General features: G+C 45.7%; 3 protein-coding genes and 1 long non-coding RNA gene across 8 annotated transcripts in view; 1 reads left to right on the forward strand and 3 right to left on the reverse strand.

The window, feature by feature from the left end:
- Positions 1-19,076: 19,076 nt before the first annotated feature.
- On the reverse strand, positions 19,077-48,033 carry Manbal (mannosidase beta like). Of its 4 annotated transcripts, XM_048810966.1 has the most exons (4): positions 47,699-47,871; positions 46,991-47,075; positions 35,985-36,190; positions 19,077-20,000 (listed from the first exon to the last, which is right to left on the reverse strand). In XM_048810966.1, exons 3-4 carry the CDS (start codon positions 36,132-36,134, stop codon positions 19,893-19,895), a joined length of 258 nt encoding a protein of 85 aa, XP_048666923.1. In that variant the 5' UTR covers positions 36,135-36,190; positions 46,991-47,075; positions 47,699-47,871; the 3' UTR covers positions 19,077-19,892. The 4 variants fall into 4 exon arrangements, with proteins under 4 accessions (XP_048666923.1, XP_015336357.1, XP_015336373.1 ...); XM_015480871.2 differs by lacking the exons at positions 46,991-47,075; positions 47,699-47,871 and adding an exon at positions 47,954-48,033; XM_015480887.2 differs by lacking the exon at positions 46,991-47,075.
- Positions 21,503-32,886, reverse strand: LOC125618999. Its single transcript, XR_007350464.1, has 2 exons — positions 22,420-32,886; positions 21,503-22,019 (listed from the first exon to the last, which is right to left on the reverse strand). It is a non-coding gene; the product is annotated as an uncharacterized LOC125618999 (long non-coding RNA).
- Positions 48,034-70,074: 22,041 nt separating the features above from the next.
- Positions 70,075-74,709, forward strand: Ghrh (growth hormone releasing hormone). The gene is made up of 4 exons (XM_015504611.2): positions 70,075-70,321; positions 70,534-70,638; positions 72,357-72,476; positions 74,456-74,709. Exons 1-4 carry the CDS (start codon positions 70,239-70,241, stop codon positions 74,472-74,474), a joined length of 327 nt encoding a protein of 108 aa, XP_015360097.1. The 5' UTR covers positions 70,075-70,238; the 3' UTR covers positions 74,475-74,709.
- A 5,428-nt stretch (positions 74,710-80,137) lies between these two features.
- Positions 80,138-103,288, reverse strand: part of Rpn2 (ribophorin II) — a 60,256-nt gene continuing 37,105 nt past the window's right edge. Inside the window, exons 10-18 of one of the 2 annotated variants that reach the window (XM_048810968.1) lie at positions 96,554-96,645; positions 94,444-94,558; positions 91,685-91,879; positions 90,444-90,530; positions 88,486-88,581; positions 86,966-87,041; positions 84,612-84,741; positions 83,108-83,155; positions 80,138-80,468 (exon numbers count right to left, since the gene is read on the reverse strand). In XM_048810968.1, coding sequence (XP_048666925.1) covers positions 80,456-80,468; positions 83,108-83,155; positions 84,612-84,741; positions 86,966-87,041; positions 88,486-88,581; positions 90,444-90,530; positions 91,685-91,879; positions 94,444-94,558; positions 96,554-96,645 — 852 coding nt within the window. In that variant the 3' untranslated portion in view covers positions 80,138-80,455. The remainder of the gene's footprint in view (positions 80,469-83,107; positions 83,156-84,611; positions 84,742-86,965; positions 87,042-88,485; positions 88,582-90,443; positions 90,531-91,684; positions 91,880-94,443; positions 94,559-96,553; positions 96,646-103,288) is intronic. The other variant, XM_015480906.2, reaches the window with a different exon arrangement.

Below are 103,288 nucleotides of genomic sequence, written 5' to 3' on the forward strand. Positions count from 1 at the left end.
GGGGGCAGGCACACAGTGAACATTCCATCCAAGTGTCTTCTGAGTGCTGCAGGAACTCAGAGGAAGGGCATTTGTCAACTGACCCTGGCAGGGAATCTCGGAGGGCTTCCCAGGCAAGGGACACTTGGGTTGGGTCTTGGAACATGGGACGGAGTTTGCTAACCCTGGAGGACATGGAAGCAGCAGCTCCAGCCTCCAGAGCTCAGTCTGGTCCCAGAAAGCAGGAGACATGTCAGACCACTCTCCTAGAGGATTCTCCAAGACCAGACTTCCCTGTTTGCTGGCCTCCTGGACTCATTGCCTGAGCCAGCAGGCAGAGGCAGCAGGGGCCGGGCAGGCTGGGGGCAGGGCCAGGCTGAGGGAGCTCCAGGGCCTGTCAGGAAGGGAAGCCAGGCCCTGCCTCCCACTCACCAGCTGAATGTGGCTGGTAGGACTTCCTCCTCCTGCTCTTGCTCAGGAATTACCAGGCGGGTTGGGGGTTGGGAAGGACACCCGGGCCCTGGGCTTCCAGCCTCCTTGGGCCTCCTCTGGCCACTCCCAGTCTCTCAGACCCTGGGAACACTGACCACACAGTCAGTCTTCCCAGGGCCCCATTCCCAGCCTCACATATGTTCCTTCCTCCTGCCTCTGCACATCTGCCCACTCATGGTTTGGACCAACCATGGATCGTCTCTGCTGATCCAGACCCCACTCACTCTCCTCAGTGCACCACCTCCCTGACCAGTTACAGCCCTTGCATCTCAGGCCAGGTTGGGAACAAGCTGGCCTAGCCCCTGCCCTTTGGAGCTTGGGTTTCTAATTCTGTGTGTCTTGAGCTTTGTCAACACCCTGGGTGGGGAATCTGAGTCAAGACCCCGTCCTCTGCAGCCTTGGGCCTTGGCAAATCCCTTCTGCTCTCTGGCCAACATCGTATTTGTTGCTGCTCAGTGAAGAGGCGCCCTGTCCAGGGGTCTTAGGGAATGGGCAGGAGAGATGTGAGGTCATTCCGCCCCATTCTGCCTACCCCAACATAATCCCCCCAGATAAAGTTCCCTCCTGTGGAACTGGTAAAGGCTCCCACAGGGCTCTGACTCATCACAATTTCTGTGCAGAAATCTGTATGGGGGCCAGGACTGGTGGCATATGCCTGTAATCCCAGCAGCTCAGAGGCTTTGGCAGGAGGATCGCGAGTTCAAAGCCAAGCCCAACAACTTAGCAAGGTACTCAGCAACTCAGGAAGACCCTGTCTCTAAATAAAATGTTAAAATGGCTGGGGGAAATAATAATTAATTAATTAACTTAAAAGGGCTGGGGATGTGGCTCAGAGGTTAAGTACCTCCGGTTCAATTCCCAGTACCAAGAAAGAAGGAAGCAAGCATGGGGGCCAGGAAGGGAGGACGCCAGGAAGCTGAACAGCACATTTAAGGTAGCAGTGGAGATGGATTCGAATCTTCCCTCATAGCCGCGAGGCCCTGGGCAAGGCATTTAACCCTCTGACGCCCACTTCTCTCATTTGTTTACTGAGGACAAGGGCAGATACCTTCGATAGCTGCATGATGGTCAGCACAAGTCCACAGGCCAAGTGCAGCCACCTCAGAGTCTACAAATGAAGCGAGCAGCTCTGACGGCCTTCCAAGAAATGAGGTGGAACTATACATTTTGACGTGGACAGAATTTATGCTAAAAGTTAAAATGTTCTAGTGTTAATGATATAACCACATTAGGTATCTAAAAAAGAGGAGATAGGAAAACTAGAAGGGAGAGACTAGCAGTTGTCCCTGGAATTGGTGGGGTGGGGTGGGGTAGAGATGAGCTTAATATTATATTTTATATTTTATGCTTTTTTTTTTTTTAATTTTAATATTTATTTATTTTTTTTAGTTTTTGGCAGACACAACATCTTTGTTTGTATGTGGTGCTGAGGATCGAACCCGGGCCGCATGCATGCCAGGCAAGCGTGCTACCGCTTGAGCCACATCCCCAGCCCTATGCTTTTTTTTTAAAAAATAGGTCTGACTAAGTTACTGAGTGGCCTCAGAGTTGCAATCCTCCTGCCACAGCCTCCCAAGGCACTGGGATTACAGGCTCCACCATCGTGCCCGGCTCATTTATACTTGTCTTCATTTTTTAAGTTTTCTTTGATGAGGTGATGTTACTTGGGCAATAGAAAATGATATAAGTGATTTTATTTCAATTTTTTTTCAGTTGTAGATGGACACAATACCTTAATTAATTAATTAATTAATTTCTATATGGTGCTGGGAAAAGAACCTGCGCCTCACATGTGCTAGGCACACACCCCACACTGAGCTATAACCCCAGCCCTGAGGTTTTAAAAGTGCCATCTAGTTCCCTCAATCACGGTGAGTGCTCCCCAGCAGGTCTGTATGTCTAAGTACTAGGTCTGGTCATGTAGCTCCACAGCCCAAGATCCCCGCTGGCCATGCACTTGGCCTTCCCCCAGCCCTGTGGGCGGCCCCTCCAAGTAACCTACAGGGCTCATTTGCTCATTCGGTGTGTCCTGGCCCCACCTGATGGGGAAGGGAGAGACTCCAGTGGGAAGTGCATTTCACCTCCACAGCATTCCGGAACAAGCTCTTTCCCTTCCCTCTGGCCTTGCTCACCTTGCCTCTGGGACAGGGGCAAGGCAGGAGAAAGTGATGGGAAAGGGGACTGTTTGCCCTGGGCCTGGGTTTGGGCCTGAGGTCACAGCCAGGGTTGCTCAGGAGGACCGTGGTCTGGTGACCTGCGCTAGACTTATAGCTTGGTGTTTCCAGTGCTTCCTGGCCTTTGGGGCCTTTGGCTAAGATCAAGTGTAGTTTGGCTTCTCGGGAGCAGAGCACAGACAGTATTCCTTGGGGGATGATCCCAGGAAGCCGGTGTGGGGACAGGAAGAGAGATAGGAGGGAAGAAGAGCTGGTGTGGGAGCATTGTGGTGTCCACTGAAGGCCCAAGGGGGCAGGGGCTGCCCACTCAGCACCACCCAAGCTCCCCCAGGCACGGGCCCTCCTCCTCTCACTGGCCCTCCTTCTGTGTCCCCACTTAGGAATGGCTGCTCTGTCCTTTCAGGAACTTGGGTCAGAAACCTGCCCCCCACCATCCCCTCTGAGCACAGTGGCACATGCCCATAATTCCAGCGGCTCCGGGAGGCTGAGGCAGGAGGATTGCAAGTTCAAAGCCAGCCTAACTTAGCAAGGCCCTAAGTAACTCAGTGAGACCCTGTCTCTAAATAAAATATAAAAAGGGCTGGGATGGGGCTCAGTGTTTAAGTGCCCTAGATTCAATTCCCAGTACCAAAAAAAAAAAAAAACCCTGGCCCCCAACTCCCTCTGCCATCCCTTACCCACCTCACCCAGTCCCCCATGTCTCCTCCCCTAAGCTTAACCAATCGCCGTCCTGTCCATCCTGCCACAGCCCTTGCTTTGCCCTGTCCAAACCCCACGCAGGAGAGAGGACACAGGGGCCTGCCAGCTTCTCCAGCTTGGCCGCTCCCTGCCCCCAGCCACCCTCTCACCTTAGCCTGCCCCGCCCTCTGTGCTGGAATGTCCTGCCTCCACTCCCTGGTGAGCTCCTGTTCAGCACTGGGCCCCTCCCTGGGATCAAAGCCTCAGGGACCGCATCACATCCTCTCGGTGGTGAATGTGAATTTCAACCCACCCGTTGCCTCCCCAGGCCCAGCGCACTCACTTCCAGAGCAGAACTGAGCCAGCCACTGCCTCGGCCACACCCTGAGTCTGGCCTCACCTTCTCCCTGTCCCTGTGCCAGATCAGGGAGAGGACACAGAGGGAGGATGTCCCTGGAGGAGCCGGGAAGGAACTCAGCCCCAGTGCCGGGCCAGACCTCAGTCACCAGGGGCCCCAGGCCCTGGCTGCCACCTCTCCCAGGAATGGCTGGATCTGGGGAGGCCCAGAATTGGCAGGGAGGCTCCTCCCACACCCTGAATTTGAACCAGGCCTCGTGCCACTAGTCTGCACTCAACTTTCCACCACAGCTGCCTCCCAATAATTAAACATCTTTAATCATCCAATAATCAAATTAGCTGCCTGGCCTTGAGCTAGGTCCTCCCATTCCTGCAGTTGTCACCATCTGTTTCCAGGGCCTTGGGGCAGGGCTGTTGACTCATTGACTCAGCAAACACTGCGGACTCTGACAACTAGAGGACGCTTGCCACACCCGACCCCAAGGAGCACAGAGCCATCGGGGTGGCCTCTGCCTTGAGCCAGGTCTGTAAGGAGTCCTTCACCAGCCTGCCGAGTTCCAGAAATTCCAGGCCCAGAGAAGCTCAGGAACTTCCTAAGGTCACAGAGCCCAGATCTGAAGATCCAGTTGAGGCTGAGGGAGTGGACGGGCACCTAGAGAGTGCCAGGTGGGTACCTACTGCTTAATAAAATGTACCCAGCCTGGGTTCACAGGTTGGTGTGAGAGGTGGCCCCTACAGCAGAAAAGAAAGCTATTTTTGCAGAAAGACAGATGTGCCCCAGGCTAGGACTGGAAGAAATGGGGGGCAGAATGGGGAGGGGGTGAGGAGCCCTGAATCAGGAGGACAGGGAGTTTCCTCAGAGGAGGGGGATTGGGGCAGAAGCTCCGAGGACGGGGACACCGAGGACACCGGCTTGAACGGATCTGGTGGAGGTGTGGGTTGAGGGAGAGCAGTGGGGTGGACTGGTGCCCTCAGCCTGAGGAGGAAACACAGGTGACACGACCCAGGTGTGTTTCTAAAGGTCCTGCTGGAAGCCAGATGGAGGAGTGAGGGAAGAAGGAAGAGGCAGGGAGGCCAGCAAGGAGGCTGGGAGCCTTCTAGGAGGGGTGAAAGTGGCTGAGCGTGGCAGGGGAGGTGGCAAGAGTGGAGATTCTAGTGCAGTGGAGGAAGCACTCACAGTTCCTGCTGATGGATAGGAGCGTGGGTGCTCAGAGAGAGTGGACTCAGGATGGACCCCCAGGCTTCCGGGCCATGGGGGAGTGGCTAATTACTGTAGCCTAGGTTGGAGCCCTTGAGGGGGACAGTCAGGAGTTCAGTTTGGCCAAGTTAGCAGGTCAGACCCGCAGAGATCCATGGAGATGTTAATGGAGTTAATGACTTAACCAGTGCCTAGGGAACAGCTGCTCCAGGTGCTAAGAGTGCCTTTTATGTATTAGCTCACTGAACCCCCTCCTCACCGCCTTGGGGAAGGTACCATCATGATCCCCATTACACTGATGAGGAAGCTGAGGCTCATCAGTGTTGCCTGTCAGGTGAGAAAGCCAGGCAGAACCTCCAAGAGCCTTCAGGAGGAGGCCTGCAGAGGAGGTCTGGACTCCCTCAAGGGGTTTCTTTCTCCTGAGTCAGATGTCGGCGAGGTCAGGCAGGGAGACAAGTGTCCAGGAGGCTGATCACAGAGTAGCTTGGGCTGCCCACAGGGAGTGAGTCACGGAGGTCCTGGGAGGCAGGGCGAAGAGGAGGTAGACAGCAAGCAGGACCAGGCTATCCAGGCCTGCACCTGGCTGGGAGGGCGGGGAGACAGCCTTCTGTGACGGGGACTGAGGATCCCAGGACACTGCCATGCCCCCCTGGGGCCAGGGACTCCAGCGATGTGCACCACAGACTCTGTGGTGTAAGAATCTCCCTCTGATATGGCGGTCTGCACCCAAGTCCTCTGTGAGCTCTGACAGCTGCTCACCCCCTGTGGCAATTCTCCCACGGAGAGAGGACAGGGTCCGGGAGGACAGGAGGGAAGATGTCTCTCAGCTCTCTGACCTCAGAGTGTTCCCACAGGAACAAGGGCCTTGGTAGAGACGGAGAGGGCTACAGGGCAGTTCCCTGATGCTCGGGAGGACTCTGAAGATAAAGAAGGCCAAGACCGTGGTGCAAGAGTAGGAGAGCCCCCTGGCCACAGAACAGGAACTTTACACGTTGGTCACTCCAGAAGTTTAGAGGTGGGGAGGACGCAGCCACAGCTGAGCAAGGCATCTGCCCATGGACACTCAGGCCTAGACCAAGGGGCTTACCCAAGGGCTAGTTCCATCTGGTCACTTCCTTTTATCACTGGCCCTACACTGACCCTCACTGTCACCACCCTTGGAAGCCATCGGACTCCCCCCACACTGGCTTAGGGCTGTCCCTTGAATTCCCACCCTAATGTCTCGCCACAGCCTACTGTAATTGTCTAATGTGGCCACCTGGCCCCACAGATTGAAGTCAAGGGCCATGTCTGATCCACGTTGGTGTCTCCAGTGCCCAGAACAGGTCTAGACAGACCGACGGCTTCCATACGTTGGTCCAATAGACTTCAGTTGAACCGAACCGCCTGCTCCCTGCTAAGGGCCACAGGTCTCGCTCCCTCTCTGACTTGGGAAGCAAAGTACCACAACTCAGGTTTGACATTTCTCCCAAGTGACCATATGGGTGCAAAGTCTCAGGGGCCTGAAGGACAGGAAATAAAAAAGAGACATCGGGCTTTTGGGGCCTCCTTTTTTCAGAGGAGGACACGGAAACCCAGAACAATAAAGGTTCGAAGCATGGGCCACCGGCAGGCGGTGCAGCGCACTCAGATGGCCACACCCTGCTGCCCAGCCCCCTTTGCCCCAGTGCCACAGCCCAGGTTTCCTTGTCTGCACAACAGGTTGGGCCTGCAGTCCCTGAAAGCTCCGCCAGTGTCCAGTTCCAGAAACTCATGGGCTCTGGCCCAGTGTGGGAGGAGGGCCTTCAAGAGGCGGCTGGTCATCTTGTGGTCCCCCAAGCTCCTGGAGCAAAACATCCCGAGCAGCAGAGTGACTCACCCGTAGCACCCTCTGCCAGTTCTGGAGAAAAGGCAGACCATGAAATCCATTCTGCAACTTTTAAAGAGCACAGAAACAAATTTTGAGATGCAATTTCTTCTGCTTGGTGGAGAGAGGCTGAGAAAATAGGGATATACATAACTTTTCCTCCTTTATTTCTTCCTTTCCTTTTTTTCTTTTAATATCTTTTTTGTATTGGAGATTGAACCCAGGGGTGGTTTACCACTGAGCTACATCCCCAGCCCTTTTTTATTTAGAGACAGGGCCTCACTAAGTTGCTGAGGCTGGCCTCAAACTTGTGATCCTCCTGCCTCAGCCTCCTGAGTTGCTCAGATGACAAGTGTGCACCAGTGCAACCAGACATGTCAGTTGTTCTTGATGCTAATCCAGATCAGAACTGCAGCTATCAAGCACAGCATGAGAAACTCACATGTGCTCCTCCTATTCTGAGCAGAGGGAGGCTTGCCGATGTGTTGGAGTTAGATGTAATGGGATCCAAAACAATGTGGAGGGAGGTAACAGGTGAGTCTGTCAAGGGATGCTGGGTAACATGGAACAGCAGGGTTGGCAAACTCCAGGATTCCTAGAAAACCAAACTAGCAACACAAAGAGATGGAAAATGCAATCTCTCATGCCAAATCACGGGGTATGTATGCCCCAAGTTTATGGATGTTATACTCAACTCTAAAGTTAATACTTTGGGGGCTGAGATTGTAGCTGAATATAGAGCTCTTGCCTAGTATATGTGAGGCCCTGGATTCTTACCCCAGCACCACAAAAATAAATAAGAAATAAAATTGATATTTTTGGTTTCTAACTTGCAGCTGGTCAAAAGTGGAAATAAACTTGATTTCCTTGACCAAATATGATAAGAAAGCTCTGGAGATTTGGGTTCTAGCTCAGCTCTGATTCCAAAGAGCTCAACAGCATCGAACATGTCAACCCCCTACAAGATTCAGTTTCTAAAATCAGTTTGTAAAATTAGGGAAGAGAATGGGTTGGCCACAGGAGAACAGGTGACACTGAGACATGGGCTTTGAAGTCACACTGCCTGGGTTCTAATCTCATTTTTCTAGCTATATATCCTGAGGCGAGTCATTTAATGCTTTCATTTTCTCATCTCTGAAACAGACAAGAGTATCTACCTATGAGCCAGGAGTGGTGGCGTTTACCTATAATCCATAATCCCAGTGATTTGTGAGGCTGAGGCAAGAGGGTCACAAGTTTGAGGCCAGCCTCAGCAACTTGGCAAGGCCCTGATTCAAGATAAAAATAAATAAATAAAAAGCATTTGGGTGGCCAGGTGTGTTGGCGCATGCCTGTAATTCCAGTGGCTCAAGAGGCTGAGACAGGAGGATCGTGAGTTCAAAGCCAGCCTCAGCAACAGCAATGCACTAAGCAACCCAGTCAGACCCTGTCTCTAAATAAAATAAAATAGGGTGGGGATGTGGCTCAGTAGTAGAGTATCCCTGGGTTCAATCCCAGTACCCTCCCCCACCAAAAAAAAAAGAAAGAAAAAAAGAAAAAGTGTTTGGGTGTAGCTCAGTGGTAGAGTGCTCTTAGTTCAATCTCCAGTATAGCAAAAAAGAAAAAATAATCTACCTATAAAATTTGCTGACAAGATAAATGACACTATGTACAAAAAACATAATTTAGGGCCTGGTCCACAGGGGGGAAAAAAACGTGTTGTAATAACTTACATATAATGTGGCTCACGGGTACCTGTAACAGATAACCACAGTAGCAGAAGCAGGAAACAATGTAGCCAGGACAGAACACTCCCCCTTTAGGCTTAGTGCAGTAAAAGTCCCTAAGTTGTATGAGCTAAGCATCCCTAGGCTGTTGACAAACTTGTGCCCATATAAGGGATGCAGAATGCACCCTCCAATAGACCTGTACCAACTCTCTTGCCTCAATGTACCTCAGATGTGCTTATGTATAAAAGTCAAACCCCTGCTGTGCTTGGGGCTCAGACTTTGGGAATTATCCCTCTGGGCCATGGTACCACTAATAAAGTTTTGCTTCTGGATCTCAGTGTCCTGACCCTCATTTCCTGCTACAAAACAGATCTTAAGCATTCAGTCAATTTTGGTGGCTGCATATTGAAGATAGAATATTTCAATAACTCTAGATAAAGTTTTCTCATGTTCCTTTCTAATCAATCTCCAATACTCATGGGATCTGCTTCTGTTACCACAGGATGGTTTCCTCTAGAACCTAGGGCCTCACAGGTGCTAAGCAAGTGCTCTGCCACTGAGCTACAACCCCAGCCCACTATAACTGTTTTGTTATTTATTCAGATTATTGTATCAGTAGATCATGTCTTTACAGTGTAGAGTATTTCGTTGTTTAAATATACTACATTTTACCCACTCTATTGTTGAGGAGCATCTGTTGTTTTTTGTTAGAGTCTGTAAACAAGTCAGGATGGCGCCTGGCAAAATGCCAGAGGGAGTGGTTTGAGAAGTAACAAAAGTGAGCCATTAAGTGTGGAGATTCCTTATTGGTTGACTGATGTATCTAGTTTATGTTAATTAAGATAAGCTGTGTGGAATGTATAAATACTGCTCCTGTCCTGCAATAAACGGCTCCCACTCCTGCTGTATCAACGTACACAAGTTATTCGTCAGACACTCGGGGGTAAGTGATGAAAAAAAAGCTGCCCGTCCATAGATAGGACAGGAGCAAATCTGCTCGTCCCTAGGCAGATAGGGCGAGAGGAAAAATGGTCATTTTGAGAAAATGGAGAAGATTGATACAGTATGTTTGTGTCTTGTTTTGTCTTGAAATGTTGTATTGTCTTTGTGACGAAAATATGGAAGGGGTGAAAAGTAAATTACTAAGGGAAGAAGGCACCCCAGTGGAACCAAGAATAGNAGCCATTAAGTGTGGAGATTTCTTATTGGTTGACTGATGTATCTAGTTTATGCTAATTAAGATAAGCTGTGTGGAATGTATAAATACCTCTGTTGTCCTACAATAAACGGCTCCCACTCCTGCTGTATCAATCTACACAAGTCGTTCGTCACCCCACCCCCGTTATTTGCTGCAGCCAGACTGCGGCAGTTTTTTTTTTTGGGGGGGGGGTCCAGGGATTGAACTTGGGGCACTCGACCACTGAGCCACATCCCCAGCCCTCTTTTGTATTTTATGAAGAAACAGGGTCTCACTATTGCTGAGGCTGGTTTTGAACTTGTGATCCTCCTGCCTCAGTCTCCCAAACTGCTGGGGTTACAAGGGTACACCACTGGGCCCAGCTAATTCTCATTTTTTACTATTATGAATAAAACTGCTCTGAAAGTTCTAGCTAAAAGTTAGTACAAGACTCTTGTGGACGATTATTTTCTATTCTCCTGGATCTTGGGCATTACCTAGGAGGGGAATGGTGAGACACAGGTAGAGAGGCATGTGGGACTTTTTCTTTTCTCCCCTGCCCCCCGCCCCACGGGGATTGAACACAGGGTGTTCCCTTGCCAGGGCCTCCCTAAGTAGCTGAGGCTGGCCTTGAACTGGGATCCTCTTGCCTCTGACTCCCTGGCCATGGGGATCTCAGGTGTGTGGCAACACTGTGCTTGCTCAGGAAGCTCCCTGTGGTTTCTCAGTGGCCGTGCTGTCTCACACCCCCATCAGCAGGGTGTGGGAGCCGGTCATCCCACATCCTCTCCCACACAGGGTGCGGTCGGTCTTTCGATTCTAGGCATTCTGGGGGCGCTTGGTGGCATCGCACTGTGGTTTTCGTTTGCATTTCCCTGATGAGCAATAGTGAGCTCCTGTCATGTGCCCATTTTGGTTTGTTCTAAAGTAGCTCCTTTCCCTTCAAGGCTATGCTGCTTTCAACCTCAAGATGCAGATGGGTGAATAAATGAGGAAGGGAAATGCTGATGGCAACATCTATGATAATATCAAGAATGAGCATGAGGGGCTGGAGACAGAGCTCAGTTGGTAGAGTGCTTGCCTCGCATGCACAAGGCCCTGGGTCCAATCCCCAGCACCACACACACATACAAAAAAAAAATCAAGCATAAGCTTGTTACCGCTGTTGGCTGGTGATGAGTCCTTGCTTCCCCGATGTTGAAGAATAACACCAGAAAAGCACACGCCGAGGCAAGGTCAGAGTAGAAATTAGAAGTTTATTAAAGGACAGCAGAAAAGACTTCTCCAGGAGGAAGAAGGGGACCCAAGAGGTGGAATCCGGTTGGTGGACAAATGTGTTCCCCTTTTTATAGGTTTGGTGATGGAATGCAAGGGGGAAGGGTTAGGACACAGGTGGGCCAAACGGGCAGGAAGGACTTAATTATCACTTTTTGGGATGGGCTATCTCCAAATTTGTTGGGGGATGTTTCCTGGGCTCCATTAACATTTCTTTGGGGTGGACTTTGGCCCAGGGCCTTTCCGGGACTTCATTAACATTCCATGAGTTGTCCTGTGTTTCCCGGAATCATTGTCAGCATGGCCTCCATTTTAGATTTCACTCGATATTAGACCCGATTTACCTAACTATACTGACTACCTAATTTTAAATCTGGCTTCAAGCTCAGCTCAGAAGTTACAGATTCACCCACTGATGATGATCCAGTCACCCCTGAAGGCCCCATCCGTAAACGCTGCTACACTGGGGATCAGGCGTCTCTGGTAACCTTGGTTCACAGGACTGGTCTGAGCAGGGCTCTTAGGACATGCATGTCTTCCATGGAAGTCAGGATCACAGTCAACGAGAAGGTGTGTTTCATGATACATCTGTCCCCGATAGAATAATCAATAGCACTGCCACCACTTAAATATTACCCACTATGCTCCTGGCACCTCATAGACGCAGTAGGTCCAATTTTTACGACAGCCCTGTCTCCATGGCCTCTAGATCTAAAGTGGGGCTGTCTGGCTCCAAACTCACCTAGTTACATTCTAGAAAACTCCATCATTCACACACACACACACACACACACACACACACACACACACACACAAACAGTTTGCAGCTCAGAAAAGAAATGAAGTGGGCTGAGGGGTAGCTCAGTGGTGGAGGGCTTGCCTAGCGTGCCTGAAGCCCTGGGTTCAATCCCCAGAACACAGGGGGAAAGAAGAAAAGGGATGAAATCCTAAGGCACATTACAGCGTGGATGAACTTTGGACACATTATGCTGAATGAAAGAAGCCAGTCACAAAAGATCACATGTTGTATCCCGTTGATATAAAGTATCCAGAATAAGAGCAGATTGGTGTTTTCCAGGGACTGGACACCGAGTAAACACCGGAGAAAATCAATGTAAGGAGGAAATGAGTATTTTGGCCCATGGTTTCAGAGATTTTAGTCCCCGGTCACTTGGTTCCATTGCTTTTGGGCCTGTGGTGAGGCAGAACACCATGGCAGGGATCGCAGGATGAGGCAAAGCTGCTCACTTACTGGTAGCCAGGAAGGGGGGGAGGGGCCAGGGACAAAATGCACTCTTCAAAGGCAGGCTCCCAATAACCTGCTTCCTCCAACGAGGCCCACCTCCCAGTGACCCATTAAGTTACAGACTCACCCACTGATGATGATCCAGTCACCCCTGAAGGCCCCATCTGTGAACACTGCTACACTGGGGATCAGGCCTTCAGCACGTGAGTTTTGGGAGGACATTTCTGACCCAAACCACAAGAGTATGTGAATGTCCCCTCAGTAAAGAGATAAAAACAAAACTCCAAGCCGGGCATTGTGGCGCACGCCTGTGATCCTAGTAGCTCGGGAGGCTGAGACAGGAGGATCGCAAGTTCAAATCCAGCCTCTGCAAAAGTGAGATGCTAAGCAACTCAGTGAGACCCCGTCTCTAAATAAAATACAAAATAGGGCTGGGGGTGTGCCTCAGTGGTTAAGCCCCCTGAATTCAATGCCGGGTACTAAAACAAACAAACAAACAAAAATCTCCACCTAAGAGTCTCTTCCTCATCGATGAGCCTAACATTACCATTAGTAATTAGCCCTTCAGGTAGTAAAACCTCTACACCTAGGCCTGATTTTTTCTTCACCCAACAGAATCCCCCTTGAGAATTCAAGGGCAAAAATGGAAGAAACAGAGTGGACACTGCAGTCTGGCAGTCCAGTTTAATCCCAGGAATCTTCATGGTGATAATGTTACCAACCCCATAGGGACATTGTGAGGACTAAATGAAGTCATGTATGTAGCTGGGCACAGTAATGAATATCTGAAATCCCAGGGACTCAGGAGGCTGAGAAAAGAGAATTTCAAGTTTGAGGTCAGCCTCAGTAATTAAATGAGGCCTGTCTACAAATGAACAATAAAATGGGGGTGCTGGAGTTGTGGCTCAGTGGTAGAGCACTTGCCTAGCATGCGTGAGGCCCTGGGTTCAATCGCCAGCACCACATAAACAAACTAAATAAACAAAATAAAGGAATTGTGTCCATCTACAACTAAAAAAAACACTTAAAAAATAAAATAAAATGGGGATGTAGCTCAGTGGTAGAGCAATCCTAGGTTAAATACCTAGTACTGCCCCACCCCCAAAAAACCATGGATGTAAAGTGCCTGTGCATCCATGCAATATTTAGTCACTAATCAAATCCAAGGGCACTTTACCACTGAACTACAGCCCCACAGCCCCAGTCCTTTTTTTTTTTTTTTAATTTTGAGACAGTGTCTTTCTAAGTTGAGGAGGCTAGCTTCAAGATTACATAGGCTACTTTTTTTGAAAAGCGGTTTCTATTTAATCAGCAGGTCAAGGCTGTAAGTCCAAGACTGGGTGACCCCATTGATTTGGCCTCTGGTGAGGGCTAGTGGCACCATGGTGGGAACATATATGGGAATCCTGGGGTCACAATCACATCACAGACAGGAAGCCAGAGGGGACTCAGGGGCCAGGCTCGGGTTTTTATTTATTTTCACTACTGGGGATTAAACCCAGAGGTGCTTTACCACTGTGTCCTTTTTATTTTGAGACAGGGTCTCATTAAAATTGCCCAGGCCGGCCTTGAATTTGCAATCTTCCTGCTTCAGCCTTCCAGGTCACTGGTACTACCAACATGAGCCATCATGCCCAGCAGGGTCAGGCTTTCTGCAACAATTAGCTCTCATGAGAACTTACTCCAAGAGACCAGTTTTCTCTAATGAGGGCCATGCCCAAAGGCCCGAGGACCCCCTACTAGGCCCTACCATTTTTTTTTTTTTTCAGTGCTGGGGACTGAACCCAAGGGCACCCTACCATTGAACTATATCCCCACCTGTTTTCAGTTTTTATTTTGAGACAGGGTCTTGCTAAGTTGCTGATGATTTATAAGAAATCTAAATGGACAATGAAAACAAGAATGTTCAACTTCACTAGAAACCAAGGAAAAACATGAAAAGAAGAAGATACCAGCTGGATGCTGTGGCACACCAGCTGTGTAATTCCAGCAGCTCTAGGAGGCTGAGGCAAGAGCATTGCAAATTCTAACCAAGCCTCAACCACTTAGTGAGGTCCTAAGCAACTTAGCGAGACCATGTCTCAAAATAAAACATAAAAAGGGGCTGGATGTGGGTCAGTAGTTAAGGTACTTAAAAAAAAAAGCCTTTGGATATGACACTAAAAATACTGGCAGCAAAGATAAAAATTAAAAAGGAGAATATCAAACTAAAACATTCTGAGCCAGGCATAGTGGTGCACACCTATGACCCCAGTGACTTGGAAGGCTTGTATATCCAATGAAGACATACAAATGGCCAATAGGTTATATGAAAATAATGATTAACATTATTAATCATCAGAGAAATGTCAATCAAAACTAGGACATAGAGCTAGGCATGGTGGCACAAGCCTATAATCCCAGCACTCAGGAGGCTGAGGCATGAGGATTATGAGTTCAAAGCCAGCCTCAGCAAAAGTGAGGCACTAAGCAACTCAGTAAGACCCTGTCTCTAAATAAAATACAAAATAGGGCTGGGGATGTGGCTCAGTGGTCGAGTGCCCCTGAGTTCAATCCTTAGTACCTCCCTACCCCCTTCAAAAAAAAAAAAAAAACAAGACATCAGCTCACACTGCTTACCTAGAATGACTGTTACTGGGAAAAAGCCAAAGGTAATTGTTGGTGAAGATGTGGAGAAATTAGGACCCTGGTGTTCGATGGTGGGAATGTACAATTATTATGAAAAACAGTAAACCAGCTCCTCAGAAAGTAAAAAATAGAACTACCATGTGAGCCTGCAACCCCACTTCAGGGTATTTATCCAAAGAAAAGGAAATTTGTGCCTCGAAGAGACACTTACACATCTATGTTCACTGCATGATTTACAATAGAGAAGAAACAGACACAATTCAAATGTCCATCACCCGAGGAATGGATAAAAAACACAGTACACGCAAACACCGCACTAGGAACTCAACCTTTTAAAAGAAGGAAGTCTTGACATTTGTGTCAACAAATGGATCTTGAGGACCTTGTGCTAAGAGAAATAAGCTAGACACAGAAACACTGTACGATTTCACTTCTATGGGGAATCTAAACTAGTTAAACTCATACAATCAGAGATGGTGGTTGCCAGGGGCTGCAGGAAGGGAAGATGTTGGTCAAAGGGTACAAAGTTTCAGTTATGGAGGATTAATAAATTTTATAGGTCTAAATATAGAGCATAGTGATCTTAGCTGAGCTTTACAATGTCACCCAAGGACAAAAAGAAGAAGAAAGATGCTGGAAAGTCAGCCAAGAAAGATGAGGACCCAGTGAACCGATTGGGGGCAAAACCAAAGTGGTTCAAAGGCAAAGTTTGCAAAGTTCAACAATCTAATTTTGTTTGACAAAGCTACTTATGACAAACTCTGTAAGGACGTTCCCAGGTGTAAGCTTATAACCCCAGCTATGGTCTCTGAGGGGGTGAAGATTCAAAGTTCCCTGGCCAGGGCAAGTTTCTGGAAGCTCCTCATAAAGGACTTCTCAAACTGGTTTCAAAGCATGGAACTCAAGTAATTAACATCAGAAATTGGTGAAGATGCAGGAATAGGTCCAACCAATATACATTTGGGAAAACAAAATCTTATTAAATAAATAAATATATATATACAAAATCATGGTGATCATAGGTTAACATATTATACTGAATACTTGAAATTTTCTAAGAAGATAGAGCCTCAGTGTTCTACCTACACACATACAATGGTAACTATGTGAGGTGATGGATTTCTTTTTTTCTCTTTTTTGCAGTATAGGGATTGAACTAAGGGCCTTGCACATACTGCACATACTGGGCAAGCACTCTCCCACTGAGCTACATCCCCAGTATTTTCTCTTTGAGACAGGGTCTCACTGACTTGCCCGAGCTGGCCTTGAAATTGTGATCCTCCTTCCTCAGGCTCCTGAATAGCCAAGCTTACAGGTGGTGTGCCACTGAGCCCATCTGGTAAAGTATATTTTAATTAGTTTGACTGTGGTGATTATTTCACAACATATACATATTTCAAATTGAGTTGCATACCTTAAAATATATAGTTTTAGTCTGGCATCGTGGCATACAACTGTCCTATCTACTCAGGAGGTTGAGATAGGAGGATTTGAAGTTTGAGGCCAGCCTGGATAACTTAGCAAGACCAAGACCCTATGTCAAAATAAAATTAAAAAACAAGGGCTGGGAGCTCAGAGGAAAAATCCTCCCGGGTTCAATTCCCAGTACCACACACAAATACATATTTTTGTCTTTTTTGCTATTTAAAAATACTCTTTAAGAGGAGAGGACAAGAAGGGCAGGTTGGGGCTGCAGGTGAGAAGATTAGGAAGGAATTTGCCTTAAAGGCCTCTTGGATATACAAATGGAGATATTGAGGAGGAGGTCAGATATATGAGTCTGGAGTTTAGGGACAAGTCTTTTTTTTAATCCAGAGGCACTTTACCACTAAGTTATAACCTCAGTTTATTTTTATTTTGAGACAGGGTCTTGTTAAATTGCTGAGGCTGTCCTTAAGCTTTGGATCATCCTGCCTTAGCTTTCCAAGTCTCTGGGATTACAGGCATGAGCCACAACACCTGGCTAGAGGAGATACTGAGAGGTCTGGGAATGATCAGCATTAGGGCAGCAAACTGATTGGTGACAACTTGACTGGGCCACAGGATGCCCAGAAGCATCATTAAGCATTCTCTCTGGGTGTGTCTGGGAAGTTATGTCCAGAAGCTATTAGCATTTGAATTGCTGGAGTGCGTAGGCAGGTAAGCAGAGGGTTCTCCCCAGTGTGGTGGCCTCATCCAGTTCCTTGGGGTCTGAATAGAACAAAAAGGCAGAAGAAGGTGGAAATCTCCCTCCCTCTGCCGGATTGTGAGTTGAGGCAGCCATCTCTTCCTGCCCTTGGCATTCCTGGTTCTCAGGCCTTCGGACTTGGACTGGAATCTACCACATAGGCCTCAGCCTCAGCTTTCCTGGATTTATAGCATGAAGATAGATCATGGGACTTGTGTCTCCATAATTGCCTGAGCTAATCCCTTATTTTAGTTTTCAACAAACAACAGAAATTTATTTCTCACAGTTCTGAAGGCTGGGAAGCTCAAGGTGCCAGCAGATTTGCTACCTGTAAAGGCCCATTTCCTGTTTCATAGATAGCTGTCTCTTCACTCTCTGGGGTCTCTTATAAAGGCACTAGTCCCATTTATGAAGGCGCCACTCTCATGACCTAGTCATCTACAAAAGGCCCACCTCCAGATACAAATTTTGGAGGCTCATAAACATTGAGTCTGTAACAAAAGAACCTTATCCAAGATCGTGTATTAATTACCTATTATAACATAACAAACTACTCAAAATTCAGTGGCTCCCAATAAGCAGCATGTTATGTCACAGTTTCTGCTGTTTGGGAATCCTGAGCACATTAGTTAGATTGTTCTGTGTTATGGTCTCTCCTGAGGTTGCAGTCAAGATGTAGAGCCAATCCCTTATAATAAATCTCTTCTACTGGTTGTTTCTGGAAAACCCTGATGAATTAATGAAGTATTTAAAGCCATGAGTCTGGGGCTCGGGATGTAGCTTAGAGGTCGAGCCTTTGCATAACACAGTAAAGGCCCTGGGTTCAATCCCCAGCACGGCAAAAATAAAAATAATGCCACAAACCTGGATGAAATCTCTAAAGAGTATGCGGAGAAGAAGTCTAGGGACTGGGGTTTCTGCACAACAAAGTGGACAAGGATTGAGGCCTGGGCTGCTCTGATGAAGAGGAACCAGAATGAAGGAAGAAACCCAGGAGAGGAGAGGTACTGGAAGCCAAAAGAGTGCAATGCTGCAGATGGCCCACTGTACAAGTGGCATGAGGGCTGGTGGAGAGGAAGACCACTCTTGCTTTCCACAGGCTGGCTGGCACAGCCTTTAAGGAGACAATGTGAGGAGTTGCACCTTCCTGGGAGCTAGAAGCTGTCTCTCCTACACAAGCTCCTGTTCTGGAGGCCTGGCCCCCAACTCTTTGGGCATAATTTCCCTCTGGTCTCAACTCCCAGGAGTCTTTGAAGACTCAGCTAGGTACTTTTGCTCTGCCAGGTAGCTAAACTGACCCCAGGTCTGAGATGATGCCCTGCAACTCCCACAGCATCTGCTGCCAGCCCTTGCTGGAGAACTCCCCACACCAAGCCTGCTCACGTGCCTATCTCCACTAGGCCAGGTGTGCCTGGGTTTCCTGGGAAGGCTCCTTGTGGGCAGCCTCACTCTGTGCCTAGTGTCTGGCCAAGACCAGCCCTGTGTCATGCAGAACCAGTCCCTGGACTTGTTCTTCTGAACCCTGCAGTGCTAGGAGACCTTGCCAGCCTCTGCACAGCAGGACCCTTGCAGCACTGGTACCTATCAACAATTGCTAAGTATTTGTTAACCACCATGAAAGGGCCTTGGACTTGGGTCATAGCCCAAGCTCTGGCATTCTCAGGTAGCCCAGGCTTCAGGCTCCTATCTCTACAAAGATGACAGATGCTTGTCCTCTAAGTTCCCCATAGTCTTGACAACATTTGGGAAAGCCTCTGGCACATGATAAAGAGCCTGCCGTTTTATTTACCAGAGATTAGACCTGCCCAAAGCCATTGAGTGTACTGCACTTGATCTTGCTTAAGGCTTAGAGGACAAGCAGTGTCTTCCTCAGGCAAAGGCACGTAGGGAGTGAGTGGAAACTCACACCCAGAGACATTCACAAGTGTTTCCAATGACTAAGGGCCACACGAAGCTGTTGGCAGGACCCTTCCTGAAAACTTGTTCCCGAATGGCTAGGCCTGCAGAACCACACTGATCAGAGCTACCCACTGTCCAGCCATCTTCACCCCACACTGTCCCATTCCTCCGGGGATCCACTCATTCTCTCACTCCCAAAACAGGGACCCATGTGTTCCCTTTCCCTCAACAACAGACAACACACAGGCAGGTTCAGCATATGGAACCATTTATTGACCTTTACTTCCTCAAATAACGTTTCCTTAATGGTCAGGGGATGAAAGAACTGACAGGGAGGGGGAGGTACAGGTAGAAGTCAAAGGCACACCTTGAATGTGTCAGGAAGGGTTGAAAACAGGTTGGTCTGACATTGACAAGCCTACTATTTCAGGAACTCAGAATGTTTATGCTCAAGAAATATAAACTCATTTAGTCAATTCCCTTCCACATGCTAGAGGAGAACTCAGGTGTTCCTCTGGCTCAGGCCTTCTGGGACTCTTGCACCAGGCATCTTTGGGACCTGGTTGTTGCAGCCAATGAGAGACTATCATTGCATGGCCACGGTGTCCTGACCTAAGCTCACAGGTGAGGCCTGGCTCCATTCACACAGGAGAAACAAAGATGCTGAGTGAGCCGGGGAGACCTGCAGTTCACAGCAATGGCAGAGGGTGTGCCTGTCTGCTTGAGACGACGACTCCAAACCCAACGTGAATCCACAGCGGGGGAAACTGTCTGGATCTGATGATCACGTATGAAGACGTAACTGTGGGCTCACCTGGCTCCTGAGAAACCCTCTCAGCGCAGGGCGTGCTCGCAGGCCTTTCAGTACCCTGACTCTAAACCACCACTGAGGCAGCAGGAAGAGGAAGCAGTGGTCTGTCCAGCTGGAGCTTGGGGATGCCATGACTGTCCAGCTCTCTGTGGTCAGAGGGCATGACAGCCACCTCAGACCTGATCCTGGGATGCAGAAAGGAAACAGATATTGACTCCCGGGTGGGCTCCCCAAGGCCCTCATGGCTCCTCCACTTCTACCGCTTCTTCTTGGTCTCCTTCTTTGGCCTCTTGTTGGCAGAAGGAACAGCAGCCTTGGGCTTTTTTGTCACCTCTGCACCTCGGGGCTCAGATGGTTCTGCCTCCTGCATGGTGATAAAGGAGTCCTGATTAGAGGAATCAAGTCTGACCAAAGGGATTTTGCAAAGTGAAGCATGCCAGGGACACCAGGGATGGAAACCATCCTTCGGGTCCCACAGGTAGCATCTGGTGCCTTCACCTCCCAGTCAAGTGACGTTGTGGGCAGAGTTCACCTCCTTTTCCTGGTCAGGGTTTACCCTGTGACAGGGAAATCATGAAGCACTCCCTGGTTGACTGCCATGAGCAGGCAAACCTGCACAGAAAGCACCCAGAAAGTGATGGCTGCACCCGCGGCTGGCAGGTCAACCTGTGAGTGAGGGGCTGCTGCGCAGCAGACCGTGGCTAGCTCTCCTTCTGGCTGCTGTTCTTTTCCTCCCATGCAAACCACAGAATGTCAGGGCTGTGGGGAGAGAGCAGCCAGCTGGTGGGCAGTCACCACACTGTTTTGTGGTGCCGCTGTGGGGGAGGCCAGAGGCAGCCTCAGGCCTGATTGCAGCCTCCCTGCCACTGGGGCAGCTCTGTTTTATCTATTTCATACATTGTGATAAGATTTAGTTAAAACAAAGCTTCTGCTGTTGAAAAGAAAAATAAAAAAGGGTTCAAAACCACAGAGGCCAACTTGGCCTTCACTGTGCTGATAAAGGTGGGCACCAGGAAGAGACAGGTCTGCCCTAGGCCACTCAGGCTTATGACAGAGAAAATCTGGAACCGATTTAGCTTGTTTCTATCTAGTGTTCCTCTCCTCTGCTGGGTGATAATGCACAGTGTGGTGTGGCCAGAAAGGACATTAGAAAGCTAGACTAACTTGGGAACACTAACTATAGCTCACAGGCTTTGTCCGGCCCACAGGGAAACTTCACTTGGCCTACAGTGTTTATTTTAAAAAAATTCAAGCCAATTGAGAGACTTCTCATTAAGTCAGGACTCCCAGTTTCTCTCTCTCTCTTTTTTTTTTTTGTGTGTGTGTGGTTTTTTTTGGGGGGGGGGTATGGGGGTTGAACATGGGTGCTCTATCACTGAGCTTTTTAATTTTTTTAATTAAGCTCTACCAGCTCTTTTTATTTTTTAATTTTTCAGACAGAGTCTTGCTTAAATTGTCCAGGCTAGCCTTGAATTTGTCATCCTCCTGCCTCAGTCTCCCGAGTTTCTGGGATTACAGTGCAACATTAGGCCCAACTCCCAGATTCTCTTAAAAACTTGACATAGGGCTGGGGTTGTGGCTCAGTGGTGGAGCACACTGCCTTACATGTGTGAGGCACTGGGTTCAGTTCTCAGTACCACATATACATAATATGAGTAAAATAAAGGTCCATCAAAAACTAAAAGAAAAATTAACAAAACAAAACAAAACCCTTGACATAGTGGTCATCCTGGCCCTGAAGTCCCCTGTGGTGGCAATGGCTCATGAGAGGCTGCCCCTTAACTCAGGTGTACACACCCCACCACCCCACCACCCTGTTGCCTCCAGCCCATGAGAAGGAAATGTTTTAGTGTTTTGTAGTACTCCTAATCTTTATCCACTTTTTTTTTTTTTTTTTGAGACATAGTCTTGCCCAGGCCAGCCCTGAACTTGAAAGTCGCCTGCCTCAACCACCTCCTAAGTCACCATGATTATTGGTGCACGCGCCCAGACCAACTCCCATGATCCTTATTTAAAATAGAAAAATGAAAAGCAGACCAAGACTACTAGGAAGTAGCGTGCTTCTTCTCAAAGACAAAAATCTCCCTCTGTGTTTCATTTGCCAACCCCCAGCATTCAGCTTGCTTTGCTCTCTGACTTTCCCTACTCACTCAGGTCCCCTGGGGCCCAGCCCTGTCCAAAAGGAGGGGCCACAGCTGGAGGTGGTCCCTGACAAAGGTCCAGCCCAGACGCCTATCTACTCCCTTATCAGCCATGGTCCTCTCCAGCCAGACAGACAAAGACACCAGATATGAGAGCCCTCCAGGTCTAGGCACCCAAGACCTCATCTTCCCAAGGTAGCAGGAGGGCTGCCCCTCCCCTGGCCTGCTAGGCCTCCTCCCACCTGCCGCAGTCTGGCTGGGCACAATCAGGAGCCACTTGTCAAAAGAAACGAACTTTATTTTTAGAACCACACACGCCAAACAAAACAGCCTCTCAGGAAAAACCCTCAGAGCCTCAACTGCCACCACCGGCTTTCCACAAGCCTCTCTCTCCCACACAAGCTTCTCTCCCCCTCCCACAATCCTCCTGCTCTTGAGGCCGATTGGCTGGGTCACGTGGGCGGAGCCAAAAAAGCCCCCCAATGAGCAGCTCCGTGGTCTGAAAGGGCAGGGAAACAGCCCAATGAGCATCACCGCAGAGGAGCCAATCAGCTAGATGTTGCTGGGGCCGCTGTGAGCCAATCATCAGCCGGCAGCTGGAAGTTTGCTGGGGCCCCTTCGGCTGTGGCTCTCAACACCCACCAAAACTCAAAATGATGTCTGATGTCAAAGGTACCCCATGTTGATACTGTTTATGTAACTTGACCAAAAAAATAAAAAAGATTAGCCCAATAGAAAACACGAAACTAAACCTCAGGGAAGCCAGTCTGACAATTGCTGCTCTGAGCGCCCCTGCGCCCAGGGGGAAGGCTCATGGGTCTTTTTTGTTATTTTATTTTATTTTTTTAATATTTGTTTATTTATGTATCTTTAGTTTTAGTGGACACATTGTTTTGTTTTTATGTGGTGCTGAGGATCAAACCTAGTGCCTTATGCATGCTAGGCGAGCACTCTACCACTGAGCCACAACCTCAGCCCAAGGCTCGTGTTTAAGGCAACCCAAGAGAGCACAATGCACCTGGGGGCCCTGGGAGCTGGAACCATGCCCAGGGCAGTCCCTCTGCAGCCAGCGGACAGCAGTCAGTCCCTGAGCACCCCGGATGGATGAGTGCTCTACACACAGGCAACTTGCTGAGGCCCAGACCTCCAGGATGGAGCCCCAAAATCTGAGCTCAAAGCTGGGTGGCTCCTTGGGTTTCATCCAGTGGGGTTCAGTCCTGAATCCAAAGACTGACATTCAGTTGCCTCCCCCAGTGCTTCCTCATGCCATAGACCCTCTCCTTTGGTACCTCACCTCTACTGGCACCTCCCAGACCTTTCCCCTGACCCAGCTGTCTGTCAAACAACAGGGACGGGGATCTTCCATGTTTCTCCAACTCAACTGTGCTAACCTTAGCACCCTCTTCTCCAGCAGTCCACCCTCTTCCAGTAGATAGGGCAACCGAAGTCCCAGGGACCCCACCCTTGACCTGTTCCTGACTGTCCAATGGGTCACCAAGGCCTATTGATTTAACCTCTTTCTCTTGACTCTACCATTGTCTTTGGCATCCAAATCCCTACCCAGTTCTGCCCATTGCTAATCAATCTGCCTGTTGTGTCTATCCCATTCCTTGACCCGCCAAGGGAACTCTCCTAAAGCACAGATCTCCTAAAGCTCCCGCCATCTTGCATCTCCTAGCAACTCTCTATCATCCACAATCTCATGTCCCACACCTGAGACGGCATCTAAGGTCACCTTTCCAGCCTCATCTGGGCCCTTCTCCACTCCCCATTCTGATCAGGTCCCAGGGCTTTCCCTGATGATCTTGATCAAAAGAAGCACTCTTTCTTCCTTGGTCACTCAGTAAACCCCACCGGTTTGGCCCTGCCCAAGGAAAAATCTCCTCCAGCTGAAGCATCCCCTCCTCCACCCCTACCCCAGGTACCTAGGAACCTTTTTTTCTTTTTTTGGTACTGGGGGGTTGAACCCAGGGACACTCTATCACTGAACTATACCCCAAACTTTTATACTTTATGAGACAGGGTCTAAGTTGCTGAGGCTGGTCTCGAACCTCAGCCTCCAAGTAGCTGGGGTTATAGGCACTCAGGTACTTAGGAACCTTATAATGCCACTATCATTTTACCACAGTTACATGTTTTCATGCCGTTCTCTATTAGCCCCTGAGCTCTTCGGGACAGCTTTAGCTGTTGCTGAATGAGTGAATGAAATAAAACAGACAAGGTTTCCCAGGACCATGGGAACGTCAATCTTGTATATCACTCTGAAACTACAACATTTAAGACCAGACCTCACTTTTTCTATGAGCACAGAGGACACAATGCAGTCTTAAAATCCAATCTACATACCTTACAGCAAGGCAAGGCATTGCCCACCAATAAAAACAACACAACCACCACAGCATTGGCTAGTAGTTATCATTCACATTATGCTAGGCCATGTTATATGGTCTGGACACATTTTAGCTTCATAAAGTCCTAAAATGAATCTATTTTATAAATAAAGTAACAGACACGGAGAGGTCATGTGACATGTGTGAGCAGGGCCAGGACTTGAACTTAATTTCTTATGCTCATACAGTACAGCCTGGGGAATCTCAGGGTTTCCTGGGAACTTGGGGCTACGGAAACCTGGGATCTGGCTAACTATGAAATCTATTTTCTCTATTTGGCAGCCCTGGAACCACAAGGTGACTCTGGAATGACAAGAATGGCCTGGTCTAGATGCTATCTGTTGAAGGGTCACTCAGAGTTCCCTTGTTTGTGACAAGAGTTCCTACAGGAGTCAGGAGAGTGGGATCAGGCTCAGAGTCATGCTTTATTTTTCACAGCTGAAAGCAGGTCTCTGTGGGCGTGCGTACACATGACAGTCCCCGAGTCATCTGAATGCATGATCTGTCTCCTCCTCCTTCCAGCCCTCCTCCTCTCCTCTCCTCTCAGGTTCTCTCCTCATTGCTCACCCAGTCACCCAAGCAAGAAACCACACCATTATCCAAATATTTATAGGTTCTCATGCTCCCCTGTGCCCCCCTACCCAATCTGCCCCCAATTCTATTCATTCCACTTTTTTTAACATTACTCTTTTTTAATATTTATTTTTTAGTTGTAGTTGGACACAATATCTTTATTTTATTTTTATGTGGTGCTGAGGATTGAACCCAGAGCCTCACATGTGCTAGGCAAGCGCTCTACCGCTGAGCCACAATCCAACCCCTTCATTCCACTTTTCAAGGGGCTCTAGCGTATACTGGTTCCCCCAGATGGACTCTACTGCCCCAGTTAAGATCTCATGGTCTCCTGCCCACCTCTCATTCTATCAGCCACCCACAGTTCTTCCTCCCTTCTCTCAAATCTCTCCATGCTCATCAGCCTCCACATTACTTTCAGAGTCTGTTTTCCTAAAACAATTACAACAATCCAGATCATGTCTGTTTTCTGCTTTTAAAACATTGCTTGCTCCCTCTTTATATGAGATATATTAAAAAAAAAAAAAAAAAAAAAAAGTCTCAGCCTGGCCTTCAAGGTCATTCTGCTTCAGCCTCAGCCTTGACTCTAGGCACGCCCTGTTGGGCCACACATTTGGTCACTCTGGGTGCCTGGCCAACCAGTAGCTCCCAGACACTTTTGCCCTCATCCACTGCATAGGTGCTCAGCATTCATCACCGTCTATTTGCATCTAGCATATGCAGGTACTGTGCCAGGCCCCACGGGTGGTGGTACACACACTGGGTGGAAGTGCGCCAGCAAGTGCCTCATAGGTGTCAGTTCACTGAGCCTCTCGATCAACCTGATGACCAGCCACTGAGTCACATTTACATGCAAGAAACTGAGGCCCACTGAAACTGGGTAAATGGCCCAATGTGGCACAGCCACCATCCCCTGCACGCTGTGGGGAAGCAAAGATGGCTATTACACACATGACTTGGGTCCTTGGATCCCAGCCACACCGAGCCTATAGCGCCACTTCTCAGCTGGCAGGAATAACTGAATGAATGGCTGGCTTTTAATTTCTCCCAGAAAATGCTGCTGGCACAAGCCAGGCAGACAGCAGACCGTGCACCCCACGGCCTTCACCTTTAAAGGTGGGAAGCCCCGTAGCTCCCCCAAAGCCAGAGTGAAGTTTCCTTAGCAATCACACTATGGAGGGGAAGAGAAAATCCCTGCTGCCAGGTGGCTCCTGGGTCTGCAGAGGCATCTTCTGTGGACTCGTGCCCCAGCGATAAATAAGTAGCACTACAGCCGCTTACCAGGCCAGAAAATTGCTCCTATTCATCAGGTTCAAATAATCGAATCTGTGCCACAATGCATCAAATCCCTTCCAGCAGGGATGGTGCATGGAATCTTATGATTTCCACACTACAGTCCAACATGGATTTAGTCCTGCGAATCAGGACAAAACGTCATTCTACACAGACTGAAACCATTCTTTTCTTGAAAATTGTCAGGGGAAAGAAAACCACCAGCCTATACTTGGCACCATCATGACCTTATCTCACTTTTCCTCCAAGATCTCTGGTCCTCTCTTCGTGGTTCAGGATCTGAGGCTCAGCTAGACTAAGAAGGAGCCAGCACTCACTCAGAGCTGTCTGACCATCACTGAAGCTCCTGCCCAGCCCAATGTGCCTCTCTTGCCTGAGGTCCTGGGCAGGAGAAGGGCTGAGAAGGCCTTGCAAAGATAGAGCTAGCACTGGCCTTGGGAAGAAGACAGGCCCAACTGAAACGGAATGGGGGAAGGCACCCACGTGGGCTCAAATGCACAAACGAAGACACAGAGTCCAGGATGCACTTGGCAGGCGAGTGGAACTGTGATTAGAAAGAACAGCCCCGAGAGCTCATTCCAGACACAGTTCAGCAAGACTCCACAGCCCTTCCCACTAGCTGGCCTGTGGCTTTCCGTGTGTCCAGCCACCTCTCCCATGAGTTGGTACACATCTCCAGACCATGGCTGCCTCACCCTGCCCACCACACAGCAGTCCCGCAGGAACAGGTCATTAAGTAAAAAACACCTTGCCTCTCACGTCACCTGTGAACTCCTCTAAAGCTTTTAAAAAAAAGCAGAACCTCAAAGCTGGTTCTATAAGCCTATATCCTAGGGTGTTGAGAACGGGGACCTGCTCACCCAAGTTCATTATTTATTTATGACACCCGTCACTGCCAACCAGAGGCTGAGTTTAAAATCAAGACTCTCATGCAAAATTTTCCAACAGGGTTCTGGCATTCTAGGCTCCATCCCACTGCACCCAAGGAAGGGTCCATATTTTTAGGGTTCCAAATGCTGAAGGGCTTTCGGATAGTAAAGTCTCTGTGAGGACATCATATTGGAAGTCACCACTCTCACATCCATTCTGAGTTCTTCTCTACCAGATCATGTCGCTGGGCATCTCTTGTGCTTGTCTGTCCAGCATCCCCTTTCTATGGAGGCCCTGACCTTTCCCCATCCCATGGGGTTCTGGAGACTCTCAATCACTGTGGACATTGGAGTGAGCAGCTAAATGTGGCCTGGCTAAAGATGGAAGCCATTCCTTCCTACCTATGGGGCAAGGTAAGAGCATGTGGCGAAGCAGAGCCCATCCATGAGGTTTAGAAAGAGAGCATAAGAGAGAAATGGCTTCTCTCACCTGTAAATCCTGAGTGACAAGGATGCTAATGGGCTGCTGCAACTATCTTTCCTAATACACTGCAAGGACCTAAGAGGAAGCCACACTCCCAGTAAAGCCAGGAGGCGGAGACAAAACCCTGAAGCCTCCCTGAGCCCAAGCCCACTGTGCCTTGACATCCCCTTTCCGAGAGCCAATCTCATCTCTGTTTAGGGAAGCTGCTGGAGCTGAGTCTCTGCCCTTCCAACGGCAAAGGGAATCAACCATGAAGGCAGAGCACGGTGAAGGGATCCGCTTTCCAGGAGCTGGCAGCTGGCTGGGATGTGACACAACCATGTGAAGAGATTGTATCAGTCAACATTTAAACTACGAGGAGTTTATGATTAATTACTAGATGCATTAATAATTAATTAATTATTAATATCTGCTACGTGAACTGCTGAACTAAAAGGCAATAGCTTGCTTAGGGGTGACTGGATCAACATTCTGTGTAGAAACTGAGCCAACCTGGGAAGTGAGTGGGCAGGACTCTGGGAAGGGAGGGAGGCAGACTACCCACCTTTACTTCCTTCCTTTTACTTCCTTATTATCCACTCCTCAAACACCTAGAATTGGGCTCCCAGCTCCTTAAACTATTGCATGCCACTGAGAAAAAAGCTGTAGACAGTCTCCTCAGAAAACATGCCTGAGCTTTTTTTTAAAAAAATATTTTTTTAAATTGTTGATGGACTTTTATTTTCACTTATTTGTATGTGATGCTGAGAATTGAACCCAACGCCTCACGCATGCTAGGCAAGCACGGTACTGCTGAGCCACAACACCAACCCCAGATGTCTGAGATTTTTAAAGCTCACCTTTTTGCCCACTATTTCAGGAAACTCCCAGGCTCCTAGAGCTTATTGAGGGACACAACCCGCTTCAGGAGAACATCCAGAACTCCCCATTAAGAACTTTGTTCTAGGGCTGGGGATATGGCTCAAGTGGTAGCGCGTTCGCCTGGCATGCGTGCGGCCAGGGTTCAATCCTCAGTACCACATACAAACAAAGATGTTGTGTCCGCCAAGAACTAAAAAATAAATATTAAAAAAAAAAATTCTCTCTCTCTCTCTAAAAAAAAAAAGAACTTTGTTCTATTCAAACCCCACTCTAAGGAGAGCAGCCTGAACATGGCAGGGTTGTCCATCTGGACCAGCCTTCCTCCATTGTCTCTGGGCATTTGGTATGCTCTCCTTAGGTCACCCAGTGGGTTGGGGAGAGGCCACAATCTCCTGTTCCCAACCACTGCCCTGTCTCCTGAGATGCGAGAGGGATGGAGACCTCAGATTTGTCTGCTCAGGGTCCCAGCTCCTGTGGGAATGGGCCTTTTCTACTCTCCATAGGGCCACAGCTGCCCCAAGCTGGGTCAGCCACACAATTTGTTCCCTGAGAATTTGGGAACTGGGACCAGGCAGGAAGGTAGCCTCTCTATGAGATGCTGCAGCTGAAAGATGTAAACCCTGGAAGCTGTCATGGTTGTTTCATCTCACCACAGGACAGCGAGCAGAAGAAGCAGGCCCCGTGAGAGAAGTTAAAGAGGAAAGGGTTGGGGAGAGCAGGCAGAGGGCTTGCAGACAGCAGCGATGGAGTCCCAGGTCCCCACCCCCTCCCAGGTGCCCTGCTGCATCCCTGCTCTTGGGTTCTGGGACAGCACCTTCTCTTCTTAGTACGTCTATAGCGCATGGAAACTACCTCAAGTTGGTTGGGCGTGACCTAAGTTCAGGAGTTTCCTTAACCTTTCTGGGGGGTTGCAGGGGAACAGGGGATTGAACCCAGGGGACTCTACCACTGAGCTACAGTCACAGCCTCTTTTTATATTTTGAGACAAGGTCTCCCCAAGTTGCCCAGGCTGGCCTCGAACTTGTGATCCTCTTGCCTCAGTATACTGAGTATCCAGGAGATACAAGTCACTCTTAGGTTTCAAGTAAGAATGCCATGTGAATGAAATAGTCCCCGGGTCTCAAACCCCAACTTCCCACTAGCTCTCCCTTCCCACTAGCTACTCCCATCTGGGAGTAGCTTGCCATTATTTCAAACTTAACACACCTAGAACTGGCCATCTTGTACTCTCCTAAAATTGGTTTGTGCTTTAGGGAAATCATTTAAGGACTAAACCAGTGGCTGCTTATTAGAATCACTTAGGCGTCATAAGAAAACACTAATCTGAGACTCTGAAGAATATCTAGATCGGAATCTCTATGGGTGCAATCCAGGCCTTTGAAAATTCCCCAGATGGTTCTCATGTGCAGCCAGGTGCAGAACCATGGTCCAGCGCAAAGATGGGCAATCTGAAGGATCACTCCCTGGCTCCTGTTCATGGCAAATATCACTGAACAATTTCTTTCCTCCAGAGCCTTGAAGCAGCCTCAGAACCCTTTTCACCACCAGTCAAGATACAACCAATAACTAACCAGAAAGAACATAAGGATCTTGTATTTCAGAATCTGGCCTTCAAAGAAGAAAAGTTCGGATTAAGTGTGGCCCAGGTCTCAATCAGGCTCAAACAAATGTTTGTTTTCTCAGGTCTTAGTTTAATGAGGTGTCAATAAGGAAACCTAATTTGGCTTAGAATCGTAAAGACTGAGGATTGGTTCCTTTCTCATACTATGAAAAGAAGGGGGTGGGGTGGGAAACATTTGTGTGTATTTCTTTCTTCCTTCCCTGATTACCCCCAAAAGAGCTTTCAAATAATCTGCTAAGTACTGAAATACTGAAGTCATAAACTAGTTGCAAAAAAAAAAAAAAAAAAAATCGGCTTACTGGAACAACAGGAAAGACATTCTTTTGCTTTTCAAAGGCTTTCCCATCATCTGGAGCCAAAAATATTATCTTCTGACCCAAAAAGCTACTAATAAACCTTCTTTCTATAGGCCTAGCAAGAGGGATGATTTTGCCCTAAGCAAAAGGGATAGAGAGAGCTGGGGCTGTGGCTCAGTGGTACAGTGGTAGAGCGCTTGCCTAGCCGTGTGAGGTCCTGGGTTCGATCCTCAACACCACATAAAAATAAATGAGTAAGATAAAGCTATGGAAAAAAAAAGTTACCTCATTAAAAAAAAGGGGGGGGAATAAGATTGTTCTCTGGGTTCTCCCCCCACACTTCTGCCCCCTCTCCCGCCTCCTGCCATTCTCCACTTCCAGGTACCTCCCTACTGCCCTGGGACTACCAGGAATCCCTCAGAGCTGCCTTCAATTCCAGGGGTTCCCTCTCTCCTGAAAATCTCCTGGCCCCAAGTTAAAGCCTCCTCTTTTCTCCTCCACATCAAATTCCAGTTAGCTGTAGACACAACCTCCAAGCAGCACAGTGCCAGCACCTGACCTCTCCTAATCCTGTTTATACGCAAAATTCTGTGCTTCTTCTTTCCATGCACTTAGGAGTTTGGGAAGCAAGAGAAGCCTTCCTTACGGGACACAGAAGAAAAGTGGCAGGAGAATCCCTGTGTAATCAGGGCCATTTTTGTTGCCTTAGTGCAATAAAAAGTTGGATTAATTATACTTTTTTTTTTTTGCTACTAATCCATTGAAAAGCTCAAGAAAAAAAAAAAGTTAAAACACTAAGCTTTAGTTACAAAGGCAGTTCCTTTGTGTGAGCATCACTCCCCTAAACTACAAGATAAACAAAACCAAGATGTGCTGTACTATATTTATATTCTAAAAGATGAGGCCTTGTCCCCGATTAACCTCTCAATGGTGGGGGTGGGGAGATGGGGGCATATTTTTGAGCCTTTTTCAACTCTCTGCCTCAAAGAGAATAGGAAAGGGTCCCCTTTTCTGCCAGTTGGCTGGATTGACCCAGACCTCTGCCACTCACCTTGAAGGGTTCCTAGTCACACTAGTCACAGGAGGTGAGTAGCTTCCCACCTCTCAGATGGCCACACCTCTGACTACATCTCTGCCTATAAAACCAGAACAGTCAGCACCTCCCTCCCCTGGGACTCCAGAAGGCTTCATCAGCAGCCAGTGACAATAAAAATGTTTGTTATTTATAATACCCAATAGCATGCCAAGTCTGTGAGGACAGAGCCCAAGAGCACAGGGACTGTTTTTAAAGTGTGATATAGTTGAGGGTGAAAAACTCCATGGTGACCTCCTTAGAAAACCAGAGTAAGAAGCAGACAGAACCACCAGAGGTCGTGAGCCTGTCCACCCCCACCAGCGTCTTTCCCTCCCCATGGCTCTCCTTACCCCTGCTCGTTCCCTGCATGCTGAAACTCCCAGGTTCTGTCCTGGGCCCTCTTTTCTCCTGCGGAGACCTCATCCCTTCTCATGGCTTCCCTGACATCTCATCAACTCCCTGAAGCTGGTCAACACTCTATCCAGAGCTACCGCCTTCTGCTATACATGTGGAAATCCACTTGCTTAGTGGACAAAAGCACCTGGACGTGTTACAGGCACCTGTTTAAAACAGACTCAGGCCAAGCACCGTGGTGCACACCTGTAATCCCAAGTACTGAGGCAGGAGGAGGCTGAGGCAGGAGGATCTCAAGTTCAAGGCTACTCTGGGCAACTCAGAGAAACCCTGCCTCAAAGAAAAAAACAGAAAAGGCTTGGATGTGGCTGGGTGGTCAAGTGCTTGCCTGGCATGTGTGAGCAACTGGGTTCAATCCCCACTCCATCCCACGCCTGCTCCTTCACCAGGGCTCCCCACGCATCTGCAATCCTCTTCATCCTTCCCGCCGCATAAGCAGGATCTCCAGGATATAGCCATCTTTTAAATTAATGGGTCTCCAGAATATATTATATATTGTTAAATTAAAAAAGGAAGGAATAAAACTATGTTTAAGGGTAGGCTATCTTTCATAAATCAAAGAAGGGAATATGAATACACATGTATATATACAACACACACATATATATGCATTTATTTGTATTAAGAGAAAACCAATACATCAAAATAATAAAGACATATCACAGTAATAAAACTGGTTCCCTACAGGGGGAGAAGGGAATAGGGTGGAGGATAATGAGATTAAAAGAAACTTCTGTGAATAAATCTTATTATATAATTTGACTTCTGGTAATGTATATAAATGTCTTATATAATTTTAAAAGAAAATAAATAAAAAAGGAAAAAAAAAATCCCTGGAAATTAAAAACAACGAAGCAAACTAACCTTACTGTATGACATTATGGAGAATATACCTACACAGAGAAGACTTCTTCTTTTTTTCTTTTTTTTTTTGTAATTCTAGCAAATAGAGCCCAGGGTCTCACACATGGTGCTAGCTAAGCAAGCACTCTACCACTCAGCTATACCCCAGCCCCCACCATACAAAGAAAACATTACTAAACACAATATTGTATAGCACCCCCTCCCTCGGGGACATATTCTAAGGCCAAAAAGAACCACAAAGAAACTTTAAATTTCGGGCTGGGGATGTGGCTCAAGCGGTAGCACGCTCGCCTGGCATGCGTGCGGCCCGGGTTCTATCCTCAGCACCACATACAAACAAAGATGTTGTGTCCGCCAAAAACTAAAAAAAAATAAATATTGAAATTCTCTCTCTCTCTCTCTCTCCCTCTCTCTTTAAAAAAAAAAAAAGAAACTTTAAATTTCATTCTCAGTCTTTTTTTTTTTTTTTAAATATTTATTTATTTAGTTAGTTAGTTTTAGGTAGACACAGTATCTTTATGTGGTATTGAGGATTGAACCCAGTGCCCTGCACATGCCAGGAGAGTACGCTACCACTTGAGCCACATCCCCAACCATCTTACTGTTAGCAGTGAAAAAAAATTAAAACTATAATCAGTATGTTGTAAGTATGCAAAATAGAGTTAATATTAAAAAAAAAAAAACAAAAAACCTGCTTTCCTTAGAAAGTTCTCCTTGCAAGGGTGACCCTTGACTGGCATCTAGGAACATGAATTTGGATGGTTCCCACAATTCCCAGAACTGATAAGAGTGGCTCACTATGATTAAGCCATTTGAGCAAATGATATGGTTTATGTTGAACACCTGCCTTCTTTCTAGAAGTCTGGGATTTGGATTCAGGGTAGGTACACAGTGTTTATGTGATCAGCCCACAATAAGAACCTGGGCACAGTCCATAATGAGCTCCCCTGCTAGATAACACTTCATATGATTTGTCACATTCTGTGTGACTCCAAGGGACAGCACTCTTATGCCTATTTTTCTCCAGTCCTCACTGCATGTACATTTTCCCCTGGCTGATTTTGCTTTGTATCCTTTCAACTGTGGTAAATCAGAGTTGTGAGTCCTCCTAGTGAACCACTGAGCCTGGAGTGCTCTTGGGAACCCTAATACAGCACATAAGTCATTTTGTTAATGTTACCAGGAAACCAGATTCCAGCATAAGACTAAAAGATACAAGATACCAGGGGCTGGGGTTGTGGCTCAGCAGTAGAGCGCTCACCTCGCACATGCAGGACCCTGAGTTCAATCCTCAGCACCACATAAAAAATAAATTAGTAAATGAAGATATTGTGTTCAACTACAACAAAAAAAAAGGATACAAGATACTAGTATAAGATCATATTAAAAAAAAAAAACTATGATCTTAAACATGAATTGAAACTACCAATATGAATTCACAACTCTTTTTCTTAAAAAATTATTTAAGCTGGATGCAGAGGCACATTGTATTCTCAGCTTGAGGTTAAGAGGATTACAAATTTGAGGCCAGATTCAGCAACTTAGTGAGATCTTGTCTCAAAATAAAAAATAAAAAGTCCAGGAGTCATGGTGCACGCCTGTAATCCCAACAGCTCCAAAGGCTGAGGCAGGAGGATTGCAAGTGTGAGGCCAGCCCCAGCAATTTAGTGAGGTCCTTAGCAACTTTGTGAGACCGCGTCTCAAAATAATAATAATAAAAAAAAGAGCTGGGGATATGATTCAGCACCCACTGGGTTCAATTCCCCAATACCAGAAGGAAAAAAGAAAAAGGATTGGGGCAGTAACTCAGTGGTTTGGCACCCCTAGGTTCAATCCCCAGCACCACAAAAAAAAAAAAAAAAGAAAGTTTGAAATTATTGGTCTACACTGGAAGATGATTGAGCTAAAAATCACTACTCTAAAGGGAAAGGACCAAGCATTTATACTGCTTTTCAGTATGAGAAAAATTTCAGAATATCCACATAGGTGATAAGGAAAAGGTCCTCACTAAAGAATTCTAGCTAATAAACGCAGAGGGAAATAATGGACCTAAGCAATGATCATGAATGGACACTAAAGTCATCTTGGTCAAAGAGTGATGAGAGCTTTTATAATAGAAGAATCAGGTGACAACAAATGAACTGGCTAGAACCTATAAATAGATGTGTGGCAGCCAGACGCCCAGTGCCTATTGATGTACAACACCAAGTACAGAGCGCTGGCCATAGGGTGTTCGCAATAAATAACCTAATCTGAATGGACTCAGGCCTCAGGATGGAACTTCCTGTGGGCAGGACATATGGGAACAGAGAAACATTATAGGACCCCACAGAGGCAACTGGCCAAATTCTGGGATGTGAAAATCCTAGGTGACAAAGATTTCCTTTCTCCAACAAATCAATGTCAGGGGAAATGTGGTGGGCAATAACAGTGGGTGGAGAAGGGTGTTACAGTTTTAGAATAAAGACATTTACAGACTAGAATCAAAACAGCAAAAAAAGCCAATCATTCTGATGGTGTCCTTCTCTTATTTAAATCCTCCAGGCCTTGGCAGCACAGCTCACAATGTCTCCTCTGTGCTCTGACAGTCACCTTCATTCAGTTCCTTGAACTAACCTGTTCCTTTACCCCTCAGGTCCCTTTCCTTGGCAGGTCCCTCTCCATGGAATATTACCCTCACCCCTTCCCCACTTTACCTGATAGAAGCCTGCTCATTCATTTCCTTTCTTAAATACTGTTTTCTTAGCAAGGGGAAGAGCCTAGCTCTTACCTCAAGGTATGTCAGTGCACCCCCCACCCACTACACACATTCACTATGTTCTGTATTCCTTTTGGTACTGGAGATTTAACCCAGGAATACTTTACCATTGAGCTACATCCCCAGCCCTTTTTGTTTTTTAATTTGAGACAGGGTCTAAGTTGCTTAGGGCCTTGCTAAATTGCCAGGGCTGGCTTTGAACTTGTAATCTTCGTGTCTCAGCATCCCAAGCTGCTGAGGTTATAGACATGCACCACCACACCTGGTGCAAATTCATTTTTTAAAAATATTTTTATGTATATTTTTTAGTTGTAGATGAACACACAGTATCTTTATTTATTTTTCTGTGGTACTGAGGATCAAACTCAGTGCCTCACACTTGATGCAAGGCAAGCGCTTTTCCACTGAGCTACAGCCTCAGCCCCAAATTCATTTTTTTTTAAATATCTGCCTTTCCCACAAGGAAGACCTTGAAGGCAGACATCATATCTTTCATCACTTTTACATGTAGGCACTAAATAAAAATCCCCTTAACAGATGCATGAACAAGTATTAGTTATGTGGCTCAATCCAGCAGGTGGGAATTCAGGGACACACCAGTTCACTAAGGCCCAGGATCGTCTACTGATCTTGGTTGTGATGACATCCATGTTAGTACTCAGAACCCAGACTGGCACTAAAGAGCTCAGGCTCACAGGGAAGGACTTACCACCTCATGGGACTTGGGAATGGGTACGATGATGGCCAACACACAGATGAGCTGGAAGATGGCCCCCAGGAAGAGTCCGTACCGTAGAAGGTTCTCCAGGAAGGTAGGCTCAGGCACCTCAGGAGGTGAGAAGTCTAGGTCGGAGGCCATGGCCCAAGCCACCTGCTGCTTGAGGTCTCTGACTCACCACTCTTTACAGCCAATTTCTAAATGCAAAGGGTAAGTAAGCATCATGTTTCTAAAACTTTTTTTTTTTTCCTGGGTGGGGGGACGGTGTTCATGGTGGTGGGGATCAAAACCAGGGCCTTCTGAACACCAGGCCAGCGCTCTACACTGAGCCACATCCTCAGTTCCCTCTACTACTGATTTTTAAATGATCCTGCTTGCATAAACACACATACATTCAAGACTATATAAAGCAATTGTAGTGAAATGTTAACAGTTCTTGGATCTAATTAGAGAATAATTAGAATAAAAACATTTACAGAATAAAAATTAAAATAAGAAAAAAGCCAATCATTCACAGTGAGCCGTTCTTCCAACTTTTTCATAGTTTTCCAAATATAAAGTTAAGAAAAATAAATAAGTAAATGCAAAGGGAAATACTTCCAACAAAAATCTCAAATCACATCTGTAATCCCAGTGACTTGAGGAGCTAAGACAGGAGGATCCCAAGTTTGAGGTCAGCCTTAGCAACTTAACGAGATCCTGTCTCAAAATTAAAAAAAAAAAAAAAAAATAGAAAGGGCTGGGAATGTGGCTCCACAGTAAAGTGCCCCTGTGTTCAATATCCAGTATCAAAAAAAAAAAAAAAAAATAGAAAGAAAGAAAAAGCCAGGCAAGGTGGATCATACGGGACCTATAAATACCCAGCAGCTCCAGAGGCTGAGGCAGGAGGATCACAAGTTCAAAGCCAGTCTCAGCAACTTAGTGAGGCCTAAGGAACTTAGTGAGAGACCCTGTCTCAAAATAAAAAATAAAAAGGACTGGGGATGTGGCTCAGTGGTTAAGTGCCCTTGAGTTCAATTCTATCCCTGGCCAGGAAAAAAAAAAAAAAAAAAAACTCAAATCAATGTACATTTCCTAAAGGACTGCTATGTTTCAGGTTTTGTATATTCATTTCTTTACCCATCTAGTCATTCACCAATGAATATTGATTGAATACCAAGCATTAAAGAGTGAGCAAAACAGACAAATCCCTGTTCTCTTGGGACCCCTGCTCAGGAGGGAGGCAGAAAACAAATACACTGAGATGTGATATGCTAGGAAGTTTTGGAAAACATCTAAGCAGGACATCATTTTATTTTACATGGAGTGACAGGAAAGCCCTCTCTGAAGAACAGAAGTGAGAATGAAGTGGCAGAGATCTGAGGTGAGGGAGCGAGCCACTTGTTATCTGAGGGAGTCTGTTACAGGTAGAAAGAAAAGCAAGTGCAGAGGCCTGGGGCAGGGAAATGGGACAACAAGGCCAGAGAGGAGCCCTCAGGAGGGAGAGTAGAAGCAACAGAGACTAGAGAGGGGCGGGGCAGGCCTTGTAGGACCCTCAAGCTTCTGATTTAACTGAGTAAAATGTAAAGCCACTGACAGATTTTGAGCAGAGAAGTGACATGATCTGAATTACTTTTTTTTTTTTTTAAATGGGGGGAGGGAGACCACAGGGAAGGGGCAAAGTGGACACATGAAGACCAACGAGGAGGCCACTGCCAAAAAGTCAGACAAGCAATGTTGGAGGCATGCACAACAGGGGCGGCTGTGGCCAGTAACAGCAGGTCCAGCCTCAACCCACCTCTCTCACCTTTGCTTTCACTGGTGCCCCCATTCCTAACACCTGGAAGAACTGAGCTGCCTGTGGACCTCTAAGAGCACTGGGCTCTTTAAAAATCCTGGGCCTCTGCCCAGCAACACACTCTGCCAAGAATAGCCTTCCCCAAGGCTGAGGTGAGTGGCACCCCCAACATGTCTTTCTTGTCACCCTCCTCCTCCCCTATTTGACTGTACTGTTTCTTCTCTACCAAGCACCCGCAAATGGCTTCCTTCTACCCATCTCAACAATAAAGGTAAATGTACATCAGCATCAGTGCACCTGAATCCATAGCCCTTTGCATTTTCAGGGATCTGGGCCATGGTGCAATTTTCTGCTAAACCTAAGCTCTCCAATATGGTGACCATGAGCCACACATGGCTATCTAGACTTAGAACACACAGCTAGTCTGAACTGGGATGACTGTTAGGTTTAAATACATGCCCAATTTCAAACATTTAGTATGAAAAAATACTCACTAGTAATTTTATATTGATTAGATGTTGAAATGATAACTATGCTAAACAAATTATATTACTAAAATTAATTTCACCTAACTTGAAAAAGAACAAAGTTGACAAATTCACTTTATGATTTCAAAACTTACTGCAAAACTATGGTAATCAAAATGATATGGTACTGACATAAGAATAAACATTTGGACCAATAGATTGAGAGTTCAGAAATAAACATTCATATGGTCAACTGATTGATTTTCTTCCTTCCTTCCTTTCCTTTCTCCCTCCCTATTCTTTTTTCCTTGCAATACTGGGGATAGAATCCAGGGGCACTCTATCACTGAGCTATGTTTCCTGAATTTCATTTTTTATTTACAATTTATTAGTTCATTTTAGGTATACATAATATTAGGGATCATTTCAACATAATTATACAAGCACAGACTATAATTTGCTCCAATTCAGTTCCCACTACTTCTCAAACTCTTCCTCCTCTCCTCCCTCCCCTGTTCCCTTTTCTCTACTCTATTGTTATTGCTTCTATTTATTTATAATTATTTTTAATTAGTTCCTTATGGATATACATAAAGGTGATATTCACTATGGTATATTCACATATTTTTGATTTAGAGACAGGGTCTAGCCAAGTTGCCCTGCTGACCTCAAACTTACAATCCTCCTGCCTGTAATCGCAATTACAAGTTCAACTGATTTTCAAAGAAGGGAGGAAAGATCCTTTCCTTTGAGTAAGGAAAGAACAATCTTTCAACAAATGGTGCTAGGAAACTGGACACCCAAGTGCAAAATAATGAAGTTGGACTCTTAACCTTGAACCATATAGAAAAACTAACTCTACCTGAATCTTTATCTAAATTTAAGAGCTAAAACTCAAACTACTGGAAGAAAACAGGGAAATTTCCATGACACTGAATGGCAATGATTTCTTAGATGTGACATCAAAAGCATAACAAAAGAAAAAATTAAGCCAGGCACAGTGACGCACACCTACAATACCAGCAACTCGGGAGGCTGTTACTTCAAAACAAAAAAATAAAAAGGGCTAGGATGTAGCTCAGTGGTAGAGTGTTCCTGGGTTCAATCCCCAGTACTAAAAAAGAAAAAAAAAAAGAAAAGAAAAGAAAAAACGTGAACTTCACATTAAAATTGAAAACAGTGTATGAGAGGCCTTCACCCAAGAGAATGAAAAGACAACCTGTGAAATGGGAGATATATCTGTAAGTCCTATATCTCGTAAGGGTCTAGTATTCAGAACATATAAACAACTTTCACAAGGCAACACTACCACCAGCAGCACAATCCAATTTAAAAATGGGCCAATTTCTCGGAAATGGACAATTTCTGGGAAAAAAAGATATACAAAAATCAACAGGCACATGCAAAGATGCTCAACATTACTGGTTGTCATGGAAATGCAAATCAAAACCATAAGACATTACTGTTCACCCATTAACATGGTTACTATTAAGAAATAGGTGGAGGAGATAACAAGGTTTGACAATGTGGAGAAACTGAAATCCCTATGCATTGCTTGGTGGGAATGTAAAATGATGCAGCTGCTGAGGAAAATAGCTTGGTTTCTTCCAAAAATTAAACACAGGATTATCATACAATCCAGCAATTCCACTCCTAGGTATACGCCCAAATGAACTAAAAGCAAAGATTCAGATACCAATATTCAGTCACAAGAGCCAAAAAGAGAAACAACCAAAAGTTCAACAGATAAAACAAAATGTGGTATACACATATAATGGAATATTATTCAGACATAACAAGGAACAAAACCTGGACACATGCTACAACATAGATAAACCTTGAAAACATGTGGTAGAGTACTCCCAACCCCAGCAGTTTTTCTTTTAATTGGTATGGAATTGTTTAAGGGGATGAAAAACTTCTGGAACTAGATAGTGGCAATGGTTATACAACATCGCCAATACCACTGAATTTTTTCTTTAAAATATTTTTAGTTGTAGATAGACACAATACCTTTATTTATTTGTTTTTATGTGGTGCTGAGGTTCGAACCCAGTGCCTCACACGTGTGAGGCAACCACTCTATCACTGAGCTACAACCCAAGACCTACCACTGAATTTTATACTTAAAATGGCTGAAATGATAAATTTTATGTTATGTATATTTTACCTGTTTTATTGATTTATTTTTAGTACCAGGAATTTAACCCAGGGGCACTGAACTACATCTCTAGACCTTTTTATTTTTTGAGACAGGGTCTTGTTAAGTCACTAAGGCTGGCCTTGAACTTGCAATCCTGCTGCCTCTGCCACAGCTGGGATTACAGGTGTGTGCCACTATACCTGGCCTTCTACTACATTTCCATGGGACAGCCTCGGGCACAAGAGACTGTCTGAAAGACCTTCATTCACCTTGGCTCTGCTGCTGCTCTGCTTTGCAATGTTTTCCCAGCATGAAGTGTGGCTGCAGGATAATAGGGTGACCTACTAGGTAAAGTGAGTGGGATCTACACAATTGTGCGTCACTTCAAAGGTCGTGTGTGGGCCAGCAGGGTAGCCACTTTTCACCTCAGTTCTGCCTACTTTGAGAATGGCCTTCAGAGCCCGAGACTCATTTAGTTTTTCCCCCAGAATCCTCAGAGTTGGCAGATCTTCATCCTCCCAGGAAGGATTTGACTTCTGGAAAGAGGCCAACATCACTGAGTTCCAAATGTGGTGAATCAGGTGGGGCATCACGCTCAGGAATACCATTTTTGGTCAAATACAAGGTATCACACTCAGACTCCAGGCAGATTGTTTGGAGTGGCTCATAAACTGGCCCTGGAGTGAATTCCAAAGCAGATGCCAGAACAACTTCACTGGAAGAACCGCACAGCCCCTCCGGGGCACCAGCACATGGCTCCCAAAGTTTTAAGAAAGCGGTCTCATTTCTCCAGTTGCACCTCGTAAAGTAAAATGTTCTTGGCCCCAAGCTTTACTCTTAAGGCTGTAACAGGTCTACTGGGTTTATCAATACTCAGATTTATTAGTGTTACTAAAAGCAACATTATTATTGATACTTGAGGTGGGTCTTTGGAAAGATAGGGCAGGCATCCAGAAGTTGGAGGCACAGAGTTTGACTCTATCAGCAAATAGCTACACTTTGGGTGATCCCTTGACCTCTTGGAGACTTGTTCTCCTGAGACAAGCAACATTATCTCTTCAAAGTATAATGCATTTAGGCTATTTTTAAAAATGGCATCTAGGTAATAGATAACAAGAGTCATAAGTGATTATATCCTTTGACTGAACAATTTACTTCCTAGAATTTATAGAAAGGAAACAATTCAAAAGAAGAAAAAGCCTTCAGGTACAAAAAAGTTCATAGCAGTGCTATTCATAATACTGGAAAACAGGAAGTAACAAAGTACCCAACAATAAGGAAGCAGCTGACCCAATTACAGCTTATCACAGTATAGCCGACTTTGCTTAAATCTACATGGGATAAAATATTGTGTTATTGGGTAAATCTCTGCAATATAATACTAATTAAAAAAACAAACGATTGTATAAACAATCTGATTGCAATTACGTATAACGTTATTTCACTGGTTGTCATGGAAATGTCATGATTTCACTGGCTAAAGATCAAGAAACAACTGGAAAATGTAAATAGTTGCTGTTAAGGTGAAGGACACTAGAAAAACTCATGCCTTATCTACTTGCTTCTCAAGACTTTTGCTATAGTACAATTAAGTACTGTTCAATAAAACTTTTTGCAATGACAGAAAAGTTATATACGTTTTCTCCAAATGGCGGCCACCAGCCACACGTGGCTGTTAAGTACCTAATACAGCTAAAGAGGAACTAAATTTTTAATCTGAATTTTATTTACTTTTAATGAACTTAACTATAGGTACATGTGGCTAAAAGTGCTGTCCTGGGAAGCACAGGTGTAACAGGAGCGTTCAAAGGTCTACAAAACAAAAGACTTCCCCTATGCTGCACATGCTTCAAAGCTCCCACCTGTTTCCTCATTTTCTCTGCATCTTGTGTTTACCTCCCAGTCTGCCCATCAGTACTTCTGGGTTTTCCTTTCCTGTTACAGCCATCACTGGAGTCCTACACATTCTTCAGATCTCAACTAGGAGACTCTCACCCCTGAGACTCCACTACCTGGGACAGGGCCGCTGCAAATCATTTGCCAGGTACAGTGCACAGCACTTTATGAATCAGTTTCTCATTCCCTCCACAACCACTATGGAGGTGGGAATTACTACCATGGATGAGGAAACTGAGGCTTGGAGAGCCAGGGATCACTAAGCCATGAGCAAAGTCAGGATTCAAAGTGGCTGGCTCCTCCACTGGCAGAGCTTTACTGCTAGGTCAAGAGGAGTGGCCCACTAGTGAGCCATGGAAACCGTTTGGAAGGCACCAACCAGCACTTTCTCTTTTTAACTTTATTAGCCAGCACTTAATTTTAATAAAATTAATTATTTTATTTTAATAAAATAAATGGCAACAGAAAATATTAGAGTGTATCACATTGGTAAGGGCTATCTCAGATGGATTTCTCAGATGAAGATTTAAAATGTATTTTCTATTGTTTGAGAAATGTTAGTGAACCATTCATTATAAGGCTTTCTCTGAGTGAAAGGGGAGCCACTGGAAGGTTCAAGCAAAGAAATTACATGATCCTTCTGGCTGCTGTGTTGAGAACAGAATATAGAAGGAAAGAGCAGAAGCAGTGAAACCAGATAGACTATTATAACAAGTCAAAGACAAGGCAAGAGGGCTGGGGGTTGTGGCTCACTGATCGAGCGCTCTCCTGGCACACATGAGGCACTGAGTTCGATCCTCAGCACCACATAAAAATAAAACAAAGGTATGTGTCCTCCTACAACTAAAAAAAAAAAAAAAAAAAAAAAAAAAGAGGACTGTTCAGGTGAAATCTGAAAGAAGTAAAATGATCCCCAATGAAGGGGAATGATTCTGTATGATACTGTAATGGTGACCAGCAGACATTAAGCAGTCATCAAAAACTATAAAAATTGTCAAGTGCAGTGGTGCATGCCTGTAACTTGTGACTCAGGAGGCTGAGGCAGGAGGATCACAAGTTCAAGGCCAGCCTGGGCAACTTAGACCTTGTCTCAAAATATAAAATAAAAAGAGATGGGCTAGGGTTGTGGCTCAGCAGTAGAGCACTCGCCTAGCACATGTGAGGTGGTGGGTTGATCCTCAGCACCACATAAAAATAAACAAATAACGGGCTGGGGATGTGGCTCAAGCCTGGCATGTGTGCGGCCCGGGTTCGATCCTCAGCACCACATACAAACAAAGATGTTGTGTCCGCCGAGAACTAAAAAAAATAAATATTAAAAAAAAAAAATAAACAAATAAAATAAAGGAAAAAAAAGGGATAGGGATATAGTTCAGTGGTAAAGCAACCCTGGGTTCAATCCCCAGTACTTCAGGCTGTAAAATTTTACGGCACAAAGAGCAAATTGAATGTTTTAAAATGCTAATATTTTTAAAAATCACAGGTCCAGAAATCTCAGGATGGAATGCAGATGGTGACATTCTGAATCCAAATGTATTATAAACAACTTCACTGAAAGGGTGGAAGGAATAAGATGATGACCTACATAACTTTAGAAATGAGAGGTCTGTAAAACCAAAGGCAAAAGGAACATACATATGAATTATACTCTAGTTGATAAAGTTGCTTTCCACAAGGTATACAGGTAAACAATTCTGAAAACCCTATACGGGTACACCAGAATAAGCAAAGGGATGGTGGCAGTCATAGGTGGAGTGGGAAGTCACAGATTAGAAAAGGAAACTAGAATAATCCACACAGTAATAAGGAACGAGAGTTGAGGAATCAATATGCTTAGTTTACTAGATACATTTACATATAGAAATATTTATAGAGGGCTGGAGTTGTGGCTCAGTAGCAGAGCACTTCCTTTGCACATGTGAGGCACTGGGTTCGACCCTCAGCATCACATAAAAATAAATAAAATAAATAAAGACATTGTGTTCATGTATAAGTAAAAAAAAAATTTTAACAGAAATATTTACAGATACATGTATATACACATATGTCTCTTATTCTGTCCACTTATATGGCCTAGAAGCAAGGACAGACACCCCAGTAGCAATGAGCACAACATATGTCCAGATATTAGTTTCTGGGCCATTCTCCAATAAAAAGAACCAAGACTCCTTGGTAAACGGCTAATTCGAAGACTGGGGAAGAAATATACAGGATGACCCTGATGCATAAAAATATGTAAGTGCTTAAAAAAAACTAAGCAAACAAATGAAACATTAAGGGGGTTACATCAGCAGGAGAGCTCCCAATAGCAACACCTGAAACAATCAGAGCAACAAAATGAAGTAGTAATGGGTTACAACCCAAAGTACAAAATAAATACCGAGTCTATACTGACAAAAATAAATGTTTGAATAAGTAAATAAATGGTGGAGCACAGAAAAATCTCCCATGGAAGCCAGACACAGTGGCACTCATCTGTAATTCCAGCTACTTAGAGGCTGAGATAGGAGGATCACAAGTTCAAGACCAGCCTCAGCAATTTAGCAAGACCCGCCTCAGCAATTTAGCAAGACCCTGTCTCAAAATAAAAAATAAAAAGGGCTAGTGATATAACCCAATGGTAGAGTGCCCCTGGATTCAATCCCCAGGACCAAAATAAAATAAAATCTCCACGGAGAATTCCGAATAATTTATGTAGATACTCCACTTTTAAGTGTGGGGCATAATTCCACACTTCTAAGCGTGGGCTGTGGATAATTACTTTCTTCCAAGAGTATACGGTATGAAAATGCAGTGAGAGGAGTAAATTTACAGTAAAACAAAACAAAACAAAACCCTGACTACTGCCTCAAGCCAACAGTGATAACTCACACTGGTTCTCTGTACTCTCCTTGAAACCCAGTCTAAGCAGAAGAACTGACAAATCCCAACTGGTAGGTTATTCAGCAAAGTATCTAACCATAATCCTCAAAACTGCCAGGATCACTCAAACAGGGAAAATATGAGAAACCATTACAGCCAAAAAGGGTGAAAGGAGACAAGACTATTAAAGGTACTGTGGTCGGGGCTGTGGCTCAGTGGTAGAGCACTTGCCTGGCATGTGTGAGGCACTGGGTTCGATTCTCAGCACCGCATATAAATAAATAAAATAAAGGTCCATCAACAACTAAAACAATGTTAAAAAAAAAAAAAAAGAAGGTACTATGGTCACCTAGATGGGATCCTGGTACAGAAAAAGGGCATTAGGGAAAAAACTGAGAAAATCTGAATAATTTGGCAAATGTACTGCATGAGAACTCCCTTCAGTATAGTCACAATAATTTTGTAAATCTGAGTGGCACACACATGTAATCCCAGTGACTCCAGAGCTGATAGGATGGCAAGTTTGAGGTCAGCCTGAGCAACTTAGCATGACTCCTTTCAAAATAAAATAAAACATAAAAAGGACTAGGGAGGGCTAGGGATGTAGCTCAGTAGTAAAGCACACCTGGATTTAATTCCCAGCACACACCCAAAAATTATAACATTATATTATAATAAAAATTATGCAAATGTGGTCTTTCTCTCAAAATATTTTTCCGGTACTCACCCTTCCTGTGGTGAGGACACAATGCCTACATAATGAGGTTAGGTGAGGTGAATGATGTAGGCACTGTGATGCAGTGTTAAGCTACTATTAACTTTCATTTGCTTCAGTTGATCCTGAATCACGGGCCAAGACAACCATGGGCGGTTGGATGTCAAGAACAGATAATGTTGACGGCTGGGGGCTGGGGATTCTTTTTTTTTAGAAATTTTATTAGTTGTTGATGGATATTTATTCATTTATTTATATGTGGTGCTGAGAATCCAACCCAGTGCCTCACACATGCCAGGCAAGTGCTCTACCACTGAGCCATAACCCCAGCCCTGGCTGGGGATTCTTTTTTTTTTTTTAAGAATATTTATTTCTTAGTTTTCGGCGGACACAACATCTTTGTTTGTATGAGCGCGCTACCGCCTGAGCCACATCCCCAGCCCTGGCTGGGGATTTATAGGAGAATTTTTTTGTGGCAAAAATCTTTCAGAACACTATAATCAGAAGTTATCTCTTGGGCCAGGGGTTGTGACACAGTGTTCACTTGCCTGGCATGTGTGAGTCACTGGCTTCGATTCTCAACACCATATATGACTAAAATAAAGGTCCATCAACAGAAAATATATATGTATACACACACACATATTTTTTAAAAAAGAAAAAGAAGTTCTCTCTTCTTTTTAAGTTTAAATGTGTCACCTCAGACACTGTAATCGTTTGTTAATCATATAAGAGATTTTAATGCTGTGTTCACCAAGGACAATATATATAATTTTGTTCTTTAGTGAAAATTCAAAACACTTTGGCAAATTTTGATAACACCCACTCTGCTACAGCTTCTTCCAATTCCCTACTTGTTAACTTGATGGCCTTCAACATTCTTCCACTTCCACTAGAAAGGTGGTAGTTGCAACCTCTTCAGTAATTTTTATATTTTGCAGTTCAAATCTATCCTTGAATCTGTGTAACCATCCCTGACCTGCACTAAATGGCTTCATGTTTCAGGGGATCCCTTACTGAAATCTTCAAGCAGGCTCAATGCTTTCTGGTACCAAACACTGTCATCAATAGGAACATTTTCTCTTCACTTCTTCCACCCACAAATTCAATGCCTTTCCATCTTCACTAAGCACTTACCACACACTGTGACTGTAACTTTCGCAAGCTGAGGCATGACAGCAGGATTTTCTTCTTCACAATTTCACGGACAGGAGATTCATTCCTACCATAGATTTTAGCAACCTCAACATACTTTATTTTCTTTCCTTAGTAAGTCAGCTTAGAGGAAGGACTTTTTGGCTTGTCTTGGGCATATCCAAATTGCCAGCATCACTCATCTTGGGCTTGGGGCCTACTACTAACTAAAATAAAAGTTGCCTGAGCACAAGCACCGCAGTGCAGCATCTGATAACTGAGATGATGGCTGTTAAGTGACCACTGAGTCGGTAGCACATACAGTATGGAATCATTGTACAAAAAGGATGATTCACGTTTAGGACCAGAAGGAGGGGGATGGCGCGAGATTCATCACGCTACTCACACCTCACAATTTAAAACTTACCAATTGTTTATTTCTCGAGTTTTCCACTTAATATTTTCAGACCACAGGTAAGTGAAACTGCGGATAGGTGAGAGAATATTGTACTCATCTCCCCCTTTCCTTAGAGAACTAATGCATCCTCAGACACCGAGGCTCTACATTCACTACCTCCTGTAATGCTCAGGACAGGCCTGTGTGCCCGTTTTACAGAGGCGCAAATTGAGAACCAGAGAGGAAATGCGACCAGCCCACAGTTGCACAGTGATGCAAGGCACACTGGGGATCCGAACGCCGGGCCGACTTACTCCAGAGCTGAGGCTCCACCTGTTGCAAGAGTGGCTGGACTTGGCTGTGAGGAGCCCGGCGTTCCGGCCCGGGCTCGGGACTAAAGAGCTGGGCGGCACCAAACCCTCCCAGGAACTCCAATTCCCCACTACGAGTCACTTGCCACGCGCGCCCTGGCCGCCGCGCCATCCCCCGCCCCTCCGCTAGGTTCCCGCCACAGCTCCAACTCCGCCCCGCCCGGAACCCCGGCCCGCCGCCCGCTTCTCCGCACTCACCTCCCGCGCCGCCGCGCTTCNNGCCCCGGAAGTAGCTCCTGTGACCCCGTGTCCCGGAAGTGACGCGCCCGCGTGGCCGGGGTCGTGGCGAGCGCGGCTGCTGGGCTTCCTTGGGCTTCGTTGGGCTTCCGTTCGTTGCACCGGGATCCTCGCAGCGAGGCCGGGGGAGGAAAGGCCCAGACCCTCTCGATTCCCCAAGCCCTTTATCACTTAGCACGTTTCAGGAAGCCTTTACAGAAGCCTTGATTCTAAGTTAGGCCCTGAGCTAGGAGCCCACAGCGCCGACGGAGGCGAACCGAAACACCTAATTGACAGAAGGAAATCATCATGATTCGTTGGAAAAACATCCCTCGAGCTTCTTGTGTCGAGGGAGATGGAGGGAAATAAATAAATGAACATGGAATCATGATATGTGTTTGGAAGGCAAAGAACAGTCTCTGATTAGAAGGGGCGAGCCACGTGGCTGGGTTAAAGGAGACCTAGTTGGTTAGACAGAATGCGGCACCCAACCTCCACCGAGCGGAGGATGACTGCCTCCTGAAATCCGCGACCCGTGTAACCCATAGGACATGGTGGAAATCATGGAGCATCACTTTGAGATTAAGTCAGAAACGACATTGCAAGTTCCTCTTCGCTCTCTGGATTACTCATGGGAAATCCCATGTTGTGAGGACACTAGGGCAGCCCTATGGAAAGGTTCTCGTGGGTGGTCACCAGACTTGCCTACGACAGCTCCAACTCGGTCAATTCAGCCAAAAGTATGAGCCACCTTGGGAGTTGACTCTTAAGTCTCAGTTCAGATGACTGTAGGTCGCCCTGAGAAAGATCTTGAGAATTATAACTTCATGACTGGGGAAACAACCAGAAAAGCTACTAGGATCCCTGACCCACAGAAATTAAAATAATAGTACAGGAATTATAACGTATTTCCAAGCTCTGCTTTCAGAATAATTTATCATGCCTCATACATAACTAATACCTAGAGGACAGAGGAAGGGTTAAATGCTAGACATTAAAAATAAAATGAGACCTATCTTACCTTCATGAATATCTTGGCCTGTAATTCCAGCTATTGGGGAGGCTGAGGCAGGAGGATCACAAGTTTAAAACCAACCTCAGCAACTTAGCAAGGCCCTAAGCAACTTAGTGACACTCCATCTCAAAATAAAAAATGGCTGGGGATGTGGCTCAGAACTTAAGTGCCCCTGGGTTTAGTCCCCAGTATCAAAAAATAAATAAAAAAGAATATCATTCTGGGCCAGTGGAACATACCAGTAATCCCAACAACTCAGGAGGCAGAGACAGGAGGATCACAAGTTCAAGGCCAGCCTTAGCAGTTTAGCAAGGCCTTCATTGTCTCCCAAAAAAAAGGGCTGGGGTTGTAGCTCAAAAATAAAGTGTCCCTGGGCTCAATCCCCAGTACCAAAAGAAGAAGAAGCATCAATCTCCTCGCCCCTTCCCTCTCTTTCCAATGTTTGGGATGGAACCCGGAGCCTCGCCTACCACTGAGCTACATGTAGGAGTTTGTTCTCTCTTGGAGGACAGGGCAGAAATTCACTAATCTCCCACTATGTGAGGTAATATGGGAAATACAAAGATGCAAATTTGTTTAATAAATTCCTATGGAGTTTCTGCTCCACATCCTGCATGATGTCACTAGGAAGAATGTGAGTAGGTTGGACTCTACCCTGACTGTGTCAATCCCACAGACAAATGTATACTTACAAAGCATGAGATGAATTAGGAAGAAAGAAAAGAAACCATGTGAATAAATAAAATGAGAGATACAATCAAGATAGGATGATCAGGGAAGATCTCTCTGAGACGGTAACATTTAGAGTAAGAATGAAGAATGAGTAGGAATTTGCCAGGCAAAGAGAGGAAGGAAAGAGCATGGTGGGGGCGTAGGTGGAGGTTGGTCAGAAATGGATGTAGCAGTGAGAACTAAGTCCTGAAGGTGACATATAGGACAGGACCTGGTACTTGTCCTAGAGGAGCCCTCTATGGGTATGATGAGAAGGGTGATTTATGGATTGAATTAAGTCCCCCCAAAATATATGTTGGGATCCTCACCTCAGGTTCCTCAGGATGTGATCTTAGTTGAAGAAAGGCTTTTAACAAAATGATCAGGTTACAATGAGGTCATTAGGAGACCTAACACAAAAAGGAGAAGCTTGGACACAGGTGCATATATAAGGAGGATGTCATGTGACAACAGCGATGCTTCTACAGCCAAGAAACACCAAAGATGGCCAACAAACCACTCGAAGCTAAGGCAGAGCCAAGGAAAAAATTCCTTGCTGCCCTCAGAAGCTGTCAACAGACACCTTGATTTCAGATTCCTTGCTTCCAAGAACTGAGAAAATAAATATCTGTTGTTAAGCCACCCCCGCTCGTGGTATGTACTTCATTATGGCAGCTCTAGTATATAGTTACACAGATGCTTTGAAACCTGTTACTCTCTGTATCCAAATGTAAAAGATCCCTGGTGTGACTGCTGCAGGTACAGCTACTTTCTCACCTTCTAGAAGCTTCTTGAGGTCTCCAGCTGAGTTTTGCTCATCTCTGTGCCCTGCATGGCTCCATTAGCACCACAGCACAGTAGGGGGCTTCGTGGCATGTGTGTTCCTGTCCATAATATCTATGCAAGCACAGTGCTTCATTATGAAGGAGATAACATTGAAAAAGAAATGATCTCTGCTCTGAAAAAAAATCTGAAGTAGCTTAACATGTGATGGGTGGGCCGGTTTTATCAGTATTAATTATAGCTGTCAGGCTGGGGTTGTGGCTCAGAGGTAGAGCGCTGCCTAGCATGCCTGAGACACTGGGTTTGAGCCTCAGAACCACATAAAGTAAAATAAAGATATTGTGTCCACCTATAACTAATATATACATATATATATTAAAAATTATAGCTATCATTTATTATATATTCATTACTTTACACAGATGAAATTCTCCTCCTGGCAACCCTACAAGGTAGACATTATTGTTCCTACCTTATAGGTGAAGGCTAGAAAAGTTTAGCAGATTGCGTGCCTGCATAACCATCGCAGAACCCAGCCAACCTGAGTGCCCTAGGAAGAGGGGAAGGATGGGCAGACACTAAGACATCTGGGAATGCTTCATGACTGCTGTCCTCTAGGCAGTGGAGACATCCTCCATGTACAGCAATGTCAGGGACCTGTCCATCTCAGAATTCATGGGGCCCAACAGCAGTGGGGACTCACCACATCTAGACTTTCACTGGGTGTCCAGGAGCCTCTCAGCAAATAGCAAAGTTTGGTTGCTCAAGACCCGTTCTCCTGTTTTCTACAAGGTGTGAAGTCAGGGTCAGATCCTATGCCTAAGCACCAGGACCTTCCAGCAGGTCTGCTACAAAAGAGGACAGGCCACATTTGAATGCTGGGTCATTAGAAGGGGCATCCAATAGAATTTCTATCAGAAGATAAATCACACATCAACATCCCAGAGGATCAACCTTCCTAAGAAAATCCCAACATCTGCCCTGTACTTGAGACCTGGATTTACACAGTTCAAACACCTGAAAATCTTTCTGTAGCAGGCACTGCCTGAGCACTGACTGCATTTCTGATAGAGACTGGGGATAAGACCTTGGGCTCTAGTGTACAGAGACAGATGTAGCAACAAACTGACACAGTAGGATGTTTGAGTTCCGAGTGACACAGGTTTGGCAATCTCAGAAGGCTTCCTAGAGGAGGTGAAAGCTAATCCCCAAGAGAAGGGTACAGCAGAGACAGGACCCAGGCCAGGGCTTGTACTACTCCTACTACCACCACCCCCATGCAGAGTCCAGAACTTCATTTCTCTGAAATGTTCAGTCATGGAAGCAGCACAGACTTCTTGCGCCCAGCATCTGGTTGGTATTAATTACCTCCACATTTATTAAGTGCCCCATTAAACTTGGCTCTGACAGCACAGTTGGCTCCCTGGGTTAAATCCACACTAAATATTCAATTATACACAGCACAAGCAGAATCATATCTGGCAGGGATTAGCTCACTTGTCCCGGGAAGGCGCTTTTCCAGCTGAATAACAATGGCTCCTTTTAATCATGTAGTGTTTTCCTCTTGAGGGACTTTAAGCTGGGCCGTCTCCCAAGGGAGACAGAAACTGGGTGTCATCCTCTCCATTTGTAGTTGATGAACTCCGCGAAGAGAGCTGGCCCTCACCACATAAGCTGGAATTGTACTCCTCCTTCAGGGCCCAGCTCAAATTACTGCAGTCTTGAAGATTTCTTGGTTCCCTCATGAGAACCTCCAGGCAGTGTTTGACCACAAAAGACGCTCTGGCTTAAGAAAAATGGCTGGGCCCTCGCTGCACACGGGGCCCTGTGATGGGTATCTGATCTGCATTTGATCATCTGATCCTCCCAGCAATCCCAAAGGGGTGTTTCCATTTCCCAGCTGATGAAATGGAGGCATAGAGAAGTTGAGTGGTGGGTCTAGGATTAGTTGTACACTAATAAGTGTTACAGCCAGCCTCAACACCAGGTCTGCAAGCCCACGCACAAGCCTGGTCCATTCACACAGTAAACATGCATTTATTGATCACTTACTATATACACAGGGTTAGGTAGGAGTAAAATACTTTCCAGGGAAGCAGGACTGGGGAAAATATGGTTCCTGCCATATCATCTAGCAAAGAAGACAGATTTAAAATACTCCCACAAAGGATTATTTAATTACTTGTCAGGCAATGTTAGTAGAAGTTTAACTGAGTTAACTCCTGCTCTCTTCCTTCTTGGAATCTCAGTTTTTCCAGCTAGAAAAACAGGATGAAAATAGCAGAAGTCTAGAAGCAACCCCAATGTCCATCAACAGGGGACTGTTAAAATAGAAAATGGTACACAGATCTACACCATGGGATATGCTATTAAGGTTGCTAGCTCAGCTCTTAAGAAGCATGAGGGCTGGGTGCAGTGGCTCAGCGTGTAATCCCAGCAGCTCAGGAGGATGAGGCAGGAGGATCACAAGTTCAAGACCAGCCTCAGAAACTTAGCAAGACCTTGTCTCAAAATAAAAAATAAAAAGTGCTAGGGATGAAGCTCAGAGGTAAAGTTCCCCTGGGTTTGATCCCCAGGATGAAGAAGAAGAAGAAGGAGAAGGAGGCAACCCTAAATGCGGAAGGATCTCTAAGACATATTGAGTGAAAAAACAAGGTACAGAAAAGTGAGGATGGAGAGCTGCTGCTTCTGTGTATAATAAAAGGGGAAGGAAGAAAGGAATGTCCCTTGGTGTGCACAGGCTCTCAGTGAGGATGCACAGAAATAGGGGAGGGGTTCCCTCAGGGAGGAGACCAAGGCTCCTGGAGTTGGGAAGAAACTTAATGTGTGCCATTTTGTGCAAAACTTTTGAGTTTTGCATTCTGTGCACATATCTTCCCCCCAAGATAAATTAATCAATCCAAGAAAAATCGAATACACCATTGTGACGAAGATAAAACTGCAATCCAATTGCTCACACCAGCCTCCCTCCCACTGCTGTTAGATTCCAAGGAGAGGTCAACCATGGCAGTCTCCTGGAAAATCTAAAACCTTTAGAACACATGTTGCTCATAATGAGATGAGAGGGGAAGGGAGGACCAAACAGAGGAGTAAGGAGGAAGAAAAGACAGGAGAAACAAAGAGGCCATGCTTAGATAGAATGACCCACAGAATAAAAATCCACAATCCACAGTTACTTCAGTGCCCCAGAGACCTCCAGGCAGTTATGCTACCTGCCTCTTTCTAGCCAGCTGCCAGGTTGCCATGGTAATGAAACAGCCTGCGTTAAGCTGATTTCTGATTCTGAAAACATTAAAAAAAAAAAGAAAAGAAAAAGAAAAAAAAAGAAAGCTGCAGATGGACAATGAGCAGAGAAGGTGACAGAGTAAAAGGGGGCATCGGGGTGACCTTCTTGGGCTTCATATTTATTCCTCTTTGAAAACTGGTAGGGTGCAAACCTGAGCGTGCATCTGAATGTAGAAGCTAGACCAAACACAGATTTCTGGGTCCTACCCCGAATCCCTGATTCAGTAGGTCTGGGGTAGGGCATTTCTATCATATTCCTTGGAGGGGTGGATACCGCTGATTGGAGACCACATTTTGAAACCACTGTCCTAAGTGATCTCTAAAGGGATCTCCAACACAGGAAGCTGTGAGCAGTGGACCCAGCCCCCATTCACCCCAGACACATCTATTCCTTCCATTGGCCTCCTCTATCATCTAAGTGGCCGCAGTGTCCTAACAGAAGGGCCCAGCATGGATTGCCCGATAGGCAGAGCACCTGGTGTGCCAAGGACTCTAAGGGTAATGTCCGAGGTAGAGGCCAGCACTTCATATAAGCAAGAACATGGGAAGATTGGCCAGCGTTCCGGCAGCCTTTGCCAGAGCTCTCTCATAGGACCAATTAATGAGGTGTGATGGCCACAGGTGCTGCTGGGACAGAGAAAGGCAGCTGCCCAACAAGAGAGAAGCAGAACAAGGGCCAGGGCAAGTGGGAGAGGACTTTAAAATGACAGAAGCCAAGTCTTCAGGCACTGTAGGGACCTCATGGGATCCTGCATCTCCCTGAAACGGAGATAGGCAGACAAATCCAGACCCCAACACACACAGCCTGCTCAATAGGAAGGCAGATAACTGGGTAGACTGCAATATCAACGACGAGATCCCCAAGTTCAAGATTTCTTGTGCATCGACATGTATTTCTAGAGTACCAGCTATGTGCCTGGTTCTGTGCTAGGTGGTGCACACATGGATGTTGAGCAAGACATGGCCCAGTCCTCATGCAGCTGCCCTTTAAGTAAAGTTGCTATTAAAAGAATCATAGAATTCAATGTGCTAAGGTTCTATAAGTGAATGATCTTATTCTTGGAAAATAATGTTCAAATATTTAGGCGTAAAGGGGAGATGCTACCCCCGTTCTACGTGGGCAGCTGAACTTAAGGTCTCTCGTGTGAATTTGCAGGGACACCAATTAAAACACAGACACACTTTACCTTCTGGAGAGTGGAGAAGCTTCTGGATGGCTTCTCCACTCTCGGGCTCAGGCTTCCCAAAGGGGAGAGCAAGAGAAAGTCATGAGAGGCTGGCAAGAGAGAGAGAGAGAGAGAGAGAGAGAGAGCGCTTCGGAAGTGAGCTTTTATTTGGGGGATTCTTGTTCTTTAGAAAGTTCTAACCAAAAAAGGTCAGAAGGGGCAGGGTTACAAGGGACAGGTAAGTGTAATTCAACCTCAGGGGTGACACCTACATCTGAAGACCTTCTATTTCCCGGGCTGGGACAATGCCCAAGTCACCTCGAAATGATTGGTAGTGACAGGTCAGAGCCTTTTGCTTCAGGACTGGAAGGCATGGGTCATTCAGAGTGGCTCCCCGCAGGGCAAGATGTCTAGAGATTATTTGTAAGTGGTTCAGAGAAAAATAACTATTTTTTATAATATATTATTTATATGTGTGTGAGTGCAGATATAACTATGTATATAACATATATGTATTCATAAAGAGTGACAGAGTGACAAAGTAAATGTGACAAAAATGTTAATAATTGTTGAATCCAGGCAAAGAGCATATGGGTTATTTTTTGTATTATTCTTGCATCTTTTCTGAGTCTGACATTATTTCAAAATTAAATAAGAATCACATTAGTACATGAAGAGTTATAACAGTGGTGAACACTGGTTTTGTTTGTTTGGTTTTGTTTTGGTACCGGGGGTTGAACTCAGGGGTGCTTAACCACTGAGCCCCATCCCCAGCCCTATTTTGTGTATTATTTAGAGACAGGGTCTCACTGAGTTACTTAGGTATTCCCTAAATTGCTGAGTCTGGCTTTGAACTCTTGATCCTCCGGCCTCAGCCTCCTGAGCCACTGGGATTACAGGTATGTGCCACTAGGGCTGGCCACTAGTTTTTCAAAGAACACCAGTGTGGAAGGACCTAGAATGTTGTGGCTTGTCTGAAACAGAAGCCAAGGAGGACTTCCTGCAGGGGGCAGGTCTGTAGGAAGGTCTGAGCAGAAATTAAGCAGGGGGGAGGCGCTGCCTCCCAGGAAGGAACTCGGCCCAGCAGAGGCTGTGTGGTGGGAGACAGCTGGGCCCATTGGAGGAACTGAAAACCAAAGTCAGGGCAGCTGGAGCTGAAAGCCTCCACATTCTCTCCTCCATGCCTGGTGGTGGAGCCCGTCAGAGGCAGGACTTGTGCAAGGCTTCTCTTCTGGCCCAGGGTGGAATCTGTTCTGTTTCTCCCTACCCAGTCTGGCTCCCCTCCAACCTCAGTTTTTAAGGCTCTGCTAATACCGCTCCCCAGGCCAAGGTCCCAGCCACATGTAACAACTTGATCTGAGGGCTTTTCACAGCCCCTTCCTTTAGCTCCATCTCAGCCCTAAATCCCTTTAGGTCGACATCCATCAGTCAAACCCTTTACCTGCCAAAGGGGGTCACGGGGAGAAATTTGGGCTGTCATTTCAACTTATTGGTTCAATTTGCTTCCTGGGCTTTAGGCAAGACTCCATCTGTGGACAGCTCGGCACAGCTTCCACATGCTCTGCCTCCACTGCTGATTTCCTGAGAGCTCAATAGGACTGACTTTCAATTTCCTGCAGGGGGTCAACCAAGTGCAACCTTGGTGATTTTGAAGTACGGACTTGCGTAATGAACACATGGTGTCTCCATAGCATCCCTCATCTAGGTTATCCAAAGCATTTTGCAGATGTAGAGTAACATTGAACCAAATCCTGGTAACACTTTCAAAACCCCAGGAGGTAAGTGCCATTTTATTAGGTATTCATCGAACCAGGGAACTCAGAGGGAAACTTGAGGTCTTGTAGTCATTTTATAGAGATGTGAACTAACTTGCCCAAGTTCACAGAGCAGGTTCAGGTTTCTTGATGCCCAGTAGGACAGGGTCCATGTGACCTGTTAATACACAAGGTGCCTGTCATCCAGGAAGCTAGCATTCCAGTCAGCAGCCATGTAATCCCTGATCTATGAAGTGAGCAATTTGTATACCCTTGGTGGGAAATGAGCCCTGTGAATCTGTCTTCTTGTATTTAGCAGCTCCCTGTTCTGTTATTCTTATCTGTTTAGTTTCACTTTAGACCTGGTTCCTATTTCACATTTATGACTAAAGTCCCTTGGGTTTGGAAAAGGGAAGTCAGAAAAGAGAATATTTTCTTTGATACTGTGCAAACCTTTCCATATCCCCCCCTCCTTTATAATATTTCCTTTCCCAGGCCAGAAAAGCTTTTCAAATCTCTTGCATTTCTAATCTCCTGTTCGCCTTGGCTGTAATTATCTTGGGAAAATTTAAATTCCTTATCACAGCACTATGACAATATCAGCTCAAGTTAAACACGCCTTGCTTCCATTCTGAGGTCTTGTCAAATTGCCCTCAATAACTTCCCTTAATAGGAATTATTGTTAGATATTTTTAAAGGGGCAATAATAGGATTGTGACTACGTTAAAGAAAGAGTCCTTATCTTTTTTTGAGATACATATTGAAATATTTGTGGATGAAATGATATGAACTCTGGAGTTTGCTTCAAAATAATCTAGTGGGAGAAGTAATAAAAAAAATGTTTTTATGGTGCTGGGGATGGAGCCCAGGGCCTCAGACATGCCAGGCAAATCCCTGAACACTGAGCTACACCTTCGTCCCTCTCCCAAGTTCTTTTTTGTGGCATCTTGCTCACTTCCATGCTCTCAGCCCCAGTCTTTGAATCTGTTGGTTTGGGATCTGAGGATAGGATTTGCCTCCCAGAGACTCATCAGAAAAGAAAGTGTGGGCCCTGGAGCCAAAGAGGCATAGGTTCAAATCCCATCTCCACTCTGAGGATCGCAGGGACATTTCCTTGTCTAAGTTTCAATTTCCCCATCTGCAAAGTAGAAATAATAAACTGACAGCAAACAGCCTAGATTTCTAATGGATCCTTCTTGTAAAGGTAAAGATAAAAAGGTAAAGAGGTTTGAAAAAAAAAAAAAAACAGGCAAGCTTTCTAAGGTTCCCCACTCTACATGCCCCTTTGTCCCTCAGGGGATCTTCCCCACAGCTTTTCCAAGCTCCAAGCTCAGGATCAGATTCAACGAAGTGTTCCCCTCGCCCTCCTAAGAATGAGTCCTAAGAATCCAATGTGTGCAAATCAGCGCTCATTGCTTCTTCTCTAGCCTGCTCCACCCAAGCATCCTGATTACCCCGCAAGAACCCCCAGCTCATTCCTAACATCCCTTCTTTACCCGCCCCATCCAGATACTCCAGGCCGTGCTCCCATCCTCCAGAGCCCATCCCAAGTGCTCCCCACCACCTCCCTGGTCAGGCCCTGGGTATATCACAGGCCTGGACAGCTGTAAAGCTTACTAACTGGGCTCCCTCCTCCCACCTCTTGGCTGCTGACAACCCTCTCCTTCCAAAACCATTTCTTGGGGCCTTGAAAACCTTCTATGGATTCTCCCCACTAGAACTGGAGAGGCCGAGATTTCTCAGTATGACATTTGACACCCTGCCCAGCTTGGCCTTAATGCATTGTTCCAGAATCACCCACAGTTCCTACCAATGAAGCCACAGGCCTGGGCTTCTCAGTCAATAGTCCCTCACACCTGTGTCAGAATCCCTTAGGGCCTTAGTTAAAATTCCAGGACCCTGAATCCTACTCCACACAACTGAATACAGGGTCTAGGTTTAAGCACACAAAGATCTGAGACCCTTCACTCGAGCTACCCCAAATGACTTTGCTCCCCTAGGACCTGCTCCCGCTGGACTGATTTTCCCCATTTCTGCAAGGCCCTGCCTAAATGCTACGTCCTCTGCAAAGCCTTTCCTGCTCCTAAATAGAGCCAATTCCCCACCCACTCTTCTCCACAGCACCTTGTGCTCACTTCTAATATAGACCGTGCGTGTCACACTGTATGTAATTATCTGCTGAGCTAGAATGAAATCTTCGGTGAAGCAAGTCCACAGATGCCACGAGTCCCCAGCAGAGCCAACAGAACAGAGCGGGTACTTGATGAGTATCAATTCATTGGGTCGTGTATTGCTTTTTCTGTTTCCTGAACAAGCACAACACTTAGCACCGGCAGTGTTATTACACCAATGTCTGGTGGATGGATTATCAACGGATGGTTGAAGGCAGGGATGAATGATGAAATATGCAAATAAATTGATAGATAATGACTTTTCATCATCCATGGATATGGGGACGGTCTAAACTGAAGGACATATAAATTGGGTCAGAGGTCAGGCAGGAGTCTGGACTTTTGCTACACCAATCACAAATGTCACAAATGTCACCATCACCATGATGAATGCATGAAAAGTTTAATGCCATCTTCCATCACATTCTTCCTGTCACTGGCCGCAGGAAATCTTTACTTGTCACATTTGTCACTCCTCCTGGTAGGACCCATAGAGACCCTACTGAGACCACTCAATGGTGAATGTGATATTTGTGGTGGGGCTGGCAGGAGATCAGCCTTAGGTTGCGGAGGCTGAGGCAGCAGGTGGGTGGCACTGCTCTGGGGCAGCAGAGCTCATCTGGAGACAGGCAAGCATCACTCATGACCCTGGCGACCCCATTTACTATCTGTGTGAGATTAAACAAGTTACCCAGGGACATCCAGCTCCCTCCACCACACAACCAGAGCGTTCTGTGTTCCTGACCCTTACAGTTGCTGAATGAGATCGTGTGTGCGTTATGTGACTAGCCTGGATGCTGTTATGCTGCTACAATTCAGGAGAACTCCATTCCTGTCAGCAGCCAGGTGCTTCAGGTTGGTGCTGACCCAGGGTGACAGAAGTAGATTCCAGATTCTGGAGTTTAGACCCAGGTTCTGGCTCAAACAGGGCTCAGCCATTAGGGAGCCAGGAGCTGGGTGGGGCAGGACATGGGGGCTGATTTTCTTTCTGCTCTGTGACCTTGATGTTCAGGGACTAGATGATGCAGGGTGGGGGAAGGTCAAGAGTCTGGGAGCTTGGGGGCTCTGGAGGGAAAAAAAAAAAAAAAACAACCCAGAATTCTGCTTCTGGGCTGGGGGTGGGGGAACTCTTTGGCCTTGAGTCTGAAGCCCAGGTTTTTGGCCACTGGGGCTGTTTGAGTTCCCTTAACTGCACTTTTGTGGCCATAGAGAGGAAGTGAGGCCATAACCCAGCCCTGACATTTCCTTGCCACTTCAGATGGAAAACTGGAAACTGGAGTCCCAGACGGGCCTTGGGTTTGCCCTGTAGTGAGAAAATAAGGGGAACTGACTGTCTGTGCAGGTGCCCTCCTAAGATCCTCCAGTTAAAGACTTCAAGTGTAGGGAGGGGGCACCACCCTATACATGCCCCCTCCTTGCTGGAGTATGTTTTTGTCTGGTGAGTGAGGCTGAGGGCCAGGAGCACGGGCCTTCTCCTTTGGTCTTTCACATAGCTGAGAATATGGGCCAAGAACTAAGAAGCAAGAGAGGTTTTGGTGGCCGAGGAAAAGATGGCATGACAGACCTGACCTAGACCACTTGGTAGTCCCTGGATTTCACAAAGAACAAAGCCCCATGTGTGGGGCCTCAGGCGTGGGTAGCTATCCTGACATCCCCAACAACTGGGGGACAGCGACATCTCCTGGCTGCTTGTGGCCATGACAGCCTCCCTGGTCAGAACCACAGGGCGTTCTGAGACCATCTTGTGCGCCTGATACCTTCAGAATCCTGGAAGGGGGCTGGGGTTGTGGCTCAGCGGTAGAGCCCTTGCCTAGCACATGCGAGGCTCTGGGTTTAAGCCTCAGCACCACATATAAGTGAATGAATAAATAAAATAAAAATATTGTGTCCAACTACAACTAAAAAAATATTAAAAAGAAAAATCCTAGACAAAGAGGTTTCAGCACCTGATTCCACCTGTCCCGAGTGGAGCCCAAGTGCCTTCCCTTCTGACCAGTCCCTTGGTGCTACTTCCATGGCTGCTCTATGGATCACACTCTGATCAGAATGCTTTATGGGCTCTGGGGTGAATCAGATTTGGTCCCAGACACTCCCAGGGTTTTGAGGAAGGAGATAATTTTCCACATATAAAATCACACAAACTGCCTATTGTGATGGTGCAGGCATGTAATCCCAGGGACTCTGGAAGCTGAGGCAGGATTGCAAGATCAAGGTCAGTCTCATTACTTAGCCCTGTCTCAAAACAAAAAATAAAAGATCTGGGGTTATAGCTCAGTGGTTGAGTGCCCCTGGGTTCAATTCTGGGGGATCCAGGAGGATCACACAGTCTCAAGTAAAGGTGGAAGAGGAGAATAGTTTTTGGGAGATGGGATCCCAAGGGATTTCTGAAGGGTGGTCAGGGGTGCAGTCTTCTCCAGGAAGAGAGTGCCTGAGGACCCACAGGAACACTCCCATGCAGCCTGCTTGGCACCTGCGCCAAATCTATCTACCCCCAAACCAACCTGGTGAACATTTATAATTCACCTGTGGCAGGTCCAGAGATTCCAAGTGAGGAAAATGGTGAAATGTCACTCACGGGGTAGCATCTCCAAGGAACCCAGATTCGCTTCATTGATTCACTAAGAACAGTCAACTTCACCGCTTCATTAAAGAGCTGTTGTCATAACCCCAATGTAGACTTTTCCAGAAAGAGACTATGTGGAGACGGAGAAAGGACGAGAGCAGTCTTTATTTTACAGAAGAGGAAACTGAGGTTCAGGGTAATCAGGAGACTTTGCCCGAGGCCACCCAGTAGGGCCACAGCACTGATCCTAGGTTGCCTCACTCTGACACAGCACACAGGAGCACGCACTAATGTGGCATCTGGTGCAGATGATGCCATTAACACAGGCTGGAAGGGCCAGGGGAGGGTCAAGGGAATGTGGGAGTCTGGGGTCCAGGCCTCTCCTTCCCTGCACAGTGGCCTGGGGCTGGGAACACTGCCACATCCAGGGGGTGATGAAAGCAGCTTTTACAAAGCAGGGTCTGAGGCCCTCAGACAAGCCCCCTTTGTGGACTCCTCTTCCTCCCCACCCCCGTGCCCCCCTCGCCCTCTTTGAATAGCTGGCTCACACACACTGGAAATTTGCAACACAAATGCCTGGCTTGTCTCCCTCGCAGGGGAGTCCCACTGTCCCAGCCTTTTGGAGCCTTTTAAAGCTTGCCTTTCTCTGGGGGGCTTTCTTCCCTCAGCTCAAAACCCCAGCCCCTAGAGGCAGCCACGATGGCTAATTAACGCTGTGTTAAAACACGTCCTGGGAAAGAGAGCCCGGCAGCAAGCTGGGGGTTCTCACCGCGGACCAGGACAAGGCCAAGGCGAGGCGGGCGGTGGGAATCCGCACAGGGGGCTGGGCTCTCGTTCTCAGGACCCTTTCTGGTTTTCTCCCCGCATCCTCCTTTTCAGTGGGCTTCAGAATTCCCCCACTCCCACCTCTCCCCAGCCACGCTGCCTGGCTTTCAGCGCCCAGCTCTGGACATAAACTATAATAACAGCTACCTCCTGCCGAGACATGAGGTTTCAGACATAAGGATATTTCAGACTCTCCCAACTACCTGGGGAGGCAGGCATTATCACCCTCATGGAGCAGATGTGATAACCCAAGCTCAGAGATATTAAGTGCCTCACCCAGAATCACATAGCTTGCTAGGGGCTGAGCTGGGTTTCAAACCAAATCCATTCACCCACCAGGAGCCTGTTTTAGGCTCCTAATGATGTGTTCCCAGTTTTATGTGACTTCTTCCTTCCCCAGATGCTTTGAGAACTTATGATGTGTCCCTCTCTGGTTCTACCTGCCAGGTAATTACCCAGCCTCTGCCTCCAGCAGCCCTTTGAAGACAAGCATGATGTCCACCTATTCTAGTGCCCAGGAAGATGCCATGAAGAGGATAAAAGCCCACCCACTCCCCTAGTACAGAAATGGGACCAGGTCACTCAGAGGTGGATAGCTAAGGCAGCCATCCCCATGCATGTGAGTCTAATTAAGTATTTCATAGGGGTCTGCAGGATGAAGAAATAAGTGTTTATTTCAGAACTGGCCAGGCAGCCCTCTACCCTGCTGCTGGCAATGGAAATGGCACAATCACTTTGGAAGAGTTAGGTAGTTTCTTAAAAAAGTGAACATTCACTTATCATACAACCCAGCAATTCCGCTCCTAGGTACCCACACAAGAGCGATGAAATGAAATTGTTTGTTCTCATAGAATCCTGTATGCAAATATTCATAGCTGTATTATTCCCTCTCTGGAATGAACCTGAATGTCCATCAAGGTGAATGGGTAAACAAACTGCTGCACACCCATACAATGGAATTTAAAGGAACCACACTATGGATACGTACGTGGATCAATGTGGGTCTCAACAACATGATGCGGAATGGAAGAAGCCTGATACCAAAGGTTCATGTTGATGAACCAAAGGTTCACATGATTCCTTTCATGTGAAGTCCTAGAAAAGGGAAAAACCTTAGAAATAGAAGGCAGAGGGATAGTGGCCTGGGTGTGAGGGCAGGAGTGGAGATGGACAGCAAAGGGGCTGGAGGACCCAGGTGCAGTGGTGCACACCTGTAGTCCCAGTGACTCAGGAGGCTGAGGCAGGAGGAGTTCAAGTTCAAAGTCAGCCTTAGCAACTTAGCAAGGCCCTAAGCACCTTAGCAAGATCTTGTCTCAAAATGAAGCTGGGAATGTGGCTCAGTGGTTAAGACCCCCTGGGTTTAATCCCTGGGCAAAAGGGGGGGGTGCTGGAGAAACTTTGAGGGAATGAAACATTCCAAAAATAGGATTGTGGTCGGGGTTGAACAACTGCACACATTCATGCGAACCCATGGAACTGTAGACTTAAAGCAAGTGAGCTAGCACTGAGAGTGTGGCTCAGTGGTAGAGGGCTCGCCTAATCTGCACAGGGACCTGTGTTGAGTGCTCAGCATTGTGAAAATAAATAAATAAATAACAGCTTTATGAGCTGGGCACAGTGGCACACACTTATGATCCCACCTACTCAGGAGGCCGAGGCAGAAGGATCACAAGTTCAAGACCAGCCTAGGCAATTTATCAAGGATCTGTCTCAAAATTATTAAAAATGAAAAGGGCTGGGGATGTAGCTCAGTGATAGATACAGCAGCCCTGGGTTCAATCTCCAATATTGAAAAAAAAGTGAGTTTTATGACATGCAAATGTACATCAATAGAATGTAAACGTTGTTTTCTTTTTTTTTTAATATTTATTTATTTATTTATTTTTTAATTTTTTTTAGTTCTCGGCGGACACAACATCTTTGTTTGTATGTGGTGCTGAGGATCGAACCCGGGCCGCACGCATGCCAGGCGAGCGTGCTACCGCTTGAGCCACATCCCCAGCCCCGTAAACGTTGTTTTCAAAGGTGTTAAAAGAACTGACAGGGCAGGGAACATCCTTAGGAGAACCTTAGCTTGTTGTGGGACACTGACTTGGAAGTCAGACTTGGAGCCCTGGCCCCTGACCAGACAGGCAGTGTAACCTTGCTGTCCCCCTGTTGCCTCGTTTATTACAATAAGAATAGCAATGGTGACTGTCATTTTGTGAGGCTTACTCTGTGCCACCCCTATTTGGGGACATTGTCAAAATAAGGCTCGCCCCACAGCCGCCTGTTACTCCCATTCTAGAGAGGAGGAAGCTGAGGTCAGGCACCACGTCAACAAAGCCTGGCCAGGAGCTTCCACTGGGGCTGATTCTAAACCTCATGGCTTCTCAAGAGTCCCAGCTACCCTCTGGCCCAGCATATGTCCTTGATGCCCGCTCTCCAGGACCCCCAGTGCATTCGGTGCCATAACCCCACACCTCTGTACAGAGCCCAGTGCCCTGGGGTTTCAGCCACTTCATCTCCTGCCTTGACCTGTCACCCCACTCTGTTTTGTTTCGTTTTTAGTGATGTTTATTCTAAAGCCATCGTCCCATTCTTAATCGTTGGGGATTTGTCCTGTCTTGCCCACCGTGTCCAGGCCAGCAGGGTGACATTCCCCTTAGTCCTTGCTTCTGTGGGGAACACACCGTATTTGTTCTATGACTCAGTTCAGGCTAAGAAGCAAGATCACCATGTATCTTTGTTTAGAAGGTCCTCAGAAACTACTGGCTTCTAACAGTGACCCGTAGAGGTAACTCAGGTACAGGCCAAAGGGGTCTCCATCGCTCCCTCTTTAACCAGAGAAGCCCCACTTATTTTTTCCATTTGGGGGTCTCAGAACACAGCCCAAGCTGGCCTTGAACTCTTGGCCTCAACCTCCTGAGTAGCTGGGACCTCCTCTCCCAGAAAGCCCCATTTTTAAAAATCTGCTTTATATACTATGATTACATAGACTTCCAAAAAAAGGAATCTTTTTTTTTCTTTCTTTTTTTTTTTTCCCCAAGTGTGAAAGTTGCTGTTCTATGCCAATTCTGAGTTTCCAAGTGTAGACCTGAGGCCTGGGGGTAAAAGGAACTTGCAGAGGGTCACAGAGGTCATGATTAACAGGCACTAGCGAGGTGGAAGGCCTCTGGACTCAGGCTTAGAGCTCTTTCCATGCTTCCACCAGAGCTGCACGGGGAACCGGAGCCTCTGCCTCGTGCACTTTTATGCCATTCCTTAGTTATAGGCTAGAAAAATCTGGAACATAACAACTCTCCCCGGGTCTTTCATCTCCTTCCTCTCTCTTCACACTTCTTGGAGGCAACTGCATGTTCCGCCGCCTTGACATGTGAGGACGGCTGCTCCCTGGGCGGGCTGCGGAAATGGGCCTGCGATGGCTGCAGGTGCAAATCAAATAGAGGAAAATTCTGATAATTGGACGACAAGGGAGGTAGCAAGTGATTTTCCTCACTAAGGGCGACAAACACTTATTGGTAATGTTGTGTAACCCAAAAGTGAAATAAAGTTACCCGTGGACAAAACAGACACTGAACTTTTCCAAAGGCACATTTATCTCGGAGAATAAATGAACCCTTGGAGTCTCGCTGTCACCAGTCCCACAATTATTAGAGTAGCGGTATCGTGCTCTCTGTTTGTCTCAGAAAAACATGACAACTTCATACTCTGCTCACCCCCTCAGGGATAAAGGGCAAGTTTGCTCTAAGTCCTAATTTACAAGGGGCAACACTTCGTCCCCCTGGTGGGGTTGTCGATGTGATGCTAAAAATGGTGCTCGGGTTGACTTGTGGGTAATTGATTCTCTGACGCTGACAACGCTCAGGAAAATGAAGGTATAAATAAATGATGGAGCGCCACACAGCCTCGGAGCGGACGCACAGCCCGAGGTCGGTGGAACTGGAACAGCACCTCGTAGCAGAGGGAGACCTGCCACCTGGAAGGTGAGAGCAGGCGGCCCTGGGGGCTGGGCGGGATGTGGGCAAGAAAAGTTGACATTGTCACCAACTAAGAGACACTGAGTCAATGAGGGCCATCGCCATCATCGCCGAGGATGGGTGAGTACATTTGGGTCCCAGTCTGGGGGAAATGAAGAAATGACCCCTCATTAGGGGTTCTGGAACATGCTTTCCATGGTTGGCACCATCTGGATTGGCCTGGATGTGTGGCACCTTGCCCCGTGGAGAAGTTGCAGAAGCCTGTGGGAGGCGAGGGAGGTCTCAATGCCGTGGGGCAGATTCTGGGGCAAGCCGTGCGCTGGATGGATTCCTGTCAACGCTGGGGGCTCTGCCATGGATCAGAGAGGAGCCAAGTGGCTGTGCAAATCAATACCGTCCATTGATCGCTGGAAACCAATTCAGCACAATTGCCTGGAAATTGATAACGTTTTCCTTTCTTGTTCAATAGCAGGCGTACTCCTTTCTCTAATTTTTAGACACAATTATCTGCCCTTGGAGCCTTCCATTATCCCACGCCTGTCCCTTGAGCCTGGCTTGAATGATCCTGAAGTGTGTTTTTCATTTGTTTCTTTGTTTTTTGTTTGTTTTTCACCAAAAGCTGCCTTAAATCCTTTCTAGAAGATGGTGGGCATCATTGTTTTGAATGATGGCTCAAGATGTTTTCTCATTAAAAGCTTAGATTTGGGGGTGCAGCTCAGTGGTAGAGTACTGCCTAGCTTGTGCAAGACCCTGGGTTCCATCCCCAGCACTGCAAAAACAAATTTAGATTTTATTTTATTTTTTAACTTGGAACACTATTGGTGGCATGGCTTATAAACAGGGTCAGGAGATCAATGCTTTGGGGTTCTCAATTCCAAATCAGATATTTTAAAAAGGTAAAAAAGAAAAAAATTCTCTAGGTTTTCAAAAGTAGCCTTGCCAATTTGGGTGTTTGTGACCAGATGTCTGCTGTGAGCTAAAGGTATCTGCAGAATCCTCCTGGCATTCATAGCAGGAAGGTTGGGAAAAGATGGTAACTGGTGAGGATCAAGCACCTGAATTCAGAGGATCTCAGATATAATGAGTCACAGAATTAGCACTGCAGAAAGCTACTGTAATGAAGAAGGAAGGGTTCAAACTCTAGAATGCCCTTGAGCATCCATTTGCTGTCAGTGTGGTTGCTGGGTTCAGGGTAGGCTTCGTTCAGTGAATTTTATCTCATTAGATTGTGCTGTGGGGTGTGTCTGTCAATAGCTATTTTATCCTTTGTGACGCAACTTGTCTATATTTTACCAGAGGCTAGATAATTCCTATCTCTGTGCAGTGGAATTTGGGGAGCCCATGGATTAGGACTAGGTTTGCAAAGCCCCGGGTGGCTGGGTGTCTGAAGGCCCCCTGTGGCAGGGGGCGTGGTTTATGGAAAATGTTGAGCTTCTTGTCAGACCAGAATGTGTGGGTCCTCAGTCTTGTTTTGAACAAATGGGGTGTTCCTTGCTTTCTATAACTGGCTCCCCAAAGTCTCTCAGGAGGTTATTTTCAACTCTGTGAAACCACTGGGTATGCAGAGGGAGGTGCCAATCAAGCAGGTGTCCCTGTTTGATCCCCTTTTGACTTCCTCAGAGGCCCAATGACAAAGAGTAAAAGATTTCCATTTCTTCAGACCCTTTCCCATGTGCAGGTGATGAATCTGAAGCGCCCATGAATAGGGAGCGCTGTGAATAGGGTATTGTACATGAGAAGCTGCCTCAAGGAGCAGGAGGAAGTCTGCTGGCCTGGGAATTAGGGGCCCATTCTGTAGTGCCCACTCCAAAGTTAATTTTGATGGAGGACCATGGAAAAAGGCCCTTCTCCTCTCTGGGCTCGTTTCTTCCTCTGTAAAACGAGGGTGGCAATACCTACTCCAGGGCCAGTGTGGGGGGGCTGCGCAGGACAGGGGGAAGGGGGGCTGGGGATCATATGTGCCAGCCCTGGGCTAGGAGGCAGGGGAGAAATTAGCCAAAAGCAGGGGCCTGGGGTTTACTGGGGAAGGAGTCTGAGCAGGAAAGATGGTGATCAGCCCAAAGCTTTAAAAGATGAACAGCCAAAAAAAAAAGCAAGAAAACCGGGCTGTTCCAGGGGGCAGAAAACTCAGTGGTTTTTGACAAGGGGGGCTCCTTGTCTCCAAGGATCTCCTTGCTTAGAAAATTCCACCTCTTGGGCTGGGATTATGACTCACAGGTAGAGCACTTACTTACCATGCGTGAGGCACTGGGTTCGATCCTCAGCACCATATAAAAATAAAATAAAGATATTGTGTCCACCTATAACTAAAAAATAAATTTAAAAAAAGAAAAGAAAATTCCACATCTTGAGAGGCAGCCCAGGTCAGGTGTGATATGGTGTGAGGAGGATAGAAGGCTGCAGGCCCTTGGGCCGAGGAGCAGAGTCAAGTGCAAGTGTATTCAAAGGGCTCAGCACAGGGTTCAGGTGTGAATCTCTCGGTGGCACAGCAGGCAGATATGAAAGACGCAGCCCTGGGGCAGATACCAGGTTCTCTTCTGTAGCTCCAGTCCTTATCGTAAAGGAAATGTTTAACAAGGGGCTGGGGTTGTGGCTCAGTGGTAGAGTGCTCACCTAGCATGTGCAAGACCCTGGGTTAGATCCTCAGCACCACATAAAAATAAATAAAATAAAGGTATTGTGTCCAACTACAACTAAAAATTAAATTAAAAAAAAAAATGTTTAACAAGCAGTCATGAATCAGTGGCAGGGATATGTTCTGAGAAATGCACCATGGGGCAATTTCATTAAGGTGCAAACGTGATAGGCTATGTTTACACAAACCAAGATGGTGACGGTTCTCTCACTGGGCAGTGCAATCTTATGGGACCACCATTATATATGTGGGCTGTTTGGCCAAAACACTGTTATTCGGCACGTGGCTGTATTAAGAGGCGAGGGGGATTTAGGTTTGACACAATGAGAAAAACATCCTCATGGTAAGAACAGCCCAGAAAAGAGCCAGACTGGAGGTAGCGAGTTCCCTGTCATTCACTGACAGCGAGTGCTCCCCTTGGAGGAACTGGAGGACTCCCTGGGGAGGAGGGGTGCCTCTCAAGGAGGGTCTGACCACTGATGCCTGAAGGGGCTGCTTCCTCTGGCTCTGGAGGGGCAGGGGTCTCGAGCCACAGTGGGCAGTCTCCATGGGTGTTCCTTCAGAGCCCAGGCATCCCTGGGTTAGTGGAGACCACAGAGTTCTGCCACACTGGCTTACTTGGGCTCTCAGATCCTTTCAGGACTAAAATTCCTTCTGTGAAACCTGAACATCTGAGAGAGATTTACAAGCTTACTCCCCTCCCTCCAACTCCACAATGAAAGAAACAAGTTGAGCTTACCCTCCAAGTGGGTCAATATTAAGTGACACAGCAAAAGTTTCTAGAGAGTTCCTTATGTGCCAAGCTACTCTCTTAGGTGCCTCAACTCACCTGATCCTCACAAGGACCCCATATAGGTGACACTTATCGTCTCTGTTTTAGGGTGGGGGAAACTGAGGCCCAGACAGGTAAAGTCACTCATCTTGGGACACACATTTAAGTGACATTTGAGCCAGGATTTGAACTCAAATGTCTGTCTCAGAGCTGAACTCTCACCCTGCTAGCTGCTGTCACGGCTATGCTGAATAGTGGCACTAAGGGAAGGCACTCTCTTCTCTACTTTCCCTCGTGAGGATGAGTTCTGCTTCTTGTCCCCGAACAGCAGGGTGTGACTTCAGCACTCTCTCTGGTTTTTCTGTTCTCCCTGATGAGATGGCCAGGGTAACTTTATCATGCCCATTTGCCACACGGAGAAATCAGAGCTGGCAGAGGCAGAACTTGAACCCAGGTCTGCCTGGCTTCCAGCATCTGGGTTCTTTTTCCTACGGCTTCCAAAGGATGAGGATGGAGACTTACCATGGAGCCAAATCCAGTAGGCAAAGGGCATCCCTGTGGCCATGGCTGCTGCCGCCCCTGACCATCCCCTCTTGCTCTTTTGCAGGTGCCTCCCTGGGGGACAAGGATGCCACTCTGGGTGTTCTTCTTCTTGATCCTTACCCTCAGCATCGGCTCCCACTGCTCCCCATCTCCCTCTCTGCCTCTCAGGTAAGCAGCCCCTGGATCCTTGTACCTCTGAGCCATCCCTGCACATCTCAGGGAGGGGACCAGACACTGAGTCCCAGAGGTCATTCAGCCAGGGTGAGTCCCTGAGGATGAGCAAGACAGGGGGCAACAGAGGACCTTGCAGAGGCGTGGCGAGTCTGGCTCCCATCGTCCACTCTCCTGCCCCCACACCAACCTCCGACTCCTTCACATAGGATGCGGCGGTATGCAGATGCCATCTTCACCAACAGTTACCGGAAGGTTCTGGGCCAGCTGTCTGCCCGCAAGCTGCTGCAGGACATCATGAGCAGGCAGCAGGGGTAAGCAAAAAAATTCTCCCACACAGCTGTGCATCAGAGTTTGGAAGGCCTGATGCAGGAGGCCAGGGACCAAGTTTGGTCTCCTCCCTGACTTAGCATCTGTCATTGCTGGACTCTGCACAGCAGAGGGGCCCCAGCATCAAGCCTCAAATTGCTTCTACACCCATCGTGTGCTTTTTCCTTTGCGAGGCTCCATCAGTAAGTGCTGATGGCAGTTACCGTTCAAACATGGCTGTGTCAGAAACAAGCCTGCACAGAACATGGACGCCAGCACTATACTAAGCACACAGAAAGCCCTTGGCAGTGCTAGTCACTATTCTTAGTTTCTTCTCTGATCATTGGAACAACTCAACAAAGTAGGGACTCTCAGCCCCTCTGTACAGATCCACTAATGACCTCTAAAGGACACAGAACCAAACAGTGGCAGAGCTGAGATCCAAATAGCCCGATTCCACATCCTATGTATTTGCTGTACTTTTTATTTTGAAAAATCTCAAACGTACAAAAAAAAAAAAAAGTAGCAGCAATAGTACAGACTTCCATCTGCCCTTCCCTGCATTCAGCAATTCCTAACATTTTACTACATTTGCCTCCTCTGTGTCCATAGCTAGGTATAGATTCATACAAACACGTACACACGCGTATTATTATTCTTTTGAATATCATTTTTGCTGAACCATTTGAGAGCACAGTGCAGTCATCATGACTCTAACCCTTGAGCACATCTGCACATGCTAACAAACCTACCAACAGGATATCCCCTTACACAATCGCAGAATAATCATCACTTAGAACCCATATTCATATTTCATCGGTTATCCCCAGATGTCCTTTATAATTATTTCTTTTTCTGATCTAGGATTGTGTCCAGGAACATAGGTTTCATTTGGTCGTCAGGTCTCATTAGTTTCTCTTAATCTGGAAGAGTTCCAAAGACTTTCATGGCATTGACATTCTTTTTTTTTTAATATTTATTTTTTTAGTAAATATAAAAATAAATAAGTATTTTATTTATTTTTATGTGGTGCTGAGGATTGAACCCAGAGCCTCACATGTGCTAGGTGAGTGCTCTACCGCTGAGCCCCAGCCTCTCCCCCACCCGCATCGATATTCTTGACTAGTAAAAGCCAATGCTCTAGATAGACCATCCCTCGAAGTGAACCAGCAGAGGCAGCCTCATCATTAGATTCAGGTTAGACACTCACACAGATGTTAGTGTGTCCTTCTTAGTAACCAGTACCAGTATCCATTATTCATGGATTATTGGTGGATGGTAAATTTGATCACTTGGTTAGCATGGTGTCTGCCATTGCTTGTCTGCCAGATGAGTTAGTAATCTGGGAGGGATTTTTGGGCTATGTGCGTTTCCATGGTGCACTCTTCTTCTGTACGCCCTGATTGTTGTGTGGAAGAATCCACATCAGATATTTTTTTTTTTTTTAAGAGAGAGGGAGAGAGAGGGAGAGAGAGAGAGAGAGAGAGAGAATATTTTAATATTTATTTTTTTAGTTTTCGGCGGACACAACATCTTTGTTTGTATGTGGTGCTGAGGATCGAACCCGGGCCGCACGCATGCCAGGCGAGCGCGCTACCGCTTGAGCCACATCCCCAGCCCCACATCAGATATTGAATTAGGCATAGGGATGCTCACCCGTGTGTCCACATCCTACCCAACCCCAACCCCAACTGTTTCTCCTTCTCTAACCACAAAGAGAGAGAGAGAGGAACCAGGAGCAAGGAGCAAGGGTTCGGCTCGGCCGCCAGGTGGACAGCATGTGGGCAGACCAAAAGCAGACAGCACTGGAGAGCATTCTGGTGGCCCTGCTGCAGAAGCACAGGTAAGGATGTGTGTGTGTGTGGTCTAGGGACCTCAGAGGCTCCTTCCCCATTCTCTCCAAAGGCTAGAGTCTCTCTGCCCCAAACAGAACAAGCTCCTTCTTTTCCTTTTATACACATCAAGAACAGAAGGACTGCAATCCCAGCTGTTTGGGATGCTGAGATGGGAGGATCCCTTGAACCTGTGAGTCTGAGACAAATGTGGACAGCATAGACCCCTATCTCTAAAAAAAAAAAAAAATAATAATAATAGAATAGAGGAAGGAGAGGAAATGTGTGACAGGTGACAGAGATTGAATATTATCTACTGCTGTATGTCCCGTGTATATCAACAGGCCAAATTCAATGTCTGTGCCCTAAAATGTCACTCACTGAATGGTTTTGGGCCAGATCCCAGAAATCTGAGTTTCAACAAATGTCCCAGGTGATTCCCATGTAGGCAATCTGAGAGGTATGCCCAGGCTTCTCTGCCAAGTTCACAAAACTATAAAGCCAAAGGCAGGCCGGCCTTCTCACGCCCAGTGGTAGACCAGCTTGTACAAGTGCACTGTCCTTAGTGGGAGAGATGGTCACAACAGTTATGTCCCACCTCACTGACCCTCATATTCACACTGGGAGTCAGGGAAGATCATGAATGAGTTTTCCCATTTTACAGAAGAGGAAAAGTAAGGCAAAGAAGAGGCCACAGCTGGCCTCAAGTCAGGGACTGGCAAGCCCAGATTTGCTGTCCTCCCTGGAATGTCTCTACACAAACTGTAGGGTTTTTTTTTGTTTGTTTGTTTGTTTGTTTTGTTTTTTTGTGTGTGTTTGTGTTTGTGTGTGTTTGGAGAATAACTGCTGTATTTTAGAGCCTGATTTTATTTTATTTATTCATTTATTTTTGTGATACTAGGGATCGAATCCAGGTTTGCTCTATCCTGGCATCTTTAAACTTTTATTTTGAGATGCTGAGGGTCCCACTAAGCTGCTGGGTTGCCTAGTCTCCTGAGTAACTGGGATTATAAGTGTGTGCCACCACACCCGGCCCCCAGAACCCGATTTTGAATGGACCACAGGCAGACCTAGGGGCTAAAGACCAACTCCCTGCCCATAGCAAGGGGGGCTTCCTGATTTCTTCCTCCAAGAAAGGAGCAGGTTAGCGCTGCCCTAAAGTCCCAAGGCTAGGATTCTAAAAACAATGTCTCTCAGAAGGATGCTCTGAGGCCACTCAGGTAATCATTTACCTTCTGTCTCTCTCTAGACCGCCCTAAGCAGGAGTGGCCCCAAGGAGGGCCAATCCTAAGAGCTGGGGCTTTGTTCTGCATGTTAAAAGCCAGAGGCTTCACAGAGCTCTTTGGAAGGGCATGGAGGCCACTCCAGCCATTGTTCCCTTGCAGTTCAGCTGCTACCAATTTCATGTTGTCACTAAGTCTGCCTGAGAAAACAGAACGAGTGGCTAGAGGGTTACAGTTCAGGCACACTTGTGCCCCCCACACCTGTGTCCTCACAGCCGAGGTTCAGGGTTAGGTACCCTCCAAGGGCCATCCAGGACTACTATGTGCCATGTTCCAGGCTGGGGACCCACAATGGTCAGGACAGAGGCAGCCTCCTGGCATTCATAGCACACTGAGGTGGCAGGACTTACCTAAGAGCTGCACAGTGGATTATTGAACTTGTGATCAATGGAAAGAGAAGTAGGGGTGTGGTGCATGTCTGGTTGGGTGAAGCTGACTCTGTCTGGGGATTTGAAGTGACTTCTTCAAGGAGGAGTGACCAGTCCAGGGTCTCCTTGAGAGCCAGTTGGCAGGGTAGAAGCTGAGAATGGGGTCTGCTCTGCTGACAGGCATGAGCATCCTCCCCTCTGCCCTGTGGCTGCCCTGTGCTGTCTCGTGAAGCGAGAGGCCAGCTCCTGGCCAGCAGGCCCATCCCCTGGTTCCAGGTGTCCCGCCCTAACTTGCCCTTCCTTCAGTCTCCAGACTGAGCCTTCTGTTTCTTTCTGCAGAGGGAATTCCCAAGGATGAAGACCTCAGCTGGGGCTCAGACCACCTGGAGCCCAAACACAACTGGATCCAGTTAATCCTATTTCACTTCTGACCTACTTTTTCCTTTGTAAATACAATAAAATTCCCCCATACTGGTCTGCATTTCAATCTTATCTACAGCCTATTTTTTTTTTTAGGTCTTATAGAGTTATATTTCCCAAAGTGGCCTTACAAGGTATAATTAAAAAAAAAAAAAAATAGCTAAGGCTGGGGATGTAGTTCAATGGTAGAGTGCTTACCTAGCATGTGTGTGGCCCTGGGCTCAAGCCCTAGTACCATAGGAAAAAAAAAAAAAAAAGAAGAAGAAGAAAAGAAAGAACGAAAGAAGAGAAAAACCTGGGCTGGGTTTGTGACTCAGTGGTAAAGCACTTGCCTAGCATGTGTGAGGCACTGAGTTTGATTCTGAGCACAGCATATAAATAAATAAAAGTTCACTGATAACTAAAAATATATATATATATATATAGATAGATAGATATATATAGATATATATATAGATAGATAGATAGATAGAAAAAGAAAAGAAAAATCTAACATTTACCAAACATAGAGGGCCTGCTGAGCAGCTTCATGAACAGAACCACAGAACCTCTCCTCTTCACACAGCCTCTCGGCAAGCTGGCAAGTATTGTGATTCTTAGACCAGGAACTGAGGTGCTGAAAGGTTAACCAAACTGCACATGGTCTCCTCTGGAAAGTGAGAGAGAAGGGATGCAAACCCAGGCTGCCTGGCCCAGAACCAGGCTCTCAGCCATAGGTCTCTGCCCTGTGTCAAGTCACCCTTCATCCACTGGTGACTGGCTCATCCTTTTATTCATTCAACAAATATTTATAAGCCAGGCATGATGGTGTGTATCTGTAATCCCAGCAACTGCAGAGGCTGAGACAGGCAGATCACAAGTTCAAAGCCAGCCTTAGCAACTCAGTGAGGCCCTAAGCAATTTAGTAAGGCTCTGTCTCAAAATAAAAAATACAAAGGGCTGGGGATTTAGGTCAGTGGTAAAGTGACCCAAAGTACCAACCTCCAGTACCAAAAAATAAAAAAATAAATATTTATGCATACACTGTGGTCCTCTTCTAGGCATTGAGGAAACACTTATGAGCAAAGTCCCTGATCTCACAGACCGTTATTCTACCGGGGGAGGGTAACAAAAACAAGTAAACACCCAATGGTATGTACAAGGGACAAGCTTTGAATGGGATAGGAGTGTTGGAGGGTGTTAGTTTATCTCCACTGTGTACATGTGAAGGCCTCACTGATGGTTTGACATTTGAGTCAAGACCCAGAGGAGTGGGGGTGGTTGGCTTTGTGAATATCTAGGTAGGGTGAAAATCCTCACAAAGGCGCTGAGACAAGATCATGGAAGGAGGAATATCAAGGTCAGTGTGCCTGGCTAGAGCAGAGCCAAGGCGTGGGTGAGAGGAAGGGAGGCTGAGGGAGTGGGAGGCAGCTCATGGGAACCTGTGGAGGGGTTCAAGACACAATGTTAGGGGCTGGGGATGTGGCTCAAGCGGTAGCGCGCTCGCCTAGCATGCGTGCGGCCCGGGTTCGATCCTCAGCACCACATACAAAGATGTTGTGTCCGCCGAAAACTAAAAAATAAACATTAAAAAATTTCTCTCTCTCTCTCTCTCTCTCTCTCTCTCAAAAAAAAAAAAAAAAAAAAAAAAAAAAAAAAAGACACAATGTTACCAAATCGAGTTGTAGAGCTCCAAAGTGGATTCCTCACAGTGATTCATGGATTGCGCGGCATCCTGCAAGGACCTCCAATGAACTGGGTAGCAGTGGCATTGTAGGTCAAATGGGCTGAAAAAACAAAAATGGAACAAAAAGCATGCTGGTTGTTTCAGAGATACTTTCTTTATAGGGTTGAAGCAGAGGGGACTTCCTTATGCCAGCTCAAATTGACCAGGCCCCTTAGATTGCTTACTGTGAATCTCCTGAGTTTTGGAAAACCACCCCTTTGAAAAGTTCTTTGATTACTGTTCTGGTTTGGTCTGATCTGTTGGAGCCTACTGCAGCCCTACACAATGGCCTCCCAAACAATTTGTTTAATATGGTCATTGTGGGGACTCGGATCTCACTCTTGGTGACATGGAAGTCCTCATGGAGTTAAGCAGAAGAGTATAATCTGACTGATGTTTAAAGTCACTCTCAGAGACCAACTGAAGACAAGAAGAAGGGAGGGGACTGGGACTATGGCTCAGGAGTGGAGGTCAAAGTCTTATTTGAGTAGGTTCAAGAGAAAATGGGAGAAGAGGAAGCAGAGCTGGGAATCCTGGCTTTCCAACACAGTGGCCATTATACACATGTGGCCATCGAACCCTTGAAATGTTGCTACCAGGGCTGGGGCTGTGGCTCAGTGGTAGAGCGCTTGCCTAGCATATGTGAGACACTGGGTTAGATTCTCAGTACCACCTACAAATAAATAAATAAAATAAAATTAATTTCATCAACAACTAATTAAAATATTAAAAAAAATATTGCTAACAAACTGAGATGTGCTTTAAGTGTAAAATAAACACAGGATTTCAAAGACTTAGTCTGGAAGAATAGTGCAAATATCTTAATATTTTTACATTGATAACATATTAAAATAATATTTTGGATATGTTGAGTCAAATAAAATATATTAAAATTAGTTTGTCTGGTGTTATTTATCTTGGCAGCACTGAGAATAAACCTAGGGTCTCATACATGCTAAGCAAGTGCCCTCCCACTGAGCTCTACTACCTGCCCCTCATTTTTATTTTTTTGTTGTGGTATTACAATATGTACCATCACCTATGTGGCTTATTGCCATCTCTAGCAGAGATGATTTTTTTAAGAAGTATTACCAAAGATGCTTATACTGAAGCCACTAACTAACCAGAGGTCCCCATGTTAGTGGTTACCCAGCTTTTTCTACTGATGAACCATTTCATCTGGGCCACATATCTGCACACATCACTTGCCCTCAAAATCTGTGTTTTTTCCAGTGTGATAAAAAATGCTCTATATTTTTCTGGGCGTGGTGGCGCACACTTATAATCCCAGTGGCTCAGGAGGCTGAGACAGGAGGATCACTTCAAAGCCAGCCTCAGCATCAGCGAGGTGCTAAGCAACTCAGTGAGACCCTGTCTCTAAATAAAATACAAAAGAGGGCTGGGGAGGTGGCCATATTTTGATTTGGGTAGCAGTTATCCCAGTGTTAAATATAAAAATTCATTGAGTTTAAGATTTAAGCATCTTACTGCAAGTAAATCAAACCTTTAAAAACCAATAACTGTGAATTCTGGATGATGGGATGTGTCTTGATTACAAGTGCAAAAAGAATCACAGCATCTTCAAGTTGATGGGACTCAGTGATGAGCAGTCGCTCACCCTTTGTTTGCCAGCCTAGGACCTGGTCACTAGGGAAGGGTAGGGTTTGACCCACGTCCTGAGGGGCTGGCAGCCAGGTCACCTGTCTCCCAGCACCAGAACACAGAGAGCAGAGCACAGGGTTCAGACCACCTGCTGTCCCTGGAAAAGAATGTGAAGCGTGGGAAATGCTCGGCAGGGGGCCACTCAGGAGGGCAGCTCCTCTGAGGAGACAATAAGAACAATGGGAAACAAAAGTCCCCTCCGGAGGAGGAGGCTGGCCATTGAGGGCAGGCGGTCCACTTCAACCAAGAGAGGCGGCAGGCCTGGAACCTGCCAAGGAGAACAAAGGCCGAGACTAGCTGAATGGGAGAGTGACGGCCAGCCCGGGACCCCTCTCCTCCCAGGCCCACCTGCTCATCTCTTTCCCTGGCCTGTTCCACAAAAGCAAAAACCCAGGACTCTCTTAACTTTCAATTAGTTTTTCAAATGAAATAATGACCGCTGGGACCTGCTGCTACTTGTGGTTTCGAGGTGAATACAATTAGAGAGGGAAAAACCACGGCGGCCACAGCCCTGGTGCTTGATCTCCATTAACTGCAACTCTAATGGGAGCTTAGAAGACTTAACCTCTCCCCACGGAGATGCCGGAGCTCCCTCCTCACTCCCGTGGGGGTCCCGCTTAAGACCCAGTGCTATTTTTTTTCCCCTAAAGAAATGCTTTAATCAATGGGGGACTTGTCACTTTTAATGATGATCCTTTATGTTTGTATTAACTTGGAGTTCACAAAGAGGCTCCCTGCAACAGCCCTCTGGAGGAAGACAGGGCTGGCTTCACTGCCAGTTTCCCAGAGAGGTCAGAATCGGGTCTCAAGTCACACAACTAGGAGGCCAAAGAGCTGGGGACTCTGGAGGGAGGCGGAGGGGAGGAGGGCACCGGGAGACTCCTGTGACTCCAAGACTCCAGGCCCCTCAGGAAATACAAGCTGGGGAATGAGAGAATGTGGACCCAGCACAAACTGCTTATTGGGATCCTGCTACCAGCATTCAGAAAATAGCATGAAAACAACAGAGGATCCAGATTCCAAAACCCAAACCCAGATTTTTTTTATAATAAATCTCATTTTCAAATGTCAGCAACTGATTCAGCTACTTAAACACTGTAGGTCAAATAAAACATATCTAAGGGCCACTAGCATGCAATTTCTGGGAGAGGTGAGGCCTGCTTCCCACCTTAGGGACTGCCCTGCAATTGCCCATATTTTGTCTTCCCATCCGTAGGACCCTTTTCAGGACTAGCCCAGAGTTCTAGAATTTCCTTTCCCTGTTTCCAGTAAAAGATCCCAATTTCCTTACTGGAGTAAAGTCCAGCTAGATTGGAAAGCAATCTAATTAAAATGACATAACTTCTGTACCCTGAATTCAGTAAACTCTGTGAGGATTACCTGCATCCTGAAAGTTAACTAAATGGGCCAGTCATGGTGATGCACACCTGTAATCCCAGAGTCAGGAGCCTGAGACAGAAGGATAAGTTCAAGTCTAACTTGGGCAATTTAGGAGACCCTGTCTCAAAATAAAATTCAAAAAAGGGACTGGGATCGTAACTCAGTGGCAAAACACCCCTGGGTTCAATCCCCAGTAAAACACACACACAAGCGCATGCGCACGCACACACGTGTACACACACACACACACACACACACACAACACGTGGGCCCCTCAAGAGGTAACTAAAGCAGGAGGGCCAAGCCCTCACCAATGGATGAGTACTGGCTGAGGGAACTGGCTAGCTCATTTTTTATCTTTCTGCCCCTTCTGCCACATGAGGACAAAACATTTGTCCCTTTCTGCCATGTGAAGACACTAAGACAGCACCATCTACAAGGAGCAGGCTCACACTAGATGCCAAATCTGCTGGTGACTTGAACTTGGATTTCCCAGGCCCCAGAACCACTGGAAATAAATTTCTATTATTTATAAATCACCCAGTTCGTGGCATGTCATCACAGCAGCAGGAATGAACTGAGACAGCTGACGCCCTCACGGGGGACTGACGCCAAACTTTCAAGGCAAGAGCCTCGAGCAGGTCCTAGTTGTGGACCAAGAGGAGTCTTCAGAACAGTAGGGCTCCCTATAGGCTCACTGCTGGAGAAGCAGACGGAAGGCAGCTGCTCCCACAACTTCCGTCCTTTTGGGAAAGTGGAAGAAGCACCCTGCCCATAGCCAAGAACCAAGTCTCAACCAAGTCCTTATGTCACACATTCCAAAAGTACTAGAGAGTACTCAGTCAGGCCTTTGCTCCTGTTATCATCCTTTTTATTCCAAAACAAATTAATCACAGATTTCAACTTTCCAATGCAGTCCCTGGGTGGGTAACTAAGGGCACTCAGAGCGCCTTGCTAGGGCATCATGTCAGAAACAGGTGGTCTGGACTCAAGGCGTCTGCTCCATGGGGGGAACTGAAAAACAACAAGCAACAGTACAACCACATCGCAATTGTTTTCTTTTTAAATAAAATTATTTTTTCTTAAATTCCTTTTTTCACATTGTGAATTGTTCTTGACTCCTTCTCTTGACATTCACTTCAGTTTTCAAAATTTCCATCCTTTTTCTGGAACTAATGTGCTGTTCTGAAAGAAAAATGAAAAGAAAACACAAAATTACTGAAGTTTCTGACTCACTGTTACAGCTCCTAACTGGTAACAACAGAGACCAAGGCACTCTCCCACCACAAGGTCCCATTTATAAGGGAATAATCATTGGTTTTATTCAGTTATGCCCCATCTCATCTCACAAAAGAAATATGAGGCAGCTAATTCATAACTGAAGCTGATGACAACTTAGAAACAATGAAACAAACTTTAGAACTAAGAACGTTTATGTGAAAATACAAGAGATGAGGTAATTCCAGGCACACCTCTCACAGTACAAGGCCAAAAAGTGCAAGTTCCAACTAGCAGAACAGAGCGGAGGGTTTAAAGAATGTTTATTGTCAATCTCCCAGATTCCACATCTGCCAACCAACATGTGGCCCTTCTGCAGCTTGGAGGACAGTATCCTGCACCACATTCCTGCCACGTGGCCGTGTTCTTACCTAGAGTCAGACCCAGCATCTAAACACAGAGTAATTTTCAAAAGTGAGAGTTACTCAGAAACATTTTAAGATGGGATAAAAACCTCTCTATGTCTTTATTCCCTCTTTCCCTTTGGTTTTCCCTGGACTCAACAATGGGGAAACACAGAAGCAAAAAGGATCATCTAGACAGATCTGTTACCTGGTGCTGAGAGCAGTAAGAAACCAATTGGTTGAGGCAGGCTCCAGTGAAGGGGGTGGGGCGCTGACACACCCACCATCCTTAGCGGCGACTAGACCCTATGGTGAGGACTACATACAGTGATGTCACAGTCTTGCAGAATGGAGGGTCCAGGTCAATTACCAAAACAGTTCCCAGGGGCACGCATAGGCATGAAGCTGATCTTGGGGGCAAGACTGTGTGCTCCTAACTCTTTAACAATGTTCAGAGGTCCCAGGTACATTAAAATGTGTGTGCTTAAAAAAGTTTCTGCAGAAGGGACAGCATGAGTGAGAAATAAGAACAGAAGAAGGGTAGTGGCCCACTAGCCTCAATCTTGACTAAGAAGCAATGCCCTCTGTTATGGTCGCTCATATCAGTGTCTGTCTTCAGATCAACTACAAGTCTTCAGGTACCAGGGGCTAAACCTAAACACTAGGTCCCAACCTCAGAAAGTTCCAAATATTCAAATGATCAAATGACTTTCTTCTCCCTCAAGCTATATGATATGGGAATAGCAGGTAGAAGTGGACAATCTGAAAATCAAGGGAGAAATATCAATTCAGGGTAAAGAATTAAAGAACTCAGCATAGAGCAGGAAGGACTAGTTCTGAAAGCAAACTGCAGACAGAACAAGTATAATTTAGGACACAACCAAATAAGTAAGGCCAGGGGATACTGGTAGGGAGAGGGGGCTGCCTACAAAAGGGGCCAACAGAAACTTCTGAAAGTGTGGGAAAGTCTCTATCTTGATTGAGATGGTAGCTGTATAACCATATATGCTTTTTAAGAGTCATAGAATTATACCCACACACACAAATGAATTTTACTCTACGTAAATTACACCTCAGTTAAACCTGGGGAAAAAAAGCCAAAATAAATGCAGTTTTTTTTCTACATTGAGGACTAGGTGACCCAGCCGGTGTTCACACATCAGTGAAAGGGCTCTAAATCCTATGCTTTTGTTGATCTCTCCTATTTTCAGAGGATTAAAAATCAGATGGCTTAGTTGCTTTTGCATAGAAAGCCATTTCCAAGGCAAGGGATAAGAGGGGACATGACTCAGAAATCCAAATACCTCCCTACCCTTTCTTGGTCTAGAGCAGGGATCAGCCAACTATGTCATGCAGACCAAATCCATTCACCTTTGGTAAATAGTTTTATTGAGATACAACCACATCCACTTGTTTACATGGTCTATGGCTGTTTTCACACAACAGTGCCAGAGCTAAGGGTTCTGGCCCCTCACGGAAACCTCTTGTCCACCTCTATCTAGATCTATGAAGTTGCAGGCACTCTCTGTCCTTCCTTCCCTACACCTTGCCTCCCCGCCATACTCATCCCAGGACCAACCCCTGGAGAGCATTAGCACTGTCAGTCACATAGGGAGCGGCCCTGAACCCACCCTGCACGCTAAGAACTGGGACTCTGCTGCTGGCTTTCATCTGTGCCCCCAATCCTGCATAATTCAGTCTCACCAAACCACACTGTTTGGCCCAACTAGAGATTAGGGTTATGGAAAGGCCTAGAAACAGTGACAAGGTGTGCCAGGATTTGCCATGGGACCACCATTTAATAAATTTAAGAGTCTTGAATGGGGTCCCTTTTAAAATGTCCAAGGTTGGACTTGTTTTATCTTCAATCCTGCTCTGCTATGATCACAGAGAGGCTGTTACATATAAATCAATACCCTTTGGGACACAAGGAAGGATAGCATCTCTTGCAGTCAGAGCCAGGCCAAAGTTGCTCCACTGCAGAGTTACCCCACCAGCTGGGCTTCCTCAGGCAGCTTCTGCCCTGGTCCAGCCACAACCTCTTCTGGCAGATTATAAAATGGCCTCGGAATTGGCTTTGGCATAGGGAGGGGAAGGGAGGAATGAATGGGCCAAAAACTCAATCAAATAACTGACATGCATGAAGAAGGCAAGATGGGAAAGGGACTCTAGTCCTGGGATGCGTCCACCCTTCATCTTTACCGTAGTGTCCTATATTTTGCCAATCTACTGCTCTGCTCTGCAGCGATCCTGCCAAAGGAAAGAGGGTTTGAGAATCAAGAAAGGACAGTGAGAGCAGAAATAAGCTGAAGTAGGAAATGGCAAACACCCAACCAGAGCTTCTATTAAGGCCACTGATTCTTCAGGACTTACAAGATGCATGTGTGTGTGTGTGTGTGTGTGTCTGTGTGTCTGTGTGTGAGGAGTTACTGATCCTTTTGGGATTCTGTTAAAAACCATGGTCTCGCCCCCCAGAAAATGCACACAACTTTAGGATTTCAGATTAGGAACTGGTAAGCAGCATCTAAGTCAAGTGGTTTCTCCCCTGCTCTCCCCTGTTCTGTCTTGTGAGCAAATTCCAGAAAAGAAAAGTTAGCAGAGCACAGCTGGCTCCCTGGGGACCTAGACTGGTTGCTGCAAGGGAACAGGCTCTGCTCTGGGAAAACTTCGGAGTCCCGGGCTCTTTCTAGCTGCACTGCATAGCCATCACGTAAAGGATGTGAAGGGGTCAAAAAAGGAACAAGCCACCACTGCTGGTGCCAAATAGAGCTCTGGGGGACCTGGATTACTCTGGGGAAGCCAAAGAGCATGCCTGCACCACTCTCCAGAGGGAGGCCCTCAGTGGAAACTGGGAAGAGAGGAGACCTTTGCTTCTCTCACCCACTAATGGTCTCCTTGAGAAAACCTCTCCCAGCTCTGACCAACCTAATTGACAGCAGTGTTGGAGGGCATGATATTGAGTTCCATTCTGCTAGCAGAAGTCTCGGAGAGGAGAAAGCAGGGCATGTCTGAAAATGATTTCTTCCAAAGGTGAAAGCAATTTTGACCTTTTCCTATTGGCCTTTGCGTGACTGAAATCACCCAGATTCTAATAAAGCCAAATCAATGAGAAACACCTATGTGACATTTAAATTTGCCTCCAATTCTGCTCTGAAAGTTGAGCTGCCAGCAAGCTGCCATCACGTCAAGGTCTGACTCTTGGCCTGTCTGGTTCTTGGGTAGTGTGTGGGCTCCTGAGTGGATGCTCCCTGCTGGGAGCCCCCTGCAAAACCTGTGCAGCTTCTGTGGGAAGAACATAGACCTCACACACAGGATAGACTTCAGGTGTCACTCTTATGGGTGTGAGGGAGGGGAAGGGCAGAATCCTGTTACCAGAGAGGAGGATTTTTACATAGCCAGACAGAAACAACCGTCTATCACATATTGTAGCCCATTTTAATCTACATATAGCAATTACTTTCCTCTCTCATTCCAATGAGTAGTGATATAAATAATTGTGTTTTTAATAGATCTATGGCTGATCATTAAAGGCCCTTTACTGACTTAAAACATTCTACGGCTTCTGTATTGAGCTGGATTAAACAGTCAGAATTGCCCTTAAGGAAATGAATCTTGTTGCCACATATCCTTGGTCTCGATTTGGACTGGCAGAGCTAACCAATATGTCTAATCCTACCCCGGGGCCCCAGCCCAGCCCTGGCCTTACCTCTTGACTGCCTGCTGGGCCAACATCCGATTGCCAGCCAGAAACGTCACGCTGCCCAGGATGGCCAGGTACTTCAGGGTCTGGAACATGTTGAGCTGAGTCCAGTAGACATACATGAGCCCCAGCATAGCTGCAGAGGAGTCAAAAGGCCCAGTTAACCAAAGCTGATGGTGGTCTGGGTGGAAGGGACTTGGAAGCAGTGGACTGCTAGGTCAGGAAATGGACTGTATTTCCAGACTAATTTGTTTCATCCCTTTTATTTAATGCCAGAAAGTAGATAACTTCCTCAGCCTGGGCTACCAAGAAATTCAGAACCAAAAGTCAGACTTCGACTATTTTATTTCAATCCATAGTCCTGCTCACATCTATTTCTGTTCTTTAACACGGGTTTTGTTTCCCTTAAAACTTTACCATTGCCTGGCATGGTGATGCACACCTATAATCCCAGCAACTTGGGATACACAGGCAGGAGGACTGCAAGTTCAAAGTCAGCCTCAGCAACTTAGTGAAGCCCTTGGCAACTTAGCAAGACCCTATCTCAAAATAAAAAATAAAAAGGGCTGGGGATGTGGCTCATGGTAAAGCGCCTTTGGTTCAATCCCCAGTACAAAAAAAAAAAAAAAAAAAAACTTAGTTTTTAAAATTCTTTTCTTTTAGCTGGGTCTGGTGCTGCACACCTATAGTCCCAGATACTTGGGAGGCTGAGGGAAAACGATCACAAGTTCAGTCTTGGCAATTCAGAGAGACCTTGGCTGAGAGAAAAAAATGAAAAGGGCTGGGGATGTAGCTCAATGGCAAAGTACCCCTGGCTTCGATCTCCGGTACTATGCAGTACAGCAGATCAAATCCAGGGCCTTGCTCATGCTAGGCAAGCACTCTACCATTGTTTTGTTTTCTTTTTAAATTTTATTTTGAGGCAGGGTCTCACTAAGTTGCCCAGGCTGACCTTGAACTTATGATCCTCCCACCTCAGCCTCCCAAGTAGCTGGGATTACAGGCATGAGCCACTGCCTTTATTTTTTGAATTCTTAATGGAAGTGTGCAGGATATAAACAAATGAGCTATTTCCTTCTTATTATATACATGTTAAGGAAGCTGAGCGTGGTAGAATGTGCCAGAAATCCCAGCACTTGGAAGGCTGAGGTAGGAGGATCCCCTGAGCCAGGAATTCAAGAGCAGCCTGGAGAACACAGGCTAAGAACCCCATCTCTAAAAACAAAAACAAAAGAACATTAAGGATGATTTGCTACTGTGACTAGGAAGGGACAAAAAGCACTCAGAGCCTTGGGTTCTGGTCCAGGCTCCGCCCTCACCAGGCTCTTAATTTCTGTTTCCAAATTCTCTCACCTGTCAAATGGGATCATAATTCCTGCCCCAATCACTTCCACCAGGGTTGCAATGAAAATCAAACAAGGAAATATGCACAAAAAGCATACTAGTAAGAAAAATCATGTCTCTCAACAAATTTATATGCAGGTTTTGTTCTCAGACTGACCCAGGAGGGCTATCATTCAAATGCAGTAGCTAAGCTGGAGAGAAAGGTCATTCTGTCAATTTTGCCCAGAAGCATGACAGATAACTACAGCAAGGATTCTTGGCCATTTCTGAGGTCATGCCACTGTGAGAATCTGATCAAAGTTATGGACTCTCTTTCCCAGAAAAATATAGACACACATTTGCCTGAATTTCAAGGGATTCGTTCATGGACCCCTCCAGAAGCCATATATTATGAATGTAGAGATGATGACTCCCAAAAGAGGCAAAGGAATTAAAAAATATTGAAGTCTCAGTGAGATGCAAGGGAACACTGATCTAATAGTGTCAAAGACTCAGAAATACTTAACTGATTTGTGAATTTACTGTCTCATTATGTTCAGGCTATTTAGGTCCCAAGTTCTCAAGAGAACAATACAGGACAGCATGTCTGACTACAGAAGGGACTGTTTTCTATTACTGTCCAGACAGAGCCGCCAGCAAATGTAAAGATCGATGCGGTGGGGAAAGATAACCTTTGGAAACTGCATTAATGCTCTTCATCCAGGAAGATGGTTTGGTGTAAAGATACGATAAGTGAGTAATCTCTGGAAATGAACAGGGCTATTAAATGAGGGTAAATGGCCTGCCAACAGCCTCCTAGTACAATGAATCCCAATATAATGACAGCTGTTCTAAGCTGATGGGCCAAACAGGTTTATCATCATATTAACTGTCTTAAAAGGCCAGGAGGAAGAGGGAAATGTTATGCTATTAAGTCATTATAGTTAATAGGTTGTGGGTCTACTTAACAGGGCTTTTGCGTGGGCAGGCAAAATGTCAGAGGAGGTTAAATGGAATTAGCAGCCTGGGGCACTTACCAGCATGTCCCAGGTGAAAGATAATTGTGCTAGGAGCAAAAGTGAAGTTGGAGATATTGGCACCAATCCGGATCCACTGAAGGATGTGGAGAAATAAATTAAAAAGATATTAGAACTTGAAAGAAAGGCTACACATGCCATGCCAATGCTCATCCAATGAATAGTCCTCAGGGCTTAAAAGTTCATGCAAACTGGAAAAGGGGAATATTTCTAAGTGACAACGACCGTGTTATAAACCCTCAGGAAAAAATGTTCCCTTTTTTGGTAGAAAGGCATCGCAGCACCTGCTCGCAACTGTGCTTGAGTAACTCAACCCTGTACATCATTTTTAAAGCCAGTAAACCATTCTGTTTTAAAACAGGTAGAACCATAAAGCTGGCAAGTCAGAAGATGCAGTTATAATAAAGTAACTGACGCTTCCACCAAGTTCTGTAAGAACTGGAGGGATGAACCCGTTGACAGCTGGCAGCCGCAGGCACGGGTTCTATGCCTTCTGAAATCCTGATGCTCAGATACAAGAACAGTAGCTCACACCTCAGGTCTGGTTTCTGGAAGCTTGTGACATGCTTCTAGATTTAGATAAACCAAAAATTCTTTTGTTAAAATCAACAAATTAATCAGGAACACAGGCAACTTTCCAAAAAGTAAGATCTAATGAGTTTTTTTCCTCAAAATTCTCTGAACCCTGAGGATATATATCTACATTTATGATTTAAAAAGAGAAACCAATTAATTAGTTAAAAAATATACAGGGGCTGGGGACATAGCTCAGTTGGTAGACTGCTTGCCTCACATGCACAAGGACTGGGTTCAATCCCCAGCACCCCCCCCCAAAAAAAAGAAAGAAAGAAAAATATATATGCAAACAATACAATAGAGTATAAAATGTAAAAGTTTCCTTCTTTTGTATTCTCCAAAATGTCCTCTCCTCAGATGACCAAAGTTAATACATATTTTTTAAAAAAATTCCACAAAGCATCACATAAACATGCTATCCTATCCTCTGTCTTCCACACTCAGTAATCCATTTGGCCGTCTTGTCCTATGAGTGTAAATCTACCCCTCTGTTCCCGAGAGTGTGCTACTCTGTCAGATGGGCTTACTAATTAACACTTGCTTTCATGAGAACCGTAGGCTGTTTCCAGTTTTATGCTCTAAACAGAGCTGGAATGTGCGGCCTCTGTTCTCTATTCTTCACAGCTATCAGCACTAGGCCTTGCTTTTTCCACACTTGATCGCATCTGAACCCTACTATGCAGCACCACAGTCCATACACTTCACTTTCAGTGGCTATTAGGAAATTTCTCATGCCCCCTTATTAATGGATCAATTTATTTGGCCACTCCCCCATAGTGGGGAATTTGGTTATTCTAAAATTTTTTGACCATCAGTTCAGGTCACAGCTGCTGGACCCCTCTGGAGCTGTGCTGAGGCCAGAGCACAAAGCCTCCTTTGGAATGGCTACATCTGCCGAGTCTGGCGCCAGACACTCGCTGCCCATGCTAATTATGGCGACTCACCAGAGCAAAGAGCAGGAGCAAGGGCGAGAGGATGAGGGCGGTGAATGTATTGGACACCACGGTGGGGGGCCTCTTCTCAGGCTCTCGGAACAGGTGCTGCCAAGAGAAGACACACGGAAAGCCTTCAGAATGTGCCCTTCCCTGCAGTCTGCCATGTGCACCAGGAACCAAAGCATCACTGACCATTATTAAGAGGAAATGCCTCCCAGGGGCTAAAGCCTCCCGACAACAAGTAGCCACTTGGCTTTTTGCCTCTTCTCTATGCTGGTTTCTGATTCTAGAAGTGTACCTCCCAAGACACCGTGGGCTCACCGCTTGGCCAACCCCTTCTCTACCTTAAAAACTACAATCTACAAACTGGAGAGTGCAACCCATGAAGTGGCATTTGGCTGTGTCAAAAAGGGTACCCAGGTAGATGGGCACATGTGGATGGCTTGGTGTCACCCAGGTCAGGATTCTGGGTTCCTAGGTGGCATCTGGGTCCCTAAGTCATATACTACTGCCCTGCTTCAGGGAGCTGTTGACAACTTCACCCCTTTTAATATTTAACACAGCCTCACTTCAGGAGGTCCCAACCCCACCTCGACAGCCTCTCCACTAGTCCAAGTTCTGGGGATAGTCTCAATAAACTTTCTCCTTTATTTGTTCTACCTGATTTCCAAAAAAATCAGAAGGCTGGGCAAGCACTCCTCTGATATTTGTTTTGCCTGCTGAGAGAATCAACATGAATAATCTTCGGAAAGTTCACCTAAACTACTTGACCTGGTGGAAGTGGTGACGGACAAGAGTCCAGAGACTTTAACTTAGGCCCATATTCCTGTGTTCAGCTGTGAGACCAGGGGCAAGTCACTTTACCACTCTTTGCCTCAGTTTCCAGCTGGAAAATAGGGGTGACTTGGAACTGTCATGAGGATCAAATGGAGCAGGGTGTGACTATGCTCCACGAGCGGTAATGCACGTATATAAACTGAGCTATTTTCTCTCTTTTGAAGATTTTCATCCAGTGAATAGATGGTGGCTCTCTTTTCCACTTACCTGTGCTCAGCCAACCCTGGGCCAGGTGAGAGCCCCAGGGGAGACTCCCGCTCCTCCACTTTCATCTCAGCTCCTCTGTTTTGCCTCTGCCATTAAGGGGTTTCTAACACTCCTTGCTGCCGCCTCCTCCACCTTTGATACCACACTGTACCTTCTGTTAGCTGGGCTTTACGTTCTTAAAACTGTGTTCTTTCAAGTTTTAGAAAGAATCCTGCTGTTCTACCCTTGTCCCTTTTCAATAGTGAAATGAGGGCAAGTTGTCGCCTTTTAACACTTCACATTAATTCATACGTAGTTTTCCATGTTGGAACATTTCTCCTGACTATAAAATATAGTCCACTGGAGGATCCACCTGTTTCCTTAACTGGTACCTAAATTGTTTATAGCATTTATTGGGTTTACTTTGCAAAGAGCTTTCAGAAACATTTCCAAGCTTCTTTTCTTATCCATTGTCCATTTGGACTCTCACAGCGGTCCTGTGGGCTGGGCTTGCTCAAGTTGGTACTGTAAGGAAGGGAAGCCCTGGAATAGAGGGTCTTGCCTGGAAAGCCCTGCTCCCAGGAGCTTTCCCACCGGTTGGCCCTGATTTACACAGGAGCAGAGAGGACAATGCTAAACCCATCTGTGCCTGTAACTGCCCAGTGATATCTGGAGGGCTGAGCCCCCTGAACATCTGGAAACAGACTCAGGTTCTGACTTCATCTCCAACTTTCTGGGAGCTCCATACTATTCTCTGAACCTCTTTAGCTTGAGGATGAGACTGGTATTTGCCCTGACTAATGCACAGGCGGTAAGGCTCAAACTATCAAATACCATATGAACAGGTTAAAAGAGAGCCCAGAGCCAGAGTACAGGCGCTTGCTGCCCTTCCTCATTGCACTCATTTCTCCTCCATGTTAGTGGATAAGGCCTTTGGGATGTACCTGAATTTCCTGTTTCGGGGTGAAAAGGTTCTGAGATAGGACAGTCGAGGGAGCTTCTTCTTCAGGGAACTTGATGACCACATCAGCCTAAAAAATAAAGGCAGTCTGTAGAGGCACAGAGTGGAGAAGCAGGGGGGAACTCCCTAGCAGGACCCTGATGAGGACCAGAACTGAATGAAAAAAGCTCAAGAGACCCAATCACACCTATTAGTCAACAAAATGAGGCAGTAAAAATTTCAAGGACAAAACAAGTATTTGTTAAAAATGCTTTTTAGAGCAAGAGTTCCAATTTTCAACCAGTATGGTAGAGAAAACCCAATAGAGCTGCTTAATGCAAAAATCCCAGCTGGTACACTGGCTGTTACAGTTGCCATTAGAAACTGCTTGGTGTCCCTAGGAAGTGTGATTTTGTAAAACACACACTGCAGAAATGAAAATACGCTCTCTTACAAAATGTATCCCAAAGTCCAAGAGACGGAGCCTTGAACATAACAAGAAAATAGAGCTGTCCCTTTGTCCTGCACATGGACCAGTCAACAGCTGAGGCTCCAATCTGGCTTCCACCACCTTTCCACCCTCTTCCCCGACTGTTCTCTTTAGGGTTCAGGGCTCCAAAAGCAGAACTGCTCCCAAGCTTCCTCATCACCCACAGCCCCCAGACTATTCTAACAAGCCTTTCTTCCTCCCTCATTCAAAAACCAGTGTGTCAAGAAATTTTCTGTCATCCCACCAACCCAAAGTGAGGCGTGTGGGGACGAGGAGGATTGTGTAAATCCACAGCCTACACCAATGCTGTAGCATTCTCCAGTCCTACAAATCCTTGGCCTGCACCTTCCTGAACTGTTACCAGAATTCAAATCTTCTCCCTCTCATAAGGCTACACCATATCTCAAAGACCAGGGCCTTATCTTTTATGTCTGTATCCCTCAGGCTGCCTTGCAGAAACCTCCTTCCAGTATTGATAATCATAGAAATCTTCAAATCACTAAAACTCCTGAGGGTAAATTTAGTTTCATTCATTCACCAAGACTACATTAAACACCTACTATGCACCAAGCCATGTGCATGACCCAAGAACTATTTATAGAGCCAGGACAGAGTGCCTCCCCTCATGATGCTCGTTATGCCCATGTGAGGCACAGTGGGGCTAGGGCCAAGAGTCCTGTGTCCCTGAAGGGAGCGGTCTGTGTCTGGCCACAGCATGGCTGCTCAGGTGGGTTAGTGTGCATTCAGGCACATACCACATTCCAGAGGATTGGGTTCTTCAAAGTGGCATCTCCAATGATTAAGTAGAGAGTGTAGGTGCCTGAGGCGGAGTCAAACTCGATCTTCCTCTCAGAGGTGTCTAGTTCGAACCTGTACACATTCTTGCTGTCTGGCTCAGCGACAAACACCACTTCCTGGCCAGTCTTCTGATTGTGGAGTCGGACAAATGTCTAGCGGGAACAAAGAACACCGCTCACCTGATGGTCTCAGAACTCTCTGGGGGGCCCAATGTCATACTGGCCAGGCAGCAGAGTTAGCTCTTTTGTGATACTGAGAGCTCTGGGATCTGCCAGACTTGCGAGACCTGCTCTGGAGAGTAAAAGAACTGGTCATCCCAATCTAGTTACTAGCTCCAGGACAACTCTTTCTGGTCTGAGGAAAGAAATTGAACTCAGAAGTCCAGCCAATACGTGAGGCCTGAAGGCTGAATGCCCAGTTTGCGAATGATTTAAGCCCTTTGCTATTGCAGCAATTTCTTCTTCCTGCAGCCTTTTGGCCACTTTGCTGCCCAATTAACTCCTTCACCAGAGGGTGAAAAGAAGGGAAATGAGGTGGAACTGTAAGAGGCCCATTTTCAATTTCCTGGTGCCTCCAGCTAAAGATTTAGTGGAGGAGGCTTGGGTGTCCATGGCAAGGCAGAGTTCTAATCAAGCACAGCAACCCGGTGTCATAGAGCCCTGGCTCTGAAGACAGAGCTGGCTCCACTGCTTATTAGCTGGCAGGTTACTTAACTTCCTTGCACCTTGATTTCTTCCTCTTTGAGGCAGAAAGATTATCTTCTGCATATGGTATCTCTGTGTGAAAATATGCAATAACGAATGCAAAGCATTTAGTACAGGGCCCAGTATACACCAGCTGGTCACCAAACAACAGCCAACCGTGTTCTCGGCATAATGAAACTGAGTCTAATCACTTTATTCTCCCAATGGCATAAGAAACTAGGGGTTTTGCACTTTAGAATAGCTGCAAAATTTAAAGTCCACCCAAAACCTTTCTTTCAAGAGTTTCAACATAAAGAATTCAACAAGGCAGATAGGATGGTTCCAGTTTACAGATCAGAAGCCTTAGCATTAAATGAGTTGCCCACAGTCACACAGCTAGTGTTACATCTAAAGAAAAGATATGACTCATTTGTTACTCTACACCTGGGCAACAAAGAATAAACATCAAATTATTTAGGGAAAGGAGCCTAGTGAAGCATCCTGACTGCAGTGATTAGTCTTGGCCAGGAACGAGTCCGGATGCCGATCTTCCTTCCTCTTATCACAGTTAAGTACAAGTGGCTTCTAAGCTCATGTAAAATACTACCTCTACCTGGGAGGTCTCTGAGCCATGGCTTCCCAAAGAGAACTGGGAGGAAACAAGCATTCTGTTAAAGTTATGTTTCCTAACTAACTCTCCCTGCCCTAACCCTAACCCTACCACTAAATTTTATAATTTCTTCTTTTCTTATTCTCTTCCAGTGAGCTGTTTGGTTGGCACATGTCAATCTGGGAGAGAACTAGAAAAGGCTAAGAAGTTGAAGTGCTTAAAGGTCACTTAGCTATGGACCCTGGTTCTAGGGACAGGTGCTCTGGCTGCAGTTATGAGAAACAGAAAGCAAGAAGTTTGCAATTAAATCTATTCATTCCAGCTCTGAAGTCACCTCTTAGCATGGACACAAATCTGCCATTTTTGTTAAAGCATTGGTGTAGAGCACCCAAGCCAAACTGAATTTTGTATTCATTTTTGTATTCATCTGAATTTTCCTTTGTAACCATATGCATGGTGGGGCCAGGAATCCTTTTCAATCCAGGGGAATACGTAGGGGGAAGTGCCTGAGGACAAGGGGCCTTATTAAGTTCCTGGGGAAGGGCATGTGGTTTGAAAATCTTTCAAATAATAATTTTTCATTTTATATATTAAAAAAACCAAAACCTACTGCTTTTATTTTATTTTATTTTGGTACTGGAGACTGAACCCAGGGGTGCTTTACCACTAAGTTACATCCCCAGTACTGTTTATTTTTTATTTTGAGACAGGGTCTTGCTGAGTTGCTGAGGCTGGCCTGAAATTTGTGATCCTTTGCTCAGCCTTCTGAGTCACTGGGATTTCAGGCATGTGCCACTGAGCCTGGCCTACTGCTTTTATAAAAACCAGGCAGAAGTTAAAATGGGCCATTCTTCAGAGTCTCATAACAGAAGATCTGCTTTGGCCAGAACAACAACAACAAATGCTTTGGGTTCTATACCTAGGTTTTCTTTTTTTGTAAAATTATTTCTAAATATTCCTTAAAAAAAAAAATCGAGCATTTAAAAGCCTCAATTAAATGTTAATCTGCCTTCTTAATACCAGCTAATCCTTTTTTTAAAAAAAGTATATAAACTGGATGCAGTGGTGCATACCAGTCATCTCAGCTACTTGGGAGGCTGAGGCAGGAAGACCACATTTAAGACCAGCCAGGAAACTAACTTATTGAGATTCTGAGTCTCAAAATAAAAAATAAAAAAGGCTGGGAGTGTAGCTCAATAGAATGCTCCTGGGTTCAATCCCTAGTGCTGAAAAAAAAAAAAAAAAAGTTTGAGGTGAAAGGTTACAATTCTGTTGTGGGAGAACTTCGTTGACTATCAGGGATCAGAGTCCAGAGGGAAAAACAGGCACATGGCATTTCTCTTATCCAAGTCATATATTACACCAGTACTCAAGTGTGCACTCGTGTTTCAGGCTGTGAAAGTGGTTGGGGCTTCTGTCTGACCTGGTGAGGAGTGAGTTCAGCACCAGTGTTCACATCTACCAGCTGGAAGAATAAGGCAAAGTTCTGGTGGCTGTCTGCGATGAATGTACCCTTGGCCTTGGCTGGATAGGTCACCCTGAAAGACACATTACACAGCGGGTCTTCAGATAGGCTCTGCATATCTGAGAACAGGCAAAGAATGCACTCCTCCCTTCACTGCCTACTCCTCCCTCTCCCGCTGTCCCCCTTCTGTGATGGACAGATAGATGTAGCTGGGGCAGAGTGGGCTGGTAAAGTCAGGACTGGGAACTTTTTTTAGTTTCTGTTTTTTTTTTTTTTTTTGCCCTGCTGGAGACCAAACCCAGGGCCTTGCACATACCAGGCAAATGCTCTACCACTAGGCTATACCCCAGCCCCCAAGCCAGGACTGAGAAAAGCACAGAGAAAACTTTTATCAGGGTATAGAAAAAATGCTCTGTGAAGATGTCTGGAGGCTTTTACTTCAAGGAATGAGCTCTAAATTCAACCAAGTCTGGAGCTGGTGAAGCTCACGTGTACCTCTGTAGGAACACAGGTGGACTACGAGCTGGCTGTCGAAACTGCAGGAGAAATCATCCCAGGATCGATGTCAGAAGTGTATGTGAGCAAGGTTGAGAGACAAAGGGGAAGAAGGAGGCAAAGGAGAGCCGGGAACTTGGAGTTATTACTTTTTTTTTTTTTTTAAATATTTTTTGTTGTAGTTGGACACAATATCTTTGTTTTTATTTATTTGTTTTTATGTGGTGCTGAGGATCGAAACCAGGGCCTCGCACGTACCAGGCGAGTACTCTACTGCTGAGCCATAACCCCAGCCCCACTATTTTTTTTTTTTTTGCTATATTTTTTTCCTGGATACTGTTTCAATTTATTTTTCTGCCCTGAAATTGGGTTTTAAAAAGTCCCTTTCTCAAAAGGCAGGCTTAATGAGAAAAACTGTCCTTTTCAGATTTATCTCCTGGGATTTTAGTGTAAGATGGCCAGCAGATAAATAGGCTTAACAGTTATAAAGCTCATACACAGCTTTATTTTGTTCTCTGGACTTATATTTACTCAAGAAGACAAATTCTCATTTACATAGAGAATTAAACTTTGCAAAGCACTCTCAGACATTATTCAGTGGGTTCTCAAGTATTACTCTTCTCTCCTCCATCACTACAAAGACAACCAAGCCAGAGACAGGAAGACCAGCCTACAGGTTCCCAGGCTCTGGCTAACACCCCATCTTCAAAATGGCCTTCAGGCTGAATGTGGGCAGCACATGCCTATAATCCCAGCAACTAGGGAGGCTAAGGCAGGAGGACTACAAGTTTGAGGCCAGTCTGGGCGACTTAGATAGACCCTGCCCCCAAAGAAAAAGAAACAGGCTTCCAGGGTTGACCTACTCTCTTCTGGCCTATACAGTCACCCCAGCTAAGTAAAGCTGGGATCTGAACTATTCCCAGAGATTTTGATGACTACCTCCTAAGGGTTTGGGGAAGGGTTGCCAATAGGCTTCATACAACATTCTGATCCACTCTGATCAATTGTTAATAACCCGAGGCTATGTTTGACTTCAGTAGAAAAAAATGCTATGATGCAGTAATACCTGCCACAGAGGGAAAAGGAAATGGTAGCCTTAGTGCTAGCTGGGTACTGACATCTCAGTTCTAAGGACCTATGAAGCTCCCAACTGATTTCAAACCCACCACAAGCTAGAAAGAATTGCCATAAAGCAAATTTATTCCTGTGTAAAGATAAGATAATTATAAAAAAGAAGGTAAATGAATACTCTGCTTCCTTCCCTGAGGAAGCTGTAATGACACAGTCAGCCAACTCACACTTACATCCTGAGGTAATGCCCTTCGTCTCCTCGTGTGGACTTGCAATAAATAATTTGCTTATGAAATGAACACCGCTATAGACAACCCCCAAATCTGCTTAGATGCTAACCAGAATCTCTGGACCAGTACTGCTAGAATAGAGCCTCTTGAATTTGGGGTGAAGGCGGATCACTGCTGACACAGAAACGCCACCAGAAGGGTACAGTCCCAGGCACGTTCTTCTTAGCTCTGGAGCCTGGGGTTCCCCTGTGCCCACATGGTATCCCACCTACCGGGTGGTTTTGGGTGCAATGCTCTGATCCTTATCCACAGTGGAAAGATCGACATTTGTGATGCCAACTTCAGTGGAGATCTTGACTCTGAGCTGGAACAAAATATAGAAGACAATAGTCAACCGGTAGGTATACAAAAAATTAACTGTATATCCTAAGTTTTCTACTCTTAAAAAGGTAAAAGTACATATATATATATATATGGCAGAGAGCTTTTTCTTTCCTTTTTTTGCAAGGGGTGGAGGGACAGTTTGCTAGGGATCTAGATAGCAGCTTCAAGGATCATAGTAAAACTGGCCCAGCAAAGAAGTCTGTCCCACCTCTCCTATCTTGAAGCCTAAAAAAGCAACTCCTTATCTCTTCTTTCCTTCTCTGGCTTTGGTTGGATGGTACATATTAAAAAAGAAAAAGAAAAAAGGAGATCTTTTAATGTATACTTTAAAATAAAAAGGCAAAAATCTCTAAGCAGTAACCTTTAAGTAATTCAAATCAATAAGTACTCAATTCTATTAACAGCTAAGATTTATTGAGTGTTTACTATGTGAAGGAATTGGCTTTGTAAAGACAATCTCATTTAATCTTCATGAGAATTCTGTAAAGTAGGGCTAATTCAGATGAGGAAATTAAAGATTAGAGAGTTTAAGCTGCTTGCTCAAGATTAGATTGATACTAAATGACAGCCAGGATTCAAGCTCACTCAAAACCCACCTGCTTAGAAGCCTTGTTATACAGCTTCCCACCAGCACTCATTCTGCACCAAACAGCACTGTAACTTGCCATGGAGACTAGGAAGCTTGGCAGTCATCTGTGCAGTTTACTAAGTGCTTCTCATTCCCCTTCTGCACAAGGGGTAGAATTCTACCCTCTGGAGTCAGGTAGAGACATGTGACTCTCTGGCCAGTGAAATGTGAAAGAAGTGAACTGTGCCGCTGCTGGGCGGAAGCTTTAGAAGTCCATGAGGATTCATTTCCTCTGACATGGACACGACAATGCATAGGTTGAGATATGTTCCTTCAGCCAGGGTATCAGAGGAAGGACAACATGAAGCAGAGCCTCCAACTGACTCACTGAAGACACAGTGTGGGCAAAAAGTAAACCTTTGTTTTAAGCCACTGAGATCTGGAGTTTGTGTTATGCACAAACGAGTCCATCTCATCTCCTAGTTTCTGAATTCTATATCTCCTTTATAAACATTTCCACAAAGAGCTACACAAGAAACTTAAAAATTAGATTAAAATAAATAAAGTATCCAAAAGTCTGTTCATGGAAAATTTTTGAGTTAAAATCCAAGTTTGAACGTGTAAATTACACAAACCCAAGGCACTTTTATGTGCAAACATATCTGTAAGTCTTCCAAATATTTGATAGGCTTGAGAGTAACGCTTAAGGAAATCCTTGCCAAACCCAGAGTCTAAGTCAGGATCAAGGAACAAAGACAATGGTCTGGGCAAATACGTGAAGGACAGCCGCAGCATTTTCCTAAAATGCCTTATCAAGGTATGACAGTCTCAAACCAAGGACAAAGAAGAAAAGTTAAAAAGGGATAAAGATAGCTATCAATTAATTCTTTTGAACAGCCTTCCCTCCTGCTTTCATAATAACTATTTTGTGACAAGAGCCTCAATTATTAGGTTGAATAGGGTGTTCTGTTTTGCTTAAAAAAAAAAAAAGAATGTAAAAGATATATTGCAGAAGCTGTAAAGATATTACCATCTACGTTTGAATACGTAGGCAGCTATCAATTGGATTTTATTTAGCAGCCCTGGCTGTCACTGAGCCTAGGAAATGGTGACATGGCAGAGAAAGGGCCCTCAAATTGAACAGTCCTCCCAGGGAGATAGCTTACAGCCGCTACCTTGTTCTTGGATGTTGAGAGCCACAGCCGAAGGGGCCCCAGCAAACTTCTAGCCACCAGCAAACTTCCAGCTGCCAGCTGATGATTGGCTCACAGCGGCCCCAGCAAACTTCTAGCTGCCAACTGATTGGCTCCTCTGCGGTGATGCTCATTGGGCTGTTTCCCCACCCTTTCAGACCACGGAGCTGCTCATTGGGGGACTTTTTTTGGCTCTGCCCACGCGACCCAGCCAATCAGCCTCAAGAGCAGGAGGAGTGGGGGAGGTGGAGAGGCTTGTGGGAAGCCGGTGGTGGCAGTTGGGCTCTGAGGGTTTTTCCTGAGGAGCTAGGTGGTGTGGTGTGTGTGTTCTAAAAATAAAGTTCGTTTCTTTTGACAAGTGGCTCCTGAATTGTGCCCAGCCAGACTGCGGCATTTGGTGGCCTGTACGGGGAACGAACCCGCGACCTTGTCCAGCTGCCAGCACTTGGAGTTCTCTAAAACAGCACAAAGCTCAGTAAAGAGAAAAGGAAAAGTTAAGCATTTCCATTTGAAGACAGGTGGAAGAGTCAAGCAAAGAATAGCCAAAGAGCTCTAATTAGGCTACCAGCTTTTAGCAAGATAGCCTTCTGTGACCACTTTCATCCTCTCTCCTCCTACCCCATGCAGAGCACCTAAGTACAGGGGGATAGACAGGGAAGAGAACATGCACTTCCTGTCCGTAATTGTAACCAGCTACTGCTTTAATGGAGGGACATACAAAGTGCTATGGAAGCACAAGACAAGGATCCAAGCCTGCCTGGGGGCGATTCCCTGAGTGGAAAGTAGGAAACAGTGGATAGGAGGAAGTCTAGAGAATAGGCAGCCCTCCAATTTTGGGAGAGGTAGGAAATTAACAATGCTCCATGCTATAAAAATGATCTGTCTTCACATTTAATTATCCTACAACCTTCATCAACATTAACCACATAACTCCCTCTTCATCTTGTGACTCATTCTCTTAAGGACTCATTCACTGAATTTGTAAATGTGATCATGAAATCATCATCACATGCCCATAAACAAGACTAGCTAAATAAATAATGATAATGCACTCTAGGAATTACTGTGGAGCAGTTAAAAGAACAAGGCAGATGCCTACAGACAGAGAGGGAGCTGTTACTTCTTGCTTTTGACTACACAGCCAGTCTAGTAGCAGAATTATACTAAGCATTACTGCCTGTCACCAAGTCTAGGTAATAGGGTGAACTATGGCAGGAGGGTTGGTGGGTGGAATATGGTGTAGCCTTCAAGTTAACAGACCCCCAAGGGTAAAGTTGGGAACTTCTACTTTGTGACAAAAGTGAAAAATTCAGCTCTTTATGTAAAAAAAGATGCGCTTATGTTCACTGTGACATGCATCCTCTTGTTAAAAGGTACACAGGAAACTGTTAAGAATGGACTCCTCTAAAGAAGACTGAATTGATAGGATGGCAGCATTATATACCTTTCTGCACCTGAAAAAAATTTAGTCACTTATATATTTCACTCCTGTTTTTAAAATATAGGGATTACCTAGACAATGAGATTGTAGATCACATACTATCTTCCAAATATGCTTTTCTGTATTAAAAAAGTGATATTACAATCGCTTTTCTTTTTGGTAGATGGATATATACAAACAGCTGTTCAAAGAACTGCATTAAGCTCCTCAGTGTATCCTAACTTTTGGGTTTTCATTAGACTCCTATCAACTTTTAGTACTAATGCGGCCACTAAGGCCTGCTAATTGACTGCTGTATGTGTTTTTCTAAAGACATGGCGAGCATTCCTAGACTAGACAGACACATGGCATGAGCAGAGGGTGTATTGCAGTGAACTGGAGTCATTTTGGTTTGTCCTCAGTCCAGTTTTAAAAGGATCCCTAAGTAACAGCTTTCTTTGCTGCAGAGAAAAACTGTAGGGCTGTTTATGAAAAGGAAACAGTCTAAAACAAATCCTTCTGCTCCTAAAATCTCACTACAACAGATCTCTGGAAACACTCAAAAGAAAAATGTTTGTATGCCCCTCTTAAAGCAAATGGAGCAATAAAAGAAGCCATCATAATGTCTTTCTTTTCTTCTCCCTTTTTTTTTTTTTTTGATTGAATCCAAGGGTGCTTTACCACTGAGCTACATCCTCACACCTTTTTATATTTCAGTTTGAGGCAGGGTCTTTGCTAAGTTTTCCAGGCTGGCCTTGAACTTGCAATCCTCTTGGCTCAGTGTCCCCAAACAGCTCAAATTACAGGCATGTGCTAATATTCCTGGTGTGTATTGTAACAGACCTGGCTCATCATAACTTTTACAAAGCCCTGCTTTAAAAAGAGTTCAGTTTAGCCAGGCGAGGTGGTGCATGCCTGTAATCCCAGTGACTTGGGAGGCTGAGGCAGGAGGATCACAAGTTCAAAGCCAACCTCAGCAACTTAGTGAGGCTTTAAGCAATTTAATGAGACCCTGTCTCAAAATAAAAAAATATTAAAGGGCTAGGGACGTAGCTTAGTGATTAAGCGCCCCTGGGTTCAATATTCTCCTCCCCAAATAAGCAGTTCAGTTTACAGCTACTCAGAAGACTGAGGAAGCAGGACAGCAAATTTGAGGTCAGTTTTAGCAATATAGCAAGAGGGCTGTGGGTGCAGCTCAGTGGTGAAGTGCCCCTGGGTTCAATCTCCAGTGCTCACCCCCAGTGTAGGATCCTTTTTAGGATCCCTGTTGGTTAGTTGCTTCTTCCTTCAAACTCAGACTATAGGTCTAGTTTTCCTAAAAGGCAAAAGACTTATTTCTCCACTTTAAATGCTGCTAAGCCTGCTTCACGTGGGACCACGCTCGTTCTTTCTTTGTACCATATGCCATTCATATCTCAAAAAATGTTTTAACGCCAGGAAATGCAATCTTTCTGCTCGGAGCAACAAACCTGTTTAGCTTATTACTGTCAAAAATGATGGTGCATTAGGGGCAATTAATGCTAATGAAAGCTTCCAAACCCACGCTTCCCCGACAGTCCCATGTCAACGAGCACTATGACAGGCTTCCACACCAAACCACCATTAAAGCTCCAGCCAACATTGGCCGTCTCCAGGGAGAGAAAACCGGACCCCTGACTCACTCAGGCTCTAAACATGACTATTACAAAATTACAAAGTCAAGTCACATTTACGGTAGAGGTCAAGAGAGTGTGTGTACATGTGCAAGTGCTCACGCACACGCGCACACACACACACACACACACAAGCTCTAATGTGATAAAGGGGAGAGGGATTTTGTAATGCGTACTCCATCACTGGAAAGGAAAAGGGCAGCAAATGGCCTGGTAAGGGCCTATTACCACTGCATGAACAACAGCCATTAGCCATCTCTGCTATTTTGTACTTAGATAATTTTCCCAACAACCACAGAAACACTTGGACAAACACCAGATTTGATTTTACAAAAAGCCAAGCTGTTACAGTAATCAAGACAGTGTGGTACTGGCATAAGGACAAAAATACAGATTAATGGGATAGAATTTTGAGTCAAGAAATTAACCCTTATGTTTATGGTCAACTGAGTTCTGACAAGAACACAGAGACAATTCACTGTGAGCTGGGTGTGGTTGTGTTCACCCGTATCCCACCTCCATGGGAGGCTGAGGCAGGAAGATTGTATATTCCAGGTTGGCTTGGGCAACTTAGCAAGACCCTCTCTCAAAATTAAAAAAAAAGAAAGGGAATGGTGCTAGAGACACAGCCTGGGTTCAATACTCAGTACCACCAAAAAAAAAAAGGGAAAGAACAGTCTTTAATATATCATGCTGAGATAACATGCAGAAGGAGCCTGGACCCTACTACACACAAAAATTAACTCAAAATAGGTCAGACGCCTAAGTGTAAGAGCTAAAACTAGAAAATCTTATAAGAAAATAGTAGTAAATTGTTATACCACCTTGGATTAGGCAATGGTTTCTTAACTATATCACCTAATACCAAAGCAACAAAAGAAAAAATAAATAATTTTTTTTTTTTTTTGGTCTCAAAATTAAGACCCTGAAGAGCACAGTGGTGCATACCTGTAAGCTCAGAGAATCAGGAGGTAGGAGGATGCTAAAATCTCACTACAACAGATCTCTGGAAACACTCAAAAGAAAAATGTTTGTATGCCACTCTTAAAGCAAACGGAGCAATAAAAGAAGCCATCATAATGTGGCTAGCCTAGGCAACTTAGCAAGACCTTGTCTCAAAAATAAAAAAGGGGAGAGGATATAGTTCAGTGGTACAGTGTTCCTGGGTTTAATTCCCAGTTCTACAAAATAAAAATTAAAAAAAAAAATTAAAACCTTGCTAGGCACATGCCTGTAATCTCAGCTATCGGGGAGACTATGGCAGGATGATCACAAGTTTGAGGCTAGCCTGGGTAACTTAGCATGACCCTGTGTCAAAATAAAAAATAAAAAGGGGTGGGAATGTAGCTCAATGGTATAGCACCCCTGGATTCAATCCCTAGTACCAAAAGGAAAACAAAACAAAACCTTTTGTACAAAAGATAACATTAAGAAAATAAAAAGACAATCTACTGTGAGAAAATATTTGTAAACCACATATCTGATAAGGGACTGGTAGCCAGAATATATGAATAACTCACATAGATCAATGATATAGTAAGATAACAACAGAGCCGGGCGCAGTGGCACACACCTGTAATCCCAGTGGCTCAGGAAGATCTCGAGTTCAAAACCAGCCTCAGCAACAGTGAGGCGCTAAGCAACTCAGTGAGACCATGTCTCTAAATAAAATACAAAATAGGGCTAGGGATGTGGCTCAGTGGCCAAGTGCCCCTGAGTTCAATCAATGGAACCCCCCCCCCAAAAAAAACAAAAGCTCCCCTTAACAAAGGCAAAAAAAAAAAAAAAAA

Source organism: Marmota marmota, unplaced genomic scaffold (genome assembly GCF_001458135.2).
Source record: "Marmota marmota marmota unplaced genomic scaffold, marMar, whole genome shotgun sequence".
Taxonomy (NCBI): domain Eukaryota; kingdom Metazoa; phylum Chordata; class Mammalia; order Rodentia; family Sciuridae; genus Marmota; species Marmota marmota.

What these genes read in the sequence shown, in the direction of transcription:
- Manbal (XM_015480871.2), bottom strand. Translation starts at nt 36,134, where the DNA reads ATGGCCTCCGACCTAGACTTCTCACCTCCTGAGGTGCCTGAGCCTACC. An exon ending in TTCCCAAGTCCCATGAGGTG is followed by an intron (nt 20,001 to 35,984) that starts GTAAGTCCTTCC and finishes ATCACCATGCAG; the next exon opens with GAGGCAGAACCATCTGAGCC.
- Ghrh (XM_015504611.2), top strand. Translation starts at nt 70,239, where the DNA reads ATGCCACTCTGGGTGTTCTTCTTCTTGATCCTTACCCTCAGCATCGGC. An exon ending in TCTCCCTCTCTGCCTCTCAG is followed by an intron (nt 70,322 to 70,533) that starts GTAAGCAGCCCC and finishes TCCTTCACATAG; the next exon opens with GATGCGGCGGTATGCAGATG. An exon ending in ATCATGAGCAGGCAGCAGGG is followed by an intron (nt 70,639 to 72,356) that starts GTAAGCAAAAAA and finishes ACAAAGAGAGAG; the next exon opens with AGAGAGGAACCAGGAGCAAG.